The following is a 114,456-nucleotide window of genomic DNA, read 5'->3' on the forward strand; positions in this document are numbered from 1 at the left end:
ACCGTTTACCATCAGATGGGCCGTATGCTTGCCACCTACGTACGTACGGTAAAAAAAAAAGATTATGTGTGTGTGTATATAAATGTAGTGTAAAAAAAAATCTATACCTACTCGTACATTAACATTACTTATTATTAAAATCTGTTTATATTGTTAAATGTTCAATTAAATGTAATAAATAATAAATCAACCATGAAGAAACTCGAATGAGTAATATTATTAGTTAATAATAACCCAGTTATCAGCAATTAGGTCTGTAAACAGAGCATTTTCCTATTAATTTTGAAATCATTTGTATAATTAATTTCCATCTTTACGTTTGTTATAATTTTATATGTATTTTTAATATAACCAGTGCCGTAGTTAAGTAACCAAGAGCCCTGGGGCAAATAAAAAAATGGGGCTACATTACAGTTTTATTAAAACGTACATATCGCCATCCGTCAAAATGACAACACTGCCAACCCACAGAAAGAATTTAGGGGAATTCCGAAGTATAACTTTCGAAATTCTCTCAACTGAGTTGCCATGATTAATGTCGAGTTGCAACATATTTTGAAAATGGGAGTAATTTTCAAAAGTTCAGTTCGATCGAGATTTTCTGGTGAGGGTTCGAGGGCCCCTGAGCTTGAGGGCTCCGGGGCACTACCGCGCCTAGCCCCTAGGTAGCTATGCTACTGTATATATAACCACTAGCAGTGCCAATCGACTCGATCGATTAGATTTTTGTAGTCTAGTCGTTACGTAGCGAATTTAAAATGTATGCTTGCACGCTCAAATTAGAACATTATGTATTTAATATTTTTTTTTCTATGTTACTCTTATTAATATTTTCTTTTTTTTTTCTTTTCGTTTAATCCTTACCACTCAGTTAAAATTATATCAAATTATACTGTGAACTATTTACATTATTTTTATTATACACACACCGCACAGTCAATCACCAATTATATTGCTCTTTTTATGTTATATTTATTTTAATTATTGTTTTCACGTACCCTCAAATGGGTTGAAGCTGAAAATCAGTGTTTTATTCTTGAACAATGTTCCACGCTGAGCTTCGACCTTGTATTGCTACAGATCACATATAATAACACAATTTTATAAATCTTATGTCGTATTATGTATTGTCTATTCTTATGAACATGTTGTGTGTGATTAGTAACAAACAAATAAACGATATATCTATCTATCTAGTGTTGATTTTTTTTTCTACTTTTTTTAGTAAGTAAGTCGTTTATTTGCATTACAGACAGATATAAATAAACAATCAAGCCACAGTGATGATATCAGCAGACAGCGCTGTAATATGCCTTTTTACAGTAGGCATGCAATTTTTTATTACTAAGCCTAAAAATTACATACGTTTAATACAAAAACAATTATATTCTAATTCAATATTTAACAATTATTATTATAATGTTTTTACAATTGTTATTATTATCATTATTACAATTATTATTCTTATTATCATTACATTTTATTTTACATTTATTAATATTATTTATAATTTAAATTAGCTTTTGCCCGCGGCTTCGCTCGCATTAATTTATCCCCTTAAGGGTGGAATTTATCAAAATCCTTTCTTAGGGGATGCCTACGTCATAGTAGCTTTATGCTTGCAAAATCTCAGCCCGATCGGTTTAAAATTGACAAAGTTTCATATAAAATTTCATCCCCTATTTTATCCATTTGGGGGTAGAATTAATCAAAATCCTTTCTTAGGGGATGCCTACGTCATAGTAGCTTTATGCTTGCAAAATCTCAGCCCGATCGGTTTAAAATTGACAAAGTGTCATATAAAATTTCATCCCCTATTTTATCCCTTTGGGGGTAGAATTAATCAAAATCCTTTCTTAGGGGATGCCTACGTCATAGTAGCTTTACGCTTGCAAAATCTCAGCCCGATCGGTTTAAAATTGACAAAGTTTCATGTATTGGACGGATGGAAACCTTATGAATATGGGTTGCCATTCGTCCAAGTTACCCCGGATTTGTCCTAGTTTAGAGGGCATCCGGGGTGATGTAATTTTTTTATGTTTAATATTAAAGTATAATAATAATGTTTGTTTTATTTTAATAACAAAAAAATCGAATTGATTGTTAAAACAATTTGTAACAAACTGTAATAAGATTCGGTTTTGTTAGGTACATTTAAAATTATGATAAAAAATTACTGCATTAAATTTTAAGGTCTGAAATTAATTTAAAAGGTGATTTATGATATTTTTAACAGTTTTTTATTACACTATGTTTAAAAAAAAACCTGTTGACATGTCCGAGTTGTGGTCTCTAAAATCCGGGGTTTTCACGCGTCTTGTACTGGTTTCTAAATTTTAGAGATGGCAACCCTATGTATACAACAATATCTAAATGCTTGTATATGATAACGTTATAATTTAGCCTTTGTTATGGGAGAATGTATACACCAAAACTGGGGTCAGCTAGGTATAACGGATGTCAATAAACATATGACTAATTTTATTAAAAACTAACTGTTCCAGCGATTTCGTCTGCGTGGAATGTAACTTTTTTTCTAAAATAAAAGTAGTCTAGGTTACTAAAGTAACCTTATTACACCAGCTACTTGTCAAGAAAAGTCCCGTCAAAATCGGTCCAGCCATTTCAGAGATTAGCCGGAACAAACAGACAGATAAACAGACAAATATTGTAAAAAATGTTATTTATACCGTATTCATATGCATGTAGTAAAAAACGGTTATTTAAATATTACAAACAAACACTCAAATTTTATTTATATGTAGAGATTTTTATTTTATTTCTTTTTAAATTTAGGGACTTTTATACCATCTAAGTACATGTCAGACCCATTGTACCCTAAAACCAATCACTCCATTACCTCACCAGTGAACAAATTGCCTTAGCCACACCGCCCGAAGGATCGGCTAAAACAGTTTGTATGGCACCAACATCCAATATACTTATTTCATGGTCTGACGTTATTCCATGTCGTAGACTCTCGTTCACACACACTCCATCAGCAAATGATATACATCCTCTATTGTTGGTACAATAGAGGAAAAGCAATTCACAAAATTGTGAAGTATGTGGTCATACTTCACAATTTTGTGAATTGCTTTTTTTCATCAGGTATGCAAACTTTGCCGATGGATAATGTCCAGAACGGAGTCTATGCATTTTTACAATGTAACAACGTGTACCCTTCACATAATTGCACCAAGGCACCCGGGGAGGTTCTTTCTGTATTGTCTTGTACCAAATGCCCTTAGAACGAGATATACTATCAAAATGGGTTTTCCATTTCTCAAATATAATTCTTTTGAATTTATGCATAACTTCTGAATAATAAGGAGCTATCTCTGTTGGTCTGCCATTTAAGACTGCTGATTTGGACAACCAATATGCCTCCTCATTTCCTTTTATTCCTATATGTGATGGAATCCACTGAAAATTCACTTGCACATTGTTCTGATTATACCAAAATATTTGTTCCAAAATTGTGTAAGCTGTCGTTACACCTCTGTGTCCAGAGGCGCAGCGAGCTAAATGAAACAATGTATTTTTACTGACTGTTAAAACAACAAATTTTTGATATCTCTGTGCAATCGCATGTGACATTGCTTCTGAGACAGCAACCAATTCCACGGATATTATGGACACACTCGACTCTAATTTAAATGTTCCTATATTCTTTCTGGTCTGATCATAAAAAGCCGCTCCCTGTCCACTCACACATTTTGAGCCATCAGTATAAATCCGATGCTAACTACTAAATTTTTTGCATAGTTATATGTGTTGTTGTATGTTACTCTTCAATAAATTTACATCCTGGTCAGTTTTTGAACCTTTCAGACATGACAGATCATAATTTATATTGATATTGATGTAGGTTACCCAAACATTTAACCTGAATATTTCTAATAGGTAAGATGCTTGTACATTATCAGATTTTGAGTCATTGTAACTTGTTACAAGAAGCGGCTTTTTTTTCTTTTCCCAATAGGTTACTTGAGAAAGAGTACTAAGCTTAACAATTGATTGTTTAGTTACATTATGTGACCACGATAACATTTTCAAGTTATATTTGTATGCTAAATACAATCTTCTTAGATATAATGGTGGAATGCAAAGTTCGCATTCCATTACATAAATAGGAGTAGAGTTTATAAATCCTCCTATAATTCTCATGGCTTGATTTTGTATTTTATCAAGTTTATATATATGAATTTTGGCGCAATTATCATAAATAAAATTTCCGTAATCCAATCTGCTTCTTATTAGTGAAATATATAAAGTACATTAATGTTTTGGGTGCATGCCCCAACCAGATCCAGCTAACACCCTTAAGACATTTAAATATTTATTACATTTTTCTGTAATTTCATTAACATGCTTTCTCCACAGTAATGATCTGTCCAACCAAAAACCCAAATATTTAATGCACTCTACAGATGACAAAGAAATATTGTTAATTTCTAGTTTAATTTGCTATTTTCTATGTCCTCGACTAAATGTACAGATTTTTGTTTTCCGAATCGAAAGTTCTAAGCCAAGTTCTTGTAATATATCATTGATCATGTTTAACGCCTGATGAATATTGTATTGACAAGTATTCAGATCTTTATGATTGAAAAATATCACAAAATCATCGGCATATTGTGCTATTTCTACACTTTGTATTTTTTTGCAGATTTCATATGTAACTATATTGAATAAAAGGGGAGACAATGGATCATCTTGGGCTAAACCTTGATCTGTACTTCTAATGATTTCTTTGCCGTTACATTTAATTTTGAGATTACGTTTACTCAAAAAGGACCAAATATATTTACAAAATCTAGCTCCAGTTCCCAGATTATCAAGAACAGATACTACCTTGCTAACCATTACATTATTGTAGGCGTTTTTTACGTCTAAAAAGCAGGCTACTGTTGCCTCATTTTTTGAAAAACCGCTTTGTATATAACTAACTAGTCTAACCAGACAATCTAAACATGATTGAGCTTTCCTGAATCCAGACGTAAACGGTGACACTACTAATTCTTTTTCTATGTACCATTCGATTCTTTTTCCTAACATAGCATGAAAAAGCTTACATAAACAAGACATGAGAGATATCGGTCTCCATTTTGATTCACTACCTGTCTCATTATTTAATTTAGGGATAGGGACAACTGTTATATTACGCCACTGAGTGGGTACAACTCCGAAATTAAATATACAATTATACAAATTAAGCAAGAACAGTTTTCCGCAATCAGGTAAATTGTATATCATTGAATAAGTGATTTGATCGTCCCCAGGTACAGTGTCTTTCTTTTTTAAGCAAGCTATTAGTTCATCTAGTGTAAACTTGGATTCCAGTAAATCATTTTGAGACTCTAATATAGGTGCTCCATTAACTACAGTATCTGGGGCTAAAGAATAAAGTAGGTTTTCACTTACATGAATAGGAGGGTATGTTTTATTTTGTGATCTTCCCTTTAACCAACGCATTCATCGCCATATATCTTTTACTGATGTGAACGTCGTTACAAAATTCTTGCCAATGAATGAATTTAGCTTGTTTAATAAGTCGAGTGGCTTTGCCTATTTTTTCTTCTAATTTGGTCAAGTTATTTGGGGTTGGATTTCGCCTAAATGTACTTAATGCAAGCCGACGTTGTGCTACTACTTCAGATAACTTTGGTGTCCAAAAAGGTTTAGGTTTAAAGGTTTTCTCCTGGTATGTATAAACTTTGATTAACGGAATGTGACGTTCCACCGCTTTATTAATTTGACACTCAAAATAATCATATGCTTCTTGGATATTAAAATCCCTCCACTCTTTTATATTAAAATGTGTCAATGGCTCAACTAAATATTGACTGTAGGCGTTCCAGTCTGCCCTTTTAAAGTTACGTTTGTTTTCAAATTTTGTGATATTTTTTCAAGGTTTTCATTTAGAGTCTGCAAGTTAAAATCAATAACAAGATGAGATGATACAAATGTAATATCAGGGGAAGAATTTTGTAGATTATTATTTACAAGTTTTATTCTAGTGGGTATACCATTATTAAGGGTTGTAAAGCCTATCTCTAGGGAAGAGTCCTGTAATTGTGTACCTCTAGTATCATTTTTATAGGACCAATTCGTATGGTGGCCATTAAAATCACCTGCAATTATGGAATTATTTTGAACCAGAGAAAATAAACTGTTCCAATCTGCTAAATTGGTATGAACAGAGGAAGGATTAATGTATTGTATTAATAGAACATTTTCTAAATTATTGCAATTCAATATTTTAACCCATAAATTTTCTATTCCAGGATTATTAAAGTAAGTTGGGTTTACATAAGCCTGAATTGTTTTGTGACATAAAATTGCTACTCCACCGTACGAATCAGACCTATCTTTTCGAAATACATTATACCCACTAATATTCAGTGAAGTTGTTACATCTAACCACGTTTCACTCAGAATAGCAATGTGTATTTTATTTTGATTTAAAATTATTTCAAAACTATTGAGATTTGGGCGTAGACTTTGACAATTCCACTGAATTATGTTAACGTCAGACCTTTTAACTACTTTATCCATTATGTTGAAATATCTTTTCTATAATTTTGCCATCCGTAAAAATATTCATCACAAAAGATTTGCATTCCTCAAAAATAATTTTACCCAATTGAACAATTTTGTCTTTCATAAATATAAATCCAGCTTTCCCTTTCTATTAGTTTTTTGATTTATTTCAACTTCATTCTCCACAGCAGTTGGTTGTTCACTGTTTAATAATACGTCCTTCGCATTTGTAATTGATTTACTGTGTTTATTAATTTCTTTTCTTTCAGCTTTTTTATTCGATGTTACTGTCTGTCGTGATGTTTTTATTTATTGATCTTCCTCTGCACTTTTTTCGGATACATTTACTTCATCCGATTGTGAGTATATGTTTCCTCTAATTACTACATCGCTATAGGTCATCCTAGTAATATTCGGCGTCTCTGTATTCATATTAGGATCTGGTCTTACATTAAACTGGCGTAATGGAAATACATATGCCTCAATTTTAAAACGGCAACCATAAGCGTAAACATGTTCTGGCAAACACGAACCTTTAAAACCTATTCGAATCGTTTCGCTATCTACCCATTTTCCTTCACTATCTTGTCTTTTTAATCTCCGCACTTCCATTATATCTTGTGTCGATTGCAAGACTTTTCGTAACTCATCATTGTCCATGCCAATTTCAATTCCCTTTAGTATTCCATAAGATATATTAGTCTCGTTTGTAAATTGACTTCGATAACCCAGTTTCATTAGGTTTTCGGATTGAATCAGACTCATAGCACAGTCTTTATCACTGAACCCAATTAAAACTTTATACGGGCTCTTATACTTGGTTTTAATAACGTTTTTAATTTTCTCTTCTCTTAGTAACTGCACCAGTGCCATTTGCTTAGGTAAAATATGTTGTGACGTAACACATACTTCAGGATTTTCTTCCATTACGTCAAGGCTTCTTGACTCGTCATATGTCACTACAGAATTACTTCTTATCAATTGTTTCTTCTTCCTACTTATCACCGTTGTAAAGTTATCATCACTACCTTCTTCACTATTTTCTCGCACCCTCTTCTCATTCCGCCGAATTTGGTTTGCCTCACTATGTTCTACCTCCATATTATCATTTTCCATTAACTCATTCAATTCCTGTTCACATTGTTTAATAATTTTCGAATCACTCGCATCGTCATTACTATTTAATATATTAGGTTCATCGTCTTCATTATTTTCACTCATTTTCACATTTACCCAAGTGGGTAGATGCTGATAATTTAATAATTTCGCTTAGATAATTAAAAATAAGGTGCACGTGCGTCTACTTCGGCTTCCTGCACGGAGATATGTATAGATAAATAAAGAAACATACTATAAACTAACTATCTATGGGACACAGTTACCTAGATACATCAAAATAATAATTGCATTTAATAATGTCTAGTACGACAAATTCAATATTGTCTACTAAGCACTGCCGTGTCTAAACTGTGTCGCCCCACCTTACATTTTCCTATTGTTATTTAGTATATAAGATCAATATTTCTATGTACATATTGTCAGATTATTACCATCTGTAATATACATCGTCTCTCTTAAACAACATCGTATCATTTACCCGCAACAGTGGTGACCCCGACGTGATCTTTGACTGTCGTGGGTTTAGGGTAATCGTCGATTGCTTGTAGTTTCTCTTGTGTCGGTTTCATCCCTTGGCTCGTTATATGATAACCAAGAAAATCTAACTCATATTTGAAAAACCCGCATTTGCTCATATTAATAGTAATTCCATTTTCCTTTAAAGGAGTAAAAATAATTTCTAAATGTTCGTAATGTTCCTTCTCGCTCTCGCTGGCTATCAGAATGTCATCGACAGATGGCATTCTTATAAATTCAAAAAGTCTAAACGGAGTTATAATAGCGGTTTTCTCTGGCTCTGCAGTGGGAATGGAATGATAAGCCTTCCGGACGTCGATTTTGCTGAAGATGGATTTTCCACTAGCAATATACGAGAAATCCAATAACCTTGGAAGTAGGGAATGCAATCCCGATCCCGCGGGATCCCGATCTCGCGAGATCTCGTGTAATTTTTCGGGATCAATCCCGACGCATCATATGACGAGATCCCGTTCGAGATTGACGGGATTGGGCGGCAGTGAAAAAGAAATAAAAAATATAATCACACGATTATATCGTAAAGAACCAAACCAAGCAGATATTAATACGGCAGTACTAATCGAAGATGACTTGCGTCTTTAAATGATTGCAGAAGATTTGAATTTACGTGCTGCACAAACTAATAAATCGCTTCAAGAGGAATTAGAAGATACTCTGCGAGCTTCTAAAAGTCCTTTTGCACGTATATCCACGTCCAAGAGCTTAGACAAATTAGAATCTACCATTAAAAAAGAAATGGATTTGTTTGAGTGTGGAGGAACAAGGGGGCGATTTTTGCAGTTTGCATATAATTGCTTCGCCCCGCTGTTGCCAACCAGCGTTGAGTCGGAGAGGGCATTCTCAGCAGCGGGGTACATACGGACATTAGATGCCGTTTAGCAGATGAAACTATTAATACCCTTTGTTTTTTAAGGAGTCATTTTCAAAATCACTCTTTTTCCTAATTCCCTTGAAATAAGCTTATTGTTTTGATTACCTAATTTACCTACGTTAATTTCCTTACAACCTGATTATTATTTAGTTGGTAAGATTAAAGAATAAAGGTTTTTATTTTCTTTCGAGTAATATGTTATTTTAGTTAACCTCACTAACACAAACAAGCAGTTATTAGCATTTTCAGTCATCTGAATTCAACATTTTTTTAAATTTAGACGGGATCTCGAAAATTCCGGGATCCCGCGGGATTGATATTTCTAATCCCGCGGGATCCCGAATTTGCAATCTCGAGTCGGGATTGCATTCCCTACTTGGAAGTGGATATCGGTCCGGTACGGTAATATTATTCAATGCGCGGTAATCACCGCATGGTCTCCATTCACCATTTTTCTTTTTTACCAGGATGACTAAGATTGTGGTAACTTTCGAAAATAGTTTTTCTGAACTCTGGCGGCAAGTAAGGACGTACTATTTCAGTGGAAATGTCACAATATTTTTTTTTATTTGTATTTGGTACTTGAATTAATGACATACGTAATGATTTATTCTTTTTGAGTTGTTGTAACTCAATGTCATTCTGTTAGATGATACGAAGATACGAAGATTTACGTCGTTATTTGGGTATGGTGAATTTTTATACACCAGGTGGCACCTAATTCCACACGCTGCCAAGCATCAAGCTCCGCTCAATGTATTTTTAAGAAATAGCAAGAAAAACGATAAAACAATTATCGTATGGAATACGGAAGCAGAAGAAGCACACCTACAATGTAAACAAGACATGCGTGACGTCACAACTATGACGTTTCCAGAGTCGAACGCAACGATCGCATTGATGACTGACGCTAGCTTAAAATGTGTTGGCGCAGTTCTTCACCAAAAAATTAAAAACGAATGGAAGCCAATTTTATTTTTCTCCTTATCGTTAACAGAAGCTCAAACGAGATACTCCACCTACGATAGGGAGTTATTGGGAATATATATGGCAATAAAACACTTCAGACGATTAATTGAAGGTCGTGTTTTCACAATATACACCGACCATAAACCACTAACTCATGCTTTTGCGAAGAAACCTTCGGTGGACGTGTCACCTAGAAGGATCAGATACTTGGATTTCATATCACAATTCAGTACAGATATACAGCATGTAAGCGGATACGATAACACGGTTACCGATACATTATCATGAGTCGTCGAAACAATATCACTTCCAACCGTTATCGACTTATCCGAGTTAAAAAAAAGTGAACAGATGACATCCGACCTTTCAAATTGACACGTTATTGACGCACATCTAATCCTACAGTGAGATTTAATTTGTAAAAAAAAATCTTAATTTATATTGTTCATAATTAACTTTTATAATTTTATTTTTTGTGTGTGTAATATTTTTTTCTCTCAAGGCGGGAATATCTATGGGACACAGTCACCTAGATACATCAAAATAATAATTTAATAATGTCTAGTAAGACAAATTCAATATTGTCTACTAAGCACTGCTGTGTCTAAACTGTGTCACCCCACCTTACATTTTCCTATTGTTATTTAGTATATAAGATCATTATTTCTATGTACATATTGTCAGTTTATTACCATCTGTAATATACATCGTCTCTCTCAAACAACATCGTATCATTTACCCGCAACACTACCCACCCCGGCTTCGCCCGGGTGTACATATGTATATTACACATATAAACCTTCCATATATAAAAAATCCGTTGCGTAGTTTTAAAGATTTAAGCATACATAGGGACGGACAGACAGCGACAGCGGACTTCCTTAATACCCTCTCATTTTTATTTACTTGGAGAAAATCCCCCACGGAGACGTACAAGGAGGAGGAAAGCGAAAAAAAGGTACCTTTTTTTTCGGACAACTCTAATGCTGTTGGCCGCCGCTGGACTTTACAGCTTCACCGAACGATAGGGGGCGAGTGCAGATGACACTCCAAACCAAGGAAGGACTTATGTAGCGGCTGAAAGCCAACTCCCACCTAACGCATAGAACTTTAGTCAAATTCAAAAATCATTTATTCATGTAGGACATATTAGCCACTTATGAACGTCAAATTTTTCACATTATAATTTTAATTTTTTCCCTACCGTCTAGTTCAGTATATAGATCCAATTGAGAAGAACTGCCAAGAAACTTAATTGAATATTTTATTTGTTTTTTTTTAAAGCCAGTCTGAGGGCACTACTACGGTAGTAGTACGGAGGACGCTAAGGGTTCGAACCTAGGCTCAAGCCATCGTAATTTCGATCCCCGTTTGAATTGGACGGGGAATCGAAATTGTGAAATTGTTGATTTAAAATCAACATGTTTGAGTTAAACGTAATTTTAAGCTTACTTGCAAACAGATATTGTGTTAATAATGATAATAATAATCTCAGGATGCTTCACACAGCGCCATCTAGACCCAAGTTAAACTAGCTAAAGCTTGTGTTATGAGTACTAGAAACTGATAAAACTAATACATAGATATTATATATGATAAGATTCTTTTTCGTAAATTCATACATATTATACATATAAAACACCCAGACCGACATAAACAATCATACTTATGAATATATGTTTGTGTCGTGCGAGGAATTGATGCTGCGACCATCGGAAGTAAGACGGTGTCCTAAACCACTAGATCACCGAGGCCGTCATTGCAATAAACAAACAAATAAGCTATTGCGCTGTATTTATTTATAAATACACAAATATATTTTTTCATTTTCCTTAAGCATGACTCAATTTTCATGAATAACCTGACTTAATTTCTCCGTATTATGAAACAGTGTGACTTGTGCAATAAACAAACAAATAAGCTATTGCGCTGTATTTATTTATAAATACACAAATATATTTTTTCATTTTCCTTAAGCATGACTCAATTTTCATGAATAACCTGACTTAATTTCTCCGTATTATGAAACAGTGTGACTTGTGCAATAAACAAACAAATAAGCTATTGCGCTGTGATGTTGACAGGACTATATACTAGGATCCCCTGGTCGTATGGTCGGGCGGCGAAATAAAAATGCTCGGTTGTTATCTTGTACTTGGTAGGAAGGCACCTATCGGGTCGCTGTCTCGCCGGTGAATGCGGACCGCTGCTTTTTTTTTTTTTTTTTTTTTTTTTTTTTTTTTTTCGGACTACTCTAATGCTGTTGGCCGTAGCTGGCCTTTACAGCTTCACCGGACGTTATGGGGCGAGTGCAGATGGCACTCCAAACCCGCGGAAGGACTTATGGAGCGGCTGAAGGCCAACTCCTGCCCGACGTATACGACTTTAGTCTGAGGGCACCACTAGGGGTTCGAACCTCGGCTCAGGCCGTCGTAATTTCGATCCCCGTTTGAATTGGACGGGGGATCGATCGGAGAGGCGCCCGGGGGCGCCGGTGTGGAGCGCCCGGGCGCGCGCAGGCGCCCGGTTGAATGCGCGATATTGTGTGTTCGAGGTCGTCGTCTTCGCCGGCGAGGACGGTGTCGTGTGTGTGTGTAAAAGTGTGGTCGGGGTGGAACGGGTGGGCCCGTGGGGAGGTTACCTGCCGTTATGGGGTCGTCGGGGTCAATGAGAACGTGCCTCGGGCGACGTTGTCGCGTATGTCGGATATTACTCCTCGGTGCGTAGTCGACCGCACTGACTATAAGCGGATTAGGGTGGGATTGGGCAGAGTCGAAGTAGCGTCGAGACGCTTCCTTCATAAACTGCTTGATGGAGGGCAGATTAAGATCGCGGTGGAGATCTACGCTGCGAACGAACCACGGCGCACCGGTGGCTCGACGCAGAAACCTATTCTGAATGACCTGCAGTCTGTTGATTAAGCAGTAGGGTACGTGGGCGAATACGGGACTAGCGTAGGTCATGATGGGACGGATGCAAGCCTTGTATAATGTCAGCTTGTTGCGAAGCGACATTTTACTGTGCTTGTTAATAAAAGGATAGAGTCGCCCTAGTATAAAGGCGGCTCGGTCGCGGACACGCTTGATGTGAGGACGAAACGTTAGTTTCCTATCTAGGGTGACGCCGAGATATTTCGTTTTCGAAACCCACGGGATGTTTTGGCCGAATAGTTCGATCGGGTGATTCATAGAGTCGAATTCCCTGCTAAAGTACACTGCTGCACTTTTTTCGGGATTGACTTCTATGCGCCACCGACGGAACCATTCGCCCAGTATCGTTACGGCTTTCTGAAGCCGTCTGGCTATTGTCGCACGGGACTTGGCGGATGTAAAGAGAGCCGTGTCATCGGCAAACAGCGATATTTCGACTTTTAAGTCGGAGAATTTGGGGATGTCGTTGGTGTACAACGAGTAGAGCATCGGAGAGAGGACGGCGCCCTGAGGGACGCCGGCTCGTATGGGGTGCGGGTCGGATAACGCTCCGTTTATACGGTAGCGATAAGAGCGATTCGACAGGAAATCTCGTACAATGAGTACTAGCCTGTCGGGGACACCTAACTGATGAAGCTTGTAAATCAAGCCGTTGTGCCAGACTTTATCGAAAGCCTTAGCCACATCGAAAAATAGGACGCCTGTACCGCCTTTGGGGGACTTGGTGGCGAAGTACAGAGTGTTTTTGTGAATGTGCTCCGTGATGCGGTGCACTTGATGGACGCATGAGTGTTTGGCTCGGAAGCCAAACTGCTCATTGATGAGCAGGCCTTTGGAGTATATAAACTCCTTTAGGCGGGCGAGGAGGATTCGCTCGTACAGCTTGCCTATAGCCTTGAGGAGGCTGATAGGACGATAACTGGACGGGTCGGATTTATTTTTACCGGGCTTGGGGATGCCAATGACCACGGCTTCTTTCCAGCTGTCTGGAAATATAGCGTTGGACAGCGCCGCGTTAAGAATAGCGACGAGTAATAACAAAAGTTGGGATGGCAGACTTTTGACTAATCTATTCGATATGCCGTCTGAGCCGGGTGATTTTTTGATAGGTAGTTGTTTAACTAGCGTTTTGACCTCATCAAGCGTGACTGGTGAGAGGGATTCGGTGGGCGGGGTGGACGCGATGCGTTCGACTTCGGTGTCTATCTTCTCGAGATGACCTGCCTCGACTGGGAGCGTGCTGGGGGAGCATTGGGCTTCTAAGTTGGACGCTAGACACTCAGCCTTGTCTTCGTCGAAGAAGGCTATAGTGTTGTCGGGTCGGACTAGCGGGGGCATGTCGTTTGTCTGTTGGTCGGTTTTGAGAGATTTCGCTATGCGCCAGTACGCGGTGTGGCATGGCGTTATCTCTTCTAGGAGCTTGCCCCACCGACCGTCCCGGATCTGCGCGATGCGCTCCTTAACGCTACGCTGTAAGGCTCGCAGGCGCACCCGGTTCGGTTCGGAGGGGTAGCGATCGTACGCTCTAGTGGCTGCGTTCTTATCGCTTATTAACCTCCTTACGTCATCGGGGAGCTGCCAGCGACGGTCGTCCGTCGCCGGTACCTCCCTGGAGCAGTCCTTGACTGCCGACTGCAGGTGGTTAGTAAGCGAGTCGATCGCAATGAGAGTGTCCTCGGTGGACTCTATGACGTCGGGAATACGGTTTAGTATCGGTGTGTCGGTCGATTCGAGAGATTTCTCGAGTCGTTGCCAGTCTGTTATTGTTTTGGTTGGTAGTGGCGTGTCGGGCGGAGGGCCCAGAAGGAGGGTTACCGGTCGATGGTCCGAGTTAAGCTCGGCATGGACTTCTGGGGAGCTCACCCGTAGGGTTACGTTCCTCAGCAGTGCCATGTCCAGTATGTCGGGTCGGTGGTTCACGTTATGGGGATAATGAGTAGGGCGGAGCGGGGCGATTATCTCGAATTCGAGCGAGTCGGCTAGTCTGTCTAGTTTGTGGCCGTTTGTCGTGGACACGTGGCAGTTCCAGCGGGTGTGTTTACAATTCAAATCGCCAGCCAGAATGGTGGCGCTGTTGATATCTAGGAGGGCGCGTAGGTCGCTTTCCAGCAGTAGTTTGCCGGGAGGCTGATATACGGATGCCACGGCGAGCGGTCGGTGGCCGGTCATGCCGAGAAGACAGACGGAGGCCTCCATATGAGTGAGAGGCGGTGTTTGTAGCGGTATACAATGTAGGGACCGTTTATAGTATATGAGCGTACCGCCGCCTCTACAGGCGGTGCGGTCGTTCCTAACTAAGTTGTAATTGGCGATTCTAGGATCGCGGACTGAACGTTTCAGTAGGGTCTCCTGCACGAGGAGAATATCGACTTGGTGGTCAGTGAGAAAGGAGGCGATTTCCTCCTTTTGTTTTTTTAATCCGAACGCGTTAAAAAACGCTATTCGAACGGACCGAGGCTTTTCTCTCTGAGCTCGAGTACCCATAATTACAGGTTAAAATTGAGGATGGCGGTAAGTACGCCGATGTGCTCGCAGACGGCTGCGAGCCTATTTTGGGGCGACTCCTTATACAGGCGGAGCTTGGAGGCCAGAAGGGCAATCTCGTTAGGGTCGATGGTGCTGGCTAAGCGAGCGACCAATGCGAAGTCCTGCGCGAGGGAGCTGCCGTTGGCCTTGGGGGCCGCGGGCAGTGTTTTGGGGACGGGTTTGTGTATGGGCATGGGCGGGGCCGATTGGGCGGGCGGGGCCGACTGGGCGGGCGGGGCTTTCTGGGCGGGCGGGTTGGGTGCTACCTTGCTTACAATTGCCGGGGGTTTAATCCAGGCATTGTTAGCAGGCAGAGGGGCGGGTACGAGTGGCTCGGGTTGTGTTTGAGCCTTGGCGGGGGCACGTGCCGGAGCACGGTTGCCCTGGGTGTGGGTGGCCTTCTTTTTGGCGGGACGTGGGGCGCGTGAACAACCGCGGTAATTCGCGGTGTGACCCTCTGTGAGGCAGAGGGTGCAACTGGGGGGCGTGGGGGTGTTGGGCCTACGGCCGCAATCTGCGGTGGCGTGATCGCCTAGGCACTTGACGCACCGTGGGCGAGCGAAACAATTACGGGCAGAGTGCCCGTAGTTCTGACAACGGTGGCATTGTCTGGGGTAGGTACGCTTGCGAGGCGCCTCTACGGAGAGCGAGGATAGTTGGCAAACGCTCTTTATATCAAAGATCGATTTGCCTTCTGGGGATAAATCTAATACGACTAGAACAAGGTCGATAGCGGCCTTGTTGCGTGAGCGCGACTGGTACATACGATGTACCTCGTGCGCTGGGTAATTCTGGGACTGAAGGTCCTCAAGGATGGAGTCTGTTGAGAGCTCCTTGGGTAAACCGCGTATTACAACGCGGAGCTTTTTCTCTTCCTCGAGAGCATAGGTGTGATAACCTATGTTTTTCTCCCGCAGGAAGGTGGTGAGACGACGATGGTCGTCAGATGATGGGACTGATACTTTGATCCCTATTGAGGTAGCCTTAGCATGGCTGAAATTGATATGCTTGTTTTTAAGCATATTGGATACGGTGTTCCAGGCACTTTTGTCCTGGATGATGACGGGGGGCGGGGCTTTGGTCTCGGGGTGCGACTTGCGTGCACTCGGACCGGGGGCGGTTTTAGCGGTGCCGTCATGGGCACGCTTTGTTTTGGCTGGCTGGGAGCCCTGGGCCTTCTTGGCACGCTTGTTGCCAACAAGAATAAAATCGTCCTCGTCTGAGGAGACCGGGGGGATGGGAGAGGGGACGTCGCCGTCGCGGATGGCGTCGAGCTCCATACTAGGAGCGTCAAGCTCCGCGACGGAGTCGTCCTGCTCCATGGACGGAGAGGCGGGATCGGCCTGGTCGGCTTGGGTCGGGGGGAGCGGCGGGAGCCGTTGGGAATCGTCCTCGAATTCGTCAGTGTCAGTCTGAGTCATCATTGGGGACGCGGGGGGCGAGCTGTACACTAAGTGCACAGGCTTGGCGGCTTTGAATGCTATAAAAGCATTTAAGATGCCGGGACACTTTTTTTCCAGGAACTGGAAGAACAGAGGCATATCGGCCTCTGATAAGGACATTTTTTTGAACAGTGGTAATGTTAATTACCACTGTTCAAAAGAATAGAATAAGAGTAGAAATAGTAATATAATACAATAACAATGCAACAATACAATACAATAACAATACAATACAATGAACAATAGGGTACTTAAGATAAGGACGGTCGTCGGCGGGTGCAGCCGACGGTGTCAGCGGGGGCCTCCCTGCCGGGTGAGGCAGGGGGGTGAGTGCCTATTGATATGTGACCCTAATATGTAAGATCACTAATCTTATTGAGTGAAAAATGTGTACCTAAGCGAACCTACTTGGTGGCGTCGGCGGCGGGCGGCAGGCAGCAGGCGTCGGCGGGTGTTGGTGGCAGCGGCGGCGGCTCGGATCGGCGCGTCGCGCAATAGGCGTGACGCACCTCCCTAACTCACGACAGTCCGTGCCACTGAACGTCCACACACAACACTTCACTTGAACGAAGAGAGTTTCTCCTTCAGTCCTCACAACACAACACTACACACGCGGAAAGTCCGGTAGCACTGTGTCGGAACGGATGCCGAGAGCGCGGTCGGCCGCGGTCGGCGCGGGACACGGAGGCCCCGGGCCACGCTAGGTGCACCGAGTGCACCTAACACGCGGCGAAGTATATGAATAAGAACGCGCGAACGTAACTGCGCTACGTGCGCGCGCGCGGTGGTTTGCTCGAGGGAGCAGAGAACAGCGAGACGGCGGCGGGACTAGCGAGCACATACGTGCGTTCGCTAGCGCGTCGGTCAGCGGAATCCGCGGACCGCTGCGCGGCCGCGCTCTTTATATAGACGCCCGACGGGTGGCCTTCCCTACTGCAACTGTACGTTGCGTGATTTATTTTTATTAACAAAAATGATCTTACAAATTTTGCTTATACTAATTATATCTAATTGATTCCGTCGTGTACATTTCTCCCGCCGTCGCTATCCTGCGATTCTACTGGTAGCACGACGATTCGTTTTGTTGGTCTTCTCAGGGTGCGCCCGTTGCTCGTTGTGATGTCTACCACTCGCACCGTGTTGGGGTTATCTTTCCCGGGGTAGGTCTTCACAACGCGTCCCCGTGGCCATGTATTTCGGGGTAGGTTGGGGTCGCATATGATGACTGTGTCGCCAACCTTGGGGGGAACACCGGTACCTCGGGGCTCCCGCCGGTGTTGAAGTAAGGGTAGGTATTCCACCACCCAGCGCCTCCAGAACTCATCTGCTAACGCTTGTGCTCGTCGCCAATGATGTCGTGCGTTCATATCTCCTTTGTTGAACACTCCGGGATTAGGCACGTGTGAGTTGGGGCCGATCAGGATATGGTTCGGTGTTAATGCCTCCGGATCGCTCGGTGTGACGGACACGTGAGTGAGAGGTCGGGAGTTGACTGTATTCTCCACCTCGGCTAGCAGGGTCACCAATGTCTCGTCTGTGGGATAACGCTCGTGCAGCGTAACTCGTAGGGCTTCCTTTACTGACCGCACCATGCGTTCCCATACCCCGCTCATGAAGGGAGCAGCGGGTGGGATGTACCTCCACGCGATGCTGCGGTTGGTGGCCTCCTCTTCTAGTGCTGCCATAGCCGCCTTGAGTTCCTTTTCAGCTGCCTTGAAACACGTAGCGTTGTCGCTCCATATTTCCGTTGGACAACCTCGCCGAGCCATGAACCTCCTCAGGGCGGCGATGGCTGAATGAGTGCCGAGGGTATGCACCACTTCAATGTGTATGGCTCGTGATGTCATACACGTGAAGAGGGCGCCGTACCGTTTTTCTCGGTGCCGTCCGACTGTGGTTTCAATGGGGCCGAAGTAGTCCAGCCCTGTGTAGGTAAAGGGGCGAGCGTGATGCGCTAGGCGGGCGGCAGGCAGGTCACCGGTCGGTGGGCTTGTTGGCTTCTTTCTTCTTATCTGGCAGACCAGACACCCCTTGATGACGTTCCGTACTGTGGGTCTTATTTTTACAACCCACAGCCGCTGCCGTAGCTCATTCACTACCGCTTCTATACCGCCGTGGTGCATTGTTTCATGTATATGTTGTGTATACAGACGTGTATATCTGTGTTTCCCGTCTAACACGGGTGGGTTGAGTACATCCTTTTCTACGTTCGATGTTGCTGTAATTCGTCCTCTTAATCGCAGCATTCCGGTTGTGTCGATGTAGGTACTTAGCGCTGTCAGTCTGTCTTGTTTATTCAATGGACTTCCCTTTTTTATTCGCAATATTTCATTCCCGAAACTATCTTCCTGGCAGGCTCGCATCCACATTCTCTCGGCTTCAAGTAGGTACTGCGCTGGCACCGGGATGCTGGGCGTCGTTATTTTCGTTCTTCCATTTCTTGTTATGATTTTTTCATTATTCTTTTTTCTCCAGTCAACATCGCCCTTTTCATTCTGCTTGGTTCGTTTCTTCGTGGCGGCTACAATATTTCTTTGAGGTCGACAGAGATCGACAAATTGTAGCACGCGCGCAGTCGATTTGATGAGCGGCAGCCACCGCGAGAATCGGTCGATGTCAGGTAAGTGTGCGTGAGCCGTACTTGTAACGGTCACATGGCATCTCTCTCGCTCTTCGCCCGTGACTGATATCGCTGTCCTTGTTTCTCGCGGCCACTCGTTTTCTGGCTGATGTAAAAATGATGGCCCGTTGAACCATCTGTGCTGTGGTCCGAATTCGCTTGGTATACCTCGGGTGGCATCATCAGCTACATTTTCATGTGTAGGGACCCATCGCCATTCATTTTTTTTTGTTGTGTCTTCTATTTCAGCCAGGCGGTGAGCCACAAAGGTCTTAAAGGCTCTTGGTTCTGACCTTATCCATGCTAGGACTGTCCGAGAGTCGCTCCAGTATGTTTTACTCGCTATTTCGTAGTCGTGCTCCTCCGCCACGGTATGTGTGAGGCGCGCACCCATTAACGCAGCTTGAAGTTCAAGTCTCGGGATTGAGACGGGCTTGAGCGGTGCGACGCGACTTTTAGCGGCGGCCAAGGTGACATGTGTGGTACCGTCGGCTCTTTGTGACAGCCAGTACACTGCCGCGGCGTACGCCTCTTCACTGGCATCCACGAAGGTATGCAGATGATGGGTGACCACTGGTGTGACATCATAGCATCGTGGTATGCGTATCTTGTGTACAGTTCGCAATGATGTCAACCAAGTACTCCATGCTGGCTGCAGTTCTTCTGGTAGCGATTCGTCCCAGCCTGTTTTATAGCGCCATGTATCTTGCAGTAATCTTTTCGCTGGCGTTGTGATGGGTGATATGAGGCCAAGGGGGTCGAAGAGTGCCATGATGATGCTGAGCGCTTCTCTTTTCGTTGGTATCCGTTTGTTTTCTAATATATCTTGCGGCGTTTTTATTTTGTTAACTTGAAATCCAATTATGTCTTCATTTATATCCCATAACAAGCCGAGAGCTCGCTCAGTACCGCTCCCGCCAATCAGAACCGCTGTACTATTTGTCCCGCTCTCTGAAGTGTTGTCTCGCTCGCTTGCTATAAACTCGTCGATAGTATTGCGATTGTTTGATGCCCATCCGCTGAGTACGAAGCCGGTTTGTTTATGTATATAATCGACTTCTCTTGTTATTTTTCTGGCTTCTGAGATTGATGAGAAGCTTTGTAGATAGTCGTCCATATAATGATTTCTTCGTATAGCAATTGCGGCGTCGGGATATATATGCGCGTAGTCTTCTGCGTTGCGGTTTTTTATATACAGAGCGGTGCAGGGTGATGACGTCGCTCCGAATATTAATGACGTCATGCGGTACTCGTCTGGGTCGCCCTCCCGCCGGTCACCTCTCCACAGGAAACGGAGCGCGTCGCGGTCTTCTTTCTTAATTTTTACTTGCATAAACATCTCTTTGATATCTGCAGAGACTCCGTAGGCGTACTGTCTGAACCTCATCACCACCCCAGGCAGTGATTGCAACAGGTCAGGTCCAGAAAGCAGCAGGTCGTTTAGGCTGAGACCTGCAGTCTTAGCGGAGGCGTCATGCACCAGTCGCGGCGGCTTGTGTGGCTTCGCTGGGTTCGCAACCGGGAAGTGTGGCAGGTACCATGTTCTGTCTTCAGCTGGCGGTGTCTTGGCGTGCTCTGCATACCCCGACGTGAGTAGGTTATTGATTCGTTCGTTGTATTTAATTTTCAGGTCTTCATCTCTGTCTAATCTCTTTTCGAGGTTATGCAGACGTTTTCTTGCTTCGGTGTAATTGTTCGGTATTTTCATGCTGTCTTCTCGCCAGAGTAGCCCAGTTTCATATCTTCCATTCGGAAGACGGCGACTTTCTCGTTCTAGTATTTTCAAAGCTCGCTGCTCTGGATCATTTTTTGGTTTTCTGGGTTCGATGCATAGTGACTCCAGCTTGAAGTAATTTTTCATCATTTCTTCTATGTTGACGTCATCTTTCTTCTCCACCAGGTGCCCGCAGAAAGTCACCGGGTTGCTGAGAGACGTCTTGCAACCATGCAGAACCCAACCTAGTAGCGTGTAGGATGCTACCGGTTGGTCACGACGTCCCGCCCGTACTTCTCTTGACACGATGAGATCCCAGTTATCTTGTCCTATTAATAACTTGGGGGAGGCACGGTGGTAGACGAGTTCTTCTTGTATTTCTTTCAGGTGACCACACTCCTTTATGTCGCTGTCGACGACCGACTGGGTAGTGATATCCAGTCGATCCACTGTGCGGACTTGATCTAGCTTGAAGATGGTTGAAGAGTGTTTGCCCTTGATTTTCACGCTGGTTGTCTTGCTGTGTTCATGCTTGACCATGGCGCCGACGCCCTGTATCCACATCGTGTTTGCCGGACCATCAATACCCAGGATGTCAGCCACCGATGTATCGATGAGTGTCACTGTGCTGCCTTCGTCGAGAAGAGCGTATGTTTCTATCTTGCTCTTCGGCCCTTGCAATATGACAGGTACTATTTTCAGATAGGCGCGACGTCGGAGACATTCTTCATTGCCTTCCATCGTAGAAGTTACCACCCCATGCTCTTCTGGTGGTTGTTGAAGCTGGTCCTCTTCTTTTCTGTCATGATGCAACAAGTGATGGTGTTTCATGTGGCATCCAGATTTGCCACACCATGGAGCTCTGCAGACGGCGCGTCGATGTTTACTTCTCAGGCACTTGTAGCATATGTTATTCTTCTTTGCAGTTTCCCATCTTGAATTAACGTCGATGTTATTGAATTGCTCGCAGTCAGGCAGCTGATGGTTGCGTTTGCACAGCGGACATACATTTTCATTGTTTTGCTTCATATTAGTAGCAAATGAATGTTCGATCTTCCGTCTCGCTCTCTCCCTTGTTGCCGTCTCGCTCTCAACGAGACGTTCCGGCGCGGCGTACGCTGCACATTTGTCTGCCTCTTCGTTTAGGAAGACAGACATTTTCTTCAATTCCGGGATGTCTTCCTTTTTCAGCGCGTAGTCGTACCATTTATTTTTTATTATAGGTGTGAGCTTCTCTATGATGAGACGTGTCATTTCTGGGCTGTGTAGATATTGTGTTTTCTTCAGTGCTTCAATCGTAGCGACTGTGTTCGCTATTTTGCCGGCGAACACGCAGAGATCCCGTGGGTTATCGGTGATCTTGCTCAGTGACTTGATTCTATCCATCTCGATGAGTATGAGTGCTTCTGGTCTTCCGAATCTTCTTTCCAGTGCTTCTATGATGACATTTGGTTCATGTTGACTCAGGAGTAGGCTGCTCACGGCGTCTAGTGCTGGTCCCTTTATACATTTTCGCAGGCGTGCTACGTTTTCTATCTTCGAGAAGTATTGCTGTGTATCTTCGTAGCTTGCCTTGAATGATAACCATTCATAAGAGAGGCCCCTGAACATAGGCAACTCTTGTATATATGCAGGCGGCTCCCTTGGTCGTCTTCTTGATGCTTGCAGTAGTGCTGTCGTTAATGTCGAAACGTCGATGGTTTGCTGCGGTTGCTTGAATTTCCTCTCCGCGGCTGCCTCATCTTGTTTCTCCTCCCGTGGCATAGGAACTTCTTTTTCGCGTGGCTGTTGATCAAACCACGCATCCACCCACGTGGAGTCTTCATTTTCTTCTTCAGAATATTCTTCCTCGGAGTCTTTTTCTGCCCGTAAACGTTGTAATCGCGCTATCTCCATATCTGCCTCTGCTTGCAGCTGTTTGATTTTTAACTTGGCCAGTCGTTCTTTAATCTCCAATTCTTCCAGTTTTTTCCTTGAGACCGTGGAACGGTGTGACCTCGCCTTCACTGTTTTCTGGGAGGTGTCTTCTCTATTCGGTGAGTCCTCCACTTGACTTGACTGCATAGAGGATTCGGCGCTTATTTCGTTTTCGGTGGATTCATGCGAGTTTTTCGTTTTAGTGCCTTCTTCATTCATGCTTCGCGTCACGACCATCTTGATTTTCTTCCTGGTGCAGGGATCCGGCTTCTCGAAGGACCACAATGATGTTGACAGGACTATATACTAGGATCCCCTGGTCGTATGGTCGGGCGGCGAAATAAAAATGCTCGGTTGTTATCTTGTACTTGGTAGGAAGGCACCTATCGGGTCGCTGTCTCGCCGGTGAATGCGGACCGCTGCGCGGCCGCGCTCTTTATATAGACGCCCGACGGGTGGCCTTCCCTACTGCAACTGTACGTTGCGTGATTTATTTTTATTAACAAAAATGATCTTACAAATTTTGCTTATACTAATTATATCTAATTGATTCCGTCGTGTACACGCTGTATTTATTTATAAATACACAAATATATTTTTTCATTTTCCTTAATTATGACTCAATTTTCATGAATAACCTGACTTAATTTATCCGTATTATGAAACAGTGTGACTTGTGCAATAAACAAACAAATAAGCTATTGCGCTGTATGAAAATTGAGTCATGCTTAAGGAAAATGAAAAAGTATACTTGTGTATTTATAAATAAATAAGCGCAATAGCTTATTTGTTTGTTTATTGCACAAGTCACACTGTTTCATAATACGGATAAATTAAGTCAGGTTATTCATGAAAATTGAGTGAAGAGTCAAGTTACTATAGTAAAAATACGCTTTGGTGCTGATTAAAGATTTTTTTTTATTTTTCAGCTACATATTATGCACCTGGGCTTGCTGAGGAGTACTACGATGGTGATTATTACTATAAAGGCCACCAAACGCAGTATGGACCTGATGAAATGAAACGTATTATTCAGTCAGGTGGTAAAATTCCAGATTTCGAACAAGACATATCAGATGAAGCTGCAGACATTTTAAATTTAGAGGACAATGAACCACAGCTCAATTCAGGATCGGAAGAATCTTTAAAAGAACCTGAATACGACGACGACTATCAGATAGAAGATAATAGATTAGAAGTTAAAGACCCGTCAAATGAGGAACCAAACCTGAATATAGATAACAAACTCTTGGAAGATTTACTTAAAACCAATGAAAATGTCGACGAAGCACAACAGGATTACGATGTTTTTCAACAAATACTTGGAGACAATGATAATGATATTGAAGAAAAGTTACTATATGTTGATGAGTCATCAACAGAAAACAAAAACGATGATAATGATAACTTGGCACAATCTGATTTATTAGATGAACATAATGATCAACAAGATAATTCTAATGAACGTAACAGTAATTCTGAGGAAATCTCCATTGCTGAAAATGAAAACAATGATGAAATTTCAAACGTGGCTGATGAGAATCCTACAAATAATTTCAGTAACGAAAATAATTCACAGAATTTTAATTCTCTGTCAAGTATAGACGAAGTCGTAGATAATAGCCTGGAAATGTTACAAAAATTTGATAACCAGAGTGATAGTAGTAAAACAGGTAGTAATAAAATCTTAAACAAAAAAGGCATTAATAAACCAGATGATCCTTCAATATCAGAAGATGATAGCAATGGTCAAACTCTAGTAGATTCTATTGAGAATAATAACAATGAATTTCATGACATAAACATTTCATCATTTGTAGATTCTCAATCCAACTTAAATGATATTATAGACGAAACTCGTCGAAAATTATTGAAGGAATCTGGTGAACAGTTTGAAAATCAAGATATAAATGACGATAGAAATATTAAAGAACAACTCAAAAATAAATCTGAAAACGTCTTAATACCTGAAGAAAATAAGTCAAGTAGTTTTGAAGAAAATCTTTTCCAAATTATTAATTCTCAAGTAAATGTAGATGACGTAGTAAATGAAAATAAAATATTAGAAAAATCTGATAAACGTGAAAATAATGAATTAATCAATGAAAAAGATGCTCTAGAACAACTTAAAAGTAATTCTGAAGTAACTTCAATTCCTGAAGAAAAAAATAATGCAGTAATTTCAAAACTATCTGATGAAGATTATTTAAATGGTTTAACCGAGGAAAAACTGTTAGAAATTGTTAATTCTCAACTAAATGTAGCCGAAATTGTAAGCCAAACTCACTCAATGTGGGAAGATGTTAACAATGAACAAATATTAAAAGAGACTGCTGAGAATAATTTTAGTGACATAAACATGCCATTATTTTTACCACCTCAATCGAACTTAGACGACATTATAGACGAAACTCATAAAATATTGGAGGATTCTGATAACCGGTATGAAAATCATGAACCCATTAGTGATAGTGAAAAATTAGAACAGTCTAATAATGAAGAAATTTCAAAATTGGTCGATGAGAACGTGAATGCGGAAAGTATCAATGGGATTCCTGAAAGTATGAAGCAATCTGGTATGAAAGATATCATAAATGAAACAAATAAACCTTCGGTAGACACTGGAGATAATATAAATAATATTGATAGTCAGGAACGACATATTCAAGAAATAGACGATAATTTTAATTTTAAAGACGGCGACGCATTGAATGTGAATCCTAAACAGGCATATTCTGAAGAAGACAAATTTGATGAGGAGTATATTTCTGATTATTGGAACAAAATTGGTTATAAAGAAAATATTCTACAAGATTTTGAGACCATACTATCTAGCAACGAAAATGTTTTGGATTATGAAGAAAAATATGGCAAGCCATTCGGAGAGGGGAAAGTTTTATCTCAAAGAGATTATTATTATGACTATATTAATGAAGACAAAGCCGATGATCCAAAGGATTTCGACAATGATAAGGCAATTGAAGAAATACTTAATAGGGATGTCATTGATGATTTAACAAATGTGTTAGATGAACCAGAATTAAAAATGGCATATGTTAATGATGCATTGCCTGCAGTAGACAAGGCAGACGTGGAAGAATCGAAATCAACCGAAAAAGAAATTCAAATAGAAGACAAAGAGCCCACGAAAACTATGAACGTAGAAAAACTATCAAGCTCTGAACTCGATGAACTAACGAATCAATTCAAAATACTACACAGTGAAGATTTTAACATGAAATCTGATAGGATTGAAAATGGAGCACCTATTCATATAAAACTGAGTTTGGATGAGCCTACAGAAGTCACTTCACCAAATTACCCTGAGCCTTACCCAACAAACAATGTCGTAGAATGGTTATTCGATGGAGAAGGTGTTGGCATTGAATTGAATATTACTGATTTCAATTTGACCAGCGTGTTAGGACATTACATGATCGTGAAGCCAGGTAATTACACGTTTTTAATATACATCATTAGATATAGATATAAGACTAGCTGTAGCTGTGAATTTAACTTTATTTTTCTAAAGTAAAACACCTTACGTCAACTACTTGTAAAAAAAAGTCCCGTCAAAATCGCTCCAGCCATTTCAGAGATTAGCCGGAACAAACAGACGGACAGACAGACAAAAATAGTTAAAAATGTTATTTTGGTATTATAGTACCGTATTTATATTCATATGCATGTATTAAAAAACGATTATTTCAATATTACAAACTGACACTCCAATTATATTTATATGTATAGATGTATAGATAATAGATTTACCAAAATTACAGAAAAGCTTACGCCAAATAATATATATATTTTTTTTGTAATATTTTTTGGTTGTAGGTTGAGACTAGGCAGTCAAATTATAGTATAGGAGAGGGAATGCACGACTCGTATTACCGGTGTCATATTATTAGGCGAAGTCCTATTTATTAGAATTTATTTTTTTATTTTATATTTTATTCGGATTTTTTTTTAAATATAAAGAAATATGGAACACAAGTATTTTCTTTCTTTTTTTTTTCTTTTTCGTTTCTTTCCCGGGAAAATAAAAAACAATTAACATTCATTCTTTATTTTTTATATATGTTTCTGAGGAGCAAGTCAGTTTTAACATATTTTTAATGGTTTTAACATATTTATAAAAATCAATACAATTATAATCGTAATTAAAAACGGTCCTCAACTCGCTATTTATTAAATTAGGAGTACGAACGTTGCGCGCGTGAATATTTTTATCTAGCGTAGATCGATCGATTTAATAATAAAAAACCGAGCACCGTTCAAATACGGGACAGAGTTTTTGAAGTGGTAGAGCAAGCTGTACGACCACACGTGGTTGTTCAGCTCGATTGGGCCGCTCGAACCGGGAAATACCACACCTCGGCAGAAAACCGGCGTTAAGCGTTATCGCGTTTCGCATGGTGAGCTGTGGGTTCCGGACGCCCCTCCCCCTCCCCCTATCCCTTTCCTACTTCCTTCCCCTACCCACCCCTTTCTTACATACCATGGCAGCGGATTATAAGAGATTTTTACCCCAGGGTGGTACCAGTAACCAAGTTACTGGAGAATCCACCCCTGAGATATCACACTCAGGCTGCCCTGCGTATTCTGGGGTGGGCAATACTCCGCTTTTTGGCCAAAAGGAAACCGAGCAAATCTCCATCGGCGTTTCCCTTGCTCATAGTCAGTTTTTGCAACATCAGGGGAATTCATTCCAATCTCAACGCCGTTCACCACCACCTAGAGACGGCGAGGCCCGCTTTGCTCTTCCTTACGGAGACGCAAATATCCTGTCCCGACGAAATTTCGTACCTGACCTACCCTGGATATAAATTGGAACACCATTTTATTCCACGGGCCGGTGTGTGCGCTTATGTCAGAGAGGATATTTGTTGTCGCCGTCTTGGTACACTTGAAGGTACTGACCTGTCCATTTTATGGTTGCGTGTAGATTGCGATGACCACCCCCGCATCTATGCATGCTTATACAGGTCCCATAGCGGTAACACCGAAACTGACCGACTCATTGAACACGTCCAAATGGCTACAGATTTTTTGCTCCAACAGATTCCCTCCACTGAGGTGGTGATTCTAGGTGACTTCAACGCCCATCACGCCGAATGGCTCGGTTCACGTACCACCGACTATGCGGGGTGATCTGTTTATGGCCTTGCTTTGGCATATGTTTTGATGCAACTGGTATCACCATGGTTGGTTGACTGGTTGTTGACCATATACCTTCACTGTTGGACCTTCTGCTGACTTCTCATCCGACGGATATCAGATCTCAGTGGAAGCCTCACTGGGATCCTCTGATCATTGTCTGATACGGAGCAAAGTGCCTCTCACGCGTCCTTCTTTGCCGCGATCTATTGGTCGACGTCGTGTTTGGCATTTTAAGTCGGCAGATTGGGATGAGATGCGAAGTTTTTTAGCATCTTACCCATGGGGGCGAGTTTGCTTCGCACTGGACGATCCTGATGCAATAGCTGAATCTGTCACCGATGTAGTACTTCAGGGAATGGAGATGTTTATTCCTAATTCCCTGGTGCCTGTCGGTGGTAGATCTCAGTCCTGGTATGGCGGATCCTGTAGATCGGCGTCGCGCCATAAGCAGGAATGCTTCCGTGCCTGGATTGCAGCTGTGAAGTCGAGTGATCCAGATACCAGTGCCCATAAAAGGATGTATAACTCCGCTTCCAGGTCCTTCAAAAGAGTTATAGCCACAGCAAAGTCGGAGCACATCAGCAGAATTGGTAGGAGACTGAAGAGTCTTCCATCTGGATCCCGGGCTTTTTGGTCTCTTGCCAAAGCTGCTTAGGGAAATTTCTGTCAGCCATCTTTTCCACCACTGCGCAGAGAGGATAACTCGTTGGCCCAACATGCTAAAGAGAAGGCCGATCTCCTTGGGTCTCTTTTTGCATCCAACTCGACACTGGACGATAGGGAGCAATCACCGCCGGTCATCTCGCGGTGTGAGACTTCTATGCCAGAGGTAAAATTTACCCAAAAGCTGGTACGTAAGTCTCTTTTCTCCCTAGATATCCACAAGTCGAGTGGGCCTGACGGTATTCCTGCTATTGTGCTCAGGACGTGTGCACCTGAGTTGGCTCCGGTACTAACGCGTCTTTTCCGGTACTGCTACTCTACAGGTGTAGTCCCGAAACTTTGGACGATAGCTTTGGTTCATCCGATCCCTAAGAAGGGAGATCGCTCAGATCCAGCTAACTATAGGCCCAAGAAGACACAAGTTTGAGCGTTTACCGCTAAAAAGATTCCATTTATCGTATCTCCTCAGTTTCAAGACACTCTCCTTGATGTGAAGCCAAATCTCGAGGTCCTTGGCGTTGATATATCCAGTGACGTTCAGTTTTGCGGTCATCTGGAGGACAAGCCTAAAATAGCCTCAAAAAAGCTTGGTGTGCTCAGTAGAGTGAGACGGTATTTGACGGCGGCCCATCGCTTGCAATTATATAAGGCGCAGATCCGGCCACATATGGAATACTGTTCTCATCTCTGGGCGGGAGCTCCACAATACCAGCTACTTCCATTTGACCGCATTCAGAACCGAGCAGCCAGAATCATTGGTAATCAACGTCTATGTGACAGACTCGACCCATTGGCTTTGAGGCGAGATATTGCATCTCTGTGCATTTTCTACCGCATATATCACAGGGAGTGTTCTGAGGAATTGTTCGGATTAATACCAGCTGCTGAGTTTCAACACCGTACCACCCGCCAGAAACTGAAATATCATCCTGATCATCTGGATGAATGGCGGTCTTCCACAGTACGGTTTTCTAGAAACTTTTTTCCCCGCACAACCACATTGTGGAATCACCTTCCAGCAATGGTATTTCCGAACCGATACGATATTGAAACCTACAAGAAAAGAGCTTATTCCTTTTTAAAAGGCCGACAACGTACTTGCAATTCCCCTGGTGTTGCGGGTGCTCATGGGCGGCGGTAATCACTTACCATCAGGTGAGCCACATGCTCGTTTGTCCCCTGTGTTATAAAAAAAGAATAGAATAGAATAGAATAGAAAATCATTTATTCAAATAAACTTAATTTAAGCACTTTTGAATAGTCATAACAATTTGTTTTTTATCTACCACTCGTTCGGAAAGCTGTCTCATCACAAGAAGAACGAGCAAGAAACTTGTGTGTTGCTCTTTTAAATAATCCTTGTAAGTTTACATTTACAAGTCGAAACGTGTGAATACAAACTACCAACAAGCACTAATTTTTTGGGTCAAATATAATCATGCAATAAGATTAAATCAGTCGTAGTGATAAGAGCAGACCAGTCCCTACAAGCAGCACTCGTTCACGAGTATGACGGATGAGCCAGCCATCACTGCGCTCGACCATATTTTAGGGAGCCCATTGACCCGGCCCACCACGCCGTCACATGTCTGGACGTTTTAGTGAGCATGACTACTCATTCCACACGACCACGTCACAGCTACAAAAATTACTATATGGTAGTTACAGTATTCGCACTTTACATAAGGATGCATGCGGCAATCAATACAAAAGCCGCTACGCTATCATATATCAAGAAAGCAGTATGAAAATTAAAATTATAACGTTGTCCGCAAATAAACTTATTCTTGCTATATATTGCTATCATCTATAAATTCATCTATCTTATAATAGGCTTTTTTACATAACATTTGTTTAATATAAGATTTGAATTGCCTCTCTGTAAGATTTAGCGTAGACTCTGGCAGTTTATTATAGAATCTTACGCAATTACCATAAAATGAATTACTAACTTTGTGTAGACGGTATTTAGGTAAAATTAGCTTATTTTTATTGCGTAAGTTTCTACTTGTACAGTCTTTAAGTTTCTTGAAACTATCTAAGTTTTTCCTTGTATACATAATAATTTAAAAAAAAAAAGTTACAGTCCCGCCGGGATATTTTAAACTAAGCCTATAATACGGGACGTCCCAGGAAATACGGGACGTCTGGCAACGCTAGTTACCTGTCAAATGCTGTATGTCGGCCATGTTGGCAACCTTGTAAATAAATATTATAGATGTTTTTTTTGTAATTGTTTTACATGTGCATGTGCGTCTATATGTACGTGTTTTTCTTTCTCTTCTTTCATTCTATTTTTCGGACTACTCTACTGCTGTTGGCCGCAGCTGGCCTTTATAGCTTCACCAGATGATAGGGCGATTCAATAAATATAGTATTCTTTATAATTTTTATTTTTATTCAGGTAGTAGCGATGGTACTGGAGATGATGGTTTAATATTTGCTTATCATCTAAATAAAGAGCGACGGTACCGGTTTATGGATGTGGACAAACTGTATATCAAGTTCGAATCCTTATTTGGGAATAACACCCGGCGAGGCTTCCGGTTAAGCTTGAAAATGATAGGTGAGTAGTAAATTGACTATCTCACCCTAAAATATATATAAGCAAAGCAGTGTGCTAAACAGCTAGACCACAGAGGTCGTGAAATTGAAGTATACACGTAACAATTTCTTTTATACATTTTCAATATGTACAACAAGGAATTTATAGATCTTGATTTATTTAATAGATGAACATTCAAACTTAATATTATAAAATTGCTTATATTTTTTTATAATTTACTAGCGACCCGCCCCGGCTTCACACGAGTGCAATGCTGATATTAAATATACCTACCTACTACAGAATGTCCTTATAAACAACGTTTACAGCTTTTTTGTAATTAGACAGTACAAACATGTTTTGATTAGAGGTTACTCTTGAAAGAGTGACATACAATTGAGCTAGATCCCTGCCATTTAAATCTGTACTAAAATAGGAAACTTTCAGTTAAATTACATGCTGTAAACTTTTTATATTTACGACATCACTCTCCTCTCTAAATTTATCAGTGTTTCTATAAAATATTCTGCATGTAATACATATAAAACTTCCTCTTGAATCAGTCTATCAATTAAAAAAACCGCTTCAAAATCCATTGCGTAGAATACATAGGTACAGACAGCGATAAAATAAAATATGGTATTTAAATATAAATAATTACGATAGAATGCTTGAAACTTTACTGAATTTCAGGCTAATGTTATTTAATGAAAAATATTTTAACGATTTTTACTTCAGCTCCTCCTGAAGAGGATCCAGATGAACTGCCGAACCCCGAGCCGCTGCTGCCCACACCTAATTCCACAATGTCATTATACCTGGCCGGTCGGAACCTCACTGGTTTTGAATATATCAGGGAAGAATTCAGATTACTTCTAGCTGATATGGCGACCCATTATATAGTCGACAACGATATTGATCGAGGTCTCAACTCAACGTAAGTAAATAAATAAATTTTGACGACCTCGGTGGTCTAGCGGTTTAGCACACCGCCTTACTACCGATGGTCGCGGGTTCGATTCCTCGCACGGCACAAACATTTGTATTCTTGAGTATGATTGTTTGTATCGGTCTGGGTGTTTTCTATGTACAATATGTATGTATTTATAAAAAAAAATATCTATGTATTTGTATCAGTTGTCTAGTACCCATAACACAAGCTCTAGCTAGCTTAACTTGGGTCTAGATGGTTCTGTGTGAATTGTCCTGAGATTATTCCTCTTGAATCACTCCAATTTTTTTTTTATTTTCGACGGTCTCCCGTCTAGCAGTTTAGCACACTGCCTTATGTAAAAATATATCTATTTATTTGCATCAGTTATCTAGTACACATAACACAAGCTTTAGCTAGCTTAACTTGGGACTAAATGGCGCTGTGTGAATTGTCCTGAGGTTATTATTATTATTTTATTTACTTTTAACCAGGTTACAGTATTTTTTATGGATGATAGTGGAATGCACCCGCCTGCGCTAACGGTTTACCCTGGCGGGGCACTGGTGGAGGATGATAAGATGAACATAAGGTTAGGTTACTTAGCCCATCGTGACAAATTCACCAGGAATCCAAATTCAAATTCAAAATATCTTTATTCATGTAGGTCTATTACAGACTCTTATAATATGTCAAATCTACCGTCAGTTCGGAATGATTTCGAGATGAGAACTGACAAATTCAACTCGTATTCTTTTCAGATAAATGTTTTGTGAATTTATTACGATGGTTTCCGCGTGGAGGTCAACCTGACATGGTACATTATTTATAAATCGGTTTTAGAATTTATAAATTAATCTATAATAGCCTACTAGGAGGTCAATTTCGAAATTACAAGACCCTATTTCAGGACCTCTATTATAGAAAACTAATTAAAAATAATCCATTTGAATTGTATAAACATCTAATTGTACATATTGCAATATAATAATATAGAAACTTAAAAAAATACTCTATAGCTAGTTCTAACGTGAACATAGCCCCAAGTGAAAACTAATCATTAAAAATGCACTTGTCCGTTCGTACACAAACACAGGTGTCCCCTTTTAACCTGAAATAATGTCACTATGACCTAGAACGTGGTTTAATAACCTCCCAAAACAATAACTGCCATATACAAAGAAAATCAATGAAGTTAATACTAATGTACTGAACCTGTTCATCAAAAGACATAAATTATCATTAAAATACTGCAGTGTTAATGAAAGGAACATAATTTTTAAAGTTCCTCGCCTTGTTGATGAGTCAGCGCGCATGCGTAAACTGGAAGTTCACGCAGGCGCGTTGCGAACGTCAAATCTATTTCAGTAAAACCAAACTCACGCGTGAAACGAGTCAAACCCAACGCAAAATACACAATTAATTCACGAAACGATTCTAAAACACATATAACATAAGCACAGTGATATATAAAAGTATAATAGAAAAAATGAGTAAACCAAAGTTCAGTGCAACATAGCCAAGTGTGTGAAGATGCGGCAATGCGCCAGACGCGAATCAATGCATACAGTATTTCCTGATGCCAAACTCACGGACTTTTAGTGTCAAATCTACAAAACCATGGAGCCTCTTATAGATAGGAACAATTTCGCTGTAAGCGCAATCGTGACGGTGGCTATGCAAATATTGTTCTTCACCATCGCATCGCTTTTCCAAAGTGACAAAGTCACCGATTTCACTGGCGGCGCTAATTTCATAATTATAGCGCTGCTGACTTTCTTCCTTGGTCAAGGCGCCAGCACGCTAAAGAATTATGACAGTCGACAGCTAATGATCACCGCTTTTGTCTGTGTTTGGGGCGCCAGGTTATCTGGTTACCTCATATACAGAATCTACCATATCGGTAGAGACAAACAATTTGAAGACAGAAAGAGTAACACGTTAAGATTCGCTGTCTTTTATACATTCCAGGCTGTGTGGGTATATATCGTAAGTTTACCTGTAATTATATTGAATTCTCCTCACCATTCGTTCCCAAAATCGCCAAAAACTATGACGACCTTAGATTCGGCGGGAGCAGGAATATTCGTAATAGGCCTACTTATAGAAACGTACGCAGACTTACAAAAGTTTGCATTCAGACAAGAACCTTCGAATCAAGGGAGATGGTGCAACGACGGATTATGGGGCCTGTCGAGACATCCCAATTATTTTGGTGAAGTGGTGCTGTGGTGGGGCATATTTATCATATCATTGAATGTAATCGAAGGAGTCGAATGGATAGCTATAATGTCGCCTTTATTCACAACTGCTATCATATTATTCTTATCGGGTATTCCGTTGCTTGAACGATCAGCGGACGAAAAATATAGAGATAATCCAGATTATCTATATTATAAAGCATCCACGTCACCATTAATACCAATACCGCCTGCAATTTATGTGGAGGTGCCAAAATTTCTTAAATGCATGTTGTGCTGTGAATTTCCCATATATGACTCTACTGCTGATGACTTCCCTGCTCCTACAATCGTCACTGAGACGACCAGCATATCAATGGTCCAGTCTCAGACATAGCTAACGAACGCCGCGCGCGACAACGGCGCGGCCAAGACTGAAACGACGATCAGCAAATGCCAAACATCCCAGAAACAATTGTGATACACAGCTGAGGAAAGACCTCAAAAGAAATTGCCAAATTCCTTACCATTAAAACAAAGTAACACTGTAGATATGAACAATTATAATACTTATATGGAAAATGTAAAACGTAGTAAGAAAGTCGCATTAGAATTATTAGAGGATACGAGAGATATAATAGAAGGATATAATGTAGAAAGCCCGACTAACAATCCTAATAAGTTTAAAAATAGTGAAGTAGATATCGAAGCAGGTCCTAGTACAAGTAAATCGAACAGACCGACTGAGTATGTTAAATATGGAAAAATAACGTTTAACACAACAGCGATATTGCACCATTATCCCCAAATGGCGCAAAACAAAGGATGCGCGGAAAACTGCCCACCACATCAATCACTGTCAGATGCCACTAAAAAATCCGAGTTAAATCTTGCAGCGGATGAAGTACGTGTTGACAATAATAACGACGTCAAATCTGAAAATAAACAATCTGAGACCAAGAGGAGAGATAACTGCAATAACAATGAAACATCGGGTAAAGTGAACTGCGTTATTAAGTCTGACAACACGATTGAGGTTCTGAAGAAGCCAGTCAAGTTTACAGAAGAAAAACTTGTATGAGGTTTGGAGATACGGTTCTTTTCACTGCATTTTCGCATATGCAGGCTCTGGCATGAAATGCGAAGAGCAGCGAGAGTGAAATCAAACATATCCCAAATAGAAATGTTGTAAATATTAAAAGACTGCTGAAGATGTTATATTTAAAAATAATTGATGTATAATGAATGTGGAATATTGAAGATTTTAAAGTGATTATTCGAGCTAAAATCGTTTATATATTGTAAGAGATAAAGGCTAGGTTGCCGATTGAGTGAACATTTTAAATAATACTATTTTATCCGATTAGAAAAATAGTCTCAAATCCGTCTCAATAGATTAAATTAGTGTGTAATAAGAACTAGATATGTATTTAATAATTTAGAAGAAATTCACTCCTAATATATAGCACAGGTGAGTGTTGTTTAATCTATAGTAAATTTAAGACATTTTTTACACAAGTTTCAGTAGTTATTACTTAAATAGAGCCCATATTACTGTGGTATGATGTAGCATCTATATATAAAAGTTTTTTTTTTAAGTCAGTACTATATTTCTGTTTATATTCGTTACAAATATCTTTCTGTTTTGTAATATTAGTAACTAGCTACTCGCCCCGGTTTTGTCCGGATGTACATGTATTAAACCTTCCTCTAGAATCACTCTATCCATATATAAAAAAGCGCTTCAAAATCCGTTGCGTAGTTTAAGATTTAAACATTCATAGGGACAGACAGACAGCGACAGCGAATTTGTTTTATACTATGTAATGATATTCGTTAATTATTATTTCAATAATTCAAAACTAATGAAATTGCACATATTTTCTAATATCATTCGGAAAATACTCATTTAAAAACAAATATACTATAATATAATATACTATACAGTAAAAACAAACAAGTACTAACAACTACTTATGTACTATTAGTAGAAAAAACTAATCTAATAAAAAAAGTCAATTTATTAAACAAATTCAATTTATGTTATTATCTGATATATGAAGAGGATGGGTTTGTTTGTTTGATTTAAATCTTCGAAGCTAATCTTTTAAAACACCTTTCAGTAGTTGAAAGTATATTTTTCAAGGAAACTTTTCGACTAATAAACATTACCAAAAAACGTTTAAGGGCCGAGTAAAAAGAAAAAAAACGAAAAGTATGGTAGAGTCATTTTTTCTTAATTTAAGACTGCATTCAGTAGTTAAAAGTACAGTTTTTAAGGAAAATTTTCGTCTATTAAATATCACCAAGAAACATTTAGAAGCAGAAAAAAAAATGTACAGTATGGTAGAGTCATTTAATATTGCATTCAGTAGTTAATTTTTAAGGAAAATTTTCGTCTATTAATCATTTAGGTGCAGAAAAACGAAAAAAAAGTAAGATATGGTAGAGTCCTATTTTTTCTTAATTTAAGACTTCTGCATGTAGTTGAAATCTATTTTTAAGGAAAATTTTCATCTATAAACATTACCAAGAAACATATAGGAGCAGAAAAAAGAATTTCTTTTTCTATTTCTTTACCCCTTTTCATACAAAATGTGCTATTATAAAAAATTAAACATACATAAAAAAATTAACAAAAACAAACAAATTGACCATAGTCGGTAAGCATTTATTGAGACTGATTTTCAGGCGAGAATAGATTAGCTATCGGTTATCATTTTGTAATGGAGTAGGGACTGGACTAGACTAGGGGGTCCCAATCCATGGAGGCCCTGGGCACATGCCCAAAGTACCCAGTGAGAAAGAGGGACCTGAAAATGAGCAAGAAGTTTGCGTGTTGCTCTTTTTAAATAAATTAATACTGAAGAATAACTTAAAATTTTCTTGCGTGGACATTTTTTTTTAATTTTTATTTTTTTTGACAATTCACACTGCGCCATCTAGACCCAAGTTAAGCTAGCTAAAGCTTGTGTTATGAGTACTTGATAACTGATACATATACATAGATATATATTTTTTGTAAATACATACATAATATACATAGAATACACCCAGACCGATACAAACAATCATACTCATGAATACAAATGTTTGTGCCGTGCGAGGAATCGAACCCGCGACCATCAGTCGTAAAGCGGTGTGCTAAACCGTTAGACCAGCGAGGTCGTCAAATTTCATTTCACTTCAATTCACATTAATTCTCTTTACAGCATCGTTGAATAAATAAACAATGTCTATATAATAATTTCATTATGTTTAATTAATACTATACTTATATAATTAATATTTTTACTGTGGGAATAATAAAATATGATAGATCCTAATATTTATATACTACCTAATCGTATACTGTACCAAACATATTCTAAATTCCCAATTTACATTCAGCCCAAGTGGGCAGGGAAGTGAGCAGCTCGAGAGTGTAAACACGAGTGGAAACACTTCCGATGCCATTGGCGCTGCCACTCGCGCTGCCCGGCGCTCCCTCGATTGCCGGTATTTCGTGCGCGAGTCAAAGGACTGGCAGCGCAAGTGGCAGCGTGTTTTTACATTCAGCCCTCTCGCTCAGTTGTCGCCCGGCAATATTTCCGGCAGCGCGAGTGGCAGGGGAAGCGGCTGAATGTAAACGTAGCAAATAAATAACAATCTTCTTCTAGGAACATAAAAATAAAAACCTTAAAAAGTATAATATAATAACTAAAATATATTATTAAAAAAAGTTCCTTTAGGTGTAAGGTTCCGAAGATACTGGCAGCGTTCCCCCTTTGAATGGATAGACTAATTCTTTGTCCGAGGTAGCTGCCAGCTCTTCGGTCTTCTGTGATATCAACTATAATTTATCAACTCCACAAATAAAATGTTTGGAAGCCTGTAATCTTATCTGAGATATAAAAACTGCGCGGACGGTATCACGTCCGAATGTTACGGGCTTTGATCTGGTTTAATAGGCGATAAATTTAACGATACGTGTAATATATTAATTAAAGATAACGTTACACTATCAACTACATTTATTGCGTTTTTAATTCAGAAATGGCGTTTCTTTGTTTGCTAGACAATAATAAAAATTCTGAATTACATTGTGGCGTATACAAATTATATAATAAGAATATAATAAATAATATTTCATTACAAATATAACGTACAGATAATGAACATGTTAGACATATACGTAACTAGCTACTTGCCCCGGCTTCACCCGAGCGTACATGTATTATACATATAAACCTACCTCTTGAATCACTCTATTTAAAAAAACCGCTTCAAATCCGTTGCGTAGTTTTAAAGATTTAAACATACATAGGGACGGACAGACAGCGACAGCGACTTTGTTTTATACTATGTAATGATATAAAACATGTTTATAGGAGTTCCCGAATAAAGTGTATTATTATTGTAATATTTTATGGGCCATATAGACATACAGTCAGTGGGATGTCGACCGCAAAACCGTAGTAGTTTTGGCATCAACCCAAGTTGCTTTGGAAACGGGAATGTATTTAATAATTTTAAAGATTTCAATGTACACATGCAGTTTTATACCTTGTTGGCTTTGCGGCGAGATATTGCATCTCTGTGCATTTTCTACCGCATCTATCACGGGGAGTGTTCTGAGGAATTGTTCGGAATAATACCAGCTGCTGAGTTTCACCACCGCACCACCCGCCAGAAACTAAAATACCATCCTGATCATCTGTATGAATGGCGGTCATCCACATCCACCACACATTTTCTAGAAACTTTTTGCCACGCACAACCACATTGTAGAATCACCTTCCAGCAATGCTATTTCCGAACCGATACGATATTGAAACCTTCAAGAAAAGAGCTTATTCGAATTTTTTAAAAGGCCAACAACGTACTTGCATTTCCCCTGGTTTTGCTGGTGCTCTTGGGCGGCGGTAAGCATTTACCATCAAGTGAGCCGCATGCTCGTTTATCATAAAAAAAAACATAACTTTAAAAAATTCAAATTCAAATTCAAATATCATTTATTCATGTAGGACATTTTAGCCGCTTATGAACGTAAAATTTTGTACATTATAATTTTAATTTTTTAACGATACTAAAAAAAATTCATAGATGGCGTCGTGATAAATCAATTTCAAATTCATTCAAGCATACGATGATCAAGATCTGATGGTAAATGGTTATCGTAGCCTATGAACGCCTGAAACACCAGGGGTATCACGTGCGCGTTGGTGACCCTTAAGAAACCTTAACATACCCGTCTTAAAAACCCCATGCTGTAGTCTCGTGGGAAACCGAAAAATGTATATATGTAGAAAAAGTATAGAATAGAAAATCATTTAATCAAATAAACACATTGAAGCACTTTTGAATAGTCATCACATTTTTTTAATCTACCGCTTATTCGGAAAGCTGTCTCATCACGAGAAGAACGAGCAAGAAACTTGCGTGTTGCTCTTTTAATACACGCCATATGTATATGTTATATGTAAATCGTACATCCAATAACTAATTGTTATACTCAATTTACACTCAGCCCGAGTGGACCCACTTCCCTGAGCACGGAAGTGAGCAGCGCGAAAGTGTAAACACGAGTGGAAACACTTCCTATGCCATTGGCGCTGCCGCTCGCGCTGCCCGGCGCTCCCTCGATTGTCGGTTTTTCGTGCGCGAGTCAAAGGACTGGTAGCGCGAGTGGCAGCGTGTTTTTACATTCAGCCCTCTCGCTCAGTAGTCGCCCGGTAATATTTCCGGCAGCGCGAGTGGCAGGGGAAGCGGCTGAATGTAAACGTAGCATTATACCTCGACCAGATACAGTCTAATCACTCCTCTTCATCCTAAGGTTGCCTGAAAGAAATCGCTATTTAGCGATAAGGCCGCCCATTGTTACCTCCATATTACAATTATCTTGTTTTTCTTTTTATATTTGATGTACATATTAATTTATGTAACTGTAATATCTTTCTGTGACAGGAACTATAAAGTGTTTTTCATTCATTCATTCATTTAAATAATTGTATTATTTTTTGTATTTTGTATTGCAGAACATTCGTCACCCAAATCACCCATTCCTACATCTGTAACATACAATGGCCGGGGTACGAAAATTGCGTACAGGTGGAGTACGCAGTGCCTTTGGTGTACGAAGACGAAAGAGAACACAGGTTGAACGCTACGGATCTGAGCGATATGTGGTTGACATACTCAACTAAGGATCCGTTCCACACCAGACTGCAGTCTTTAGGCCTATCTGTAAGTATATATCTGCCCCATTTTTCAATTCAATTCAAAAATCATTTATTCATTTAGGACATTTTAGCCGCTTATGAACGTCAAGTATTTACATTATATTTTTTTTCCCTACCGTCCAGTTCGGTATATATGTAGATCCAATTGAGAAGAACTGGCAAGAAACTCAATTGAATTACTTTTTTTTTAAATCCAGTTTATTTATATGTATTTATATAGGTGTCTATGTCTAACATTAAATGAAAATCCCGAACATGAAAAGTATTGCCATGCTCGTCATTCAAGTAATCGTTTAGTGAGTAAAAGGTCTTGCTCAGTAAATATGTTTTAAGAGATGTTTTGAATTTATTTAAGGGTAATATATCGTACCAATATATCCTTTGGTATCTTATTGTAAATTTTTATACCTATTCCCATAAAAGACCTATTGACTTTTTCTAAACGATACTTTGGGACAGCAAGTTTGTTTTTAAATCTAGTATTAATATTATGAATATTGCTGTTTTTCGGAAATAAGTCAAGATTTTTATGAACATATATGATATTTGAATGTATAAATTGAGAAGCAACGGTGAGAATATTTGCCTCTTTCAAATTCAAATTAAAAAATCATTTAATCATGAATCATTTTTGCCGCTTATCTCTCATTTGGGCCGTTGTGCGTGTAGAGCCGAGACTACTAACGTAGCCAGCCAAGCTCCTCCCAGAAGCGCTGAAAACTCCTGATGTCTTCACACTTCGCGGAGCGACCTCACCGTTCCGAGGATTTGTGTTCGTTGTGTGACCACTGCAAGCACTCCAGGATTACATGAGAGGCCGTTTCTTCGTCTTCAAAACAGCCCCGACAAAGAGGACTGTCTTGCACCAATTGTGTACAGATGTTTGTTTAAGGGACAGTGGCCTGTTATTTTTTTTTGAGGGTTGATAATGGAATGGTGCACCTACCCGCGCCAACGGTTTACGCTGGCGGGGCACCAGTGGAGGATGATAAGATGAGCATGAGGTCAGGTCAGTTAGCCCATCGTGCAAATTCACCAGGAATTTAACACGATGGTTTCCAGGAGGAACCGCGTGGAGGTTGACCAGACATGGTACATTGATAGTAATTGGGGTTATCAATCCACATTACTAACAATCCCCTTCCCCCCAGTGGCCCGTTATTGTCCCTATCATTATTGTAAGTTTTTGCCTATTTAGGTTTAATAAACGTTTTGTGAGTCGTAAGCTTGTTATTGAACATGGTATAGAAAACATATTTTTTTAATGTGGATGATCATTCTTCTTTCAGGAATTCACAACGCCGAATGACGGCACCGTGTTGCTGATGTGGCTGGTCTTCAGCGGAACTATTCTCATCACCGTTATGATGCTGGCATTCGCGCTTTGGAAGTTCAGCTGCTTCGATAGCTATACCAGGTACGTTTTTTTATACCACGATCCTGGCACACAAGCAGGCTCATCTGATGAATGGTTTCCGTAGCCTATAGACTACACCGCTTTACTTCCTATAGTCGCGGGTTCGATTTCTCGCACGGTGCAAACATTTTGTATTCATGAGTATGATTATTTGTATTGGTCTGGGAGTTTCTACGTATATTATGTATCTATTTACAAAAAATATCTAAGTATTTATATCAGTCGTCTAGTACTCATAACACAAGCTCTGCTTGCCATGGAACTAGATGGAGCTGTGTTAAAACAGTAGTAACAAATCTGCTGTGAGCAGTATACTGCTCAAACCTACAGACGCCATCCTCAACCACCACTGGTCGACGTCAAACCTAGCGTCGATGACGGCATCACACAATCGACCAATGAGAAGCACCGCTCATCACGCGACACATATGAGCACCAATAAAGAGGGTGGATACTCCACCCCTATGTAATTCAAAAACGTTAAGTTGTTGCAATAAACGCTTCATGAGAAGAGGTCACAGTTTCATTTACACTCTTCCTTATCAAAAAACAAATTAACAGCTGTTTTAATTTTCCAGGGTTATTTAGTTACTTAATTATTTTATTTTATTGTACAGAATCACATGTACAAAAGGCGAGCTTAATATCTCATGGCATTCTCTACTAGATATAAATCGTTGTAGAGCAATAATGTCGAAAAACTATGAACTACAAAAAAAATAAACTAGATTTTTAAATGAAATATGTGTAATATTCCAGAATGCAGACTTTCAGCGATACTGACAGTCTGCATAATGAGAAGCGGAACCTGGACATGTATCCTACTCCGCATCAGACCCTGCCGCCACTGTTCTCCGAAAGCAACTACAAATGGCACGACAACAACTATGAGGACACCGCAAGAGGTAGAACTCGCTTGTGATCATCATCATCATTTCAGCCCGGACGTCCACTGCTGAACAAAGGCCTATCCCAAAAATCTCCACGACGGTCAGTCCTCGCAACCATGCTCACCGCACCCAACGCTTTCCAGCGATCTTGACCAGATCGTCGATCCACCTTGTCGGAGACCTTCCCACGCTGCGTCTTCCGGTCCGTGGTCGCTACAAGACGACTTTACTGCCCTTTACGATCCTCTGTTCTACGAGCTGCCCTGCCCTGCCCATTGCCACTTTAGTTTCGCAATTCTTCGGGCTATGTCGGTTACTCTGGTTCTTCTACGGATCTCCGCATTTCTGACATGATCATGCAGAAAAACTCGAAGCAGAGTTCTCTCTATTGGACTCTGAGTGACTTTGATTTTGCTTATTTATGAGGCCCATAGTTAGGGACACATCTCTGTGCCGTAAGGGCGGATCCAGCTTTGGCGCCACGAGGGGGTGACATAGTCGTGGTCAAGTCAAGAATTTATAACTTAATTTTGATAACAATAGATACAAGTTAAAAGTAGGTATATTATTATTGTACGTAAATACTGTACTTAAAAATATTTATTCTTTATTGTACACTTGAATAACTTAACACAGAATAACTTGTCCATATACACGTACATATTGCCATCTTCTCTTGAAGACATCCAGAGAAGCACTATTGAAATATAATTAATAAAATATTGAAGGTATGTAGTTTCATACAATCTGTATGGTGACAAAATATATAAATAAAATCATTATGTTCAATTAGTGGTCCACCTAAGTCCTGGAACAAGCTTAGGGTTGGGGGGGGGGGGTCATGACCCCCATGCCCCCCCCCCCCCCATGACCCCCCTGGATCAGCCGTCGATTGGAACTGGCTTGTATTACAATTTTTTATAGTATAGGCGACAAACTTGTGCCTCGCATGATGGTAAGTGATTACCGTCGCCGATGAGCACCATTGTTGTTAAAACCAACCAGTTACCACTTACTATCACAACCGATCAGGATTTTTGTCAGTCCTGTGATATAAAAAAATATCATTGATTATACTATATGCGCTGTAGTATATAGTGTGGGTGACAGTTGCCTGTATTTGTAGACTTGAACATTCTGTCTGGGTTAAATTTAAGTTAAACAGATATTACGAATGTGGTTGTTTAGTGGTTGTTTAGTAGAAGGTAGGACCTTCTCTCTTTATGTAAATACTCTCTGTTAACACCGGGTTGTCTGTAAGAGATTGCTGATAGCGATAAGACCGCCTTTTGTAAAACATTTATTTTCATTGTTTTGTACTTATTGTCCTATGTTTATGTATGCGCAATGAAGAGTTATTATTATTATTATTATTGAAATACTAAGTCATAATTTGTAAATTGCGGCAACTTTCAAGAGTTAAACTGAACTATTTTGCGCATCATGCTACAGCGTACATGGTACAGGTAATTTTTTTTTAATTAAAAAAAAATCATTGATTACTCTATGGTTTCATGATTTCAGTGGACATGGGAGGCTTCACGAATGCCAATTACGTGAGGGATGACCTCTCCGAGTCTGATGAGGAAATCGTTGTGTCACGTGAGACGTTGCAAGATAAGTAAGTTTAATTCTTTTCGCAAATCAATATAGTAATACACAGCCTCGATGGTCTAGCGGGTTAGCACACAGTTCTACATCCAATGGTCGCGGGTTCGATTCCTCGCACGCACACATGTATTCATGAGTATGATTATTTGTATCGGTCTGGATGTTTCTAAATATGTATTTACGAAAAAATATATATCTATGTATTTGTATCAGTTACACAGTTATCACTAAAGCTTGTGTTATGGGTACTAGATGTACCCATAACACAAGCTTTAGCTAGCTCAACATGTGTTGAGATGTCGATGTGTGTAATATCGTAATAGGCGGCCTCAGTGATCTAGCGGTTTAACACACTACTTTACTTCCAATGGTCGCGGGTTCAATTCCTCGCACGGCACAAACGATTGTATACATGAGTATGATTGTTTGTATCGGACTGTTTTTTTTCTGTGTATAATTATGTATGACTGATTTAATTTATTATTCATACACCTATTTATTAAAAAATTAAAAAAATATAATTGTGGAAAACATTTATTTAAAAGAGCAACATGCCAGTTTCTTGTTCATTCCATTCTTCTCTTGATGAGTCTGCGTTCCAAATGAGTGATAGATTAAAAAATACGACAATTCAAAAGTACTTATATTAAGTTTATTTATATATATTTATTTATATATATTTATTTATTATTATGATGATATATTCAATCTTTTTGAATAGTCATATTTTTTATTCTACCACTCATTCGGTTATTCGGAATGCAGACTCGTCACAAGAAGAATGAGCAAGAAACTTGTGTGTTGTTCTTTTGAATAGATGCTTTTTTAAAATAAATAATTGCACAATCACAAAGAAAGAGGCATATTATAACTTAATTCAGTTTTATCACGTTTTATTAACACAATTGCATTTTTTTTTTCAGGAACCACAACTCTTCAGCACCTAAAGACATGACCAACGTGTGATAACTCGAAGAAGTTACAATTACAAAAATATGAATATTCATATTAATTCTATAAAAGTCAGCCATTTTAATTATGTACCTGTAACACTGAATCGAAATATCAACAAATTTTTCGGTTCATTGGTTATTTTCGACGGGTTAAATACTTTTTTTTTTAACTGTAATAATTGAGATTCTTGCCTATTTATTAAATATTAAAAAAAAAATCGGTTCATTGACTATTTTTAGCGGTTTAAAAACTTCTTTCTTCTTTTGAAAAACGGTTTCAATTGAATTTCTTGCTTATTTATTAAATATCAAAAATTTTTCGGTTATTTGATTATTTTCAACGGTTAAAAACTTTTTTTTTGTAAAAAAGTTTTAATCGAGTTTCTTGCTTTATTTATTTTAAATCTGACCATTTAAAGTGCTTATAATTAAATTTATTTCACTATACATACATTATTATCATTTATATTAAATTATTTAGGTTTTTTTTCTTTAGATTTTCATATTAATTTATCAAATCGATAAATCAAATATCGAAACACCAGATTTTAAGTCTTAAATATTAATAGACTAGTGAATTAGAATAAGTCTCTAAATTGCATATAAATGTTTTAGATATATAAAATCTTTAACATACAATTAGTATAAATGTAAAAGGTTGTTTATTTTTTAATTTCTTTGTAATATTAAAGTGTTCATACAGTCAGCCAAATTAATTAGGATCCCATAAAATAATAATTAATATAAAATTAATAATTCGGTGCAGTAGTTATATAAATTATATTATACGATCATATATATGTAATATAAAAAAAAATACGACCTCGGCGGTGTAGCGGTTAATCACACCGCTTCGCTTCCGATGGTCGCGGGTTCTATTCCTCGCACGGCGCAAACGTTTTGTATTCATGAGTATGATTGTTTGTATCGGTCGGTGTTTTCTGTGTATATTATGTATGTATTCACAAAAAAAATGTAAGTATTTATATCAGTTGTCTATAACCCATAAAACAAGCTCAGCTTACCGTGGGACTAGATGGCGTTGTGTTAATTGTCCAGGATTATTTATTTATTATTTATTAAATAATGTATACTTTCAACATGAACTTCCAAATATTACTTTTTGTTTATTTTGAATAATTAAACTTAAAATTCAATCGGCTTTATAAAAATATTAACATCTATGAAGCTATTAAACATCACGCTATGTCTCTTATGAGCCGAGTATAAAAAAAATAGAAGCAATAACGAAGGATGAAAAATGATATATATATATATATATATATATATTATAGGTATACAAACATAGGCTACAATATACTAAAGGGTGAATTAAAATATAAATTAACTTCTTAATTGATAAAAAACAAAGAAACGTACAAATCACTTATAATTATTGCAATGTTCCCTTTCATTCAAATAAGGAAATTAATCCGAAAGAGTAGGACAGAATAGTTCAATTTATAAGGGTCTACGTACTGTCTGCTGGAGAAATATTGCAGTGTTAATTTGTTTTAATTGAAATAATAAAAAAAAGAATGTATTTTACAATGTTTTTAATAATGACGCCACGGAATGTTCTAGAAGTGAAAAATACAAAGTTAAACAAAACAACATCGATGTTCCATGCGTGACGAATTTTATAATTTCAATATATTGAATTTTAATAATACGGAATGTTAGAATATATTGTCCAAATTTAAATTTTATAATTTAGAATATATTCTACACTGATTTTAATAATGACGCCACGGAATGTTCTAGAAGTGAAAAATGTATACAAAGTTAAACAAAACAACATCGATGTTCCATACGTGACGTTCCAAATTTAAATTTTATAATTTAGGATATATTCTAATCTAGATTTTAATAATGACTCCACGGAATGTTCGAGAAGAAGTGAAAAATGTATACAAAGTTAAATAAAACAACATCGATGTTCCATGCGTGACGTTCCAAATTTGAATTTTATAATTTAGAATATATTATACACTGATTTTAATAATGACGCCACGGAATGTTCGAGAAGAAGTGAAATATGTTAAACAAAACAAAATTGATGTTCCATGCGAGACGTCCTTTAAATTTTACGTGATTTAAATTTTATTTTTAAATATATTAAATGGCTATTTGCGATCGCAAACACGTATATTTCCGTTGCGTGACGGATGGCCCGTGCGATTTCCAAAGAGCTAATGCACATCGGCTAATCAAACGTTGTCATGAGCATGAGCTGCACGGATCTGACGATGTGAGTCCAGGTTAATTAACATTAAATAAACTGAATTTTTGATTATATAAAACTATACTATCCTTAATAAAAAAAACTATTTTGAAATGATAATTCGTAGAAATGGTATAAACAAAATAAACATGAATTTTGAGTCAATAAGTAAATTTTATCGAATTCTCTAGAAACAATTCATAAGCTACATACAATAACGAGTCACGTGATCAATGTAGGTTTTTAAAGTTGGAAATTTTATTCAATATTAGACTTTGTGTTTCATTTAAATGGTTCACTTTTCTATACCTAACTTTCGACTTAGTGTGCAGTAACTTTTACGACTAAATATTGTGACAATGTATACCTGTATTTCAATTTCAATGTAAGGTACAAAATAACATAATTTTCTTTTTTTTTATCGTTCACGCAAGAACATACAATAAAGCTGAGTGGAGTCATTTCAGTGCCTATATGTAAAAAAATATATCTTATGTTTATTTTTAATTTACTACATGTTATGTAAATTAAGTTTAATTATATATATACTTTTAAGTTTGATTTTGTTTATATTGTTACACTGTTGAAAAGCACTGAATAAATATTTTTCTTTCTTCTTTTCTTCTTCTTTCAAGTACTGTTTAAAGTATTTTTATTTAAACAAAAAAAAAACTTCTAATTTTATGATATTAATATATTAATTAGAGAGCAATCAAATGTTGTGATTGTATTAAGACTTTCATTGTAAATTGTTTCTTATTTATACGTTTTTTTTTATAATTATGGTTTTAATAAACACTTAATTTTTTATTTTTATTTTATTTTGTCAGTAAGAATACCGTACACTACCAGACAGAGTTGGGGAATATTTAATCGAATTAGGTGTTATTTTGCGGAAGTACATTTCACTACTTAATGGATTTATATTATTTTGTTTAATTCCGCTACAATTAGCATGTGTGAGACCACAAATATTGAGTGTGGAAACTTGAGTACCGTTACGACCTTCTCTAATGGCCATCAAATTCCGACCGTTACTGAGTCTACCCCTATTGCGACACGTGTTTCGCCTCTGAACGAGGCATCATCAGGCGTTGAATAGACTTCGGATGATCTACTTTGATTACTACTTTTTTTTTACTACTTCTATTCTATTCTAGATCGACTTGTAAGCCTAGTGTTGACTCTTCGCTGCGACTGTACAACCTCCGGAGTCGCGGTTTGGTCGCTGAAGAGTTAACAAAATAATATAAATCCAGTAAAATTATCCGTGCCTCAAATGTGTGGAGAATGCTTTTATTAGCGCAGTTCTTGAAAATTGAAAGGTATTGTTGGCACGGGTCGTCTGACTAAACCTGATAATCTAGGAATCTAATTTATAAGTGAGGCCTTTAGGAGAGTAAAGAGCAAGGCAAGTCTCACCCAATCTAACGTGAGTAAGAGAACTCCTTCTCTTCCAAAAAGTTCTCCATTTCTCTTGGGAAAAACATTGTAAATGATTGCGATAAATTTGAGTTGCAAATCTCACCTAACGTGAGAAAGAGAGCTCCCGCTCTTCCAAAAATTTCTCTTCTCTCTGTAAAAAGCATTATAAATGATTGCGAGAAATTTGAGAGCCAAATCGCACCTAACGTGAGGAAGAGAGCTCCCTCTCTTGCAAAAAGTTCTCTTCTCTCGGGAAAACATTCTAAATTATTGCGAGAAAATTGTGTTTAATTAAACATATTTCTCTACTAAAATATGGGTAAATGGTAACACTAGTCCCTCAAATGTTTAGTCGCCATCTGTTGGTATCGTCAGGTCTGATGTGGGTCATTCCCTTTACATGTTTGGACTGAATCTAACAGGGTGGCATCCATTTTACGTAAGGCGTTTATGGGGAAGGGGTAGAGTGGAGTCATCTAAGCTTAGAGAGAGAGGGGTTCGTGGTAAAAATGAAGTAACTTTTTCGCAAGATATCTGGAAAACTTGAATAAAGTAAAACATGTCTGCTAAAAGAAGTGTGAACATTGTTTTAATCTTTGATGCTTACAATTGTATATATCGTCGGTTAAATAGAAAAATGGCAGTATTCAAAATGTACATTTTTGTCTTGTCCTGTAGGCAAGAATTTAAAGTTTTTTAATTTATTTAAATTATTGTTCCCTTTAAAGTTTTAAATTTACACAAAAGTATTATATAGCATTCTAAAAGTATTTAGATAATGATTAAGACTGTGTTGTTAATTTAATTAGCTTATATAAAAGGAGGCAATTCTAGCTTCTAATTTTGAAAAATGACATTTTTCTACGTAATCGGCGAAATTATGTCATAAATATAATATCGTATTTTTAGTAATACTCACTTACTTAAAGTAGAGGTAGATTCCAGAGTTTGAAAGAGACTTTGCGACATGACCGCGGTTTGTTTCTTCTTTCTTTTCTTCTACGTATCTACTAAATTTGATGCAAAGTATTATAAATAAATAATAAAAGAATATTATCATGTTTAATGTCCCATTTAGGTATGGTCATAATGTTATGTATATTAAACGCTAGTAATTCAATAGTCTCTCATTTGATTTACGCCAAAAGGTCAGCCAAACGCGAAGAATCTAATGTGAGATTAAGGAAGAAGGGAAGTAACAACCAAATCTTATGACATTTCACCAAAAAGGGTCGAAAACATCCTCGTCGATTACGAGGTACCTAATGAACATCCCATAAAGTGAGCACAGGTTGAAACTATAAAAATTCGGACTTGGGGTTGTATTTACAGAGTTTAAAACCTGGTTGTGAAGTTACGAAACATATGTACAACATATATTTATGTTAAAAAATTTTACATTTAAATCTTACATTTACACCTCGTCCTTAATGAATAGAACTACTATTTACATCCAAATGTTTATTATTAAGTTTTATTTATTAAATATTATATACAAATTTGCACATATAATGTCAATAACTATTGTAGCAATATCATTCCTGAAAATGCTTATAAAAGTTTAAAACTATTTCTTCTTATTATACTACTATATTTGTCTGGGCATGCTTATTAAGAATAGAAAATTGTATATATTTTATCGAGTAAGGTGTTATTTTTAACTAAGACTTAGTTACCTATAATGTTGCTTCCGTCATTTGACGGTAAATAAAAGGATGGCGTTCCTTTTGTGTTCCATAACAGTGTCCTTCAGTAATTATTATAAAATAATACAATTACCGTTTGTTGTTAGATTTACTTTATAAATAAATAGATAGCTAATAATAAACTATCATTCTAGAGTTTAGAATGTTGTCACTACGTTACCTGAAATTAATTAGTTCCATATATTTGAATAGTTAGAAAATATGACAATGTCATGTGAATATATGTCCAAATAATATAGTTGATAATGAAGTACATATCTAATTTTAACTTGTAGTTCGTATTACTAATGCTTGTAGTATAGGGGTTGAAAAAGGTACACCAAATCTGAAGACAGCTAGACAAGTCGTAAAACTGAATGACTTTCACAAACAAACGAAATCGATTTCATAATAAAATTTCAACTTTTTATGCTTAATAATAACTGTATAAATATAAAAAAATATTGTTGAAATTTATTCAGTTTCAGCTTTTAGCTTGGTGTACCCTTTACAACTGATTCTTTATAATTTATAAATTTATATCAAATACATTTAATAAAATATATAAGTAAAAAAGATCGAACGGAAATAGTGCACAATATTGTCAGAGGTCAAGTAGTGAGTGATGATAATAAAATTAACATATTTAAATAAAATATAAAAGCATTTTGTTGTAGTAAAATGTTTTCTTACAATATATATTCTTTATTGCACATATAACATAGTAATAATATATGACAACCTCGCTGGTCTAGCGGTTTAGCACACCGCTTCACTTCCGATGGTCGCGAGGTCGATTCCTAGCACGGTGCAAACATTTGAGTTTTCATTCATGAGTATGATTGTTTCTATCGGTCTGGGTGTTTCTAAATATGTATGTATTTACGAAAAAATATATATCTATGTATTTGTATCAGTTATCTAATACCCATAATACAAGCTTTAGCTCAGTCTGGGTGTTTTCTATGTATATTATGTATGTATTTGTAAAAAAAATCTAAGTATTTATATCAGTTTTCTAGTACACATATCACAAGCTCTGCTTACCGTGGGACTAGATGGCGCTGTGTTAATTGTCCGAAATTATGAAAAAAATGTATCTAATGTGAGTAAAGTTGGATTTTGAACAACTTGCGTGTCGAAGTCCCGAATTCAAATCAATTTCAAATTTCTAGACAATTATCTATAGAGACATACAGCTTGGGGTTTTTCAAGAAGGGTATATTAAGTTTTTGTAAGGGTCGGCAACGCGCACGTAACACCCCTAGTGTTTCAAACCTTTATAGACTATGGTAACCGTTTACCATCAGATGGGCCGTATGCTTGCCATCATCGTGGTGTAATAACATAGTAATACATATACATATATATATATATGGAATTACTGCGATTTTTTTCGAACTATTCTAATGTTATAGGCTGCTTGGGTTTTAAAGCTTCACCGGACGATAGGGGGCGAGTGCAGATGGCACTCCAAACCAAAAGAAGGACTTATGGAGCGGCTGAAGGCCAACTCCCGCCTGACGGATACGACTTTAGTCTGAGGACACCACTAGGGTTCGAACCTCGACTCAGGCTGTCGTAATTTCGATCCCCATTTGATATAGACGAGGGATCGTTCGACTGGGCATTTGTATAATATTTTTTTTTCTTATATTTGTTTTGTATATCTTATACCTTTATAATACAACTAAAAAATAAATTAAACAACCCAACTGCTTGTAACTTAAACTAGGATTTTTAAATATCCCTTAAATATATTCAAATATCGCATCGGGGCCTAGTTGTTAACACTCTCACTTAGACTTTAAGGTCACGAGTTCAAAAACGTATGTCAACAAAAAATGTTTGTGCTACAATTTCGACTCCACGGTAATGAAAACAGAACTAATAAATCCGAGTGACAGTAGAGTCGCCCCTACTAGATTGTTTTTAAAATATATAGAGTGAAATGTGGACACACTAAGCCTGGTGATAGAACTACGTTCCGTCTAGAATGTAGTGGTCCGCGAGCCAGGAACTGATCGGGATGATCAATTTCCTCCCGGTCCAAAATCAGCTGTAGACGTATAATAAACGCTACAACTAGCTGACTATTTAGCTTCAATATTTAGAACTAACCATGATATTATAGCAATTTGAAGCGGGAGGAAATGGCCAAGTTTTAAAATTTTTGCTAGGCTTTTCCTCAATCCATCATTGAAACCAGAAATGACTTTCACTGATCTTCATAATACAACTTTCTTAATCATCTTAGAAATTCTCGACCGTAGGGAAATAATTGACGAAAGAAACTTTAGGCTCGCGGACTATAGAGCTCATAATAGTTCGCGACTCTTGAGAACCAGTTCGTACGCTCCTGACTCGAATCAGAAATCGGGTGGTCAACTTTTAGATGTATATAAATATTTTTCCGCACAAATATTTGTTGATTATTTTAGTAGGACTATCTACGTCATATCAGACGAACTAAAGAACGAAAGAGCTACATACTAGTTCAAATAGTTCATCTTTGAGAACGCTCTCCAAATTAGTTCAATCACAAACTACACAAGACGTTCTAGTAGAGTATGTCGACTGTAGACAGACGGTCTTACAGCTAAATAAATTGTTAACATAAATTTTATATATTAAAATTTATGTTAACATACTGTTATATATAAATGCAAATAATTGTTATTTTCAAGTTATTTTAATATGTAGTTTTGCTTTGCGACCAAATACTGTTTATTATTTAGTGCTTAACTAAAATAATTATTTTATTCTAGATGTATTCATAGTATAAAACATAGATAATAAATATCGCCAAAATATTAGCTGTGGTTGATTTAAATACATAATTCGTTTCACTATACAAATAAATATATCTTTATTTACTCGAAACCATTGTTACTAAATTAGATAATGGCCTAAAATAAAATTGTTCGTTATCAAACACTCTGTGGTAATTTCATTTAGTTTTTTTAGAAACGGTTAGATGCAGGGTGACCTATTTCAACCCTATAGAGCAGAGGTTCCCAAACGTTTTTGTGTCGTAGACCCCTTCCCAGATTTCATCCTCCATTCTTACCTGGTATTGATTTTTCTAAGCGATCTACTGTATGAAGAGTCGTGACTCATTAAGAGAGAAATTCATATATATTCAAATATCCTATATGTTTATAAAAATCTTGACTTATTTCCAAAAAACAGCAATATTCATAATATTAATACTAGATTTAAAGACAAACTTGCTGTCCCCAAGTATCGTTTAGAAAAAGTTAATAGGTCTTTTATGGGAATAGGTATAAAAATTTACAATAAGATACCAAAGGATATGTTGGAATTACCCTTAAATAAATTCATATTTACTGAGCAAAGCCTATTACTCACTAAACGATTACTTGAATGACGAGTGTGCATGGCAATAGTTGTTCATGCACTGAATTTTCATTTAATGTTAGACATAGACACCTATATAAATATACATTGTAAATAAACTGACTTTAAAAAAAAAGTAATTCAATTGAGTTTCTTGCCAGTTCTTCTCAATTGGACTGGACGGTAGGGAAAAAAAATAAAATTATAATGTAAAAATTTGACGTTCATAAGCGGCTAAAATGTTCTACATGAATAAATGATTATTGAATTTGAATTTGAATTTGAATAACTGTAATAAGGTTTAGTGTTAAAAACATAGTAAAAACAACAAGATAACCGCTGTCGTAGACCCCTTGCAGTTTCTCATAGACCTTTGGGGGTCAATATAGACCACTTTGAGAATCACTACTATAGAAAATTTGATCATAGGATCTATTGCGAATGGTAAATCAAATAAAAATCCGGAATACACGGTACAAAACCAGCTGCTCAAGCTGTTGGGCAGCTGAAATAGATGTATGTCTGAATTGTCCTGTAATATATATATTAGATATATATACCACGAACCGGAAGACGCAGCGTGGGAAGGCCTCCAACAAAGTGGACCGACGATCTGGTCAAGATTGCTGGAAGGCATTGGATGCGAGCAGCGCAGGACCGATTGTCGTGGAGATCTTTGGGAGAGGCCTATGTCCAGCAGTGGACGTCTTCCGGGCTGCGATGATGATGATGATATATATTAGATAGATAGATAGATAGAATATACTTTATTTGCAACGTATAGTAAAGAAGAAGCACAAACCATATAACAAAGGACACATGTGTCGTTACAGCTGTGCCCGATACTTGGTTCGCATAGTTACCCCGTTTTTGCAGCATTTTTCACTGATACTTCGCTTTTATTGGTCGTAGCGTAATGTTATATAGCTTAAAGCCTTCCTCAACAAATGGACTATCCAACACAAAAAGAATTTTTCAATTCAAACTAGTAGTTCCTGAGATTAGCGCGTTCAAACAAACAAACTCTTCAGCTTTATAATATTAGCATAGATTACTAGCTGTGCCCGTGATTTCGTCCACATAAAATGACGTTACTTCCATGTAATCTTTCATATCCCCTTTCAACCCCTTACAACCCTTCTTTGTATTAAAAAGTAGTCTATGTCCTTTCTCAGGATCTAAACTACCTGTGTACCAAATAACCAAAAAAAAAAGAAAAAAGTTTTTTCAAGGTAGAATAATACCTTCAAAAATGAGAAATTTCCGTACAAACTTTCATCCCATATTTTATTTTACACCCTTTTATTTTACATTTTTACAATTTGATTGTCATATTTATTCATATTTGATCAACAGCCTAAAAACTAAATTTCAAGATTCTAGTTTCCCATCAAAAGTAGCATGTCCTTTCTTAGGGTCTAAACTAACTGTGTACCAAATTTCATTTCAATCGGTTTAGTAGTTTTCTCGTGAAAGCGAGACAGACAGACATAGTTACTTTCTCATAATTAGTAAGGATTATAGAATACTATATCGCTAATAGTCGCGGGAACAACTAGTAGTGTCTATATTTGGATCCTCATCATGTACTAACAAACATACGTATATCAAATAACCTTGAGTATATACGTACATTCATAACTCGACGTAGCGTGTAACGACCTCGCTGGTCTAAAGTTTAGCACGCCGTACCTCCGACGGTCGCGGGTTCAATTCCTTGCATTATACAATATAAAGTTTATATTTCAGAGTTTGAAGAGTATGATCATGGGTATTGGCTTGAGTAGTATATGTATGTATATACTAGCTGTGCCCGCGGATTCACGCGCATTAAATTTATAACTTTCAAATTCAAATTCAAATTCAAAAATCATTTATTCATGTAGGACATTTTAGCCGCTTATGAACGTCAAATTTTTACATTATAATTTTATTTTTTCCCTACCGTCCAGTTCGGTATATAGATCCAATTGAGAAGAACTGGCAAGAAACTCAATTGAATTACTTTTTTTTTAAAGCCAGTATTTACAATGTATATTTATATAGGTGTCTATGTCTAACATTAAATGAAAATTCAGTGCACGAACAACTATTGCCATGCACACTCGTCATTCAAGTAATCGTTTAGTGAGTAATAGGCTTTGCTCAGTAAATATGATTTAACAGATGTTTTGAATTTATTTAAGGGTAATTCCAACATATCCTTTGGTATGTTATTGTAAATTTTTATACCTATTCCCATAAAAGACCTATTAACTTTTTCTAAACGATACTTGGGGACAGCAAGTTTGTCTTTAAATCTTGTATTAATATTATGAATATTGCTGTTTTTTGGAAATAAGTCAAGATTTTTATGAACATATAGGATATTTGAATATATAAATTGAGAAGCAACGGTGAGAATATTTGCCTCTTTGAATTTCTCTCTTAATGAGTCACGACTTTTCATACAGTAGATCGCTCCTAACCTATATGTTATTCTGATGTATATGCTATTTTTATACTCTTTATTGCACCAATTATAGAACAAAAACAAAAAAACAATTAAAATGGAAAATATACACTGATACAAAAGGCGGTCTTATCGCTAAGCAATCTCTTCCAGACTACCTTTAGGTGGATAGAGAAATAAAAATAAGAACAGGGTAGGTGGCGCACGTAATAAACAAAAATAAATATATAGGACTCAAATATACATAAATGTAAACATACACACACATTGTGGAATACAGGCCACTTATTTGTTTATAACTATTTTATATGCTTTATATTTCGAATACCAAAATTATATTCTAAATTGTCACTACTATCCCTGGCCCTAGTTAGTAGTGTTTCTTTATAATATTAATATATACAATATATATATATATATATATATATATATATATATATATATCCTACAACTCCCTGGTTTCCTTTATCGCCCACACACATTAATACATATATACATACACATACATATACTTAATAGTGCACATACATATGGAAAAAATGAAGGTAGATTAGTTATGAGAATAATAAGAAATTAATTAAAGGGAAAGAAAATGGGATTTGACAGAGGATTTAAAGCTGGACTACCCCTAACATTTAGGGGCAAGTGATTGAATGCTCCGAATGCTAGAGGAGAGTGAGATCCACAACCTAACGGCCTGGACAGAAAAGGAATTAGAATAGAAGGAAGTGGAATGAGAGGGAAATCTTAGACGGAGATAGTTAACATTATCTATCTTATATATAAAATTCTCGTGTCACAGTTTTCGTTCCCATACTCCTCCGAAACAGCTTGACCGATTCTCATGAAATTTTGTAAGCGTATTGAGTAGGTCTGAGAATCGGCCAACATCTATTTTTCATCCCCCTAAATGTTACCATGTTAATGTCCACCCTTAAATTTTTATTTTTATTTTTTAAGATAAATTTTTTAGTTTCTATTTTTATGATACAACATACAAAAATACATACAATCCTAAATTTTCACCTTTCTATCATCAACCCCTATTTTTTTATAGCGTTATTAATTTATATGGCAAAACAACGTTTGCCGGGACAGCTAGTATATGTATATATATATATCTCTCACTTTAAAAATTCAACAGAATCCGTTCAGTAGTTTCTGCGCGAAAGAGTAACAAACAAAAGAAATATCTATACCTATAAATAAAATTTGAGTGTCTGTTTGTAATATTGAAATAATCGTTTTTACTACATGCATATGAATATAAATACGGCACGTACACCAAAATGTCATTTTTTACCATTTTTGTCTGTATGTCGGTCTGTTTATTCCGGTGAATCTCTGAAATGGCTGAACCGATTATGACGTGAGTTTTATTGGTATGTAGCTGATGTAATAAGGAGTAACTTGGGCTACTTTTATTTTAAAAAAATGAAGTTAAAATCCACGCGGACGAATATATAAGTATTTATAACAGTTGTTTAGTATCCATAACACAAGTTCTGCTTAACTTGTGACTAGATGGCGCTGTGTGAATTATCCAGGGTTATTATTATTATTACGAGTACAACCATAGGATAAGATACTGCTTCATAAACATTGGTAAGTTTATATAAAAAATTTGACATTAAAATCGTGATACAATAATGCTTATCTACATGTAGTAGCGTAAAATAAAAGATAAATACAATATGTACATTGACGCACAAACTGAAATTACTTGTTTAAATATACATAAGTTATCGGAAGTAATTCAGTAGTTATACAATAATAATATATATATATATACTAGCTGTCCCGGCAAACGTTGTTTTGCCTTAAAATAAAATAAAAAATTAGGGGTGGACTACCCCTAACATTTAAGGGGATGAATAATAAATGTTGGCCGATTTCAGACCTACTCAATACGCTCACAAAATTTCATGAGAATCGGTCAAGCCGTTTCGGAGGAGTATGGGAACGAAAACTGTGACACGAGAATTTTATATATAAGATAATAATCTCAGGACAATTCACACAGTGGCGCTGTTAGACCCAAGTTAAGCTAGCTAAAGCCTGTGTTATGGGTACTAGATAACTGATACATATACATAGATATTTTTTTTTTCGTAAATACATACACAATATACATAGAAAATACCCAGACCGATACAAACAATCGTACTCACGAATATAAATGTTTGTGGCGTGCGAGGAATCGAACCCGCGACCATCAGAAGTAAGGCGGTGTGCTAAACCGCTAGACTACCGAGGTCGTCAATTATTATTATTATTAGTTATTTCTATTTCTATTTCTATTTCTGTCTGTCTGTTTGTTCCGGCTAATCTCTGAAATGGCTGGACCGATTTTGACGGGAGTTTTATTGGCAGGTAGCTGATGTAATTAGGAGTAACTTAGGCTACTATTATTTTTAAAAAATCCTTTATTTTAGAAAATTTAAGTTAAATTCCACGCAGACGAATTTGCGGGTACAGCTAGTAATAAATTTGAACAATCCACATAGCACCAGCCAGTCCCAAGCTAAGCAGAGCTTGTGTTGTTGTTACTAGACATAATAATAGAAAATATTTAATAATAATAATAATAATAAATTTGTATTATGGTATATCCACCTGATATAAAACATTGTTATGAGTTATAGAGTACGCAATATATAAATCAAGCTGTATGACATTTGAAATAGGTGAGATGAGACTGATGTACACGCGAAGATAACTCTGTACAGGTTACTTTTGCTGAAGAAGACTCTGCAGAAGATTTAGAAGAAGACTTCAGCTGTTGGTAGAAATAATCCTATTAGACAACAATGCAAATTTAAAACTAAATAACACTCCTTCTAGAAGGCATATTCCGCAACAAATTGTCAGGTATATAAAAAAAAGTGTTGTAATCAGAAATGTAATTATTATTCTGAATTTATAGTTTTTAATTTTACATTCTTGTTTTATACTATGTTGTTATTATATGTTATTTATTTATTTATTTATTATTTATCTGGCTTTATATCTTATTATTATTTCCTCCTTTTTTTTATCGAATATGTAATATTATGTTAAGTAGTATGTATGATTTTGTGCTGTGTAAATGTTAATAAATGAAATAATATGTACCCTGGGAAGGTATGTGACATCTGAGATACAGTATAATTTTATACTAGTTCGGATGGCACAATTACACTTGTATGTTAAAATTATTGACTCTTATGTACAACTTAATTATGTAACACAACCTTTAACTGCAATAAATATTATTATTATTATTATTATTATACTTCACTAGCTTTTGCCCGCGGCTTCGCTCGCGTTAATTTATCCCTTTAGGGGTGGAATTTATTAAAATACTTTCTTAGGGGACGCCTACGTTATAGTAGCATTATGCATGCAAAGTCTCAGCCCGATCGGTTTAAAATTGACAAAGTTTCATACAAACTTTCATACCCTATTTTATCCCCTTGGAGGTAGAATTAATCATAATCCTTTCTTAGCGGATGCCTAAGTCATAACATCTACCTGCATGCCAAATTTCAGCCCGATCCGTCCAGTGGTTTGGGCTGTGCGTTGATAGATCACTATGACAGTCACCTTTGAGTTTATATATATTTAGATTTTTTACCCTCTTCAAACAATTCAATTCAAACAGGGATCGATATTACGACGGCTTGAGGCGTGGTTCGAACCTCTAGTGGTGCCCTCAGACTAAAGTCGTATACGTCAGGCGGGAGATAGCCTTCGGCCGCTCCATAAGTCCTTCCGCGGGTTTGGAGTGTCATCTGCACTCGTCCGGTGAAGCTGTAAAGGCCAGTTGCAGCCAACAGCATTAGACTAGTGCGAAAAAAAAGTGTTTTGATTTCCGATACATATCTCCGTGTACCTAGTCTTTTTCATTCTACCTATACAACTATAAATAAAAATACAACAAAAAGTATGCAGGATGAAAGTAATTGCCCAATTGAAATTTTTCTACTATTTAGAATCCCATACTTTCACAAGTATGGGATTCTGCAAGAATCTTAGCAAGAAGAATTAGCAAATAACTTAGATGTTGCTCTTTTAAATAATTGATGCAATTTTATATTAAAAATATATTTTATATTTTTATAGATTGAAATGTGTGAATACAAACAAACAAATATCAGTAATTCATTGGAGTTAAAATATTAAATATACAATCAATTATTTAAGTAACTAAATAAGATTAAATCAATCGTAGTGATTAGAGCACACCAAGACAATAAGGACTCACTTGGGTGTTGCTCTTTTAAATAATTGATGTAACATTATATTTTTAGGTTGAAATGTCTGTATACAAACAACCAAATATCAGTAATTCATTGGAGTCAAAATATTAAATATACAATCAATTAATTCAGTAACTAAATAAGATTAAATCAGTCGTATTGATTAGAGTAGACTAGGACAAGAAGCCTAAACCATTTCCGAGTATGAAGAAAATAAAAATTCTAAAAACGTGAGTGCAGAATTACTCAAATGATCCACAACAAGGCCACAGATCCATCTCGAGCTTAGTGCCCGCTCTCAGGCCGCGCAATTAGCACTGATAACAAGATAACACCACTCAAACATCTGATAACAGCGTCGGTTGTGTGTAATGAAAAATTACGAAACACTGACCGGGAAAATTTGTAGAGAAAATATACTGCAAATTGTTTATCTTAATTTCAACGTTCTGTGAAATATTTTGTTGATTTTGTTACCAGTGATGTGTTTATTGGCGATGCTGTAATCTTATAAGCTAAATTTGGACTCAAAATGGAAAATGACAATGAATATGAACAATTAAATCATTTGTACGACGAATGTTTGGGATATCTTTCTAAAGTAAATGAAGCAATTAATGAGGAAAGAATAAGTGAATTTGATATACTCGGCTACACAACAGTGACAGGAAATGATTCTGGTAAAGATCAGTTGGATTTCCGACATGAAATTATCACGGATGTGATTCAAGAAGAACCTAGTTTAGAAATATATGGTGATGAAAATGAAGATGATTATGATTGTGTTGTAGAATTAAAAGATGAATCTGTCGTAAAATTAACAGATAAATTGCCCGGAAATAAATGTGATGATGAATATTTAGAGAAGGATAATGATGAGCCTCTATATGCTACTGTAAAAAAAGGAAATGACGAGGTAATTATCGATGATCCTATTGATGGTACTAATAATATCGACCCTGGATATGAGACTATCAAATCAAACAAACGAATCAACGAAAACAAAGCAATAGATGACGCAAACATTAAATTTAACATTGAAAATGAAGTATTGGGCAGTACGGTATCCTTGCCTGGGGATATTAAATCTGAAAGACTTAGAAGACTTTCACAGCAGTTACCGAAAATAATAATTACACAAAGTAATGCCAGTTTAAGTAAGCCCTCCGATGACGTAACAATTAACCTTCGGAATGAGGTGCCCAGGGAGAAAGTGAAGCCAACTTCAAACAGGTAATAGTGGATATTTAACCTTGAAGAACAATGTCATAAAGATTATCAAAAACCTTACAATTTAATAGTAGTTCCTGTTGTATAATACTTCTAATTAAAGAGAGAATAGAATTGTTAGTTCACGGTGACTTATCACCGCATAGGTAGCGGTATGTCATGACATTTTGGCTGTCATACGGTACCCCCTGGAAACCATGATGTCAATTCCTGGCGAATTTGACACGATGGGCTAACTGACCTGACTTCATCTTATCACCTTTCACTGGCGTCCAGCTAGCGTAAACCGATAGCACAGGCAGGAGCACCATTCTAAACCATTCATTTTTATATTATAAATTATATTTTATATAAATATTTTTCTTTCTTTCTTTCTTTCTTTCTTTCTTTCTTTCTTTCTTTCTTTCTTTCTTTCTTTCTTTCTTTATTTCATAAAAACTTAATTTATTTCTAATTCTAAGCGCTATAAGACTTTTTAAGGAAATAGTAAAAAGGTCAGTCGACATCACAGAAGACCGAAGAGCTGGCAGCTACCTCGGACTAAGAATTAGTCTAGCAATTCAGAGGAGGAACGCTGCCAGTATCTTCGGAACCTTGCCTAAAGGGACTCCTTTTAATAATATATTTAGTTATTATATTATATTCTTTTAGGTTTCTAATTTTAGGTTCTTTGCTTTAATTAAGTTATGTATATATATCATATTTATTTATTGTGAATTACTTAAATAATTTAATTATATGAAATCTACATTGATATTTATAAGACATTTATGTGAAAGTGAGAATTATGCTACATTTCACAGAATCCTCTTTGCTCTTGTAATAATTGTATTATATGATTACGAACTTGCTTATTGCTCTTTTAAATAATAATAATCTCAGGACAATTCACACAGCGCCATCTAGTCCCAAATCAAGCTATCTAAAGCTTGTGTTACAGGTACTAGATAACTGATACAAGTACATAGATTTTTTTTTCGTAAATACATACATATTATACATAGATATTGTAATAAATGTTAAAATATAATTAATGTGTATATAATAACACACCTGCCTTCTCCTTGTTAATACAAGTAGCAGGCAGGGGACTATCAACATAGAAACCGCTACACGCTGATTCTTTGTACAATCAGATATCGTGCTGCTCAATTGTGGAATGGACTTCCGTTACGTATTCAGCAGAGCCCATCTGTTAGTTCCTTAAAGAAAAGATTAAAATCATACTACCTATCTGCCATTGAATGATTACTTTTATCATTATTTATTTGTTTATTATGATGAATATATTTATGTATTATATGATATGTATGTTTATTCCTATATTTTTGTATTACTATTTATATTTATGTATATTCGTATTTATGTATTTTACTTTTGTTTTAGATTATACAATTTGTTATTTGAATTTTATTTAGTATCTATCCTTTGACATTTTTTTTTTGTTTGCACCAATTATTACCCACTCAGTACCACATATCCCACTGTTTTAGGTTGACTGGAAGAGATCTCTTCTAGGGATAAGTCCACCTTTGCTCACATTGTCTCTAAATTATAATATCTTTTTATTATCTGTGCAATAAAGAATATATATAATATTTTCAGCATTGTAAGATTTTCTACAAAAACATTATTATCATTTATGTAGTATAAGTAGTTTGATAACATAATTCTTCACATTATTTACAGTTTATTCATACTTTATATATTTAGATAAAGAGCTCGAAATTTAATATTTACGTAATTTTTTTTTTAGTTATAAGTATTGTATAAGTAGGGAGTCAACAGAATATCAGCGCTGCAGAGTTATCTGTAGCATTATGCTGAGTTGGCTGCCTTTTCACTTTTGAGGCACATAAAGTCACCTACATTTCTTTTATTAATTCGTGTTTTTTCTGTATCTCATGTATGTTATGTGTCTGTAATTGTGAGTAAAGAATTTATTTATCTATTTACAAACTCTTCAATTTTATAATAAGCATTTTTAATATTAAAATAAATAAATGTATTAAAATTTGTAGAAATCGCTACGCATTCAGATTCTTTGTGCAATCAGATAATATTGTCAGCACTTATTTCTACAAAAACATTATCATCATTTACAAACTCTTCAATTTTATAATAAGCGTTTTTAATATATAAATAAATAAATGTATTAATGTTTGCTGCGTGTATTCCAGATCTTGTAGAAGACCACCATTGCACAGAGGCTATGCAGCGGATTACCCCAAACGACTGGTGTCCAAACGCGGGATGGAGAACGTGGCACTGATATCCAATGTTCCATTTGAGAGGATTCGACTATTGAATGATACTTTCCACACTCTGGTAAGAATAGAAACCAATGTCGATAAAAACATATTGATATCATTTGACGACCTCGGTGGTCTAGCGGTCTAGCACACCGCTTTACGACCGATGGTCGCGGGTTCGATTCCTCGCACGGCACAAACATTTGTATCCATGAGTATGATTGTTTGTATCGGTCTGGGTGTTTTCTATGTATAATATGTATGTATTTACAAAAAAAAAAATATCTATGTATATGTATCAGTTATCTAGTACCCATAACACAAGCTCTAGCTAGCTTAACTTGGGTCTAGATGGCGCTGTGTGAATTGTCCTGAGATTATTATTATTATTATATTATATCATACGATGCATAAATATAAGCATTACTAATCTACATATTGAATAATCACCCGCTCCGGCTTTGCACGGGTGTATGTGTATTATATCACTTTTTATGCCTTGATTTTTTTTGTTATTATTTTCGCCAACAATTTTTCTCTATACTGCCTATGGTTGACTGTTAGAAAATACCTTATGTTGTTAAGTTTATCAATACATTTGGCGGAATTAACACCGTTAAGTCTACTATTACTTTTGCACTGTGTGCTATAAATTTATTTCTTCTTCTAAAAGTAATTGTTTTTCTAAAATAAAAGTAGCCTAAGTTACTACTTATTACATCAGCTACCTTTCAAAAAAAGTCTTGTCAAAATTGGTCCAGCCATTTCAGAGATTAGCCGGATCAAACAGAGTAGACAGACAGACAAAAATTGTAAAAAGTGTTATTTTGGTGTATGTACCCCATTTATAGTCATATGCATGTAGTAAAAAACGATTATTTCAATATTACAAACAGACACTCCAATTTCAAACGTTCAAAAGGTTCAAAATAAGTATTAAATTGCTCTGTAAATGATTTCAGATTAATCTAAGATGGCGCTGGATAGTAATAGGTACCGTGGTGACACATTTCGCGATGTGGCTACTCTTTGCTGTATTCTGGTACATGACTGCGCTTGCTCATTACGACTTCGAGCCAAACCCTCCCAATCGTCCCTGCATCACCGGTGGCAATGACTTCGTAACCATATTTCTAGCATCTGTTGAGGCTCAGGTAAAAAACTTTTTTTTACGTAACTGGAAGAATGTTTTTTATGGATGATAATGGAATGGTGCACCTGCTTGCGCTAATAGTTTACGCTGGCGGGGCACCAGTGGATGATAAGATGAGTATAAGGTCAGGTTAGTTAGCCCACCATGGTAAATTCAGCATGAATCTATAACGATGCCTTCCAGCGGAACCATGTGGAGGTCAACCTGAGATGGTACATAGCTAGCAATGGGGATATTAGTCCAGATACAAGAAGAAAAACATTTATTGACAACTATTATTGATATAAAAAATACATTTACACATATATATATACATATGCAAACACACATATACATATATACACATACATACACACTTAGAACAATTACAAAAAAAAACATCTTATATTATTTATATATATGGTTGGCAACATGGTTGACAGCATATGTCGTGACAACTAACTGTTATAAGCATCCCCATAATGAGCATCCCCATCCACCCAACTGGAAGGACTGATAGCTTCCGGCTCACCTGATAGTAAGTGGTAACCGTATAATCTTCTTATACATATATAAAATTCTCGTGTCACAGTTTTCGTTCCCATATTCCTCCGAAACGGCTTGACCGATTCTCAAATTTTGAGCGTATTGAGTAGGTCTGAGAATCGGCCAACATCTATTTTTCATCCCCCTAAATTAGGGGTAGTCCACCCCTATTTTTTTTATTTTAAGGCAAAACAACGTTTCCCTGGACAGCTAGTATATAATAATATTTACCTATGTTAAGTAAAATTATGTTTGTCCTTTCCAATCACTGTCCATCAACCGTTTCTTCTTCTGTTCTTTCCCAATAGTTAACAGGTAGAGAATTATAGCATTCTCTACCTGGCATATATAGCTTGGCATTATATGGCGCTGTGTGAATTGTCTTTGACGTTGTTATTATTATTAGTGATTGTGCACCGCGGTTTCACTCATAGTTTATAAGAATTAGAATGGCGAGCGTCCCCAATCCAACTCATCATATCTTCCCCGTGCTATTACTACATTTTTGCCTGCATTTCTTCTTTCATTTTTTACATTTCTTGCCCTAAAACTTTCAAGATTGCTTCATTATAATTAAAAATATTATTTTCACATCTAACTAGTAGTTTTAGAGATTATCCCACTCAAACAAACAAATTTAGGTCCATATTCTAAACCTTGGAGATTACTGGCCACATTGTACTAAATCATTTGTCATAATCCAAGTCTAAATATAGCTGAAGTGTCTACTCTAGTGATTACATAATGATAGTAACATTGTTTTGTGTTATAAAATGTCATTCACGCACCAACTGGGTCCAAGTTGTAGCAGGTCAGCGTTTCTCTAATGATTGATGTATTTTTTTATTGGGTTTGGGTTACTGTCAGGTGCTAAGAACTGTAACACTGCGACCATGCAGATCGCACGCAGAATTGGCAAGAAACTCAACTGATGTTCAAATTTTTAAAGCTATTTTATTTTCATTCTCTATTTATAGAGGTGTCTATGTCTAACGTTAAATGAAAATCCCGTGCATGAACAACTATTGCCATGCATGCTCGTATTTAAAGTAATCGTTTAGTGAGTAATAGGCTTTGCTCAATAAATATGATTTGATAATGTGAAATTAAATCTAAATAGACCTTTAACACTGCGACCTGTATAGAGCTATTGTGCTGGCACTTATTCACCATACGTACTTTATTTTAGAGCATTGAGTTAAATAGTCTAGTCATTTTAGCTTAAATTAGGTAAGAATCTCGGAATTCGAGATACCCAGCTATAAGTCTTAAAATTTACATATGGTACGCAACTATTAAATTTTAAGGTCAAAGGTCACAAAAATCGATAATATGCGCTTTTTTTTGTAAATATCTCATTTCCTATGGGTTTTTGCTATTTGTATTTATTATCAAAATTGTAGAATATAAAATTCTCTACAACTTTGGTTTAAAAAATTTTTTTATATGGTAAACCGTTTTCGCGATAGAGGGCGGAGAGCGCGGACTGAACTAAAAGAAATAAATATATTTAAATAAACAGTATTCTGTCTACTCCAAACCGATTCAATTCTATTAATTTTGAGTGAAATTATGGTGTAATATACTAAAATATACTTACCGATTAATTGAAAACATATTCCTTTAAGAGATCGGTTGAAACAATATAAATCGCGAAACTCTTATGTATTACACCAACGTAAATTTTTTAATATACGTGGGTAGAAAATTGGTATATCCTATAATACTCATATTATTGTATCAAAGAAACCATATATCATAATGTAGCTAAAATAGTAACCGTCGGTACAAAAGGTAGAATAAGATTATTTTTGCCACATCGTAGAATCGTCTTCCAGCAATAGTATTTCCGAAACGATACGATATTGAAAACTTCAAGAAAAGAGGTTATTCCTTTTTAAAAGGCCGACAACGTACTTGCAATTCCCCTCGTGTTGCGGGTTCTCATGGGCGGCGGTAATCACTTACCATCAGGTGAGCCGCATGCGCGTTTGTCTCCTGTGTTTTCATCTGCGCAGAAGTCTATTGTTGAACTCGTACACTATAGCCATCTTTTACACAGTCCATCCATCTTTTTCGGTCTTCTCTGCCCTTATAACCATCCACACTCATATGCAACACCTTCCTTAATTAATTTGATATGAATTTTTTTAAGATATGCCAAAGGAACCACGATCTTCATTCCTGTGTTGGGGACACAATGCATAAAATACGTATGTCTACAATCTACAATGCATTACCTCTCCGACACCAGCGCCACTTCTCACTCTTCATACTTCCTCTAATATTTTCTTTATCATCTCTATTCTTATCACACCACACATTTGAAGATTGATATAGTCCAACAATATAGTAAATAACATAATGGCCAATCTGTCAACCACAATATCGTTATTTACCGCCAATTCTAATTCAATTCCACAAAAAAGGAAGCCGAACACGATTGAGCAATTGTTAGGCTCCGAGCGGGCAATTGCACAAATCCTCGTAACGAGGAAATGGCCTAATTTATTTCTAGTTTACCCACACTAGTTGTTTGCTTAATTAAATTCGTGCGCCATATTGCTATTTTTGCAAACAGTTATATGCACTTATACATGTTCAAAACAAATCAAATTAAACGATTTGTTATAAAACGCGTTGTCTTATCACAAAAAGATAAATCTGGTTTAGCGCTAGTAATAAACCATTGACCAAAGTATTCCTTATTACAAAACGAAGTTTATCTCTAAACCGTGATTCATCTATGATCTAAAGTTAGAATACAATAGAATAGAAAATAATTTATTCAAATAAACTTAATTTAAGCACTCGTTCGGAAAGCTGTCTCATCACAAGAAGAACGAACTATAAACTTGTGTGTTGCTCTTTTAAATAATCCTTGTAAGTTTACATTTTAGTTGCGGCCCGGGCCGCGTGATGCGTATCCCTGATGTGCGTATATCTATTGTGTAGGTACTAGGATATTAGTAAACCATACAATTATGATATATTTAAAAAAAATACTAAATATTATTTGATAAATCTTATATATTCTTTATTGCAATTTTAAATACAAAAATTAAAATATTAGAAATTTTGTCTTGATGAAAGGAGAACTTATCTCTAATAGCGATCTCTTCCAATCAACATAAAACAGTGTAACACAGGAAGTGATGTGTGGGTCACAGAAGTGCAAACAATATATATAAGAAAACATAGAAATAGAAATAGAAATAATCTTTATTCAAATAAACTCATTACAAGCACTTTTGAATAGTCATATTTTGATTCTACCACTCATTCGGAATGCAGATTCATCACAAGAAGAACGAGCAAGAAACTTGTGTGTTGCTCTTTTTACATTTTAAAACATTAAAAAACAACAAAAACCACTTTATCAAATGATTCTTAGTTAGTTAGTTTACAGTTAGACCTGCGCCCTTGCCCCTTTTTTGTAAGAAAACCGACTACATTTTATGATAAATCGTTTTTTGAACTAACTACCGTCCTTATAAGCATCCATGGTTAGATGAAGGCTAAAAAAGAGATGAATGGACTATCTGAAAGACGATACGGTAAGAAAGGGAGTGAATAACGAGATGACTACGAACAGACATGAATGGAAGATAAAAAAATATTACGCCGACCACAAATAAATGGGATAATGAAGAAGCAGGTGATGATGATCAAATATCATTTTAGCCGCTTATGAACGTAATATTTTTTTTTTTTTTTCAAATCGGAAGTACTGGCAAGAAACTCAACTGAACTTCTTTTTTTTTTAAGCAGTTTCTTTACATTGTGCACTTATATAAGAGTATATGTCTAACATTAAGTGAAAATCCCGTACATGAACAACTATTATCATACACGTTTATCAAAAATCAAAATAAAATATCTTTATTCCTGTAGGTGCATTATAAACTCTTATCATATGTCAAATCTACGGTCAATTCGGGGTGTTTTCCAGCTAAGAAGAAGAAGAAACTCAGCTTTTTTTTATTATTCTATTAAATATTGAGGGTTATTCCGGAGATTCCACCCCCATCGGTACAAAGCTCTTATTATTTTCAAATGAACTTGTACGTATTCAAAAATTCAGATTCATTTTTAAATTCATATTAGGCAGAATAGAGTGATCGCCGGCATATACTATTGCAATTTTGTCAAAAGCAAATAGTCTAATCAGTGTTCGTAACCAGAATAGCCCAGTCCCCTTTAACGGCACCCGTTCACGAGTATGACGGATTGTTGTTAAGTTAATGTTATAAAGTTTTTACATTAAATATCCTATAAAAATAATGATTTATTTCCCAGTTGGTGAGCCATATAAGATATACATATATGTTTTTACCAGGTTCCGAAATAATTCGCCAATATTTCATGCTTCCTTGTTTCCGATGGTCGTGAGTTCGATTCCTAGCATGATGTAAACATTTGCATTAATGAGTATAATTGTATTGTTCGGAGTGTTTTAAATGTATCTTATGTATTTTAATGTTTCTATCAGTTATCTAATTCCTTTACTACTGGCTCTGCTTAGTCTGTCACTAGATGGGGCTGTGAATTGTTTATGGCTTTTAATTTTATCAAATTTGGATTAGTTTAATAACGTATGGAAGATAAACGATTACTTATATGTATAATTACTAGTAATATCAATACATCTACAGCCGATAATAATCTATACATATATAAAAATTAGAGTGTCTGTTTGTAATATTGAAATAACCGTTTTTTACTACATGCATGTGATTATTAATACGGTACATACACCAAAATAACGTTTTACCATTTTTGTCTGTCTGTCGGTCTGTTTGATTAGATATAGATTTGGTTTGATTTAGAAAAGCATAAAGTATAAAAATTTGTTTTATTTATCAGCATTAATAGTATCGATACCTTTACGATTAATAATACCTGGCTATTATACATTCCTTCATAAAAAGCCAGCAATGCACTTGCAATTTCCTTTGTTTGGGTGCTCGTAGGCGGCGATAAATTTTTGCTTTATAGTATAAGGGACAACAGAGCCGCAAGCTCTTTTGTCCCTTATACAGTATAAGGGACAAAAGAGAAAACAAAATAATACATAATCTGGCACAACATCCGGTGAGATATATACATTCCTCTATAGTATTAAGATAAAAATAGATGTTATTAGATCATAAATGGATATTCTCTGTTGTTTTTCAGACGACTATTGGCTTTGGTGACCGCGCCATAGACGAAGAGTGTCCTGAGTCTATATTCCTATTCATAATGCAGGTAAATTTTACATACTTACTAGTTAATCTGTTTTGTCAGCGTTATATTTTCCTTAATTTGCAACATTTGTCATTGCAGCTCCCCTCCTATTGGTAACAGCGTGATGTTATAAATCCTATAACTTTCCATGATAAATGGGCTATCCAAAACTGAAAGAATTTTCAAAATCGGATCAGTAATACAGGAGATATCCCCGAATATATAAACTCACAGATTTTACCTTTTTTAACTTTGTTTAAATAACCTGACAATGTCCTGTCTTAACTATAAAAACCATGCCTGAAAACGCTGTACAGGTACTCCTCATAGTGGTTGTGCTTTTATCAGCAACAGATGAGGCAGCTCCTATTGCCAACTTTATATTTTTTCCTTTTTTATTTTGTGTATTCTCAGCAATTTATTTAATGTTGGCAATAAACGGTTGTATCTAACATTTATCTATCTAAATAGATAGATAGATGAGACAAACACCAAGTTAGACAATTTATATTAATAGGTGGGAAATAAAATGTTTCCCGACCTAATATTTTTTTTTACCGAGACTTTGTTTTTATTGTGCTTAGACCTGTAGCACTGCTGCATAGCGCTCGCCTTTTTTCAGAGTTATCTATAGAGCAACAATATAGAGTTGTATGTATAGTTATTGATGAATTATAAATTTTAAACGTATCTCGTTTTTAAATTATTTTTTAGTAAAATCAAAGAGAAATAATTTTAATTAAATGTTCAAAAACGCGCGAAATAATCAATAAAAAATAGTTAAATGCAATGCATCCCGATTGCGCGCGTTTAAAGGCAGCTAATGATATATTTTTATTTATTTATCTATTTATTCATCCATGCATTCATTCATTCATTCATTCATTCATACATTCACTCATTCATACATCCATTCATTCATCCATTCATTTATTTATTTAATTCAGGCTTCTAATGGCCCATAGTATAAATACCTTACAGACTAACATACATACGAATAATATAATTAATAGAAAAAAATATAGAATTTGTTTAGTGAGTATTACGTAAGCGTATGGGGGGGGGGGGAAGGAAGGATCTTTGCTTTGCTTATTTTGAATGACTCTAGATGATGATTGGTAGTTATTTACTTTGGCAACCCTCACATTGCCTTTGCTAAAAAAACAATACATTAATTGAAAAATGTAGAGCTTTTCTTACTTTTGCTGACAAGGGGAATGGGGGTAAACAATTGTAATATACCTGCTTACGTAATACTTGAAAGGCCCCTGTGATCACGGCATTGATGACGGTACGCCACGGTAGCGCCGATACACCATGTCCTTCGGCCAGTAATCCTCCTTCATGAAGGTTGTCAGCATATTGGTGGGAACTCGGGCAAACGCCTTGAAACTCGCGTTGCGACTCGATTCCAGCTGCGTCACCCTCAATGTCAGGTTACTGGTCGGTATTTAGTCGACAATATCCTAATATTTGTATAAAGACTTGCAATTGTTTTTTTTTCCAGCTCATATTAGGCACAGGTTTGTCTGGGGTACTGACGTGTGTAGTATATGCAAAAATAACAAGACCAGAGAAACTGTCTCGAGACGGCGTCGGCTTCAGTAAGAAAGCTGTTGTAAGTAGAAATATATTGATACCTTAGAAGGAATATCCTTATATCTACGGATACGGATACGCTGCTTGTTATTGTATAATCTAAATATATATAACTCAAAGGTGACTGACATAGTGATCTATCAACGCACAGCCCAAACCACTGAACGGATCGGGCTGAAATTTGGCATGCAGTTAGATGTTACGATATAGGCATCCGCTAAGAAAGGATTTTGATTAATTCTACCCCCAAGGGGATAAAATAGGGGATGAAAGATTGTATGAAACTTTGTTAATTTTAAACCGATCGGGATAAGACTTTGCATGCGTAAAGCTACTATGACGTAGGCATTTAGGTAGGCATAAGGCAGAAAGGATTTTGATAAATTCCACCCCTAAGGGGATAAATTAGCAAAAGCTAGTTATTTATATAAAAAAAAGTCGCACTGAGCGGTTCGCATCGTTTTCCTTTCTAATACGCATTGACAAAGAGTGGAACACACTTCCAGCTTTTGTGTTCCTGGAGGAATACAACTCCTGATTCTTCAAGTCTATGGTGAATAGATTTCTTCTTCATTATTAAAAAAAAAAAAACAACATCTATTCAAAAGAGCAACACACAAGTTTCTTGCTCATTCTTCTCGTGATGAATCTGCATTCCGAATGGGTGGTAGAATCAAAATATGACTATTCAAAAATGCTTGTAATGAGTTTATTTGAATAAAGATTATTTCTATTTCTATTAACAACCTTGTAATGCAACTAAAGTGATTAATGGAAAATGGCAAGAGCTCCGCCGACATGAGCGCGGCTCTGAAATTATAAAGGAATGAATATTATTCTAATATCTAAGCTATATTATTTTAAAGTTTCATTAAAATCCAGTCAGCACTTATTGTGTGAAAGCCCTGCCCGTGATTACATCCGCGTGAAATTTACAGCAATTTTGTTGCAAAGTTTAATTAAAATCCATTTAGTAGTTTTTGCGTGAAAGAGTAACAAACATATACACACACAGACTTCTGCATTTATAATATTAGTAACATAATTATTACATGTATATTTCAGATCAGCATGCGTGACGGCCAGCTGTGCCTGATGATGAGAGCCTGGGACCTCAACTATGATCACATCATCAGCTCCGAGTTCACTGCCCACTTCGTCAACACCCACAAGTAATAATAATAATAACCCCAGGACATATTACACAGCGCCATCTAGTCCTAAGCTAGGCAGAGCTTGTGTTATGGGTACTACACAACTGATATAAATACACAGATTTTTTGTACATCTCTAGAATTAAAATGTTTGGACTGTGCGAGAATTGAATCCGCGATAATTGGAAGTGAGGCGGTGTGCTAAACACCTAGACCACCAAGACTGTCAACAAATCAAGTACATATCAATTTATATTTCTACATTTTTATATTAACAACTAGCTACTCGCCCGGGCTTCGTCCGAGTGTACATGTATACATATAAACCTTCCTCTTGAATCGCTCTATCTATTAAAAAAAACCGCTTCAAAATCTGTTGCGTTTTAAAGATTTAAGCATACATATGGACGGACAGACAGCGACAACGTGTTTTATACTATGTAATGATTATAAAATTACAAGAATTACAAGTTAAGAGGCACAAGATCTTAGTCCTCGTTCATCGTTGTAATTTCAATTACTTTTTTATTTGTAATTTAAGCTTCCAAGCTGTATCTGAACTCTATGAAATGCCTGATGATGCTTCGTTCAGAGGCGAAACACGTATCGCAATATGGGTGTAGTCTATCTACACCCATACAGTGATAATATATCTTACGGTCGAAATTTGATTGCCATTAGAGAAGGTCTTTCATTCGGTGCGGAAACTTAACTACCGTTACATAGTCATGTTTCCACACTGAATATTTGTAGTCTCACACAACCTAGAATAGAATAGAATAGAAAATCATTTATTCAAATAAACTTAATTTAAGCACTTTTGAATAGTCATAACAATTTGTTTTTTATCTACCACTCGTTCGGAAAGCTGTCTCATCACAAGAAGAACGAGCAAGAAACTTGCGTGTTGCTCTTTTAAATAATTCTTGTAAGTTTACATTTACAAGTCGTGTAATAATAATTGTAGTGTAATTAAACAAAATAATATATTAAATAGTTTGTATATAATTATTAGGGTATGGATTTTAATATATTTCTTTGTTATATCCAACAGAACAAAGGAAGGCGAAACGATACGTTTCTTCGCACAGTCGCTGGCGATACAACAGCGACAGTTTCTGTTGTGGCCGGTCACACTGGTACATGTGATCAACAACACCAGTCCTCTGTATGGACTCTCACCAGAACAGATTAACAGCAATAAGTAAGTACAACCCTTTTTTTTACTTGGAGAAAATCCCTCATGGAGACCCGCCAGCCCCGGAGGAGGCAAGCGGGTACTGTGAGACTCCTACTCACTAAAAACTCCAAGATGTCCCTCACCCAACGCCATATGCCGGAGTCGCGGGATCGATAACAGTCAACCGACGGCGGTGGCCCACTCTACAGCGGGCCCCATCTCTGCGGGTTCCCTTTGGAACCCACCACTTCCCCATCTTCCCTGGGGAAGGCGCGCGGGGACATGCGCCTGACTTCTTCGGGCCTAAGTAAGTTCAACCCTCCACCAACCCATGGCCATTCCAACCTCTCGGTTATACGGGCCGAATCTACTGGGAATGCGCGCTGAAAAGCAATTCTTGACCCCTACAAATTATTTCAACTTCTGTCCCTTCTGTCGCACTCTCCCCCTTCTGGGGCAGCGGACGAAACATGAACGGCTTCAATGCCGGGCAGTTCTCCTTCTTCAGCAGCATCCTCTCTTCTTGAACGCGTACTACCGTCAGTCCTTTCGTACTCCACGTCTGGAGCAACTATCATTTTAATTAATTTCAGTTACGAGATAACTTTAAGCCTGAAAGGTGCCTCCGCCTCTATGGGCACGTTCACTCAGAGTCAGACCTCGTACCTGCCCAAAGAGCTGCTCTGGGGACACCGGTTCCTACCTGTTGTCAAGTAAGTTCAAGTTCAAGTTCTTTTTACAGTAAAATCTATATGACCCGCGCAAATTGTCTGCATCCACATTACTAATCCCCTTTCCCCCCAATTGGCAGGGCTAGCTCGAGTTGTTATATATGTATGGTTTATTATGATTTTAGGTATGATAGTCGCAAATTGAAATATGTGATAGATCATAGTAAGCTGAACAGCACGGAAGCCGTCGACACGCCATTATGCAGCGCCAGCCATCTGGACAGGTAACTATTAATCTAACTACCTACTGTGGATGAGATATTTTTTAATGGATGATAATGGAATGGTGCATTTTTATTACTAACAACTTTATTCTATTTTAAATACGGAAGTGTGTCTTTCTGATTGTTATATTATATTTTATTGATGACTAAGCAACTGAACAGATCTTAAGGAAACTTGGTATGAATCTATACATATAAATAAAATTGGAGGTTCTGTTTGTAATATTGAAATAACCGTTTTTTACTACAGGCATATGAATATAAATACGGTACATACACCAAATTAACATTTATTACAATTTTTGTTTGTCTATCTGTCTGTTTGTTCTGGCTAATCTCTGAAATGGCTGGACCGGTTTTGACGGGATTTTTTTTGGCAGGTAGCTCATGTAATAAAGAGTAACTTAGGCTACTTTCATTTAATAAAATAAAGTTAAAATCCACGCGGACGAAGTCGCGGGTACAGCTAGTAATTAAAAAAAAAGTACGTCGTAATATTATTAAAGTAATAACAATATAAGTACATATAAAATAATACGAAACATCACTTGTATTGTATGTTCTAGTTTATTAAAAGAGAAGACAGAACCGGATATCCGGGCCAGTAGCCCGAGCAGTTTCAGCGACAGGATTTCCTCCTTCCAGTTCGAAAAGACTTCATCATTCAAGAGGAAAACCAATAAATTATGAAGCCGGGTGTTCAGACACGGCTATTACACAGCTAGGACTTTTAGTCTGTAATTTTTTTATTTGACTGTACTGGACTGGCGGCCTCTTGATGGTAAGTGGCAACAGTCGTGAACAGTACACATGTACATTATGTTAGTAGCTATAGAACTAATATATTATGCCTCTTATCCTGCAATTTCATTTGTTTTTACTTTATTTCATGACAATCCTTCAAATATTTCTGTCCTCCAAATATTTTTCTTACATTCTTGTCTAATGATATAAATATGAAAAATGACAATCCACTATCAGTTCCTTACAACAGTTTTTTATATGAAAGTTGATGGATGTAAAGTTAGAGGATGGCCGAAGAAATAGAAATAATCTTTATTCAAATAAACTCATTACAAGCACTTTTGAATAGTCATATTTTGATTCTACCACTCATTCGGAATGCAGATTCATCACAAGAAGAATGAGCAAGAAACTTGCGTGTTGCTCTTTTGAATAGATGTTTTTTTATATAAATAATTACACAATAACAAATAAGAGGCATGCGATAATCAACATAGAAACCGCTACACACTCATTTTTAGTGCAATCAGATAATATTGTCAGAGCTATGGACTTTAATTTTTATAAAATAAATAAAAAGGCGGATGACTATGTGAATGGAAATACTAAATGCAGAGTAAGCTCAGACACGACAGCTGATAGTGATGAATTTAAAAAATATGACACGTGTATCCACACTATATTGAAAATATTGGGATGAGGGCAATGCAATGATGAATTAGGTTCGAAATAAGTAAATGGGACACGAATAATGAAGAAAACTAAAATAATTAGATATATATTCAATTCACATTATGGTAGATTTGACATATCATAAGAGTCTGTAATAGACCTACATGAATAAAGATATTTTGAATTTGAATTATTAAATCTTTTATTTGATACAAAGTGTGGTGGATAATATTATATATGTATGGATATATATATATTTGTATGTCGGTTCTTTATGTGCATAAAGCTATTACATCTACTCGATAACTATAAAATAAATATATGCAAAAAAGAGTAAAATAAAATCGTATATTTTTCTTATGACAAAATTAAAAATTAAATCTATGTACATTCTTTTTAAAGTAAAAAAGTGCCTTTTAAATGGCCAGCAATACACTATGGAGTCCACAACATAAAAAAGGCAAGGAGTGTAACTTTTAGAATATTTATTTCCGTTTTTACATTACAAAAAATAACCATTCTGTGAAATTTAGACCCGCAACGTTGATAATTACTGTTAACATCAAACGCCTGACAAAAATGTATCAGCAAGAAAATTCAAAATAGAAATATAATATTATTTAACGACAGGCACCGCAGAATTACGTATACCTTTTAATCTATAATGAACTATAAACTAAACAATTTAGATTTAAATTTTCCAACCTACTATTTATTAATTCTAGATAATCACTTGTTTATTCATGAGTCATTTATATTGATAATAGTATACAGTTATAATAGGTACATTTACTTTACTGTACTGCCCAGTAGTTGTCATTATTCTTGATAAAGTATACATATATTATTGCAAACTATTTATAAATACTCGTATTGTGACCCTACGTTGATAAGAGAAGTTTATTACATTATCATACAATCTAGGTATTACAATAGAAGTAAGTATCCACAGTCGTAAACACAAATATAAAGTAAATAAAAAGGAAAAACAGATAGCTAATCTCACTACATTGAATCGCTTAGAAATAATAAAATAGTGATTTATTATTTCTAACCATTATTATTATTCTATTTTTTGAAAGATAATGTTAAATTTGTACACAAACGGGATATTTATAAATTAAATATTATTTATATGCCTTCCGATATTTAATAAATCATTTGAAATAATAAATAACCAGGACGAATTTTTGGGGCGTAGAAATTTCGAGAACCTAAATATTTCGAAAGAGAGAGAAGAAACAACCCGTTTATTCATTGTATCATTAATCAATTAAATTACCATTATTAATCAACTATGGAAAAAAATAAAACTATGTAAAAGTTTTCATTATTAAAATAATAATTAAGAATTCCATAAATTAATAATATTAACTATTATTTATGTTATTAACCGGGTCACGAACTAATTTTATGGCAAATAAAGGTATTTACCTCTCTCGACGTTTCGGCTAGGTTGCACTAGCCGTGGTCACGAGCTGACTGGTGTAACAGCGATGTTAAAACCCGGTTAATAATATAAATAATGTATATTAAACACGAAAGTTTAAAAATAACTATAATATTACTAGTTCTAAACTAAGCATAGTTTGTATGTACTACACAACTGACACAACTTTTGTATACATTTTTGTTTTTAATAATATACACTCAAAATACAAATAAACTTACACGCAGTCTAATATAAACTCATACTCATGAATGCTTGTATTATTTGAGAATCGAACCCGCGATCGTCGTAATTAGAGCGGCATGCTAAACCGCTAGATCACTAAGGTCATTGTGATCTTCAAAAGTAGGTACGTAAGCGTCTCTGTCATTTAGTACGATCAATATTAAACCGTAAATGTTGGTAGACACTTGAATAAACAGAAATAAATGCTCAAATATTTGCATTCCATATGTATTCTAGGTCATAATTGATCAAAATATATAACTACAAATATATCGTTATCTTGTACGGATAAAGGTGCGCCTCTTATCTCCAGTTGATAATATAACTTATTGTTCAGAAACTTAGCATTATATTGTACGTTTCCAAGGTGCTTCATAGTTTTAAACGTGAACTTGTTAAGTTAATTGTGCTCGATTGATAAGAAAATGTAAACAAATTGTTATTATGCTGGGAAGATTCATCACAACTCTCGCGCTGAGTAAAAGTGATGTTTCGTTTTGTGTTTTAATCACAAACTTTTACAAACGTTGACTATTTGAATTTGATAACAAAAACTTTTGTAATATCAACTGCAAAATCTGTGTTATTTATTTAATAGTTCAAGTTTGAAGTGAATATCAAATCAGAAATCATTTATTCATGTAGAACATTTTAGACGTTTAAGAACGTTAAGTTTTGCGTATCAATATTTTTCCCCTACCGTCCAGTTCAGTATACAGATTCAATTGAGAAGAACTGTCAAGAAACTAAACAGATTTTTTAAAAATCTGATAGTAAAAATGAATTTCGACTTAGAACCGGAGAGACGAGGCAGTCGCTCCCGCGCATTGGAAAGATCACTCAGCTATTCTGCAGCTATAGGTAACAACTCAGTTAGATCCTCAATAGAAATCCCATCTATTGTAAATACAGAAGTCTATACCAATGAAGAGTTAAAGAAGCACTACCGTATCTCACAAACTTATGTAGAAGGCAAAGAGATATACTTTCCAACTCAAACTAACAATATTGAGAATAATGAAGGCGTTCCGTTAAGTCAAGATGATACAGCAACAGATGCGTCTATGTCGTCACTAGAAGACGAAAACACGTTTACTGGACTAACACTAACTATAGATGTCGAACATGACAGCTCTAAATCTACAGGCACGAGGCATATATCAAATGCTTCTACACAACCAGTCATGAGCTCCACAGTTCCTAGTTTACCAACGGAGTTGTACGATGAGATAGCAATGGATAATATTTATGATGAAAATGAGACAGTAACAGCATCCGCTCATGGGTACTCGACGCCGTATACGAGGAGAAGGAAGAAAGGTACTCCTAGGTAAGATCTAATAGTTTATTTGTTTGTAATTGACCCTAATTTTAATGTATGTAACGCTTTGTGTGACTTGAATTCAGATAATATTGTCTCTTGGCGTAAATATAAATAGACTAAGTATATATGTTTAGATAGACACTAGACAATAGACAATAATTATTTATTTGTATTTGAGAACTCTTCTTGATAATTCTGGATCTAGCTCTAGAAAATATCTTGATAGTCTGAAGTTAGCTAATGACATACTAGAACGTAAGGATTATGAAATTTTAAACGATTTTTTAATAACTTAACTTAATTAATTATTAGCCATATCTAATTATAACACAAGAAGTAAAGACAAACTTGTTACATAAAAAACAAATTAGTAAATCTTTTAAGTAGGGATTACCAATGAAGCTAATGATTTATAATCGATAGCAAATTTTGAAATTTAGAAATACAATAAGTATTGTTTTTAAAATAATCCATTTTATCACATTTGTGAATAACCATCAAAGCCAAGATAGCTATATCAAAGATTAAGGAAAAAATTGGAGTCTTGTAGTATCAACAACTAAAGATATTGATGGAAGATCATGGAAAATGCAAGAGCTCCACCGACAAGAGCGCGGCTCTTAAATTATGGATTAATAGCAAAGTCAAATTTAAATTTTTCGACTTATAAATTTTTAACTAATAAGCTAAATGTAACCTGTTTTTACATCGAAATAAATAAATCTTAAATCTGAATGAATATCATCATTCATCATCAAAATTTCTTTATTCATATAGGTCTATTACAGTTGCTTATATGTCAAATCTACCGTCAGTACGGAGTGATTTCGAGCTGAGAAGAACTGACAAGAAACTCAGCTCTTATTATTTTCAAATAAAGTTGTACAGGTTTACAATAATACAGATTCATTTTTAAATTCAAATTTCGTATAATAGAGTGACCACTAGCATATGCTATAGCAATTTTGTCAAAAGCAAATAGTCTAATCTGTGTTCGTAACCCGAACAGACCAGTCCCCAGACGCAGCACCAGTTCACGAATATAACGGATAAGCCAGCTATCATTGCACTCGACCATTGACCACTTGTCTTAAATGAAAAAGGAATAATGTATTGGTGTTGTCTGATTTCTTCCGTTTCTTACTTAAATTGATAAGGGAGTTGAGTGACATAGAGAACAGTGTCTCTAGTACGCATAAATTGACATAAATTCTTATAACGACTAGAATATGACTCAGTCTTATGTTTATCTTGAATTTGGATAAGATAGAAGCATTACCTATAGTGATAAAATAAAATATTACTAGTTTTAATAAAAATATATATGTAGTGTAAAAGACTTTAGGTTTACACTATCCTTGATGTGAAGCCAAATCTCGAGGTCCTTGGCGTTGATATATCCAGTGACGTTCAGTTTTGCGGTCATTTGGAGGACAAGGCAAAAATTGCCTCAAAAAAAATTAAGTGTGCTCAGTAGAGTGAGACTGTATTTCACGGTGGTCCATCGCTTGCAATTATACATGGCGCAGATCCGGCCGCATATGGAATACCGTTCTCATCTCTGGGCGGGAGCATCACAATACCAGCTACTTCCATTTGACCGCATTCAGAACCGAGTAGCCAGAATCATTGGTAATCAACGTCTATGTGACAGACTCGACCCATCGGCTCTGCGGCGAGATATTGCATCTCTGTGCATTTTCTACCGCATATATCACGCAGAGTATTACTTACCATTAGGTAAAGCTTACGATATTGAAACCTTCAAGATAAGAGCTTATTCCTTTTTAAAACGCAGACAACGTACTTGCAATTCTCCTGGTGTTGCAGGTGCTCATGGGCGGCGGTAATCACTTACCATCAGGTGAGCCGCATGCTTGTTTGTCCCTTGTATTATAAAAAAAATGTAGTTTAACACTGCAATATGCAGAGACTTGTAATAACACAAAATTGCAGAGAAACTGACATACAAAGAGGGAACAAAGCTTACAAATCAGCAGGGATGTCACTACAAGAATCTTGTACAAGTATATAGATAAATTCTTTATTCACCAATTACATACACATAACATACATAATATACAGAAAAATACAGATACATATATAATATATATATGTATAACTAAGAACCTAAAATTAAAAATATCTTTATACATTGAGGTCTATTACAGACTCTTATGATATGTCAAATCTACCGTCAGTTCGGAGTGATTCCGAGATGAGAAGTACTGACAAGATACTCGGCTCGTATTCTTTTAATCGTAATGTAGGTGACTTTATGTTTGCAAGTACGAGCTTATAAACAAAAACACCTTTAAATAAAATAAAAATACACTTTGGCGTAGTTAAGGAAATTTAATTACGAGAATGTATTATTTTTATGAAGTTTCCAATTTTATATATCTATTTAAAGTTGGAGAATCAAATTGAATATATGTTTTTTATGTCCTTTCCTACAGGACAATTTGTTTGGAGATTATCAACCTAACGAATAATATTATCTATACATATAAATAAAATTGAAGTGTCTGTTTGTAATATTGAAATAACCGTTTTTGACTACATGCATATGAATATAAATACATACACCAAAATAACATTTTTTATAATTTTTGTCTGTCTGTCTGTTTGTTCCGGCTAATTTCTGAAATGGCTGAACCGATTTTTACGGGATTTTTATTGGCAGGTAGCTGATGTAACTAAGGTTCCTTTTATTTTAGAAATATTATTTTAGTTTAGAAAAAAGTAAAGTTAAATTAAAGATGAAGTCGCGGGAACAGCCAACAGTCAATGTCGGTTACATTGACATCGCTGTTACTCCAGTCAGCTCGTGACCACGGCTAGTGCAACCTAGTCGAAACGTCGAGAGAGGTGAATACCTTTATTTACCACAAAATTATTGGTATTAAGACCCTGTTAATAATATAAATAATGGGAGAAAATGCTGATGTTAAGTCCGCCATGTGTATTATAGTTTTAACAAATAAATGTTAAGTTATTTTTATTTTAAGTAACTGGAAAACAGTTGTGCAAAATTTCAAATAATATTTCAGACGTCGACATGGCAGACGGATGCGATCACGGCGGGTGGTCCAAAAAAATGGTGAAGAAAACGTACCGGTCAGAAGTAACATACCTTCCAAGTCTATTAAATATATGAGAGACATCGTCAATACAGTGGTATGTCTCAATATAGAAATATTATTAAAACACTAATATTTAAAAACTCAGCTAGTTTTATTAAAGATAATAACAAACACGGACAATGTCGCGTGGTATTATTAATCTCAGGACAATTCACACAGCGCCATCTAGACCCAAGTTAAGCTATATATACTACATAGCTTATGTTATGGGCATTGGAAATCAGTAATTTGACAATTAACACAGCCCCATCTAGACCCAAGTTAAGCTATATATACTACATAGCTTATGTTATGGGCATTGGAAATCAGTAATTTGACAATTAATACAGTGCCATCTAGACCCAAGTTAAGCTATATATACCACATAGCTTGTGTTATGGGCATTGGAAATCAATAATTTGACAATTAACACAGCGCCATCTAGATCCAAGTCTAAGCTATATATACCACATAGCTTGTGTTATGGGCATTGGAAATCAGTAATTTGACAATTCACACAGCGCCATCTAGTCCCAAGTTAAGCTATATATACTACATAGCTTATGTTATGGGCATTGGAAATCAGTAATTTGACAATTAATACAGTGCCATCTAGACCCAAGTTAAGCTATATATACCACATAGCTTGTGTTATGGGCATTGGAAATCAATAATTTGACAATTAACACAGCGCCATCTAGATCCAAGTTAAGCTATATATACCACATAGCTTGTGTTATGGGCATTGGAAATCAGTAATTTGACAATTAACACAGCGCCATCTAGATCCAAGTTAAGCTATATATACCACATAGCTTGTGTTATGGGCATTGGAAATCAATAATTTGACAATTAACACAGCGCCATCTAGATCCAAGTTAAGCTATATATACCACATAGCTTGTGTTATGGGCATTGGAAATCAATAATTTGACAATTAACACAGCGCCATCTAGATCCAAGTTAAGCTATATATACCACATAGCTTGTGTTATGGGCATTGGAAATCAGTAATTTGACAATTAACACAGCGCAATCTAGATCCAAGTTAAGCTACATATATATACCACATAGCTTGTGTTATGGGCATTGGAAATCAGTAATTTGACAATTAACACAGCGCAATCTAGATCCAAGTTAAGCTACATATATATACCACATAGCTTGTGTTATGGGCATTGGAAATCAGTAATTTGACAATTCACACAGCGCCATCTAGACCCAAGTTAAGCTATATATACTACATAGCTTATGTTATGGGCATTGGAAATCAGTAATTTGACAATTAACACAGCCCCATCTAGACCCAAGTTAAGCTAGCTAAAGTTTGTGTTATGGGTACTAAATAACTGATACAAATACATAGATATATTTTTTTTCGTAAATACATTACATTACAACATTATACACAGAAAACACCCAGATCATATATACATACAAACAAACATACTCATATACATTGAACCCACGGCCATCGGAAGCATGCTGTGTGCTACACCGCTAGACCACCGTGGCCGTACCAATTCCTTCTTTCAACGTTATTCTTTTCTCAAACAGACAGACCAAACAGACCAGTCCCAAGCAGCACTCGTTCACGAGTTTAGAATTCGCAATATTTTTTATTCTACCTCTTATTCGGACCGTAGACTCATCACAAGAAGAATAAGAAAGGAACTTATTTTATTTATTTATTATCACAAAAATTTGCATCATATAATATTCTTACATTTGTAAAATAAAAATACACTTATATTTGCCGCGCTGAAATATATATATGTGGGATTTTCGCGAGTGAGACTTGAAGAAAAGTCTTAAAATATTTATTTACTAGCTGTACCCGCGACTTCGTCCGCGTAAAATAGTGACCTTGAGCAAATAATAAAAAATATATATTAATAATCTAACCCAATAAAAAAGTTTCATCGTTCTAGCTTCAAAAATGAAATTTCCATACATAATTCCATACAATTCAATCAACAGCCAAAAACTAAGTTTCAAACTACTATCTTTAAAATGAAGATACTTCCATACATACCATACATACATTACATCTCCCCTTTCAACCCCTTATAACCCTTTTTCTTGTTTTTTTTAATGCTACTTATATTAGTGTCATCATGTACCAATGATAAGATGTCGCTATACTGTAACCGTTTATGGCTGAGTCCTGTGGCGGTAGGTACTGATATTTTCTCAACAGCCTAAAAAATGGGTTTCAAGTTTCTAGCTTTAAAAAATGACAATACATGCATACAACATTTTAACTCCCCTTTTGACCCTTACAACCCATTTTCGTTAATTATATTTAATCAATACGAAAAAAAATAAGATTGAAGCTTAAACTTTTAAAAAATTCCTCTTTCAGTCTCTTAGAACCCTTTTTAGCATTAAAAAGTAACCTATGTCCTATCTCAAGATCTAGACTTTAAATTTCATTTAAATCAGTTCAGAAGTTTTGGCTTTTAAGACAAACAGACAGAGTCACTTTCACTTTCATAATATTAGTAAGGTACTTATTAAATAAACTGGCCCAAAATAGCGTAAGAAAAAAGCTTCATCGTTCTAGCTTCAAATATGACGAATTTCCATAAAAACTTTTATCTGCTATTTTATTTTACCCCTTGAATGGTGACAATGTGATATTTACAAATTTAAATGTCATATTTATTTATATTTAATAAACAGTTTAAACATTTCTTTAAATTCTTTTGAAAATTGGTGGTCCAGTTGGCCAATAACATAATAAAATTTTGTTAAATCAAAATAATAGATGTGATATTCTAAATTGCAAACTTCCCTCTACTTGCGCGAACCATATCTCTGACTCTACTGGCCAGAATGGAGAAACGCGTATTCCGAACCTGAATAGCTCGGATGGAACGGTAGATGTTGTTTCTTCCAAGGAAATGTTGTTCATATGTATTGACAACATTTTTAATATTATATGTTGTTTTATTCTTCAAAAATATTAATAATATGTTCTTACGCTCTTGTCCAAGAGCAGGGTCATCAGTTATAGGCTATACCAGGATTATATTTATGTATTTATAAAATAAAATTGCAGAGCAAACGTTTATTCATTTAAATTCATAAGGAGACAACGGATTGACAATAATCGCATGCGCGCTGCTTATACAAATGACATATATGTTTATTTATGACATATGAGCGTTAATAAGTCGCATATCTAGTACAATACTGGTGTAATTCAGAAATTAAAATTTTTTGAAAATAGACTTAATAACACAATTATAAAGTAGACTTTCCAAAATATCTAATTTTTTAGTTAAGCCATTATTATAATAAGTGTGTATTCAACCGCATAAAGATAACCTTGCATTACCATTTTCAACCCCTTACAACCCTTTTTTCGCATTAAAAAGTAGCCTATGTCCTTCCTCGGCGTCTAGACTATATGGGTACCAAATTTCATTTAAATCAGTTCAGTAGTTTTGGCGTGAAAGCGAGACAGACAGACAGACAGACAGACAGACAGAGTTACTTTCGCATTTATAATATTAGTAAGGATTTATTTACATGTTTACAATACAATACAATTTTTATATATTTCTATTATCTGTAGTCCCCAAACTAGGTCAGGCCTGTATCTTGGGGGCTGGGGCTTGGGCCTGGCGGAGCTTTAATTTTTTATTTACGTCTTACATCGTCTTACGTCGTTCTGTCAACTCTCTCAATTAATTTTTCTTTAATAAAACTGTAAAAAAATAAAATGCATAAATCCTCTTTCCATATATATATATATATATATATGATGACAGATTTTTTATGTTGTATGTTTATTTCAATTTCCCAGATCAATAGCAAATGGCGGTTTCTAATATTGGGCATGGTCTGTGCCCACTTCACTTTCTGGCTGTTCTTCGCTGCTATCTGGTACGCAGTCTCGTCATCATACCAGGATGATATTGGAGACGGGAAGGAGCACTGCATCACCGGAACATCATCATTTGCAGGACTACTGATGATGTCTGTGGAAACACAGGTGAGGAAGAGATGAACTTCTTAGAATTCTATTGATTCACGGTGCTGTGTCCATCGCGTGGCAGAGAGAGATACTTCGAGCAGTTTCCGTACTTGTCAGGTAGTTGAGTAGGTTTATTAAGCCCTTTTGCCGACATACCTCAACACTCACCGTCGTCGCTACTGTTTCTCTCTCAGCCCAGCCAAATCTTTCAGGAGCCTGGAAATCAGCTTTTGTTACTCGTTCTAGTTTATATATTATCTATATATAATATATATCTAGTCCTAGTGGTAACGTACTGCAGTTTTAGGCAGGCCAAGATCTTTTAGTATATAGAAGAGACATTTTACAAATTTGACAAACTTCGACTGCATAAAATTAACCATTTTTCGTTTATTAGTTCGTAATATGTATTTGTTTTTATTGCATTATCATTATTTGTTGGTACAGTATAGTTGGTATGGTACAGCGTACCATGGGAAACAAATATACCTAAAAACTGGTCCAGCTTAGGGAGTTCTACCAGTACTACACATGTAGTTTTTTTCGAATTTAAGAATATAACTGTCTGGAAGATGAATCACATAAAAACACACAACCTTTGGGATATCATATGCGTCCTTTAAAATAGTCCAGTCCAGATAAAAAAGGTTATTAAACTCGTGAGCGGGTCCTGCTTGTTGCTGCGTGCGAGGAACTGGTCTGTTCTGATAACAATCACTAAATTATTTAGCTACTTACCATTGCAATTTTATAATTTTGTTAATTTTGCTATTTGACAGTTTCTATTCACACAAAATCGTAAATACGTAATGCTGAATATGGGACACAGTCACCTAGATACATCAAAATAATAATTGCATTTAATAATGTCTAGTAAGACAAATTCAATATTGTCTACTAAGCACTGCTGTGTCTAAACTGTGTCACCCCACCTTACATTTTCCTATTGTTATTTAGTATATAAGATCATTATTTCTATGTACATATTGTCAGTTTATCATCATCTGTAATATACATCGTCTCGACCAACAACATCGTATTATTCACCCGCAACACTGAACAACATTTATTTAAAACAGCAACATTTTCTTCTTTTAGCTTGCCTAATACAAATCGGCTTTAGTGATCAGATCAGATAAGAGAACCCAATGGTCTGAGGCACTACGCCACAACGGCTCTTGTTCTGTTCAGTTCTAGACATCCACAAACTTATATGTTCTTAATACCACTTGCAGATGACAATCGGTTACGGTGCCCGATACCCCAGCGAGGAATGCCCTGAAGCCATCATAGTCATGGTATTGGAGGTATGAGATATTTTCAGCTACATTTACATATAAATATATATAACTCAAAGGTGACTGACATAGTGATCTATCAACGCACAGCCCAAACCACTGGACGGATCGGGCTGAAATTTGGCATGCAGGTAGATGTTATGACGTAGACATAACACACGCTAAGAAAATACTTTGATTAATTCTACCCCCAAAGGGATGAAATAGGGGATGAAAGTTTATATGAAACTTTGTCAATTTTAAACCAATCGGGCTGAGACTTTGCATGCATAAAGCTACTATGACGTAGGCATCCCCTAAGAATGGATTTTGATAAATTCCACCCCTAAGGGGATAAATTAACGCGAGCGATGCTGCGGGCAAATGCTCGTTCTAATTATAATTTAATAATAATTTTAGGAAAATTCACGCAGCGCCATCTAGTCCCAAGTTAAACTAGCTAAAGCTTGTGTTATGGGCACTAGCGGACTAACTTAACTTAATAACCTAACTTACCTAGAGTCCAAATATGGCAAAAAGAATGAAATTATCTGTACCCTAATGCTTTGAATGGTTGTTTTTACAGATTGTGGCTGGTACTGCTCTAACTGGAGGTATATCCAGTTTGCTGTTCACGAAACTGATCCGGCCGAACAGACATATGGCGTCAGTGGGATTCAGTAGGAAGGCAACGGTTGGTATTATCTTCATATATCTTGTTGTTCTATCCTCGGTGGTCTATCTGATGGGCGCAGGTTCGATTCCTCGCACGGTACAAACATTAGTATTCATGAATACGATTGTTGATATTGGTGTGTCTTAATATTAATACTAGATTGAAAGACAAACTTGCTGTCCCCAAGTATCGTTTAGAAAAAGTCAATAGTTCTTTTATGGGAGTAAGTATAAAAATTTATAATAAGATACCAAAGGATATACTGGAATTGCCCTTAAAGAATCATATTTACTGAGCAAAGCTTATTACTCAGTAAACGACTACTTGAATGACGAGCGTGCATGGCAATAGTTGTTCATGCACGGGATTTTCATTTAATGTTAGACGTAGACACCTATATAAATAGACATTGTAAATAAGTTGGCTTTAAAAAAAAGTAATTCAATTGACTTTCTTGCCAGTTCTTCTCAATTGAAGATTTCTCTACTGAACTGCATGACTGTTTGTATCGATCTGAATATTTTATATGTATATATTAAAAAATATATTATAAATTTGTATCAGTCGTCTAGTACCCATAACACAAGCTCTGTTTACTGTGGGTCTAGATCGCGCTATGTTAATAATTATCAAATTACTGATTTCTGATGTAGGTATGCCTCCGGGATGGGCAGCTGTGCTTGCAGTTCAGAGTGTGGGACCTCCAGAACCTACACATCATCAACAGCACTATAACAGCTTATATGTTGAAGCCTATCAGGTATTTTTTTTATTGGATGATTATTGAATGATGCTCTCGTACCCCGACCAGTACCCCGCCAGCGTAAACTGTTAACGCAGGGCTAACGGTTTACGCTGGCGGGGTACAGGTAGAAGATGATAAGATGAACATGAGTGTGTTAATTAAATAAATAAATAAATGAGCTCAGGTTGGGCCGTCGTGATAAATTCACGACCGCCCAACCTGAGCTCATTTATTGTGTAGTGACGAATTTATTATGATGGTTTCTAGAGATAACCGCAAAGAGGTCAACCTGATATGGTTAATTGTTAGCTATGAGGGGGTAGGGGGTTAGGGGTTATAAGTACCACCGGAAGGGGGAGGGCTCCCCCCCCCAGTGGTAGTACATTGGTAGCAATAGGGCCAGTAATGGGGTTACCATTACTAACAACTCTAAAGAGTTCGACGGAACTTTCGTTTTCCTTTTGGCTTGGGCCTAGTTTCAGCTAAAATATAAAAATTCTCAGAATAGGTTCTTAAACAACTTTTAAACCCTTGAGTGACAAGAGAGGTCCATCTATTTTTATTATTATTATTAATTAAACTTAATTTCTTCATTTAATATTCAATTCGAGAATTTAAATATACGCAATCCTAAATTTTCTACCTACTATCAACCCCTATTCTACTTATTTTATAATCATTTTTTACTCTAGGTGGTTGATAATAGATTCATTTATATGCCAAAACAATGTTTGCCGGGTCAATTTATCTACATACCAGCTACCCACCCCGGCTTCGCACGTACATGTATTATACATATAAACCTTACTCTTGAATCACTCTATCTATTAAAAACAACCGTTGCGTAGTTTTAAAGATTCAAGCATGTATAGGGACGGACATATAGTGACAGCGACTTAGTTTTATACTATGTAATGATGTAATAATACACTTATTTTTTGTTTCCAGTGTCGTTTATTTATTTCTTTTTTTTTTCAGGACTTTAGAAGGCGAACTAGTACAGAACTATATCCACCAACTGAAGCTGATACAAGCGAATGCTTTTCTACTCTGGCCAATAACTGTAGTCCATGTAATAGACGCTGAAAGTCCGCTGTTCGATTTCTCTGCCCAAGATATGATGGACTACAGGTAATTACTTCAGGTTTTCCTAGACTGAACTAAAAATTATAAATATTATGCACATTTGTTTTATAACGTTTATTTAAATCTAGCTATTTCCCTAATGCTCACTAAAATGTCAAGATTTGTGGCGGCGTGGTGGGCCGGGACATTGGGCTCCCTAAAATATGGTCGAGCGCAGTGATGGCTGGCTCATCAATCATACTCGTGAATGGGTGCTGCTTGTAGGGACTGGTCTGCTCTAATGACTATGACTGATTTCCTCTTATTGTTTAACGGGGATCGATATTATGACGGCCTGAGCCGATTTTCGAACCCCTAGTGGTGCCCTCAGACTAAAGTCTGTAATCCGTCAGGAAGGAGTTGGCCTTCAGCTGCTTCATAAGTCACTTCCTTGGTTTGGAGTGCCACCTGCACTCACCCCCTAACGTCCGGTGAAGCTGTAAAAGCCAACTGCGGCCAATAGCATTAGAGTAATCCAAAAGAACTTAAACTTAATAATGTAAAGTAAGAATAAAATTATTTAAAAGAGCAACACACAAGTTTCTTGCTTGTTCTTCTTGTGATGAGATAGCATTCCGAATGAGCGGTAGATTAAAAAAAAATGTTATGACTATTCAAAAGTGCTTCAATGTAACTTACAATGAAGCACTTTTAAATAGTCATCACATTTTTTTTTAATCTTTTATTTGAATAAATAATTTTCTATTCTATTCTATATTCTATTCATATTCTTTAACTTTTATTTTATTGTAGAGTATAATAGTTAAATTTTGAAAGTGTTGTGTTAAACTAGTCTAATTTAGCACTCAATCAGATTGGAGTTTAACACAGGAGAACGGTTTAGCATACTGCCTTACTTCCGATGGTCGTGGGTTCGATTCCTCGCACAGCAATAACATTTGTATTCATTAGTATGATGATTTGTATCAGTCTGGGTATTTTCTGGGTATTATTTGTATCAGTTATCTAGTACTCATAACACAAGGTTTTAACCCTTAACTTGGGTCTAGATGGCGCTGTGTGAATTGTCCTGAGGTTATTATTATTTGTATGTGCAGGTTCGAGATAGTGGTGTGCTTGACGGGTTCATCCAAGAATATGGGTACGGTGACGCAGAGCAGAACGTCTTTCCTATCGAAGGAGATAATGTGGGGATACAGGTTCAAGAACGTGTTGAGGTAAGCATGTCTTTAATACTAGAGAGACTATCGATAGGTCCTTCAAGTGTGTCGAAATTGTATAACGGAAGATCAGATCTTATCAAAATAAAAAAAAATACTCTGTTGATGGAAAACACCAATAACAAATGAAACTAACTCCATACCCTGTAATTGATGATATAATCAAAAATGTTTATCGTCACTGTTAAATCTTAAACTTAATCATATTTGTGAGTATGGATGTTTGCTACTCTTTCACGCAAAAATTACTGAACGAATTTTGATGAAACCTTACAGTAATATACCTTATACATAAATAAATAAATTTATAGGGGCTGAAACCGCGGGCACAACTAGTAATAGAATAAAAATAATAATATCTCACGACAGACAGAGCCATCTAGTCCCAAGCTAAGTAAATATACCGAACTGGACGGTAGGGGAAAAAAATTCTAATGTAAAAACTTGACGTTCATAAGAGGCTAACATGTAATACATGAATAAATGATTTCTGAATTTGAATTTGTATTTAAGCTAAGCTTGTTTTATGAGTTGAAATATTTTTTTTATAAAAACAAGACATTCAGACCGATACAAACAAACATACTCATGAATATAGGGGGATAGGGGTATGTTAGTAATGTGAGCTAGTGATCCCATAGCTAGCAATGTACCATGTCAGGTCGACCCCCACGCGGTTCCCCCTGGAAACCATCGTGATAAATTCCCGGTGAATTTGTCACGTTGGGGTTACTGACCTGACTTCATGTTCATCCTATCATACTCCACTGGTGCCCCGCCAGCGTAAACCGTTAGCGCAGGCGGGTGCACCATTCTATTATCATCCACTAAAAAAAACTCATGAATATAAATGTTTACCGCGCGAGGAATGGAACTAGCGACCATCGCATGTAAAGCGGTGTTAAACCGCTAAACAAAAAAATGCTGATTGTCAGCCATGTTGCCAACCATTGTATATAAATATTATAGATGTTTTTTTTTTGTATTTGTTCTTCGTGTGTATGTATGTGTGTGTATGTGTGCATGCATATATATATGTAAAATCTACCTATATCAAACGTGAAAATGTATATTTATATTAATAAAGGTTGTCAATAATTGTTTCATTCTTTCTTTCTTCTTTCTTCTTCTTTCTAAACCACCGGAACTATCCACCATATAACTATGTTTAATCTTGCAGATATTCAAAGAAACACGAAGCATACAAAATTGATGAGGATCATCTGAACACAGTCGAGCAAGTGGACACTCCACTCTGCAGCCCAAGCACGCTAAAATCTATCGAAGAAGACATCAAATCTTCTAGAAACATCCTGACCACACCAACAAACTTATCAGTTTCGCCTACAGACTTATCGTTGAGCCAAGATGACTCCTCCATCCAAGTAGGGGACTCTCTACCGTCGTCTCCGATTCTGAACAGGATAGCTGGAACCCAGAGAAGCTTAGGATGGAACTTCAGACGGTTTTATCCGGAGAAATATGTGCCAGGCCAGGAACAAAAACTGTGATAGAATTGTGATGAGATATTTTAATTTTAATTATTATAATTAAGGGAATGTATATACATATATAATAATATAACAGTTATCTATACATATAAATAAAATTGAAGTGTCTGTTTGTAATATTGAAATAACTGTTTTTTACTACATGCATATGAATATAAATACGGTACATACACGAAAATAACATTTTTTACAATTTTTGTCTGTCTGTATGTCTGTCTGTTTGTTCCGGCTAATCTCTGAAATGGGTGAACCGATTTTGACGGGAATTTTATTCGCAGGTAGCTGATGTAATAAGGAGTAACTTAGGCTACTTTTATTGTAGATCTAAAATAAAGTAGCCTAAGTTACTCCTTATTACAGTTACGGACGATGTCCCGGGTACAGCTTTAAATATAACCTGACCTCATGCTCATCTTATCATCCTCCACTGGTGCCCCGCCAGCGTAAACCGTTAGCGCAGTCGGGTGCACAATTCCGTTATCATCCATCCAAAAAAACGTAGGGTTAATGACTTTCTCATTAATTTGTAATGTATGTTTTCTGAAGAATACATATAAATAAATAAATTTTGAGAGCAAACACTTGTGTATGCCATATGCAAGTAATAACTGACATATTTTTTGTAAAAATATTCTTTTAATATACACAAAAGTGGTCGAAATCGGCATGTGCCGGGTCAACAAACTCGGGTGTATACAAACATACAATCATGTTTGAAATGTATTCAATAACTGCAAAATGCTGAAGATAAAATTTGGTAGTGAAATTATTGTGTAATGAAGCGGGATATAATGGCTGTCATATAAAGACGTAAAGTTTGGTTTCAGGGCTGGTTTGCTAGCTGGCCAGGATGGCTTGCTCATCCTTCAAACTCGTGAACGAGTGCTGATGTAGGGATTGGTCTGTTCGGGTTACGAACACTGATTAGACTTTTCACTTGTCACTAAATTGCTATAGCATTTGCTGGTGGTCACTCTATTCTCCTAAATTTTAATTTAAAAATGAATCTTTATATCGCCTACATGTACAATCATATTTGAAAAGAATACGAGCTGAGTTTCTTGTCAGTTCTTCTCATCTCGAAATCATTTCGCACTGACGTATGTATCCATAACACAAGCTCTGCTTACCGTAGGACGAGACGGCTCTCTGTTAATTGTCTCTGGTTAAAAAAAATGTTTATTAATCTTCAGATTGGCGTACACTTTAAAATGCCTCGCGGTCTAGTGGATTAGCACACCGCTTTACTTCTGATAGTCGCGGGTTCGATTCCTCACACTGTATGATTGTATATCTAACGGTAGATTTGACATATCTTAAGAGTCTGTAATAGATCTACATGAATAAAGATATTTAGGTTCAGACTTTGAGGGTTTCCTGCCGCTTGCAACATTTTTTAATGGGTGACAATGGAGTGATGCACCCGATTGCGCTAACGGTATACGCTGGAGGGGCACCAGTGGAGCATGATAGGATGAAATCAGGTAAGTTAGCCCACCGTGGCAAATTCACCAGGAATTTATCATGACAGTTTCCAGGAGAAACCATGTGGAGGTCAACCTGACATGGTACATTGCTAGCTATGAGGTTATTAGTCCACATTACGAACAACCCCCCCCCCCCCCCCTCTTACAACACTGGGTCTTTGAAGTCAAGAGGGACTAGTCACTATTTGAGCTTGCCTGTACCACGTTAGACCATATCATCACTTAACATCACACATCACATAACGGTCAAATTTAGTAATAATTTAGTAATATGATAATGTTTTTATAGAAAAACTTCAAATCCATAGCTCTGACAATATTTTCTTATTACACTAATAATGAGTGCGTAGCGATTTCTATGTTGATTATCGCGTGCCTCTTACTTGTTATACTGTAATTATTATATAAAAAAACATCTATTCAAAAGAGTAACACACAAGTTGGCTGATGTAATAAGGAGTAACTTAGGCTACTTTCATTTTAGACTAATAAAATTAATTTCTACGCGGACGAAGTCACGGGAACAGCTAGTGTCATATAAGAATGTATCACAACTAAATATTAATTCTATATGATATTAGTATTTACAAATTTAGCGCCTGATAATTATTTTTTAGCAATTATACTAAGAAGATAATTTGATAGATAAAGAAAATACGATAGTCCTAAAAGTTGTGGACATCTTGCTTTGTATACATATGTCATATATACATATAGCAACATCTATACAAAAAAATATAGAATAGAATAGAATAGAAAATGATTTATTCAAATAAACATACATTGAAGCACTTTTGAATAGTCATCACATTTTTTTTAATATACCGCTCATTCGGAAAGCTGTCTCATCACAAGAAGAACCAGCAAAAAACTTGTGTGTTGCTCTTTTAAATAATCCTTGTAAGTTCACATTTTACAAGTCGAAACGAGTGAATACAAACTACCAACCAGCACAAATTTATTAGGGTCAAATATAAATACACAATAAGATTAAATATTGATAAGAGCAGACCAGTCCCTACAAGCAGCACTCGTTCACGAGTACGACGTATGAGCCAGCCATCACTGCGCTCGACCATATTTTAACGAGCCCAATGACCCGGCCCACCACGCCGCCACATGTCTGGACATTTTAGTGAGCATGACTATTCATTCCACTCGACCACGTCACAGCTACTTAAAATTACTATATGGTAGTTACATTATTCGCACTTTACATAAGGATGCATGCGGTAATCAATACAAAATCCGCTACGCTATCATATTTCAAGAAAGCAGTATGAAAAAGAAATTATAATATTGTTCGCAAATAAACTTATAAATAAATTTGAAGTGTCTGTTTGAAATTTCAAATTAACTTTTCACTAAATGCATTTTAAAGTACCTATATGGGGCACTTACATACATATATATATTTCTGCCGGTCGGTTGCCTGTCTGTCCGTGTGTTCTAGTTAAAGTTTTATTAACTGTTACATATGTACTACATTATCTTTAATTACAGAATAGTTTTTAAATTACGTGTATCAAAAATTTCGACAATTATTAATAATAAACAGAACTATATGTGGATCTGGGGGAACATTTCCAGGGGCAAAGCTCATTGTCACCACACGTGTAGCAGGTTGCAGTTAGCGAACGGTCTCCAGATATGGAGGTTAGCTGTGAATAACAAATAAACAGTCGCAAATAAAGCAGAGAGGTGCTGGGGAGCCCGTGGTAGGGTATACCTCAATATATAGCGCGCAAAACTCCATAACGACGGATAGCAGTGACGAATTAGGGCCGCCACTATAAACAAAGCTCCTACGCCCCGGGGAGGTGGACCTCATCAACCTTGGTTGGTAGTTCACATAGGAGATGGAAAACTCTAATTCCAAACCAAAACCTTCCTGGAAAATTACGGTAAGGTACCCGGCTACGAGAGAGATCATTGCAAGATTTTTTTTTCTTTTGATACTGTTTTTGTAACTGATTTTGGTTTTTGTGAGCATTGAATATTGTAATTCATTTTATACATATTTATATTTGTGTATCCTAGATCTTAATTTTTTTTTCTTTAAATTATATGTATCTGTATATAGTAAAAATCCCGCATCTTAGTTTTTTTTTATGAGTAATGGGGGCTACCTGAAAACCAGCGCTGTATAGCTGCACCTCATTGAGGTTGTACTTATATCAGCAACAGCTGAGGCAGCTCCTATTGCCAACTTCTATGTTAGTATTTATTTCTTATGTTGTGTCTTATTGTAAATTGTATTATTTGTGTTATGTTGGCAATAAATCAATTATCTATCTCTCTATCTATCTCTCTATCAAGAAGCCCAAGAAGGGTTGACGTCAGTTAGGCTGCCGGTCATAAAAAAACTGAAGCCAAAACCAATCTCTCGTATTATGAATTTGAGTGAACGAATTGATAAAAGAAATGCATGGACTGTGTGAAAGATGGTGAGAAAGGGAGTAAATAACGAGATGACTACGAACAGGGATGGAAGAGAAAAACATATTACGCCGACCACAAATAAATGGGATAAGGAAGAAGCAGATGATGATGACTTATGTACTATAATATTCTATGTGTCTGACTGTTTGTTACGTGCTAATAATGTCTGCTTATAGATGTTTTTTCCAATGATAATAAAAACACGATCTTGCATATAAAAGCCGCGTCAGCAACTTGGAATTCTCGCAAATAAACAATCAACTATCGTTTTGTTTGCCTGCCATTTTGCTGTTCAGAGAATTTTATTATCATTAAAAATCGTGGATACATGTTACCATTCCATATTGTGCATAAACAAGTTGCGAGTAATTGGTAAACATTTCTTATAATAATAATAATTTAATTTTTTTTTATAATAACCTAGTTTTTTTTATTACACATGGGACAAACGAGCATTCGACTCATTTGATGGTAAGTGATTACCGCCGCCCATGAGCACCCGCAACACCAGGGGAATGTACTTTCACGTTGTCGGCCTTTTAAAACGGAATAAGATCTTTTCTTGAAGGTTCTTTCTCTTCTGGCTAAAGTTAGTAATTCGTTTTATGGAAATTGCGTAAGGTTTTACAATAAAATACCAGAGTCTGTTATAAATCTGCCAGAAAAAAGATTTAAATGTCAAATAAAACAGTTCCTTTGCAAAAAAACTTACTACAAAATTGACGAATTCCTTAACGATAATAATGTTTTTATAGAAAAACTTTAAATCCATAGCACTGACAATATTATCTAATTACACTAATAATGAGTGCGTAGCGATTTCTATGTTGATTATCGCATGCCTCTTACTTGTTATACTGTAATTATTTATATAAAAAAAACATCTATTAAAAAGAGCAACACACAAGTTTCTTGCTCGTTCTCCTTGTGATGAATCTGCATTCCGAATGAGTGGTAGAATCAAAATATGACTATTCAAAAGTGCTTGTTATGAGTTTATTTGAATAAAGATTATTTCTATTTCTATTTCTATTTCTTTCAATATCGTATCGGTTCGGGAATACCATCGCTGGAAGGTGATTCCACAATGTGGTTGTGCGAGGCAAAAAGTTTCTAGAAAACCGCACTGTGGAGGACCGCCATTCATCCAGATGATCAGGATGGTGTTTTAGTTTCTGGCAGGTGGTACTCAGCAGCTGGTATTAATCCGACAATTCCTCAGAACACCCCCCGTGATATAAGTACAACTTACAGCGCCATCTAGTTTGAAGCTACGGAGATCTTGTGTTACGGGTACTGGACATGTAATATAAATACTTAAATGTTTATTTTATTAAACAATAATTATTTATTCTTTTTTGCAATAACTTAATACAACTCACACAGCGCCATCTAGTTCGAAGCTAAGTAGATCTTGTGTTATGGGTACTAGACAAGTAATATAAATTTTTATTTTTATATTTTATTACGTACGAAAAAAATGAGCAGAACAATTTTTTTAGAGAATTGTATGATCTACAATTTTTGTTTAACCTATTTTGACGATAATATTTACGGTTTTAGAAAAAAATGGGAAAAACCTGAATTTCTTACCTTTGACATTGGATAACATTTTTTGCAGAAGTAGAATCGAAGGGGATTTTTGACATTTCATTTGTAATGGTTTATTTAACGTCTATACCAATTTTCAGCTCTATGCGAATTTTGGCTGAGTTGTAATTTTTTTTTGGTCTATATTGCCTGGATTATAATATGTACATATGTCTGAATTAACACCTTGCGTACGGCGTTATCTACCAGGCAACCATGAGTGATGCAGAGAAAGATTGTTGGCGGTGTACTAATATAAATAAGACATGTCAATATATATAATAATCTCAGGACAATTCACACAGACCCAAGTTAAGCTAGCTAAAGCCTGTGTTACGGGTACTAGATAACTGATACAAGTACATAAAAAAAATTGTCGTAAATTACATACATATTATACATAGAAAACACCCAGACCGATACAAACAATCATACTCATGAATACAATTTTTTGTGCCGTGCGAGGAATCGAACCCGCGACCATCTGACGTAAAGCGCTGTGTTAGACCGCTAGACCACCGAGGTCGTCAAAATTTATTTACATATGTATATATTACATGTTGTAATTTAAATATTGTTGTGGGTGATAACTGTAATTGTTACAGCCTATGCTGTAAATAATATAAATGACGTAGTGGAGTAACTTGAAACAGTCATGCTCGCTATACAGTTCAATCTTGTAGCGGCGTGGTGGACCGGGTCCATGTGGCACCCTCTAATATGGTTGAGTGCAATGATGACTGGCTCATCCGTCATATTCGTGAACGGGTGCTGCTTATTGGTCTGTTCAGGTTACGAATATTAGACTCTACTCTCGCAAATTTGTATTTAAAAATGAATCTGTATTATTGTAAACATGTACAACCTTATTTGAATTTTTTATTATTTGAAAACCTTTATAGATAGGATGGAAGTTGGTAGAGACAGAGCTGAAACTGAGGATAGGGAAGGTGGCAGGATGGCCCTGGTAAAACACGAAGTAGTAAATTACATCTTATAGTTGCCATGTATATATTCACTCACACCTGAAAACAGTATAATTTAGTATTTATTTTAATTATAATTGTAAATTAATTTAACATTTATATTTAATTGTAATTTAATTTTATATTGACAATATTATATTGACATCCATAAAATTGTTATATGGGGCCTGACCAAAATAGATTTACTTAAATAAATCAATTTAAGTCAAACATAAATGTAAAAATTAACTTAATAAGAGCACGGACTTTGTATCTGTGGTTAATAATAATAAAAAAAAATAAAAAATAAACCTTATTTGAAAAGAATACGAGCTGAGTTTCTTGTCAGTTCTTCTTAGCTAGAATACACTTCGAATTAACTGTAGATTTGACATATCATAAGAGTCCGTAATAGACCTACATGAATAAAGATATTTTGATTTTTTTCATTTGTATAGCAATGCGTTTACCACGTTAGCCAGTAAATAATTTATCATTGAATACACATAACGTTGTGATAAAAAATCCATTTACTAAAACGATTACAAACGTGTTTTTAATTAACCTGATATTTAACGTTGTCTGTTTATTAGCTACACAACCTTCGCCAGGCAGACCTCGATATTAAGCCTTGTTTTGCAAAGAGGAAGATCTTCCGGGCGTAGATAAAAAAATCATATATCACTTTTATCAACTCTACTAATATCTTTTTATCAAATGAAAACAAATCAAAATATCTTTATTCATGTAGGTCTATTACAGACTCTTATGATATGTCAAATCCACCGTCAGTTCGGAATGATTTCGAGATGAGAAGAACTGACAAGATACTCGGCTCGTATTCTTTTAATCGTAATGTAGGTGACTTTATGTTTGCAAGTACGAGCTTTTAAACAGAAACACCTTTGTCCTCTAAATAAAAATACATTTTGGCGTACTTAAGGAAATTTAATTACGAGAATGTATTATTTTTATCAATTTTCCAATTTTGTATACCATTTTAAAGTTGGAGAATCAAATTGAATAACTGTTTTTTTATGTCCTTTCGTACCTTTCGTATCTTTTACATTTCTGTTTAACTTAAATTGATTTATTTAAGTAAATATATTTTGGTCAGGCCCCATATAACAATTTTATGGATGTCAATATAATGTAAAAAAAAACAATAATAAAAATTTACCAAAATTAAGTACAAATATGTCAAGTCGGAATAGAATAACTAATCAAATTTAAAATTAAATAATAAATTGAATTACAATTAAAATTAAATAATAAATTAAGTTACAATTATTATTAAAATAAATACTAAATTATACTGTTTTTCAGGTTTGAGTGAATATATACATGGCAAGTATCAGATGTATTTTACTACTTGGTGTTGTACCAGGGCCATCCTGCAATCTTCCCTATCCTCAGTTCAGCTCTGTCACTACCAACTTCCTGCAAATCAGCTTGTACTTTATTACAATAATACAGATTCATTTTTAAATTCAATTACCTAGAAGTTAGTGGTATACAGGCCCTATACCCCACTGGGCATGTGGCCCCGCGATGGATTGTGGCCCTATAGTCTAGTTTGAACCCTACTACATTACTAAACAATAACCGATAGCTACTCTACTCTCGCCTGAAAATCAGTCTTAAATAATGCTTACCGACTAAGTTCATATTGTTTTTTTTTTTGTAATATTTGTATATATGTCAAGTAAGAATTTGATACTCTCGCCTGAAAATCAGTCTTAAATAATGCTTACCGACTAAGTTCATATTGTTTTTTTTTTGTAATATTTGTATAAATGTCAAGTAAGAATTTGATACTCTCGCCTGAAAATCAGTCTTAAATAATGCTTACCGACTAAGTTCATATTGTTTTTTTTTTGTAATATTTGTATAAATGTCTAGTAAGATTATTGATATTCTCGCCTGAAAATCTGTCTTAAATAATGCTTACCGACTAAGTTCGTATTGTTTTTTTTTTTGTAATATTTGTATAAATGTCTAGTAAGATTATTGATATTCTCGCCTGAAAATCAGTCTTAAATAAGGCTTACCGACTAAGTTCATATTGTTTTTTTTTTTGTAATATTTGTATAAATGTCTAGTAAGATTATTGATATTCTCGCCTGAAAATCAGTCTTAAATAAGGCTTACCGACTAAGTTCATATTGTTTTTTTTTGTAATATTTGTATAAATGTCTAGTAAGAACTTGATACTCTCGCCTGAAAATCAGTCTTAAATAATGCTTACCGACTACGTCATATTGTTTTTTTTTTGTAATTTTTTTTATAAACTTTTTTTTTTTGAACCCTCATCACATGACTTTTAAAATTATTTTTGCTTGGTTTGTTTTGAAGGTAGGGTATCATAATATAAGATGAAAGACGGTACTCAAAGCATATGTTATTGCATTTTTTTCAAAGGAAACTAATCTAATCAGTGACTGTAACCTGAACAGACTATATCAACTCTATAGTAAACACCGTACACCCGTGCCAAGCCGAGGCGCGCCGCTAGTTTATCGTTATCTGTATTATCTTTTTTTATCTTTACATAATACAATAAAATTGTTATCATATATTTGTTTTTAACTTCTTTATTTATCTGTTTGTTTGTTTGTTAAGGTATCACACATAAGGTAAACACTGAAGGCATTAGCATGAAATTTTCACAGAATATCTTTTTTCATATGTAAGTAAAGAATTAACAATAATAATCTCAGGACAGTTCACACAGTGCCATCTAGACCCAAGTTAAACTAGCCAAAGCTTGTGTTATGGGTAGATAACTGATACAAACATTATAGATAGAAAACACCCAGACCGATACAAACAATCATACTCATGAATACAAATGTTTGTATCGTGCGAGGAATCGAACCCGCGTCCATCTGAAGTAAGGCGGGGTGTGCTAAACCGCTAGACCACAAAGTACACTAGTCGAGTCGAGTCGAGTCACTAGCTGTGCCTGCGGTTGTACCCGCATGAAATTATAGCCTATATGTTATTCTTATGTATAAGCTTATATTATTGTAAATTATCATCAAAATCCGTTCAGTAGTTTTTGCATGAAAGAGCAACAAACATCCATTCATTTAAAAGAGCAACACACAAGTTTCTTGCTCGTTCTTCTTGTGATGAGACAGCTTTCCGAACGAGTGGTAGATAAAAAAAAATTGTTATGACTGTTTAAAAGTGCTTAAATTAAGTTTATTTGAATAAATGATTTTCTATTCTATTCTATTCCATACTCACAAACTTACGCGTTTATAATATTAATAAGATTAAGACATGAATATAGAAAATAATGCAAATACAAAATAACTATAACAATAAAATAACTTATCCTTTTGCATATGATATGCAAAAGAACAAGGTTTTTTTTTATTTATTTAACACTTACAATCCATGCTCAAATGTTGGGGCACTTGATACGACACGACGAACTAATTAACAACATTACTGAAGGAAAAATAGATGGAAAGAGAGGAAGGGGAAGACCGAGGCACAGTATATCAAGCAGGTTAAAGAAAAAGTTGGAGTCGTGTCGTATCAACAGCTAAAAGGACTGATAGAAGATCGTGGAAGATGGCGGGAGCTCCAGCGACAAGAGCACGCTCTTAAATTATGAATTAATGAATACTTTCAAGATAATTATAAACAAGCATTAACCGTATAATAATAATTCTCTTCATCTTTTTCTTTCTTGTTCGTTTCTTAAAAAAATATATGTACGTATGTACTATATAGGTATGTATTCAAATATTATCAATTTATTTACATAACCTAATTATACAACTAAGAACCTAAAATTAAAAAGCTTAAAAAAATAAAATATAATGACTAAAATATATTATTAAAAGGGGTCCCTTTAGGCAACGTTCCGAAGATACTGGCAGCGTTCCCTCTTTGAATAGAAATAGAAATAGAAATAGAAATAATCTTTATTCAAATAAACTCATTACAAGCACTTTTGAATAGTCATATTTTGATTCTACCACTCATTCGGAATGCAGATTCATCACAAGAAGAATGAGCAAGAAACTTGTGTGTTGCTCTTTTTAATAGATGTTTTTTTTTATATAAATAATTACAGTATAACAAGTAAGAGGCATGCGATAATCAACATAGAAGTCGCTACGCACTCATTATTAATGTAATCAGATAATATTGTCAGTGCTATAGATTTAAAGTTTTTCTATAAAAACATTATTATCGTTAACGAATTCTTCAATTTTATAGTAAGCTTTTTTGCAAAGGAACTGTTTTATTTGACATTTAAATCTTTTTTCTGGCAGATTTATAACAGACTCTGGTATTTTATTGTAAAACCTTACGCAATTGCCATAAAACGAATTACTAACTTTAGCCAAACGACATTTAGGTAAAATCAGTTTGTTATTGTTACGTAAGCTTTTATTAGTGCAATCACTAACTCTTTTGAAACTGTCTATATTCCTTCTGGCATAGATGATATTTTCATAAATGTATTGAGAAGCAACGGTGAGGATATTTGATTCCTTAAAACACTCTCGCAATGACTCCCTGGAACCCATACCATAAATGGAGCGAATGGCCCTCTTTTGTAAAGTAAATATTGTATTTATATCAGCTGCTTTGCCCCATAACAAAATACCATACGACATAATGCTATGGAAATAGCTAAAATAGACAAGTTTAGCCGTTGCCACGTCTGTTAATTGTCTAATTCTTCTTACCGCATAAGCGGCAGAACTAAGTCGACTCGCCAATTTAGTAATATGAGCACCCCATTGCAACTTGGAATCTAATGTGATACCTAGAAATACAGTATCGTCAACAAAATTAATAGATTTATTGTCCAATACGATTTTTGAATCTACCGGCCTTACATTGGGGAGAGTAAATTTGATACATTTAGTTTTATTTGCATTTAGTAGCATATTATTTGCCGTAAACCATTTTAAAGCAAAAGAGAGAGAACCGTTTACTTCGTCCATATCATCAATATGTCGATTGACTTTGAATACTAATGAAGTATCATCAGCAAACAGAACTATGTCAGCTATCTTTTCTACCATATAAGGAAGATCGTTTATGTAAACTAAAAATAAGAAAGGACCTAGAATAGAGCCCTGAGGAACACCCATTTTAATACTAGTTCCCTCAGACTTTACACCATTTATTTCAACAACTTGCATTCTATTATTTAGATAGGATTTCATCATGCATAGTGCTTCATATCTAATACCGTAATGTTCTAATTTGAGTAAGAGTGTTTCATGATCAACGCAATCAAATGCTTTTGAGAGGTCACAGAATACACCGATAGCATCCTGTGACCTCTCCCAACAGTCAAAAATGTGTTTCATTAAAGCTACACCAGCGTCAGTAGTTGATTTACCGGCTGTGAAACCAAATTGCCGACTGTGAAGCAGTCTATTTATTTTAAAGTGGTGAAGCATCTGATTGAGCATAATTTTTTCAAACACTTTACTTAGTACTGGTAAGATAGAAATGGGCCTATAATTACCTACTTCAGTTTTATCCCCTAACTTAAAAAGTGGAGTTATTTTACTATGTTTCATTAAGTTGGGAAAAACACCGTCAAAAATACATTTATTGAAGATAGTTACTAAATATGGAGCAATAACATCTATAGCGGTGTTAATAACTTTAACAGACATGCCCCAATGGTCTTCAGTATTTTTTAAATTTAATTGTTTAAATGTTTTCGTAATTGTAGCAATGTCAATAAATGTAAATTTAAATGTAACCGGACACGAAGCAACATTGTCAATAAGGAATGATTTAGCTGTACTTGGAGAAGAGTCCAAAGAGGACGTAATATCAGTTGGAATACTAGCGAAAAATTTTTCAAAAATATTGACTATTTCTTTTGTGGACGTTACTAGTTTATCATTATAATTTAACGTAAAATCATTATATGGACTTTTAACTTTGCCAGTTTCTTTATTAATAATATTCCACACTGTCCTAATCTTGTCCTTGGATTCTTTAATTTTTTTATTTAGATAATTAGACTTTGCTACATTACATACCTTTTTAAAAGTTTTTGAGTATCTTTTTACATAATTTACGAATGTACTATCGAAACGGTATTTTTTTTGATCATATAAATCAAATAATATATTTCTACTTTTAAGAATTCCCTTTGTAGCCCATTCTGAAAATTTTGTTTTGTTACTAATACTGATAGTTTTTTTGTTAAAAGCCTTATTATATTCGTAAGAAACAATATTGAAGAAATCTGTATAAAGTTTGTTAGGTTCATCAGATTGAGGACAAAAATCTAATTTACTACGAACTGATATTTTAAATTTATTTATCTTATAACCAGTCAAGTCTCTTTTTAATAAATTAATTTTCCTGATTTTGTTTACGTGATTTGGAAAAATTACTAATTGACCACAGTGATCAGAAGGAAGGTTATTTATTATTATTTTATCTAAATATTCACTGTTGCTAAATATGTTATCCAAACAAGTAGCAGACGTGGCTGTGATACGAGTGGGTTCGTGGAAGACATTACTCAAGTCAAAAGATTGAAATAAACTCATTAATTTAGTTTTTGTGGTGTTATGTGATAAAATGTCAACATTGAAATCACCACACACTATAAATTTTTTGTTAATATTAAATACTCTTTTTAAAATATCCTCCATTACCTCTTCAAATAAATTATAATCACTATTTGGAGGTCTATATACACACATAACTATATAATTTTCTAGTTCCACACAGGAAATTTCAATACAACACTCAACGGAAAGATTGCCAATATCACTACGTTCTTTTACTTTTATATTATTTTTCACCAATATCATGGAACCTCCTCTATTTACTATTTTTCTATTAAAGCAGCTGACAATATTATAATTGTTTAAGCTTAACATCATATTGCTCACTTTGAGCCAATGTTCAGTTAAACATAGAACATCTATATTATTTTTTTCTAAAAACAATTGAATAATTAATTCACAGCCGAGAAAACTTTGTATGTTCTGGTGAACAATTTTCAATTCTGATAGCTTTCCCTTTGTCTTTTTCAGCAGTTTAAATCTGCAGTCATATTTAAATTATTGTAAATAAAAGGATTCTTACTAGAATCAATATTTATGTCAATATTTTCAGAATGTTTAGTATTAACATTAGTACAAATACTACTAATTGGATTAGTGCAACCCATTATATTACTTATAATGGGGTCATTTATATTATAAGCTAGTAAACTAGCTATATTTCTTATTTGTTTTTTAGGCAGATAAAATCTATCTCCAGTCATACAAAAGTTTGTAACAAATTTGTTACTATCAAAAAATAAAAAGTCATTATGGCGACAAGTCATATTATAAATTAAATTATTAATATAATATATGAACTTATTTTGTTCAATAGTCAGAGAATGACAGTAAGGAAATGCACATAAAATTATTTTACCTATGCCCAACTCAGCAATATTAAGCAAAGAGTTTACAAGTTTAATGACATGACTTTTTTTTACATTTAAACAGTTGCCTAAAGCAATGACTAATGTGGTTAACTTATCATACCTATCATTAACCACCTTATTTAAAATATTAGGCAATGAAGCACCAGGTAGACAATTATTTATAACATGTTGAGATAAACTTTCTGATAATGAACGGCCCAAACCCTTACCATATTCATCTGAATAAATAATTGTCCTTCGTACTGGTGCAACATTACAATTATCAGTTTTTAAAGACAAGTTAGAATTGAGTAAATTTGAACAAGGAGTGATTGACTCAGTTAAGACTGATGTGATTGACTTATTGTTATTTCCATTAGGGCTATATTGACAAGATTTAGGAGATTCAGGTGTCTCACAACATTTCTCTGTCAATGAGGTGAACCGCTCCATGTTGTAATTACCCAACTCTATTAATTTATCCAGTGATTTACTATAGTTATTAATTTCATGTTGAGCACACTCATATTTATTTGTTAAATTATATAATAAAGATTCCAACTCTTGAATTTTACTCTTTAATTTATTTTGTTCTAAATCCTTATCATGTAAATTTGTTTTACAATTTTGAAGTTCTTGTAACAGGTCTAATTTTTGTCTTCTAATATTTATAGATTTTAAACATTTAGTATGAGTTCTCACTAACTTTTCTGACTTTTTAATAAATTTGTTTATTTTTATATATTTTTTTAATTTATTGACACTATTAAATTGACTAGTACAACTATTTGAGCTGGGTGTATTTGTTAAATCTATGGTCACCAACGGCTGAGTAGACTTTTGATCACAAGTGACATTTAACAATTCTGTATACAGATCTAAGGTGTTATTATAGCTACTCACCCGTTTGTGTTCCAACATAGATTCACTATGTGCTTGAGCTTCCTCAAGGTGTCTCTCGAGGTGAGTGATACGCTGTAGATTTGACTCATATGTGTCCCTGCAGTGATCATATTCATTAACAATTTCCTGAAGTCTATCCCTGTCAACGCGTAGGTCCTCACAGAATACATTAATGTTTACAAGTTCTCCCTTCAGGGCCACATATTTGTCAAATAGAGATTTCATCTCTATTTCACTATCATCCCGTTCCTGTAACAATACTTTATTCAAGTCTTGGGTTTTCTTTAATTCAACGAGGGCCACCTTAAGTTTAGCATCAAGATCACAGGCTCTTCGGGACATCATTATTAAATATGCTGAGTAATAAATTTAAATATAAAGGAATTAAATGGAATTTAAAACTTGTGCTATTTCCTTACAATAAAATATATTTATAAATATATAATATGTAAGTAATGTTCGTAAATATGTTAATTATAAATAACAATACTAAAGATTATTATATGTAAGAACTTACAGTTAGTACTTACAATAATATTTGGTTAGTGGGCAATTTTTTTTTTCCTCGACGCACAACTTGAATTCACTTTTAAAATTACCACAATATTAACATGTAACACAAAACAAGTAATAAAAAAGGAATGTTATAATAATTTAAATTGAATTACGCGATAACATATACAAGATTGATGTAAATATAAGTTTATTACGAACTCTGACAGTTGACCGGTAGGAAATATTTGTGTCGATTTTTGTACACAAATACAATATAAAAATGAACACAAACAACAATAGATGCTTCTTATAGCTTAAACTCACTAATTATATCAATTGCACTAAAAAAATCGAGTAATAAATTATATAAAAGTATTTAATTATTACGGCCAGCTGACAAAGACAGTTATCGGTAATGTTGCCAGTCGAGAAAAAAAAAATAGCTAGACTAATTCTTTGTCCAAGGTAGCTGCCAGCTCTTCGGTCTTCTGTGATGTCGACTAACCTTTTCGTTATTTCTTTGAAAAGTCTTATAGCGCTAGGACCCCACGGACCAAGGGTCTCGACACCGAATGGGACAACATCATATTCGGAGCCTAGACCCTTGTATTTACATGTTTTGGCTTTTTCAGCCGCTTCACATGCCGCACCAGCTCTGTTGTTGGTTCCATGTAGATGGGATGGGGCCAGCGTGTCTGAACAGGTTGCATCCCATACCAGCACCCGGACCATATTCCATGGAATCAAACTCTTACCATCGTCTCTTGCAGTACCAGTCGGCTCAAGACTTGGCATGTTGACGGTGGCAAGGGACCAGCGTATGATATCGTTAAGTTAGTTACATAGTTAGTTAGTTAAGTAATACATAAAAGTAGGTACGTACAAGTAAAGTGCTTTATAACTAAATAAACAACAAAATGATTGTGTTCAAGGAAAACCTTTCCTAATATATTTATTTAATTATAACTAATGTTAAATTTACTTCAATTACGTTGTAATTAGTTTTGAAGGTACATAGAAGTTACGTGTATATAATAATGTATATTACAGTAATAATATGTTATATCTATACATATATATCGGCAAACTATCCAGGTATGTAGATCCAATTTCGAGAAAGAGGTCAATCGTCGAATCTTCGGATGGGCAGCGTTCGGGAAGCTCCGATATATCTTTTCGTCCAAATTACCGCAGTGTCTCAAGACGAAGGTTTACGACCAATGTGTGTCTTACGGTACAGAGACGTGGTTGCTATAAATATATAGAATACTAGCTGTCCCGGCAAACGTTGTTTTCCCATAAAATAAAAAAAAAATACTACCCCTAACATTTAGGGGGATGAAAAATAGATGTTGGCCGATTCTCAGACCTACTCAATACGCTCACAAAATTTCATGAGAATCGGTCAAGCCGTTTCGGAGGATTATGGGAACGAAAACTGACACGAGAATTTTAGATAAATAATATTGTGGTATAAAAAAAAAATATTGAACCCGCGACCATCAGAAGTGAACATGCGAAACCGCTATACCACGGCCGTATTTTTTTACTTACTAGCTAGAGCCAGAGAAGGGAGGGCATAGTTAAGAAATTACCAAAACTTTTATATTATAAACATTCATTTACTCTCGGGAAGCAATGGTGATAATTCCCAATTAATTCTTCAAGATGTGCTAACTGACCTGACGTCATGCTCAGTGGATGATGATAGGAGTCAGTTAGACCATCGTGATAATCCATTCAATTATCATTTATTGAAAAAAACCACAGAAAAAAATATTGCAATACGGTATGTATTGCAATATTTTTTTATACTTTACTATATACTGAAATATGAGACTAAAGAATCCATTTTACAATTCCATATTTAAAACATTTCAAAACTGTATCAATTGCTCCATACTCTTACCAAATTCCATTACAAATTTATTTTTTGCCTTCAAAACAAACCGTATATCAACCTATTAAAATACAATTTACTATAAACCGATTGCAAATACGTTTTGGTTGTACTCTTGGAATACAATACAGGAACTATGCAGCGTCCACTGTAATTTGAGCTCAGGTGAGTGTGTTTTTCTAAGATAAAACATCAAGCAGTATAGTGAGGTGCGGATCAAGTTATTAAAAGAATAAATACGCTTACTACATTCTGTTATCAATGCGTGTTGAAAAAATACTTCCTTCTTGTAATCCAGGAGCCAAATTCCATTTTGTTGATTCTTTTCATTATTTTATATTAAACTTATTTACTATAAAAAAATAAGAATTCAAACGTTGTTTTGCCATCTAAAAAAATATCGCTATTCAAAAATAAGGGTGGTAGAAGGGTGAAATTTTAGAAATGTATGTATTTTTAATGTAACATCATAAATAAAAATGTTATCAAAACTATTATAAAATCTTTTTTTTTTGGGGCCACCTTCATTCACCTCCTAGCAATCAAAAATAGTTATAAACCAGAGATGTTATGGATATGAAATTTCGGATACGGATAGGTTTCGGATATAGTAATGATTATTATACCGGATACGGATACGGATGCGGATATTAAATTATTTCGGATTATCCGTTAGTTTCGAATAATTTCGGTTACGGATATTATTTTTTTAAGGAATTTCAAAAGGAAAATACTAATAACTAATAAAATGGTTACATAACGTGTCTCTGTGAAACTCTTGTTTTGGATTCGGTTACGGTTACGGATATTTTTTTATATCGGATATCCGATAGTTTCCGTTATGGTTACGGAGCTCCCTAACATCCCTGTTATAAACCTATTCTCAGAGCATCATGTTTTTGTGAATATCTTCAGGCAATCGTTGTCTAGTATGTGATCAAAGTTAATCTATAATCTTTTCTCTATATAGATTAGTACAATCTAATATTGTATACAGAAAAGATTAGATACATTGTTTGTAACAGTTTATTATATCTATACAAAGAATTTTTAGGTCGGTTTATATGGCTTACTACTGACTAACTGTACCCGCGATTTCGTCCTCGAAATAGATGCCGAATCACGAATTCCCATGCGAACTTTCAGCCCATATTTTATTTTACTCTCTTCAGGGTAAAATTTTTGCAGACGTTGAATGTCATATTTGTTTATATTTAATCAACCCCCTAAATATCAAACTTCTAGCTTTAAAAATAACGATACTTCCATACAACCTTTGACCTCCCCTGTCAAACCTTTTTTTGTTTCAAAACGTAGCTTATGTCCTTTCTGAGGATCTAGACTATCTGTGTACCAAATTATATTTTAATCCGTTTAGTAGTTTTGGGGTGAAACTGCGTCAGACGGGTAGACAGTAAGAATACGTTTTAGTATAAATACCCTCAAAACACTTAACCAAACTAAATAATATTTAGGTAAAAAAATAAAATTAACACAATTCATAGTTTTTTCATTGCAACTCCGCTGCTATTGATTGTAATGTTATATTATAATAGTCCAAAAGAATGTCACCACAAAGGAAGCGGCAGATTTTACTATATTTAAAAAAAATGTTATGTTATATAAATAATTTAAAAAAAAATCCAAAATCGGTTCAGTGGATCCAGAGATTATTAACGGCCTCCGTAGTCTAGGCAAACCACACCGCCTTACTTCCAATGGTCGGCGGTTCCATTCCTCGCAGAGTACATTTTATTTTGTAGTTGTATTCATGAGAACACTGAGACTATAGTATGTCTATTACTAGCATTTATATTAATCCAGCGTGGCAAGAAGCCTACTGTCCATGCCATTTGTGTTTACAGTCGTGAGTCGTCCTAACAAACTACATATTCCATCGCGTCGTACATTTGCATTACAATATACACTTTTCCTATATGGACATTCAAAGGATCGCTTTAGAATTCTTCATAAATGTTATGCATTATTCATTACGCGTAGAATTAGAAAACGAGTTGTCACTGCTTTGGTTGATTTGAATATATGTGATTTTTTAATGGATGATAATGGAATGGCACTTGCAAAAGAGATGGATGGACTATGTGAAAGATGATATGGTAAGAAAGGAAGTAAATAACGCGATGACTGCGAACAGGGATGAATGGATGCGAAAAATATATTACGCCGACCACAAATAAATGGGACAAGGAAGGAGCAGATGATGATAATGGAATGGCACTTTACGCTTATATAAAATGAACATGAGATCAGGTCTGTTACCCATCGTGACAAGAATCCAGGAATTTATCACGATGGTTTCCAGAGGGAACCGCGTGTAGGTCAAACGGACATGGCACATGGATCTACAGTCTACATTAATAACATCTCACCCCCTATCTTTGGTGCCTTTTTAATGAGTAATAATGGAATGGTGCACCCGTCTACGCAAACAGTTTACGCTGGCGGGGCACCAGTGGAGGATGATAAGATGACAATATGGTTAGGTCTGTTAGCACTTAGTGAAAAATTCAGCAGGAATTTATCATGATGATTTCCAGAGTGAACCGCGTGGAGGTTAACCTTATATAATATCCTACATGAATAAATGATTTTTGAATTTGAATTTGAATTTGAAATTTGATAACATTGCTGGCAAAGAAGTTACTCGACGCCATAATTAACAATCTATTCTTCCACAAGAAATCACTATTCAAAAGAGAAAAGTTTCTGATGCACGTCTTTCTGGGATAATATGGAGAAAAATATAAAAAAGTTT

General features: G+C 35.8%; 5 protein-coding genes across 5 annotated transcripts; 4 read left to right on the forward strand and 1 right to left on the reverse strand.

The window, feature by feature from the left end:
• Positions 1-17,947: 17,947 nt before the first annotated feature.
• On the reverse strand, positions 17,948-23,428 carry LOC131849968 (uncharacterized). Its single transcript, XM_059200106.1, has one exon. It carries the CDS (start codon positions 23,426-23,428, stop codon positions 17,948-17,950), a length of 5,481 nt encoding a protein of 1,826 aa, XP_059056089.1.
• A 726-nt stretch (positions 23,429-24,154) lies between these two features.
• On the forward strand, positions 24,155-46,205 carry LOC131849954 (putative uncharacterized protein DDB_G0287457). The gene is made up of 9 exons (XM_059200087.1): positions 24,155-25,467; positions 25,597-26,640; positions 31,422-31,583; positions 32,301-32,499; positions 40,691-40,898; positions 42,184-42,311; positions 43,071-43,216; positions 44,726-44,822; positions 45,736-46,205. The coding sequence occupies exons 1-9, from the start codon at positions 24,210-24,212 to the stop codon at positions 45,776-45,778; spliced, it is 3,285 nt and encodes a 1,094-aa protein (XP_059056070.1). The 5' UTR covers positions 24,155-24,209; the 3' UTR covers positions 45,779-46,205.
• LOC131849953 (uncharacterized) lies at positions 33,884-35,216 on the forward strand. Its single transcript, XM_059200086.1, has one exon. It carries the CDS (start codon positions 34,114-34,116, stop codon positions 35,068-35,070), a length of 957 nt encoding a protein of 318 aa, XP_059056069.1. The 5' UTR covers positions 33,884-34,113; the 3' UTR covers positions 35,071-35,216.
• A 15,479-nt stretch (positions 46,206-61,684) lies between the features above and the next one.
• On the forward strand, positions 61,685-77,209 carry LOC131849955 (ATP-sensitive inward rectifier potassium channel 11-like). The gene is made up of 10 exons (XM_059200089.1): positions 61,685-62,385; positions 64,563-64,710; positions 65,597-65,788; positions 71,491-71,562; positions 73,049-73,159; positions 74,206-74,312; positions 75,349-75,498; positions 76,068-76,187; positions 76,331-76,429; positions 76,996-77,209. Exons 1-10 carry the CDS (start codon positions 61,685-61,687, stop codon positions 77,117-77,119), a joined length of 1,824 nt encoding a protein of 607 aa, XP_059056072.1. The 3' UTR covers positions 77,120-77,209.
• Positions 77,210-79,895: 2,686 nt separating this feature from the next.
• LOC131849945 (G protein-activated inward rectifier potassium channel 3-like) lies at positions 79,896-94,548 on the forward strand. Its single transcript, XM_059200078.1, has 9 exons — positions 79,896-80,850; positions 83,898-84,024; positions 87,784-87,972; positions 89,190-89,261; positions 89,818-89,925; positions 90,561-90,667; positions 91,631-91,783; positions 92,836-92,955; positions 94,139-94,548. The coding sequence occupies exons 1-9, from the start codon at positions 80,300-80,302 to the stop codon at positions 94,467-94,469; spliced, it is 1,758 nt and encodes a 585-aa protein (XP_059056061.1). The 5' UTR covers positions 79,896-80,299; the 3' UTR covers positions 94,470-94,548.
• The last annotated feature ends 19,908 nt before the right edge of the window (positions 94,549-114,456 follow it).

The sequence above is a fragment of the Achroia grisella genome, unplaced genomic scaffold (assembly GCF_030625045.1).
Source record: "Achroia grisella isolate CSIRO2021 unplaced genomic scaffold, CSIRO_AGI_Agris_v1 utg669, whole genome shotgun sequence".
NCBI classification, from domain to species: Eukaryota; Metazoa; Arthropoda; class Insecta; order Lepidoptera; family Pyralidae; genus Achroia; species Achroia grisella.

Coding starts and splice junctions, on each gene's coding strand:
- LOC131849954 (XM_059200087.1), top strand. CDS start 24,210: ATGAAACGTATTATTCAGTCAGGTGGTAAAATTCCAGATTTCGAACAA. Junction 40,899..42,183: donor TGCAGTCTTTAGGCCTATCT/GTAAGTATATAT, acceptor TTCTTCTTTCAG/GAATTCACAACGCCGAATGA. Junction 43,217..44,725: donor CTATGAGGACACCGCAAGAG/GTAGAACTCGCT, acceptor TCATGATTTCAG/TGGACATGGGAGGCTTCACG.
- LOC131849955 (XM_059200089.1), top strand. CDS start 61,685: ATGGAAAATGACAATGAATATGAACAATTAAATCATTTGTACGACGAA. Junction 64,711..65,596: donor ATGATACTTTCCACACTCTG/GTAAGAATAGAA, acceptor AAATGATTTCAG/ATTAATCTAAGATGGCGCTG. Junction 74,313..75,348: donor CACTTCGTCAACACCCACAA/GTAATAATAATA, acceptor TATATCCAACAG/AACAAAGGAAGGCGAAACGA.
- LOC131849953 (XM_059200086.1), top strand. CDS start 34,114: ATGGAGCCTCTTATAGATAGGAACAATTTCGCTGTAAGCGCAATCGTG.
- LOC131849968 (XM_059200106.1), bottom strand. CDS start 23,428: ATGGTCGTGACGCGAAGCATGAATGAAGAAGGCACTAAAACGAAAAAC.
- LOC131849945 (XM_059200078.1), top strand. CDS start 80,300: ATGAATTTCGACTTAGAACCGGAGAGACGAGGCAGTCGCTCCCGCGCA. Junction 87,973..89,189: donor TGATGTCTGTGGAAACACAG/GTGAGGAAGAGA, acceptor TACCACTTGCAG/ATGACAATCGGTTACGGTGC. Junction 90,668..91,630: donor TATATGTTGAAGCCTATCAG/GTATTTTTTTTA, acceptor TTTTTTTTTCAG/GACTTTAGAAGGCGAACTAG.